General features: G+C 36.1%; 2 protein-coding genes across 9 annotated transcripts; both read right to left on the bottom strand.

The window, feature by feature from the left end:
- Positions 1 to 23,638: 23,638 nt before the first annotated feature.
- Positions 23,639 to 107,482, bottom strand: LOC148952482 (uncharacterized). Of its 8 annotated transcripts, XR_016141812.1 has the most exons (8): positions 107,407 to 107,482; positions 79,007 to 79,143; positions 45,207 to 45,377; positions 42,429 to 42,584; positions 26,478 to 27,751; positions 26,113 to 26,258; positions 24,945 to 25,964; positions 23,641 to 24,797 (listed from the first exon to the last, which is right to left on the bottom strand). XR_016141812.1 is itself a non-coding variant. In XM_089089912.1 (5 exons), exons 2-5 carry the CDS (start codon positions 79,047 to 79,049, stop codon positions 26,922 to 26,924), a joined length of 1,200 nt encoding a protein of 399 aa, XP_088946038.1. In that variant the 5' UTR covers positions 79,050 to 79,143; positions 107,407 to 107,482; the 3' UTR covers positions 26,417 to 26,921. The 8 variants fall into 8 exon arrangements, 4 of the variants coding, with proteins under 4 accessions (XP_088946038.1, XP_088946036.1, XP_088946037.1 ...); XR_016141810.1 differs by having other exon boundaries at positions 24,945 to 26,258; XR_016141811.1 differs by lacking the exon at positions 26,113 to 26,258 and having other exon boundaries at positions 24,945 to 26,112.
- On the bottom strand, positions 87,577 to 88,065 carry LOC148952483 (uncharacterized). Its single transcript, XM_089089211.1, has one exon. The coding sequence runs from the start codon at positions 88,063 to 88,065 to the stop codon at positions 87,577 to 87,579; it is 489 nt and encodes a 162-aa protein (XP_088945337.1).
- Positions 107,483 to 129,869: the final 22,387 nt, after the last annotated feature.

The raw sequence follows: 129,869 nt of genomic DNA, 5'->3' as shown, positions 1-129,869 counted from the left end.
TTAATTTTTCTCTCTGTCCTAAAGAACGTTTATCTCTCAGACCTAAGATTAAAGAAGCCTTAATGTTTCTTAATTCCCTCTTCGTGAATCAACAATTTCCCCGCCGATTATGTAAATCCCTCAGGCCTAAAGATTAATGAAGCCTTTTTTGTTTCTTAATTCCCCCCTTCGTGAATCAATAATTTCCATAGCGATTATGTAAATCAATTTCTCAGGTTAAGCTAACCAAACAACAATGAAGCCATGTTTGTTTCCTAATTCCCCCCTTCGTGAATCAATAATTTCCCCTAGCGATAACGTGAATCAATAATTCCCCCATCGATTATGTAAATCACCCCTCAAGCCATTACACGTGGCCAAACAACAACAACAGATCGATTGACCTTGTCAGGTTAGGTTAGGTTAACTCAGGTTAAGCTAACCAAACAACAATGAAGCCATGTTTGTTTCTTAATTCCCCCCTTCGTGAATCAATAATTTCCCCTAGCGATTATGTAAATCCAAGTGAGAAAATTCCTGTTTTTCATTCTCACTGAGAAAACCAAATAACAGACATGAATTGCTGTTGACATCCATAAATGTGACAAAGTTCCTGTTTTTCAAATTCTCACTGACAAAAACCATAAAACATCCATAATTTGATGTTGACATCCGAGAAAAACATCAAATAAATCGACCTTGGAAAAAGAGGTCATTGAGCGATTACGTAATCTTTCTCCCTAGGGACTCTATGACCATATTGTTTCATAATTCCCCACGCTCGTGAATCAATAATTCCCCCATCAATTATGTAAATCACTCCTCATGCCATTACACGTGGCCAAACAACAACAACAACAGATCGATTGACCTTGACCTCCATTAGACTCGATCGATAATCCTTGAATAAATTATGTCCCGTCAGCATTAAACTAAATTGTAGATGGCAGCACGGTGTTCGTTCTGTACCTCCTGATAGGGTTCTACTCATGCACAACAAAGTGCAGTCCACAGGATTGAGCCAATCGGAATTCCCCACTTTCCACACAAGCGAAGCAAACTTCCTTCCAAGTTTTAGTGCTGTTGGCCTTGTTACTTGAATTGTTAAAAACTTGAAACTTTTTGCAATAAAAAAAAAACAAAAATTAATTAAAAAAAAAACTCTCCGGAAAAGAAGTTTTTAAAAGAAAAGTAAAGGCTTTTTTAAACTTAAGATCATCAGATACAAATACCTGTTAAAATTCAAACTCAACACGATCAGAAATTACTATTAAAGAAAAAATGAAACCCAAAACGAACAGAAATTAAATAAACAATCATAGCAAAAAGCATACAAAAAGTAATAATATAAATGAATAAACAAATCTTAAAGCGAGTAATGCTTAAATTGAATATGCAAATCAAGCTTAAAACGAAAAAAAATTGTTGCTATTATAGTATAAATGAAACAAAACGAACAGAAATTAAATAAACAATCAATGCACACAAACATACAATAGATACTAATATAAATGGATAAATTGATCCTAAAACAAGTGAAGCTTAAATTGAATATGCAAATCAAGCTTGAAACGAACAAAAATTACTACAAACAGGAGTTTGGGTATCGCCTCCTTCTCTCACTGTAAAAGTCTAAAACCTACCGCGTCATTGGCACTTTACTGAATAAATAAAAACAAAAACAAGCTTTTTCAACTGAAAGTAAGGAACAACATTAAAACTTACAATGAACAGGAATTATTACGTATATGAGGGGGTTCAACCCTCCTCGTCAATACCTCGCTCGTTACGCTAAAGTTCGAATTTGCTCCAATTCTTTAAGAATGACCCCTGAATCACAAAGGCCGTTTAATTTGAATTAAAACTACTACCACTACTACTAACAACTCACCGCAGCACCTAGCCGCCTGAGGCCAACACAGCTACGCACAGTCCTTCTCAATCTCAACCAAGTCCAAGCCTCCCTTTTTACACCCTTCCTATTTATTTGAATAAATAGGGAGGGTGTTAAGCCTCCCTATTTATTTGAATAAATAGGTCTTTAAAAAGTACTAAAAAAAACTTTAGCGTAAAGAGCGAGGTATTGACGAGGGGGCGAACCCCCTCATAAACATAATAATAGTAGTAATAGTGGTAAAGGTCCGGCCAGTAATTGCGTAATATGCCTTACCACGGGCCAGGCATCTATATATTTGAACCCTACGCCTGAGGCATGGATATGTGTGTAAGTTTTCAACGAATTGGGGTTAGCAGGGTCATTTGCAAAGAGGTATCATTTCTATAGAAGCTATAGTAATTTGAAATATCATATGAAATTTGCTTGAAGCTATATACTTTGCGTACGCACCCGTACCAAACAGGTTTTTCTGGTAGTCCTATTCTACAGGTCATTACACCTTTGCCAAGAGGAACGAGTATAGCTTGATTGGTGATTAGGATTTGAATAAAAGTAATAGTTTTCTTTACAATTAATATTAGTAATATAATTTAATTAAAATATAATATTTTATTTGCAAGGATATTAGTTAAAAAAAAAAAATGAGTGGTGCATTTACACTATTGGAGATTAATGATGGAACCGACAGCAGCAGCAGCAGTGATATACGAGTACCTAATGTAGCTGTGGAAATAACCGCTGGCTGTAGACTATGTCTTGAGTGGGACATTATGTATGTGAGATACGTGATATCATTAAGCAAGTTTAAGCAGGAGGAGCAACTATGTTTTACTGGAAAAGTGAATATTCTCCATATAAATAAACTTCGGTCAGCATTAGATGTCCTATTGAAATATATTGATGAGAACAAAATGCATGACTGAATATTATAATTGTAATTATGTTCAATAAAACTGTTTCTAAATCAATGATATTTTTCTTTCTTTCTATAGTAGACAAGCATATATTTTCTAGAGTACAAAAAGAAATTCTGTTTAGTCTGAAGTTGATCGTGAGAGAGTTAGGACTAAAAAAAAAAAAAAAAAAAAAAAAAAAAAAAAGGAAATATTCGAGAAAGAGCAAATCATGAGGAATCTAGTTCATATGGAAAAACATTTAATTTTAGATGATGATTTTCTAGAGTTGTCTATTAAAAGGAAGATATTTTCTCGAGGAATGCTTGTTGATATAATGAAAACTGATTCTCCATCATTAGACTAGTGTATGAAGCTTCTACAACATGGTCCAACTGCATTTACACAATTTATTGATATATTGATCACGACACAACAAAATGATATTGTGAATCTACTTTTAAACATTAGTTTAGAAATTTAGGACTTTTTTTCATAAGAAAGATGGTGCTCAAGGATGATTTACTCCTCTCTCTCTCTCTCAGACATTTTTTTTTGTTGCTAGCTCAGTTTCATTGTGACAGTGAGAGTGTTAACACATGACAAAATGTTCCATACATGTCCGTTATGTATGTACACACAGGGCAGCTGGTCATCATGTGAGAATTGCACAATGATTGAGGAGTATGACGAAAAGTGTAGATTATGCAACCCGTGTAAATTGCATAGAGGATATGCTGTACAAATTAAAGGTTGTAATTCCTGTCTTGAAGAGGTTTGTGACTCTCATCCTAGAGGTCACCTATGCTCCAATTGTCATTATGATAAATGCAAGCAGTGGGAGAGTACATATCCCGATATGATTGGAAAGAATCCTAACCGTGATTTTAGTTTATTGCTACGAGATTGGTATCGTCGTGGTTTTAGATTGTTCTGGGAGGAGGACCCGGGTCAACGATTCAACTGTTGGAACAACAAAAGAATATGGTTTCTACGTCATCATTGTGAAGACAATGGGTCTTATGATTATAAGCCCACTGATTTTTATTTAGCTTTGACGGAATGTGATTCGACACTTGAGGACACTGTATGTGAAATTGCTTCAAATAGGCAAATTGAAACATGTTAATTCTATATAATGAATGCGAATAGTATAATTTACTATACAAAGAGATATGACAAGAGTGAAGTCACACTCAATTGCAGAAAATGAGACCCCGATATTGCACTACATCAAGATCAGTGCACGGCGAATCCAGATAATCTACCTACACTCGCTGATGTATACAAATACCGACCACTGTATGAGATCTAAAGAGTAGAAAAGTCGTTTTATCATGTATATAAATTTTTATTAATAAACAATTTCACATACATATTTAGAACATTTTATTCTTAGAGCACTAAAATCAATATTAAATACACTTGTAAGTATATTCTCCACTAGAAAGTCGTTCAATTGAGGTAAGTCAACGTAGATGTTGAGAAATTGCTTGTAGGTGTAGCCACGACATCTGAACATGAAAAAGAGTAGTGCATGAAAGCCACATGTCTTAGTCGTTAAATCCTGTACTCTTCGTTGATTTTGAATAATGGTTTTCCCACTGCTTTCAATAAAGTTGCTGATGTATGGAGCGTAGAATTTATACGATAGGCCAAGAAGATCAAAAAATTCAATATTCTTTGCTGTTTGAAAGATGCATAGCCGATGACCGGTCTTCAAAGTCGATGGACTGCTATTAGCAATAATTAGGGTATTAATAACACTCGGAATTTTTTCAATGAAGTCCGAAGGTATGCAATGGGACTTGTACTGGGACATGTATGGATCCATACTAAATACATTGATTATTTGGTTTGTGTTCATGGTGCTAGGTCTAGTAGAACACTGCCGTCGGGTGTGATTTCCCAATAGGTTTCAAATTGACTCAGTGATATTAGCGTAATACTCTCAATCAAAGCATTGGCAAATGTACACTCTAAACGTACATTCCCTGTTCGTACTATGGTCATATGCTGTGTGCCTGACAAGTCCAAAACAATAATCCCATGATTTTTTGAAATCATTGATTCGGTTATTCCATTTTCAAATAGTTGAGAGTCATGATCTAGGGATTGCATGGTCAACTTGTACAGAATTCTCTAGGATTTTTTGTCAAATGACAGAGCGTACAGCGGAGTGCGATTCACTTTGCACACCAGGCTAGATAGACTAAAATAATTAAAATCAGGGGGTATGCAGTCCAGGATGTATCAGCACTCCCACTCTTCACAAAGGCAAAAGCCAGTTTTTATGGAATTTACGCATTGATAAATGATGAATTAGTATAGCTACGAGAGCCGGTGGCAATGTGACGTTGATTGGTGATTGTATGGGGGACAAGAAGTTTAATGTTGTTACCATTGGCTCTTAGCTTTTCCACTGCCAATGCAACAGAGCTCATAACCTGTTGTTTTTGATCGTGGATAATTGCCGATGTGATAATGACATTTGTATCGGGTGCTGCAGGAAGTGTTTTTCTCAAAATGAAAGTCGAGGGTGCCATCTGTAACTTTATGTCAATCTCGACATTGGGGGGTAGCCATTGGGATATATTGAATATCTCATGATTTAATTTTCCAACCAGATGATACTCCTGGGTCACTGCAGTAGTCAACTCACTGTCAGCATCAACACCTGTTGGATATTCATAGCTCAATGATTGTTCTCTCATCTCCTTGTATGCCTTTTGCGTCATCATCATAAATTGTATGTAGCTAGCAGAGTTGGATAAATTAGTCTAGTGCTCACCAATGTTCCATTAATAAATATATTAATTTGTTTGAATAGGTTGTGTAGAATACAGGTTTCATAGGAGAGACCTTCGCCGGCATTTGGAGTTGTATTATCTGACTTTTTCTTCACCACAACATTTAAATCAATAAATGTTGATGACAAATCAATGAAATAGTCTTCATTGGAAAATATTTGAAAGTGTATATTTTCCGAGAGGGCTTGTTGAGGGTGAAATTGTTCATAGTAGCCGTACTTGACACTGACATCAACATTTTCAGCATTGAATAGATTCAATGAGGAACAGATTGATAGATATGATTCCTTGTGGGGCAGATAAGGCATCTTAAGAGAAGAAGTCCTTCTTTGATCTAAGAATATTTTTCTTTTTCTTCTTCTTTTTCTGTTGCTTATTGGACTTCGTTGTTTTATTTCTCAAAGTCCTTGTTGATGTCCTTTGCTTCCTGCCTGGGAGGAGACTGATGAATGAATGACGTGAATGCATTCTTTTCAATCCCTCCCCAATTTGTCGAGATTTCAATTGTTTACCAACAGCTCTTGCTGAAGATCTAATATTTTCCTTAACACTCTCCTTGAAATTCTTGCCCGAACCCCAGTCCTGTAGTGTGGAGGCAGCAAAATTTGATGCAGCAGGTACAAGATATTTTCTGGCAAGGGGTAGTGCAGAACGAAATAGCCTAGCAAACCAGCTACCAAGACCATATCCAGACATTGTAGTACGCCCCTTGTAGTAGTCCAATCCATTGCCTATTTGACGTGGACTCAAAGCACCAACATAACAGTCAATATCGGGACAGACAAATGGAATTCTTCTATTGTTCATTTTTGTTTAGGTGATTGTACCGTCGTCGTTGACAATGGGTCGAAAATGACATGTAATCACTGCTAAGCCTTTTGAAATTGCTAAAGAATCACCTAATTCGGTTTTTAGTGTTAACTGACAGAGTTCCAAATAGGAAGTGTTTACGGGAATATACTGAAGATGCTTTATATTGTAGTGGTGAATATGTTCTTGGTTGGTTTTTCGTTCTAGAACCCGTAGGAGGGGAACATTTGAATTACCAACCCGAGATGTTTCCACAAATGAAGCGTAGAGAAATATACAAGTGTCCGTGGAGAAGGCAGGTGGGTAGTCAGCAAAAATGAAATTAGTGTTTCCAGCACTTCTACCATTGATTATATTGAGCTTAAAGCCAAGAATGTCCTTTAGGTTATCATTGAGAATAACCTTTTCATTGGCAATAGGTGAACTAATATAGATCTTGCCCTCCTCCTTTGAATAGTTGAAATGAAAAGCTCCTTTTTTACGAGCAGAAATTCTTTTATTGATAGTACGACATAAATCATTCATGCAGGCGAGCTCCTCGTAGGGTAATTCAACATATGGATAATCCATCCAATTGATTTTTTGAATTTGTTCTTGATCACCTGGTGGTGGTTGCCAATCATAGGGTCTAATTTTTATTTCTTATTTACGATCCTTTCTCAGGATGTCATAGGTATTTTTTAGAATACAGTCGACAAGAGCCACTTCATATGCACCGTCAAATTTGACGGCGGGTGAGAGTTTTGTCCAAAAATTACTTGTAGTATTCAAGTCGTTGTAGAGAGGATCGGAAACGTTGGACATGAAAGTTACATAGAAATCATTGGGCATTTTCAATATCTTCAACACCTATCCAAGAATCAAAATCAGAGTTGTATCCTAGCCACCGAACAAGTAACTGTTTCTTACCCCTGCGAGTACGTGTCTTTAATATCTTTTCAATTTTATAGATTTCACTGGCATTTTTTACTTTTTGTAGTTCATAGTCATAAAAGCCACCGAGAATCTCCTCATCTTTGGTATCACGCAAACGATAAGTTATGGGTTTAGTGTCTAGGATTTTTGACACCTTAAAAAGTTCTGTGGACCACAAGTAAGTCCCCTTTTCAAAAACATTAGTTGTTCTATTAATTCGAACGGTATCACCAACATTGAATTTATTTTTCGTCTTCTGAACCGTCGACGATTAAGGTGAATTCTGTTTAATAATTTATTCTAGTGTATCTGGTACCAAATGACAAACTCCCATGTTTGCAGAGTAGGACGACGATCAATAAGCTCGGGGTATTTAAATCAATATTGTTTCACAAATACCAAGAATAACACCCGGTGTATTTTTCAATTTACAATATCTTGAAATTATAAGTCGACTAGCTCTTATCAATCGTTCGGCCAATGCAGACTTTATAGGACTGTGACTATAATAGAGCAGTGTACTATATTTTCCTAGTATTTTTACAACATGGTGATTAAAAAATTCACTACCGTGGTCCGTTTGAATTTTTTTATACGAATCCTGTTTGAGAATACTTTCAATGGCCTGAACAACTTCAACACCTCTCTTTGATCGCAATGGAATTGCCTATGCATAACGACTATAAACACTGATTGCAATTAGAATGTACTTATACGGCATATTTTGACGTCTTTGAACTTCATCTAGAGTCCTAATATGCGCTTGAATTGTATCCAATGTTTAAAAGGATTTATTGTGTCTATATTGATTTGTAAGAAGTCTACGACTTCAATTAAGACTGTAGCTTTATTCATTTTGTAGATAGTCTTGTACACTTTTAGTTCGAACACCCGTGACTGTGGAAAGAGTTGTGGGGGTGGTTAAACTCCCCACCTCACCAATATTTTCATAAACACCTTTCAAAACTTCAACCATTTTGAACGTAAACACGTTGTGTAACATCTGCTACCCTTTTGTATACTGGCCATTGGTGGTGGTGATGACTTGATACGTCTTCGCTTTTTTCTAGCTATCAGCGGTGTGCTAGTATTTTCCAAAATTGTTTTAAAATCTTCTTCTTCAAGTTCATTTTTTTATTGGGGACAATGGTGTTGTTGTTGTTTTTGTTGCTGATGATGACGATGATGCCTGTTCATTTATTTTTTTTATAATTCTTCTATTTCCAATAAGACTTTTGGGGAAGTTTAATGTATTTAGAAAGTTGCATGGATGAGTGTCAAATGATAGTAGTCCTTTAAGATTTGTAACCATATCATAGATTAAATCAAGTAGATTATAGCTCTTGCCCTGAATTATAATCCCTGTCCCATTGCTCTCAACTTGAATGTGATCACTCTCCAAGAGATAGGCTAGGAGTCGTTATATTTTTTCACGATATGAGTGGGGCATTAGATTTCCAATTTTCAATACAATTGAATCCATTTCCTCCTTCTTTAATTGTGTTCCAGCAGCAGCAGCAGCAGAATGCTGAGGAGATGATTCTTTTTTGGTAGCAGCACCAGCAGTAGGCTTCGAGTTAGATGACTTGTGCTTGTTCACTCCGCGAAATTAATATTGAATCCAAACTAACTGTTAATCTTCTTAGGGATTTTCAGTTTCAATGCCATTTCTGAGAGTGTTCTCACTCTTTTCTATTTGTAACAGAGCGATTTCTATTGGAATGAAGGGCTATGTTTTGAATATTCTCTTTCTAGAGAAAACTGTTTAAAATTCCAGTAATTATGAGCAGTAAAAGTCTGAGAAAGACAATACCCGCCTGAAGATGCCATTCCTTTTTAAAATCCTTTCCTTTATTTTTAGAGGCCAATGTACGTACAAGGGAACGATGTTGCTTTGCCAGTTGCTTAACTACTTCTGGCACGTGAACATTACCCTCGATCAAATTTAAACAAAGTTCAGATATTAGATTAATGAAATCGTTGTCAATACCGTGTTTGATTATTGCTTTCCTAAGCGGAGGTTCTGAAGTGCTTAGAACTGAAAACAAATGTCTATTTTCATGTAGTTTCTTCAGTGTCATGTTAGCAACTAATAGGTCTTTTTACTGTTCACAGGGAGATATACTGTAATTTCATTGTCAAAAATATCTGTGACTACACGCAGATCCTCGGGTGTATTTTCATTAAGATCCAATAGAATGTAGCCGTAGGGTTTATTAGTTGCCTGATAGTATGCTGAGAGCAGAAATTTGGGTGCTCCCGGATAGATCTGTCTATTGAGAGTAATTAGTGAGCTAGAATCACAAACAAATCTGTAGGGTACACGGAAGGTTCAGTTCAATGCAAGTGTTTGTATACATTTGCTCTGATAAAAGCGATTGTGTGGAACCAGAGTAATCGAAATTCGTTCATGATGAGAGCGGACAGTGAGCAGTTGCAGCATTTCCTGGGACCATTGTTCAATAGATTCAGCCAGATCGTCAATGATCAACAAAGAGTTTTGTTCAATAATGCTGAAAACATCAAGTCCCTGTATGAATTGTATCTGCACCAACCCCATGGGGGTGGTGGTGGTGGCACTCACTTTTATTTTATCATATTACTCCTGCCAAATACTATAGCAATAGTAGATTCGTTTAGGCTTTTGCACAAACATTTTATCAATTTTTAATTATTCTAGCTAAGAGTGTTGTTTTGCCCGACATTGACGGGCCACACAGAAACGATCTGAATGATGTTTTAAATTGATACATGTTCCCTTCAACAGTTCACCTGGACAACTAACTGTAGACTATGGCCGTCTAATGACTAAATAATTTCCCTACTACTACTACTACTACTACTACTCCGCTCAAGAATAATAATAATAACGAGAAGAAGAAGAAGAAGAATAAAGAATAATATTTTCTTTTATTATATACATAAAAAAAAGGTAACAATACTTAAAAAAAAAAAATACTACATTGAAAAAGGCACATTAAACATGAATAAAAAAAATACACTTTTTTTTAAAATTTATTTATAAAAAAAAAAACAACATTTAAATAGCCACTAGAAAAAAAAACACTTAAATAAATAAACTTTTTTTTCTGTTTATTTATTTAGAAAAAAATATAACATTTATTGGACTAATGTGCACACACACACACACACTTGTGAAATAATATCATACACTTTTACTTACAACATTTTAAATTTTGGGGTCCCCCCGGGGGGCGGCCGCGGCTGGGGCGGGGGGCGGGAAGTGCTCGGCGCGGGGGGGCCCCGGCCGCGGGCCCGGGCCGGGGCTCGCATTAAAAACTGGAAATTTTTATGCCTTTTAAGCACACACCCACACACACACACATTGAAAATTGATTGTGATAGAAAAAAAAAGAATTAAAAAAAAACCTAATTACCCCCCCCCCCCCAAAAACAACCCTCCCCCCCAAGTTATACTTTCTTTTTTTTTAGTAAATTTAAGTTAATTTTTCTATAACAAGTTGTTTTCTGTAATAAGTAAAATAAGAAAGTGAGTTACATAAAAAAATAAAGTTTTTTAATAACTTAAAACCAAAAAAAAGTAAAAAGAATTTTTACCATATGGCCGTCATGGCGTTTTTATCAAATCTAACTGTGCATTTTTTAAATTGTAGATATAAAATAGCCAATACTTTCACTTATTGTACTAGACTACGGTCCACAGAGTTTTTATACACTGATATCGAAATTATTTTTTACAAAGTGAGTAGTTACCCCCTAGCAAACTTGTTTGATATCCTTGCCTTGCGTTTCCACACAGTATACCTTCGGTCCAGGAAACACACCACTGGATATCAGATCGCTACTCGTTTCAGATTTTAACATTAACAATTGATTTGGGGCCTGGCGTTTCACTAGCTCCGGGTAGAGGGATTCATCCCAATTAGTGTAGTCCATTCGTGAGCTAATGTACTCACCATTTTCCAAATCATTAAATAGATTTTCAGTTTTGACTTTTAAAAGGAGTGAATCAGTGTCCCCGTAGTACACTTGAACTTGTCCCTCAATCGGCCACTGTACCTTGCATACATTATAATAAAATGACAACATGAGTTTCTTGGATATTTCAGTTATTGCACTTCCACCTGCAATATTTTTATTTAATACAATGTTTCTTTTCTTGCGATGTAGGAGAACCATATTGGAGTCTATGATTGTGAAAGATGTGAATTTTGTATCAGAAATGATTAGATCAAAATCTTTGGGTTTGGTTACTATGTCAAATAGACTTCTGTGTCGTACGATCTAGCACATTTTAACGAAAGCTGAGTTCAAAATGAGTTTATAGACTTCATTTTCAACTTTTGTTTTCGCTTGTGAACGCTTACTGACGAAGGTGTCAATAAATGTTTTTATGTAAGGCTTTTGATCAAATTGGAGGGCTCTATGAATTTTTGTGACCTTGAAATCATTGGACACCATCCATTTCAATAGCACGTGATGAACAACGATATTCTGTTTCGGGTTGAAGTCGGCAATTAGTTTTTGTTTTGAAGGTACCCAGTGCATACGCCCATCCTCTACTAAAGATAAATTGTGGGGGCTCAGAGAGTCCCTACCCACCGGTCTATTTATGCACGGAAAAACAAAGGCTTTTACCGAGTCATGGATTTCCATGGGTATTTCACCGTCAATTTAAAAAAACCATCCTTGTGCCCCAGTCTTCTCAACCTTAACAATGTTGAGAAAATTTAAGGCGCAGCGAGTTATAAGCCATTTACAATTACCAATCGGCAAAGAGTAGTAAGACATTGCTGATGGGCCAAGGGAGTTTACATCCAAAAAAAACGTCGTCTAACTTTTCATCAGTGTGCTGCCCGGTCGGATCAGTTTACATGATGCGATCACCATGAAAAACATAGCCACCACTGATTTATCTCTATAACGACAAATTCTTATACACATCGGTAATCAGACCTATTTCTTCTTTGCTGATTTTAATTATAAATTACGTCACCAGATGAGGAGTGGAAAAATAATACACAAAATCCAACCCGAATTCCCCATAGATTTTATCCATATTTTTGCGCACAATATCCAGAAGAATGAGTACGTCAATGGCCAAGTAAAGTTTACAGTAATCCCACCCATTTTTGCATCCGTCCTTTGCCTAATCCCTCTTAGCAAATTCGTAGTCACTAGTTGTACACTCACTCTCAGTAAGAGAATTGTTAAAAGCTTCAATGGGCGGTAGTGACACCTCATCTAGCCTCAAGCAAGAGTTGTAATAATAATATGGATATATACCCTTACACGTTAATAAATCATACATTTCATCATCGGGGAAGCGCTGTTTGAGGAGGGGGAAGCTATCAAAATTGTCACTTTTCTGCACCTGGGTCAATTGACTTAAAGATTTGGGAAAGAAGCTGAACGAGTCTAAAAAACAAATTTTAGTCAGGCACGTGTTACCCTTGTCAATTGTTTTCCACATGAATTCTAGCAGAAGTAGCGTCTCCGATGATTTGGGTATGATTTTATACGAAAAATAAACCATCTATCTATGCGTCATCTACAACTCCTCCCTTGGCAATGCGGGCCAACGCCGGAAGAACAAACTTTAAGTCGTAATTAGAATTGTGTATAAAAACAGGTACGAAATATTGTTGTCTAACTTTTAAATTGCATGACTGGTGTGCTACCCCTCTAAAGTTACTCCCTCCCAATGTAATTTCCTGCCACAAATGATAATGCTCGATCACTTTCCTCCTCCCCCCATTCCCAACACCATCATCAAATTTTCCCTTGCAAACTCAGCACATTTTACGATTTTTAATGGCCACTATGTCATCTGGTGATAGGAGCATAGGATAGTTTGTATAACGAAGGCGCGAAATTGCACCGTTCGCTGTTTTGACTAGACTGACCAATGCCTCCCCATAATTCGATAAATGCGGGTGTATTGCCAACATCTCTGTATGCAAGTATTTCAAATATATCTCACCCGCACTTTCATTTAAAAAAAATATTTTTAGTGCTATTGATGCTTTTAAACTGACCCCCACTCCCCACCCCCCCCGGGGTGGGTCAAGACTGGCGCGAATCGTATCAGTATATGAATGTGTAATGGCCAGGGGATCTGTTATTATATCTCCCGACACTAAAGAGTTGAAGGGGTCACTAAATTTGGTGCTGTAGACCAATGTGTGATGCAAGGCAGAGTTGGACAGAAAAAAATCCGGAACAGGGGATGCTGTTGCTGTTGTATTACTACTTCTATCTATAGCATTAAGTGGAATGGTGGCGGGTGACAGAGAATTGTCAATAACACCACTCCCAGTCTGTTCAATCATATTGGGGGGATGTGGCATGAGGTCCCCTAGCACATATTCCAAGGTGTTTGGGGACAATTGATCGAGCCAGCCTGTATTGTCCTCTGATGGAATTTCTTATGAGGACCCGGTTCAGATTTACTTGTAACATCATCTAAATATTCACGCATGAAACTATCTGTCCACTCTGGGTCCTCAACCATGTCAATATCACAACTTAAGTCATCCAGGCTGGCCATTTCCCCAAAAACATCGTTAAGGAAGCCTCCTTCCCACTCCAAATTCTCTAGAACCAGTGTAGCTTCATCCCTGAACTCTGCTGGTGGTGACAGAATTGGTCCTATAACTATAGTTGCTTCATCACTCAATGGTGTCTCTGGTGGTGCTATATTTTTAATCTCTATGAAAAAAAAGTTTTATTTTTTATGTAAATTTTTTTATAGTTAATAAAATTTTTCAATTTTTCATAGTCATTGTCACACCATCACCATCACCACCACCTTAACAATTAAAAGAAGAAGAAAAAAAGTGAAATTCCCTTTTTTTTTTAATATTTTCTACTTAAAATGTTAAAAAATATATATTTTTTTTTTTTTTTTTTAGTCAGGAAAATGTAGTCTTATTATTAGAAGGGTAAGTTCGAACACGAGAATGATAAAAAAAAACTAATGGTTTTATTACAAAAATTTTTTTAAAAATAAAAATGCAAAATATGGGTCCAATTCGATTGTTTGAGCCTCTTCATTATAATTCTCAATGAAATTTGACCATCGTTCAAACGCTTGTTAATAATTAAATAAAAAAACAAATTTTTTTTCAACTGAAAGTAAGGAGAAACACTAAAACTTAAAATGAACCAAAATTATTACGTATATGAGGGGGTTCCCTCCTCCTCAACACCTCGCCTTTCACGCTAAGTTCAAATTTTGTTCCAATTCTTTAAAAATGAGCCCTGAATCAAAAAGCTCTCTTAATTAGAATAAATAGCTCTTTTGATAGCAATAAACAAACTTTAGCCTAAGGAGTGAGGTATTGACGAATGGGGCGACCCCCATCATATACGAAATAATTTCTGTTCTTTTTAAGTTTTAAAGTTGCTCCTTACTTTAAGTTGAAAAACTTTCAACTGAAAGTTCTATTTATTTACACTAGTTTCTAGTTTAAATTTTAGCTTAAAATTTAGTTTCTTATCGTTTTTAAATAGTGCTGGTAAATCTGACATCACCCACATAGAAAATTTTTCTTCCCCCCTGAAAAATGCCTCCAAGGAGAGACCCTACCACCTAACTGCCACCCCCCAACCCACCCTCGACCACAAAAAAAAAATGAAAACGACTGTATACTTACCAAAAACCAATGCTATATGCAAACAATGGGCGAAGCTCATAACTTGCAGTCCTCCTCCCGGGCATGTGAGGGATTAAATCATCCTCAAAGACATAGTTATTAGATTTTTTTGAATAAATATGGCAATTTCAAACTTTTATTCCGGTGACTTTGGGAAAAAATGATCCTAGGAGGGGGCTTAGTTGCCGTCCAAATCCTTAGGTCACTTAAAAAGGACACTAGAACTTTTAATTTCTATTTTAATGAGACCTCTTTCAATATTCTAGGACCTCTTGGTCGATACAGTCACCCATTAAAAAAAAAACAAATAAACACGCATCCTGATAAAAAAAAACTAATGGTTTTATTCCAAAAATTTTTTTTAGAATAAAAATGTAAAATATGGGTTCAGTTCGATTGTTTGAGCCTCTTCATTATAATTCTCAATGAAATTTGACCATCGTTCAAGTGACGCGGTATGCTCTATGAACACTTGCTCCTCGGCTTCAGTTAACGGACACGAATCCCATATGTCGGTGGTTGATGGTGCTACCTTCTCAATAATCCGTATTTTCCTGTGTCTTTTGCCAACGGATTTGTTTGAAGTTGACCTGGGCTAAATAAATGCTTGTAAGAGAGAAGAACTTTTTTCTCCATCCATATCAACAATTAAAGTGCAATTAAAATGTTGGATGGTCCTTTTTTAGAACCCCCCTCCCCACCCCACCCCTCCCCCGCCCCGCTCCCCGGGCGGCCCCTTGGGAACCCGGAGGTTTCTTTAAGGGAGGAAGGTCAGTACCGTTTCGAGTTGGGGGTATCTAAGATCTCAACACTGTTTAACTAGAACTGCCGTAAATTCTTCTTGGCATCTACCTAAATGTTTCAGAGAAATGACCAAAAACGGGTTTGACTAAATCCAGATTCGTGACGTCGACATGATGACATATTTAGAAATTATCATAAAAACCTTTTTTCCTGTGTAAATTGCTTGTCGAAGATAGACATCTTGCTATTTAAAGTCCGCTTTGCATGCGACCCACTTAGAATTCATATCGGATTAAAAAGCGATGGGAGATCTGATAAGTAGCGGATGCATGCAAATGCCTTAGCGCAAAAATACCAGTTTAAAAGTGCGCGTCAACTGTGAAGTAGCAAATTGTTTTCGTTTTCGTTTTTTTTTTTCAAATAGTTATTTTTTGTCTAAAATGAATATTTGTATTATTGCATTAGAATTCATCTTTGTTAGAATTTACGAGGTAAGGTTTTTTTTTTTTATATAAATTCATTATAATAATTAATTTATATATAACTATAATTTTTTTAACGAAATAAAACTAAATAGTTTTTATAAAAAAATTTTAAGTTTTACTCATCAAAATCTATGCAACTGATAAAATTTAACTTATTTTTTAAAATATGGATAGAAAAAAAAAAATTATTTATATAATTAAAAATTATGACTGGGCTTCTATATCTAAACTCCTTGGCAAAACTTGAGTGGGGTCAAGCTCACAATCTTCAGTAGGCTGAGCTGAGGCATTATATGAAGCAGTCCATTCCCTTTTCAAGGTCCTTCCAGCTGGCATTGAGCTAACACTGGGGTCAGAGGACCTGTCATTAAAAGATTCGCGGGCATGTGCTGCTCCAGGTCTTGTGTATCTCTATAAGCGAATTTGATTATTGATTGTCTTGCAGCTTGCATTAATATACCTTCGCTATATGTTGCTTTCTTTTCAGAAGGGGGGGTATTGCACGTGTCCACTTCCTTGAAAAAAAAAAGATAAAATTTAACATGAAAAAAATGAATTTTGGGTTTGGAAAATAATTCAGTTTATGTTAGGCATTTAAATTATTGTAAAACATTTTTTTTTTCAATAGATATAAGCAATTTTTCAAAAAAATCCCTAAAAAGGTTAACTTATCATTATAAAAAAAAACCCTTAAATGAAGACGGGCCTGTAATTTTTTTAATAAACCCCCCTAAAAAAAAAAACGCCGCCGTAAATTTCAACCTATAAGAGAATTATTTAGAGGTTTCAGCTCCTAAAAACAATAGGTTTCTAAGTATATAAGTACCCTTAGTTCTAGTGTAAGGAAAGAATTTCTTCCTTAACTTAATGATAAGACAATTTCTTTTTTTATTATAATAATAAGAAAATTTCGACTCACCAGAAATTACTTAGAATTATCCTTTTTCTATGTAAATGTTTACAAAAAATGTCAGTTCTGTTATGTTCAATAAACTATTCAAAACTGTTGAGGAATCTAATTTGAAACTTGAATATATACAAAAAATAATTGGGATCTAAAAAGATACACCTGTTTTTCCAATACTCATTTAACCTAAAAAAAAAAAAACTTGTGTAACTTGAAATATAAATTCAGTTAATTGTGTCAGAAAAAACTTGAACCAGAACAGATTATACCCAACCTGTTTGGTACGGGCGCGTACGCAAAGTATATAGCTTCAAGCAAATTCCATATGATTTTTCAAATTACTATACCTTCTACAGAAATGATACCTCTTTGCAAATGACCCTGGTAACCCCAAGTCCTTGAAAACTTACACACATCTCTATGCCTCAGGCGTAAGGTTCAAATATATAGATGCCTGCCCCATGGTAAGGCATATTACGCACTCACAGGCAGGACCTTTACCACTATTACTACTAATAATTCCTGTTCGTTGTAAGTTTTAACGTTTTTTAAATAATACTGGGAAATCCGGCGCCATATGAAACGTCTGTATACTTCCCATTAACCAATACTATATGTAAACAATGGACAAAGTTCATAACTTGCAGCCTTTCCCCCGGGAATTGTGGGGGATTAAGTCATCCTCAAAGACATATATATTAGATTTTTGACTATGCTGAACAAAATGGCAATCTCAAAATTTTGATTGGGTGACTTCGGGAAAAAAATGAGCGTGGGAGGGGGCCAAGTTGCCCTCCAATTTTTTTGGTCACTTAAAAAGGGCACTAGAACTTTTAATTTCCGTTCAGATGAGCCCTCTCACGATCTTCTAGGACTACTGGATCGATACGATCACCCCTGGGAAAAAAAAAAAAAAAAAAAAAAAAAAAAACACGCATCCCTGACTTTCTTCTGGCAAAAAATACAAGATTCTACATTTTTGCAGATAGGTAAGCTTTCTAGCAGGCCCGGAGTACGATGTCATGCCATCAAGTGCAAGTATGTTAATACCATGTTTAGTAACAAAATGTTCCTGGAGGAAAACACGTTATAACTGGAGCTGAGGCTTTGCAACACAGAAAGTTTATTTGTAATGACTCTTTTATGTTCCATGATAGTAGAAACAAGTCCATGGCTTTGAGTTTTGCGGTTTTTTCGATACTTTACACTATAACACGTATGAACATTGGTCTTGCAACAAACGCAAAAGGCACTTCTTTGGCATGGACTATCAGGCGTCAATCTGTGATCGACAGAGCCACACTTAGAACAGTGACCTGTTCTTACATTTCACAGCAAGGTGACCTATCGCATACGTGGTAGGAACACAAACTCTTCAACCGGAAGTCGTTCATATCCCACTTTCATAGATGCTTTCAGAAACGTATCAAGATCAGTTCGGAACGGAAAGTAAACTTTAAATATCCGGGACTTTCCACACTGTACTGTTTTAGTGCACTTGGGGATTAGGTGTTTCAGCGACAGTTCGTCTAAATCTTCTGGTACTTGCTTAATCGCTGCGATAAAAGCAGGCTCTTTGAGGGAAATATTGAGTGATGGTTCGGCGCACTTAACATTTTCGACTATCTGTTCCACAATTCTCTTGGACCGAACCACAAGTTTCCACTCGTCTTTAGAGCTGCGTTACTTGGCGTTTAGATTTGGGGACACCTTATCAATGAATGTTTTTCTTTCATTTGGGCCTTTTAAGTTTTTTAGGGGGAATATTAAGTATCACAGAGTATAGTGGTGAGGGGGGGGGTGTAGTTGAGGAAGCTGGCACTTGTCAGGCAAGCTGGTCGGGAAGCGGCTAGCATTCAACATAAACCTGTCTAATTTTCTCAAAAGGCCATTTACTCTCGAAAATACTGTTGGATGAACAGACTCGCCGATGGCAGGTACTTCACACAGACTGAAAATTCCAAACTTCGGGATCAGAACATTTCGCTTTGTTGCCATGACTAGCGAGTTGCCCATATCAGTAATATTGTCATCATCCTTGACATACGAAGCCATCCGGGTTTGGATATCCAGCTCACTATGAAGAATCTTCTTAGCTTGTAAAACTGCATCGTGTTCGAAATAGTTAATAGCACTCTTGACGATCATATCAAGTTTTACACCTTCTGTGAACTCAAATAGTTCATAACGGGGCTAAACACCAACTTAAATGTAATGGTGACGTCACACATTAGCAATAATAATTTTATTTAGGTCCGGACCTGTAATCCTTTGCCAAAGATTGCAAAATCTGACACACAGGGATTAAATTCACTTAAATGCTCACTGGTTTGTTAATGGAATATCCATTTTAGTATAGCTATGTTCACTTTGAACTCTGAATCAATCCAAAACAGCGACTTAGGAAGGCTATATTCAAACATGGTGGTGACAAAGAATTCATTAATCTTATATCAGAGCTTTGTTTAAATATAACTGAAGGCAATGTTCAACTGCCAAAAGTAGTTAAGCAACGAACAAAGCAACATCGTTCACTTATACGTGCCCTGGAATACAAAAACAAGGGAAAGGATTATAAAAGAGAACGACTTCTTCAAGCGGGTGGTAACTTCTTTTCACTGTTACTGCCAATAGTTTTGAGACTTGTTTACAATATTTTTTTTTTTCTAGAAAAAATGGCTAAATCATACAAGCTGACACCAATAGAACTCATACTTTCACCAAAAAAGCACTTTTACGCCAAAGTTTGAATTTTGTCCCAATTCTTTAAGAACACCTCCTGAAACACAAGGTTCGTTTAATTATAACAATTAGAAGCTTTTTTAAAAGTACTCAAAAATGTACGCGTTAAGAGCACGCTGTTGAAGAGGGAGCAATCCCCTTCATACACGTATTAATTTCTATTCGTTTTACGTTTTAATGTTGCTCCTTAGTTTCAGTTAAAAAAAAATGTTTTTTTTTGCTTAATCTCAAAAGCAAGACCAGCTACACCGAAAAGAGCTAATAGAAGAAATCAAGAAAAGAGCTGCTGCTGGAGAGCAAAAAATTAGGAATTAAAAATGGTTTTATAGTGTTAAAAAACGGGCAAAAACCAGGAGCCATTGCCTTGGTCAGCAAAATGGAACTTTAAACACCTGTAAACTTTCTGTCCATAGTGGGAATCAAGAGAAAGTACATGAAATTAGTGCCAAAGAACAGAATTATGCGAAAAACAGGCAGAATGGAAACAATACTAAGGGCACAACTCAATTAGATAATGTGTTAAAAGCGATTTATACAAACTGACTGTCCCAAACCCCCTGAATTTATTCGGTGTGAATCAGAAATGGATTTGTCAATTTCTGCCCCTAGGAGAGATCAGAGATGTCAGAATGAGCAGCTTATTCTGTTGTATACAAATGCGGATTGTTTATCTTCAAAATGGGATGAGTTTATTGCACTTGTTTGAACCGAAAACCCATACAACGGCTGTGACTGAAGTTCCACTTAAAAAATTTATTGATCGCAATGCTCATTTTTGGCAATTCAGTGGTTATGATATATGTAATACAAATTGTCGACGAGGAATCGCTATCTTTGTTCATTCTCCCTGGGTTTTAAATATAAAGAAGTTGATTTTGAATTTAAGAATCAAGGGCATGAAGTTGCTAGGTTAGAATTGAGACATTCAAGTTTCTCTCGGAATTTTCGTTTTGTAGTTATTTATCTTAGCCCTTCTAAGAGCGTTGACAGCACTTTTAAAGATGAGAGCCTACTCAGTTACCTTACTTATCTTTCCTCAGTTTCATCAAAAATTGTGGTTGTCGGTGACTTTAATGATCCAGGTATTCATTGTTTATCACATAGTAAAACATGTTCTGATACGATTTTTGGGCAAAGGTTAGTTCAGACACTGGATGACAGATTTCTTCATCAACATGTTACTGAGCCTGCTAGGTTCCAGTTTGGGTCAAGTCCATATTTTTTAGTTCCTGCTATAGCGAAGTACCCACCTGATCTAGATGAACGTAAATTTTTACCCCCTATAGGCGAAAGTGATCACACGGTACTGTCTTTATGTGTTAATGTGAATATTCCATTAAATCCTAAATCAGAATCGTTTTATAATTATTCTAGAGGTAGGTGTCATCACACCTGCCTCTTCCTGGTTGGTAAGTTTCACCATTGTTTCATGGATGTAAACACAGCATTTAAATTCATCCATGATATAGCAGGAGAGGTCTGTGAAAAGTTTATTCCAAGGTATAGTGTTAGAGAGGCTGATAAAAAAAAAACAACATAGGAGCCTGCCAAAATCAGTCCTTGAAACCTTGTTATGATTACCCCTGAAAAAAACAAAAAAACAAACAAAAAAAACATATATCCGTGATCTTTCTTCTGGCAAAAAATACAAAATTCCACATTTTTGCAGATAGAACCTTGAAACCTCTACAACAGGGTTCTCTGATACGCTGAATCCGACGGTGTGATTTTTCTTAAGATTCCAAGACTTTTAGGGGTCGTTTTCTCCTTTTTTTGGAAATAAAGCAAATTTTCTCAGGCTCGTACCTTTTGATGGGTAAGACTAAACTTGATGAAACTTATATGTTTGAACTCAACATAAAATCTGATTCTGTTGATGTATCTGTTGGCATCGAAATTCCGTTTTTTAGAGTTTCAGTTACTATTGAGCCGGGTCGCTCGTTACTTACAGTTCGTTACCACGAACTGTTTGAATTCATTGTTTATCAAATAGTAAAACATGTTCTGATACGATTTTTGGGCAAAGGTTAGTTCAGACACTGGATGATAGCTTTCTTCATCAACATATTATTGAGCCTGCTAGGTTCCAGTTTGGGTCAAGTCCATATTTTTTAGTTCCTGCTATAGCGAAGTACCCACCTGATCTAGATGAACTTAAATTTTTACCTCCTATAGGCAAAAGTGATCACACGGTACTGTCTTTTTGTGTTAATGTGAATATTCCATTAAATCCTAAATTAAAATCGTTTTATAATTATTCTAGAGGCAGGTGTCATCACAACTGCCTCTCTGCCTCTTCCTGGTTGGTAAGTTCCACCATTGTTTCCTGGACGTCAACACAGCATTTGACTTTATCCAAAATGTGGTAGTAGAGGTCTGTGAAAAGTTTATTCCAAGGCATAGTGTAACAGAGGGTGATAAAAAAAATAGGAGCCTGCCAAAATCAGTCCTTGAAACCTTGTCAAATGCTTTACAAAAATCATCGTAAAGACAATAAAACTTTTGAGCAAAGTCAGCCATCATTTGAAAATCATTGATTACTTCCATTAACTGAGTATTACAAGACCTCCTTTTCCTAAGACCATGCTTTGCTATATGCCAAAGGTTATTTTTTTTAAATTAATTCTGGACCCCGTCAACAATTTCCTTTTCCATAACCCTAGAAAACATTAAAGTGTTTGAAACAGGACAGTAATTACTGCATTCTGACCTTAATCCGCCCTTGTGAAGAGACTATCTGTGCTATTTTCCATGCAACAGGGCATTTACCAGAATATAAACAAAGGCTGAAAAGAGAAGCAAGAGGACTGACTAAGCAAAAAGCCAGTCCTCAAGAAGCCAGCAAGAAGACGCATGACAACATTTGAAACACCATCAATTTTCCATGCAACAGGGCATTTACCAGAATATAAACAAAGGTTGAAAAGAGAAGCAAGAGGACTGGCTAAGCAAAAAGCCAGTCCTCAAGAAGCCAGCAAGAAGACGCATGACAACATTTGAAACACCATCAATTTTCCATGCAACAGGGCATTTACCAGAATATAAACAAAGGTTGAAAAGAGAAGCAAGAGGACTGGCTAAGCAAAAAGCCAATTCACGCATGACAACATTTGAAACACCATCAATATCAGGGGCTTTATCAACGGAAAGATTCTGAATGATCTTTTCAACTTGTTCAGGTACGATATCTGAATCACCAAACTGCAACATATTTTGTAGTAAAGGAGCTATCGCCATGGATTTAGGCTGCACATGAGCAGCAGGATTTACAAAGAATGATGAAAATTTTCACTAAAAATAGGTGCCCTTCTCTTATCTTTATACATAGATTCACCAGTGACAGGATCACTGAAGATCATAGATGATGGTGATTGATGATTATTGCCCCTATTTACATACTTCCAATACCTCTTTGGGCAGCTTTTCAGGGAATCAATGATAGACGACTCTACTGATTCAGTGTGTGATCGCAGAGAGATTGTTGCAACTTTTCTTGCTCTCTTATAGGCACACCAGAATTAATATCCTTAACCAACATATAATGTCTCCAGAGTTTTTTTTTATGGATATTGCATCACTAGATTCAGGAGTCATAGAACCATCTAACTGGAAATATGCCACTGGTGATGGTACTACCAAAAAAATGGTTTAATCCCGTTTTTTGTCTCTGAACTAGACGTGCAGCCAATACCCAGAATCGGTGGCATTTTGGTATTAGTAGGCTTGGCAAAATTTATATCAATTTTTATTAAAGAAAAGGGTATCGACAAGTAAAAATACATCCTATAGATGTAGCAAAATCCACTTTCATTACACGTTGTAGGTTGTATCGGTGTAAATATACCAGTTTTGGCCCAAAAGGGACACGAACGACTTTCTAAAGATTAGTAGATTGTATTTCAAGACTGTTACCGAATACGAGAGCATATCGAGATCATATTATAATTTTTGAAAATCATTTAATGAACATATCATGATTAATTTAATCATTTAATGAGCATACCAAAGAATTAATTTGAACAGTTTGGAAGGCAACGATTTAAACCACAAATGAAAAAACTTGGTTATTTCTAGGACTACAAGGACATTATAAATATTCATACCAAACTTTGCAACAACAGAAAAACCTTTAACGAATTTAATGAGAAAGGGAGTCTTAAACCCTTTTAATTGGGTGGATGGGGGGGGGGGGGAGAATTCATTGTTGATGTACTAGCAAATGCTATGTGGTGACATGATACTTTTAATCCTGATTTCTCATTGCCATTTATCCTACGTACAGACACTTCAGATTATAGACTGGCAGTGGTATTATAGACTGGCAGTGGTATTATAATTAACTATTAGGGCTTGGACGTTCAGGGACTAAAAACCAAAATTCTTAACTAAACAAAAGCAGAACAGGAAAAGGAGGTAACACATATTAGGTTCCAGGACCTGTTGAAGTTTCTAAAATAAAATAATTTGATAGAGCCTAATTATTTCGTATCTAACTCATTAGAACCACAAAAAACGAATTCTTGATTGAAGAGTTTAATTGTCATCAAACATTTGACACACATAGAGAAATCATGATCAAAAGCATCAACCACTTCAAGAATCTATTCAAGCAACAATACACATAAAACCAGCAAGAACTGAGACAAATTCGAGATTTTATTCTCTTTTCTTCTTTTATAGCAGGTCACCGGTATTACCTATTTGTTCTAACTGTATTCTACCACTAGGAGCGTAATTTAGGTAAAAACCGTGGGATAAGATCGGAATTGTTTATGCCTTTATGGATTTTTTTATGACATTTTAGGGAAGGAGCTTTGATTACCTTTAAACCTCCGGAATATTTTTTGCATTTATGGGTTTTTTCATGAAATTTTAGGAAAGGAGCTTTGATTACCTTTAAACCTCCGGAATAGTTTATGCCTTTATTGTTTTTTTTCATGATATTTTAGGAAAGGAGCTTTGATTACCTTTAAACCTCCGGAATAGTTTATGCCTGTCTGGGTTTTTTTCATGAAATTTTAGGGAAGGAGCTTTGATTAACTTTAAACCTCCGGTGTAGTTTATGCCTTTATGGTTTTTTTTTTATGATATTTTAGGTAAGGAGCTTTGATTACATTTAAACCTCCGGAATAGTTTATGCCTTTATGGGTTTTTTTTATGACATTTTAGGGAAGAAGCTTTGATTACCTTTAAACCTCCGGAATAGTTTATGCCTTTATGGGTTTTTTCATGAAATTTTAGGAAAGGAGCTTTGATTAACTTTAAACCTCCGGAATAGTTTATGCCTTTATTGTTTTTTTTCATGAAATTTTAGGAAAGGAGCTTTGATTACCTTTAAACCTCCGGAATAGTTTATGCCTTTATGGGTTTTTTTCATGAAATTTTAGGAAAGGAGCTTTGATTACCTTTAAACCTCCGGAATAGTTTATGCCTTTATGGGTTTTTTTAATGAAATTTTAGGTAAGGAGCTTTGATTACCTTTAAACCTCCGGAATAGTTTATGCCTTTATGGGTTTTTTTCATGAAATTTTAGGAAAGGAGCTTTGATTACCTTTAAACCTCCGGAGTAGTTTATGCCTTTATGGTTTTTTTTTATGATATTTTATGGAAGGAGCTTTGATTACCTTTAAACCTCCGGAATAGTTTATGCCTTTATTGGTTTTTTTTATGATATTTTAGGGAAGGAGCTTTGATTACCTTTAAACCTCAGGAATAGTTTATGCCTTTATGGGTTTTTTCATGAAATTTTAGGAAAGGAGCTTTGATTACCTTTAAACCTCCGGATTAGTTTATGCCTTTATTGTTTTTTTTCATGAAATTTTAGGAAAGGAGGTTTGATTACCTTTAAACCTCCGGAATAGTTTATGCCTTTATGGGTTTTTTTCATGAAATTTTAGGAAAGGAGCTTTGATTAACTTTAAACCTCCTGAATAGTTTATGCATTTATGGGTTTTTTTCATGAAATTTTAGGAAAGGAGCTTTGATTACCTTTAAACCTCCGGAATAGTTTATGCCTTTATGGGTTTTTTTCATGAAATTTTAGGAAAGGAGCTTTGATTACCTTTAAACCTCCGGAATAGTTTATGCCTTTATGGGTTTTTTTCATGAAATTTTAGGAAAGGAGCTTTGATTACCTTTAAACCTCCGGAGTAGTTTATGACTTTATGGTTTTTTTTTTATGATATTTTAGGGCAGGAGCTTTGATTGCCTTTAAACCTCCTGAATAGTTTATGCCTTTATGGTTTTTTTTTTATGATATTTTATGGAAGGAGCTTTGATTACCTTTAAACCTCCAGAATAGTTTATGCCTTTATGGGTTTTTTTCATGAAATTTTAGGAAAGGAGCTTTGATTACCTTTAAACCTCCGGAATAGTTTATGCCTTTATGGGTTTTTTTCATGATATTTTAGGAAAGGAGCTTTGATTACCTTTAAACCTCCGTAATAGTTTATGCATTTATGGTTTTTTTCATGAAATTTTAGGAAAGGAGCTTTGATTAACTTTAAACCTCCGGAGTAGTTTATGCCTTTATGGTTTTTTTTTTATTATATTTTATGTAAGGAGCTTTGATTTCATTTAAACCTCCTGAATAGTTTATGCCTTTATGGGTTTTTTTTATGATATTTTAGGGAAGGAGCTTTGATTACCTTTAAACCTCCGGAATAGTTTATGCCTTTATGGTTTTTTTTATGACATTTTAGGGAAGAAGCTTTGATTACCTTTAAACCTGCGGAATAGTTTATGCCTTTATGGTTTTTTTTTATGACATTTTAAAACTTTTGTAGCACGTTACAAACTTGTTGTGTTTATTATTGATATGGATTCTTTGTTTGATCTTTGAAATTTGAAGCGTGGCAAATTTCGTGTTGGATATTTCACGTGGATTTATCCCTTGTACTGTTTTTTGATGATATTTTAAACTTAATACCAGGGTAAAATTTATATTACCTACTCCACACACTTTCCCCTTATACGGCTTCTGCGATTTCATTTAAAATTTTCTGCCTTTCGTTGCACGTTTAAAGCTTGTAGGGTTTATTATTGGCATGCATTTTTCAATGATCTTTTTAATTTGAAACATGGGCAAACTTTGTATTTCTTATTCTCCATGAGTAGGAATTATCTTTGCATGGATTTTTTGATGATAGTTTAAATTTGAGGGCTGGGTAAAATTCCTATTACATACTTCACACTTGTATGGTTTATCCCCTGTATGAATTCTTTGATGATGTTTTAAAGTTGAGGCAAAGGCAAAATTTTTATGGCATATATCACACTTGTAGGGTTTATCCCCTGTATGGACTCTTTGATGACATTTTAAAGTTGACGCCTGGCTAAAATTTTTGTTGCACGTTTCACACTTATACGGTTTTTCTCCTGTATGTCTCCTTTGATGATATTTTAAACTCTCTGCCCGGGTAAATTTTTTGCTGCATGTTTCACAATGGTAGGGTTTATCCCCAGTATGGATTCTTTGATGATGTTTTAAAGTTGAGGCAAAGGCATAATTTTTATGGCATATATCACACTTGTAGGGTTTATCTCCTGTATGGACTCTTTGATGACATTTTAAACTTGACGCCTGGCTAAAATTTTTGTTGCACGTTTCACATTTATACGGTTTTTCTCCTGTATGTCTCCTTTGATGTCTATCTAGGTCTGAAGCCCAAGGATAATTTTTTCCACATATTTGGCACTGGTGTCGTCCATTAGCATTAGATATTCTTCTGGCATATCTAGTCAATGAATAATTTTTGGAAGAGCTTTCTCTACATGTGTCACCACTTTCTGATTTGCTATTACTATCATTTTGCTGATCGCCATCATCCCTTTCACTTCCCAGATTCAATTCATACAAATTAAAATTCATGCTAGATGAAGGGACATCTAAAGACTCATTTGTGAACAATGTAGGCGAAGCTTGAGATCCTAAAATAGAAAATAGACTAAGCTTCAAAAGTTCAAAGATATTGTTATCAGAGAGAACGATGTAGCGTCCCCTATAGTAAAGCGGCAAATGTCTCTAATATGTTATTTTTTCTTCCAGTGTCCATTTTCGAAAGTCAACAGTAATTAAAGGACAACCATCCCCCCACCGTGCCCATTTTTACTACTTGGTCCTTCATAGCCTTCCATCAAATATCCAAAATATCCAATCAAAATGCCTCCATCTATCGCCAAGAACGGTCAACCCCCTCCTCCCTGTCTGTACCTATATATTCTTCCAGATTTGGAAGATACAAATAAAGTCATCTAAAAATGGACATTTAGGCCTTAAAACACAACATATTTGGTCTTAAATCACAACTTTATGGTGCACAATGTCAAGAGAAACTTTATTAACTTTGATGACCCTTGGGAGCCCAGAAATGTGCTTAAAAAAAGAAAGAATACTTTCTTCGTCATAGCATTTACAACACATTGGATTTAGACAGTGCTGATACTTTGTTTTCCCCACAGTTCATATATAATCCATTATGATCATTCTCTATCTCACCCATTATAAAAACCCGGACCGGGGTGCGAGTGCTCCGGAGAACGTTTTTGCAGATATAAACATAGGCGAAATCAGATTGGCGGGAATACTGGTTAGTCTGTTTATGTCTATTTCCATCAAAGCGCATTGAAACAGTCAGAAACAGACTAACCAATATTCTTGCTAATGCAGAAATACGTGGGAGGAGCTTTTTGTTCGGAACGAGAATGAAGACCAGAAATGATCTGCGATAAGCTTACTGGTATATTCTGTCTACTGTGCTTTTCCCCCACAAAATACAGATATCATTAGAAAAAAAACGTGCAGGGAGAGTTGTAACTGAAAGTTAAAAATATCCCAAAATTAAGTAGCAAAAAGTCACAAGGCTTAAAAATAACCCAAAGATATTAAATAATGATACTGTATAATGAAGATACCGTATTTTGCTTCATTTCAATATTTCAATGACATTTAAAAATGTTTTGGTAGACCCTACATGCCTTTGGGCATGGACCGTCAATAGATGCAGACTGCAAATTGTTTGTGTAGAAGTTTTACAGCAGAAAGGCTTGTTAGATGATAAGTGTAAAGATAAGGAGCTTTATTTTTAAAAGAAAGGAGATGCTTGCCAAAAACAACAAAGTAACAAACAAACAAGAAACACAAACATGGAATTGCATACACTGCAAGAAAATAGTGATATTCACAACAGAACATTTCAACCACATTTAAAGATGTAGCCCAGGTTCACAACATAGCATACCCCAACTTTTTGATATTTCCAATGACCACACACACTGAATCCAACAATTTTGTTTTCACAATTACTCATTTCAGTAAAAGAGGCTACATCAGGTAATACAAGCACTTTGCTGGTCTAGAGATTTCAATGTTGCTTTTTATCCCATTGTTTAAGCTTAAACCACTATAAACATGTCATCAGAGGCAACGCTCTAGCGGTATCCACAGTAAAGATTAATAAGGCTTCAATGTATTCTTTTCTTTCCAGAGCCACTTCACATGGAAAGTGTGGTCGTTTAAGCTTCAGAGGGAACTCATTTGATTGAAAATTGAAGTGCTCTTTTTAAGAGCCAAATGAGATTTGACGGCCTCCTCCACCTTTTTGTTTTTTAGCTCCCTACCCCCAAATACGTCCGATTAACGTTTTGAAACATCTATTTTGCTCAAAATAGTCTAAAGGTTAAATAACTGCGACGGTTGTAGGCTGGTTTTCGAAAGGGCGTAATAGCAACGTATTAGCCCCTCGCTGAACACTGATAAACTTGCACTTTTAGATACCCCCTCGCCGAAAACTAATAAACAAAATTTCAAAAGCTACTCAATTACAAATAGTCTAAAGGTCTAAAATCTCTACTCTAGAGATGCAATACCGGCACAGCCCCGGGGGAAAGCATTATAAATTGTGCAATCTGTCCATAGTTTACGTGCACGATTTATCATAGGGAAATGGCGGAATGTTTGATCCTGGGTTTGTATGAAAAGACTAAGGATATTAAGCTCAATTTTCGGGAAATGATGAGGGTTAGGTAGAAGTAAATCAGAAGACACGCAAGTCACTAGGTGCTTCCAGGTTATCAAAAAGGCGTATCTACAATATCTTTAGAGTGGCTATGATATTAATTCTCAGGCCCATTATAACGGCTAAAGCAATTGTGACTGCAACTACTTGCGACTACTTGCGACTTCGACTACTCACGACTATAACCGTAACTGCAACTACTTATAACTGCTACCACATTTCCCCAGCCACACCCAATCAAAATTTTGCGATAGGCATTTTGTTCAACGTAGTTGAAAGATCTGGAAATTAAGTCTTTGAGGAGGACACTCCTCCCCCACAGCCCTCAAGGTAAGGTTTGTAAGTTATGCCCAGGGGGCATATAAGGTTTTTACGGAAAGTGTTGTCGTAAAAACTTCAAAAAAGGGCTCATTCACTTTTCGATTGGAAATTGAAAGGGCTAGTGCCCTTTTTAATGGTTGAAAGTGACTCGAGGGCAACTAACCCCCCTCTCACGCCCACAATTTTCCCAAACACATGTACTCAAAATTTTGAGATATCTATTTTGTTCAACGTAGTTGAAAGTTCTGGAAATTAGGTTTTTGAAGATGATAAGCCCCCAGAGCCCACAGGGCAAGGGTTTTAAGTTATGCCCTGAGGACATATAAGGTCTTATTTACCAACATCGTTATTGTAGAAACTTCAAAAAGGGCTCATTCGATTAGAAATTGAAATGTACGGTACCCTTTTTAATAGTAGAAAGTGATTGGAGGGCAACTAACCCCCCTCTCACGCCCACCATTTCCACAAACACATCCAATCAATATTCGAGATGGCTATTTTTTTCAACGTAGTTGAAAGTCCTGGAAATTAGGTCTTTGGGGATGATAACCCCCCTCAGAGCCCGCATGGCAAGGGCTGCTAGTAATGCCCAGGGGGAATATAAGGTTTTTATAGAAAGCGTTGTCGTAGAAACTTCAAAAATGGCTCATTCGATTGGAAATTGAAAGGTCTAGTGTCCTTTTTAAAAGTGGGAAGTGATTGGAGGGCAATTAACCCCACTCTCACACCCACCATTTCCATAAGCACATCCAATCGAAATTTTGAGATAGTCATTTTTTTTTCAACGTACTTGACAGCTCTAGAAATTAGGTCTTTGAGGATTATAACCCCCTCAGAGCCCTCAGGGCAAGGGTTCCAAGTTATGCCCTGAAGCATACAAGGTTTTTATAGAAAGGGTTGTCGTAGAAACTTTAAAAAGGGCTCATTCGATTGGAAATTGAAATGTCTAGTGCCCTTTGTAATAGTAGAAAATAATTGGATAGCAACTAACCCCCCTTTTATGCCCACCATATCACCAAACACATCCAATAAAAATTTTGAGATATACATTTTTTCAAACGTAGTTGATAGGTCTGGAAATCAGGTCCTTGAGGATGGATGATAACCCCCTCAGAGTCTTAAGGGCAAGGGTTGCAAGTTATGCTCTAGGGGCATATAAGGGTTTTATAGAAAGCATTGTCGTAGAAACTTCAAAAAGGGCTCATTTCATTGGAAATTGAAAGGGCTGGTGCCCTTTTTAATGATTTATCCAATATTCTTATATGCTAAATAGTAGAGCGAAATAATTTTTTAGCTGATTATACCAGTTATAATGCGCCAACTATTTATATTTAGTTTCGCTTTAGCGTACATAACCCCTTAAAAGGACAGACATCAAGCTCATCAGATACACATGTTCGGAAATAGAAGTCCTTTATCTTTGACCGCTTTCGCCAGCATATCTCTGTTCAAGAACTGAGATATTTTTGTTTGGAGTATCGTAACCTTACAAGTGTTTTTGTATTATAAATAAAACTGCAAACTCTAGCGATTTAACATGGAAAAGTTATTTGTTGAAAAAATCAATAGTTCTTCTTTGTCTAATGGAACTTAATCGCTTCTTTACTACCGCTTCATGCAATAGTCGTAACAGTAGGTCTGTTGAAGTTGTGTCCCTTTGCTGTTCTGGGTACTCAATGACTATTTGTATTGCTTTTCATCCTTCACTGTAGCTCATTTTCTCGTTCTCTTTTCCAGTGTTTTCATTGTCACTTTCACTTTCTTCAGCCTCTGGTTTTACTGCCTCTTCTATCATCTTCTCGGTAACTTCCAATTGTTTTTCTGAACTGATCTACTCCGCTATATCGTTTCCATGATTTTTTTTTTATCTGCAAATCTTGGAGCTAGCTGTGCAAGACTAATGTATTAAAGTGCTTTTCGAGGCATATTTTTCCTCTCAAAAATTTTCAACTAGAGGCAAAAAGTCATTGAAAAACCAGTCTTTACAAATTCTACTTTCAATCCATGCATACTTTTGGATTTTATAGAACACCAGTGGTTAGGTATAGATACATCCCCCCCCCTCAGAATCAGCCAAAACAGAATATAATTATTTTTGTATCTATTTTTATGGAAGTTCCGTATTTTGGAGTTTCGGTTACTGTTGGGCCGAGTAAATCCTTACATGGATGAGTTTTCTGCCAAATGTCTATGTTGACTTCTTTGGTCCAATACCAGAAACAATATCAAACAAGAGATTATTGAGTGCAATAAACAATAGAGCACAAATTTTCAAAAAATAGAAAAAGAAGACGGCTAAGACGACGGCTCTTGTGACTGGGCTCTTTTCTATGATGTCACGACCAACACTGCATCTCTGAGTCTATGTTAAAGCACAGCTGCTTAAAAACTGGCCAGTAAACTTTGAGACCATTATTGGTGGTAAATGCCAAAACAAACTAGAGCTGCTTAGATGCTTCATTCTCTTCAAGCATATCTCGGACAGTGGCTGGCTGCACCCAGTCCAAGCCATTAGCCTATACATAGTGCCTAATTGAAAATGGCAGTCGCCAAAATAACGGGTGAGGGGGGGGGGGGCAGTGCATTGTTCCAGTTACAAGGAAAGTAAGGAAACAGCCGTATAAATCATTTCAGTTTAAAATAAGCAGACAAATTGGTAACAAAAGTTGACTTGCAAGGGTTCATGCTCCTTGGAATAGTTTAACTGCATCTGCAACAACTTTCAAAAATATCCAACAGTTAACGACTAAAACGGTTCAACAGAAATCTTATAGAACACAATTCAGTCACTAGTCTCTTTTAAAACTTCGTTAAGATATGATACATTTTGTGCTTATCGTATGCATTTTTATAACAACCTTTTTACTTAGTTGAAATTAGTTATTAATGAAATAATAAGGCACTATTTGTAGTTCCTAATATTCAGGATGAGATTTTTGAGCTTACCACATCCATTCGGAAAATCTCCTGCCTTCAAAGATGCAAAGTTACAAGCTCATAAGCTCGAACTAATATATAGTAAAGCTGTTACAAATTTGGAAAATAACTGAGGTATCTTCAATAAAAAATGACTCTTTGGTATTTCCTAACTTTTGGGTGAATTGATATCCCAGGTAAGAAGGGTAAAGTTAATGTTCCAGCAATACCTGGAACCTATAGTAAAGAGCAAACCACATCCTGTAGTAATCAAAGCTTAAAAACAAGTTTTGAAAAGAACTGTCTAGTCACAACAAATGTTATCAGATCACAGAGAAATCCTACTTGGAATCACCATAGTCATAAGCCCAGTACAGGAGAATTATAGTGCACTGTTCCAAACAACAACAAAATTTAACTTTTTGTACAATCGCTGTCGCCAGCAGTAGCAATCGCAGGTAGTTACAGTAACCTTCGTAACGATCACCCACAGTAACGATCATTGTAGCAAGTAATAGCAATCCCAAGTAGTAGCCGTCACAGTCACAAGTAGTCGTAATCACATTCGCAAGAAGTTATAGTCGCAGTCCCAGTCGCAAGTAATAATAGTCGTAGTCAAAGTCAGAGGTGCTGGTCGCAGTCATGGTTACAATAGTCACAAGTAGCACTAGTTGCAGTCTCAAAAAATCGCAGTAGCAGCATCAAATATTTGTAGTCGCAGTTACAAGTAATTACAGTCGAAAGTAGTCGCAGTTGCAGTCATACGTAGTCGCAGCATCAGTTGCAGTCGCAAGAAGTAATAGTAGAACCACTGTATAGTAGCGCTATGAATATAGCGTCTTTTGGCTGGTTCGACATCCCACTGAAGATTTATGGAATGCTTCACCCTTGCACCTTAAGCCTTTTTGTAGACCCTGGATCAAGCACAGCCCCCCTTTTCCCAATAACAAAACTCTATAATTAGACAATGGGCAACTTCCGTAACTAACACCTCTTGTACCAGGACTTAAAGGAGTCGTGCCATACCTAGATACATAGGTATTTGACCTTAAGTATATTTTTGAAAAAACCAACTATCTCAAAATTTTGATCGCACATCAGATGGATTTTGCGAGAGGATAGTTTAAAAAGCGTGAGAGGGAGGCTGGTTTGCCTCCATTCATTTTTGACTCTTAAAAGACCACTAGAACTTTCAATTTCCAATCGAATGAGCCCCCTCCGGAGTATCTGCAGCCACCCTTCCATATGAACGGGTTTTGGAAAAAAAGAAGTTACATTGGAGGCTTATGGTTATTTAATACAGACAACATAAAGCGTTGCCTCCATTTTTACCTCCGTTTTATAAAGGGAGCCTCCGTTGCCTCCGTTTTATAAAGGGAGAAATCTAAAACCAGAAACAAAGTTGAATAATTTTACTGACTTCACTTTGATCAATGAATCTAACGGAGATCAATACACAGTTGTCAGGCGTAAAATAGGTATATGGATGTTGCCTATTTTATGGTTGTTAGTAACATTAATAAAAAGAAGTTATAGTTTATCAGGTGAAATAATGGATTTATCTCTCTAGCCCTATAACCATCATAGTTATATAGCCTTGAGAAAATTGCATATATTATTTTCCTTTTGACATTTTAACTATGCTTTAACTTTAAATAGGCTACCATCAGGGCTAGGAGGGTCAAATAGCCCAAGTACAACATCTTTCAAGGAAAAGTGTATAAGAAAGATTAAAGAACCTGCTAAAGTTTTAAAAGTAAAATAAAACAATTGCATATGACCTGATTACTTTTAATCTTATTTAATAGGACTGAGAGGCACAAATGCTTGTGAAAAGATTTTTTTTTATTTAAACATTGAGGACGCCATATAAAAAATTCACAATCTTCATGGGAAATGTTAGTTAAATTATTTCCTGTATGGCAAGTACACATTATTTATCAATGTCTTCATGTATTCACCGTCTGCAGGGATCTAATTAAGCAAAAAGAGACAAAAGGCCAAAAAGAACTGGCTTCTTTTTCTTCTTCACAAGTAGATCTACAACTTTTTTTTATTGCTGCTTCATATTCGGAGCAGAACTTAAGGCCAAAAAGCGAGAACACATCATATGTTACGTTTGTTATATGGCGGAGGCTTGTTCTGTATTGTAGGTTCAAAGTCGACTTCAGGAAAAAATGTATCATACATACAAATACCATTCCGGTATTTCTTTTCTATAGATTCTTCGATATCTACTCAAATCCGAACTGTCATATTCAAACAAGGTATTCACAAACATGCAACACGATGGGATGGTCTATCCTCCAAATAGATTTGAAGATAAATCAAATACTCAGTGCGGGTAAGATTTTACTTCACATTTAACACTTGCAGGGTTATCTATGAATAATTTAATAATGCTTTAGATTTGTTGATGAATAAATTTTTAATTGCATCTGCCACATTTCTAAGGTTTATTCCCTGTGTGGATTTTTCGATGACGTTTCAAATGCACTGCTTGGCTAAAATTTTTATTGCATGTGTCACATTTGTATGGTCTATCATTGGTATGTTTTCTTTGATGATACTTTAAACTTGGAGCATGGGCAAATTTCATATTGCATATATCACACTTGTGGGGTTTATCCCCTGTGTGGATTCTTTCATGATATCTTAAATTTGAAGCAAAAGCGAAATTCCTATTGCATACATTACATTTATAGGGTTTATCCCCTGTATGAATTCTTTGATGATTGTTTAGATTTGCTGCCTGGGTAAAACTTGTATTGCATATGTCACACTTGTAGGGTTTCTCCCCAGTGTGGATTCTACGATGACGTTTTAAATTTGCTGTTTGGTTAAAATTTTTATTGCATATGTCACAGTTGTAGGGTTTATCACCAGTATGAATTCTTTGATGATATTTCAAATATGCTGGCTTGCTGAAATATTTATTGCATGTTTCACATTCGTAGGGCTTTTCTCTTCCGTATTTGGTTGGATGACTGATCAAGCCTGAAGGACGAGGAAACTTTGCACTGCATGCTTCAGACTGGTAAATTTTTTCTCCGGGGTAACTCTTTTGATGTTTTCCAAGCTTTTGATGCTTTACAGCATTTGAAATGTTTGCTGAAGAGAGCCGTTTCTTATTACAGGACGGTAAGAAATATATACTTTTTTGGTAAGAAGTATTCCTTAAATCACTATTATTTTCCCTATTCGGTCGATAAACTGATCCCTTTTCCAATTTCACATTTATGCTAGACGAGAGTGCTTCCAAACACTCATTATTGAACAACGCCAGCGAAGCTTGGCAATCTAAAATAGAAAGTACACTAAACTTCGGAACAAATACATTAGTATCAGAGGCAACGCTCTTGTGTTCCTTGACATAAAGTACTCAATATCTTAAATTTATAATTGTTTCTCTTGACCTCTTCGGTGCGAGGAGCTGATCGCAAAAATTTCAAAGGGGGGCTAGAATGATCGGATATTAAACTTCTAGCACCTTTTTAAGAATCGATAGTGGTTGAAGGGCAATAAGCCCCCGTACCATGCTCTTTTGACCCCCCCCCTTCCCCTGTCACCAACAGCCCCCCCCCCCGAAGACATTCGATTAAAATTTGGAATAAGTCATTCGGATCAAAATAATAGAAAGTTTAAAAGCTAGGACCATTAACAATCTAAATTCTCAATTGTTTACAGATACATTTTACAATAAAAAAAGGGAGGGGGTGTCTGATGATGGGTCTGTGATTGAATAACAATTTTTAAAGGTCAATCTTAGGTTCAAATGGATAAAACATTTTGCAAACTCAAAAGGGACCAAACATTGTTTTCTCCAACTAGTATGAAACTTTAAGGTTTAGTTAACTGCACAACAGCTAACTACACTTCGCGATGACAATAAATTTAGGGAGAAAAGTACGCGTATATCGATTCTTAGTTCCTGAAGCATTTCTGATACGTCCTCTTAAAAACCTGCATGGGCATAGCGTGTTTCGATTTAGTTCCATAGTTTCAATATTTCCCAAATATTTCCCCTTAATACCCTTAGTTTTAGTATTAGCAGTAGTAGTAGCAGTAGAATTAATAATAGTAGCCTTAGCTTTAGTAGTAGTAGTAGATGCAGTAATAATAGTAGCAGTAGTATGAGTAGAACCAGTAGCAATAGGATGCAAATATTTTTTTTTGGTTTGTTCAATATTCCCCACTACAAGCCCTGTTAGTTTCAATTTCAAACATCCAACATCTAAGCAGGGGTGTAGCTCCATCATTTATATTGAAGGGGCAAGAGGGGTCCATATCCGGATAGTCAAGAGGCATGGGCTATGTAATAATTTTTTCTCCAAAGTATTGGGCCCAGGGCAACTAACCCCCCCGCCCCCCCCCCCCAAAAAAAATAAAGCATTTGCACCTCAAACATTGCTCTTACACCCCTTTGATGACCTGCATGGAGACGGCGTGTTGTGATTAAGCTCACCTCTGCCCTCCCCGCAAAAAAAAAAAAAATCTTGAAAATTTCAGCTTCATACCCTTAGGCATAGTTGTAATAGCAGGAATAGTAACAGCAACAATATTAACGAATTGCTTTTAAAAGTAGTTGTAACAGTGATAGAAGTATTAGTAGTAGCGTGCGCATATTACCCTTTCCGTCAGATGATTTTCCCCTTCTAGCATCCTCTGGAAGTTCCAACTTAATAACCAAATCAATTCTTGAGATACGCTCTTTTGACAATGTGCATGTACATAGCGTATTTTGATTTAGTTCACATTTCCCCCCAATATCGCAAATGGAGTAGTGTGGTATTAGTAGTAGTAGTAGTAGTAGGGGTAGCATACAAAAATTCCCTTTTTTATCATCTCCCTTATCATTTCCTAAAGATTCCAAATTAATAAACCCAGTCATTCATGACTTACCCCCTTTTGACAATCCGTCATGGGCACCCATAAGCTGAGTTCCAGGGGGGGGCAAACCGCATCTAAAGGACATTTTTAAGGCTATAAAGCATACATCACAGAACAAAAAAATAAACCTACGCCCGTATCAGTCCGCCAGGGGGGGGGCGAGAGCCCCTCCCTGCCCCCCCATATGAGCGCCCATGCAATCCGTGTACATATAACGTGTTTTGATTTAGTTCAACACTCCCCTCAGCATTCTCTAAAAGGCTCACCGGAATTACCTTCATATTCTTGGAAAATAAAATTCAAATGTGCATACCTTTCTCAATAGCATGCACTATATGAAAAAAAAACTTTGCCCCTGGGCTGTAGAGGGTTGTGTCCACTCCGAAGGCATTGTTTTGTGCTCTTTGGACTATTGTGAACAAAATAGCTCTCTCACAATTTTGGTCGGATGCGTTCAGAGAAAAGCGGGTGTCAGCGAGGGGGAGGGGTTCGTTGCCCTTTGCCTTCCATCTCTATTGACTCTTAAAAGGGAACTAGAACTTCAAACTTACAATCAAATGAGCCTCCTTTAAAGTTCACAAACACAACCTTTGACCTGAGGGCTGTAAGGGGGTTGTCATCCTAAAAGACATAATTTCCGGACCTTTCAACTACGTTGAACAAAATGGCTATCTCAAAGTTTTGATTGAATGTGTTTGTGGGAATGATGGACGTGGGGGGGGGGGGGCTAGTTGCCCTCCAATCCCTTTCGACTATTAAAATGGGCACTAGCTATGCCAATTTCCAACTGAATGAGCCCTTTTCGAAGTTTCTACGACAACTCCTTCGATACGAAGTGCCCTGGTATGGAAAACAAAAAAACAATAAAAATAAATAATACATTGTGCCAACATTGTTCTTTGAAAAAAAATCTCTCTTTTTTTTGCACCCCTCGGCATTTTGCACCCCTATGCCTGGGCCTATGAGTAGATCCAGGCCTGGGCGCAACCACAAATACAAGATTTCTATCGCCATAAATAGACCCTTTTTACTTAATTTTGTGATGTTATATACTACTTAATTGACCATTAAGCTTTGCATAAAAACATATATGCTATAGAATGTATATGCTATACAACATATATACTGTTGAACATATATTGAATATAAATATAATGTCACTTGAGCACAACATTTAATGCGAGTAAACATCGATTATGCATCAACAAAATATGTTTATTATATATTCTTTCTCCTTCTCTAGTTCTAAGTCTTAGAAAATACCAGAGACCCTATCCCTGTCTTCAGACATTTTAGTACTTATTCCTGTTTCAAGTTTAGAAATAAAGATAAATTTCTCTAGCATTGGATTGAAGGAACTTTTCTTTTACTGAAGGCATTGAAAACACAATTTCAATGACTGCTACAGTATTTTCAACTATGTTAACTTTTCTTCTTTTTAGGAAGTTTTGTCCATGTTATTTAAAAACTCAAATTATTAGCAAAGAGTTAAGGTAGAAAATATATCAACATTAATTCATCAATAAATTTGATACACAACGATATTTTCCAACTCTCTGCCTCCGCATGTCTAATAAAGTTGTTGAATTTTTTTTTCTATCCCCTTCGGCAATGCTTAGAAAATTAGAGTTATGTCAAACATCCGGTAACAGGAAAACAGTATGGGACTTAGCTGAAACGGATGGTTTGTGATTGCAATAGCAGTACAGGAGTACGTAATGAAATGATTTTAGACCGATTTATTTACGGAATAAACTTACAAAAGAGACGTGCAAAATTATTGCAGATGGAAACAACACTAATTCTTACCCAGGCAATCGTCACTGCTCGAGGACACAGATAAACCCAGGCACAATTTAAAGTGATCTCTTGGAATGTGCCTATTTACAAAATATTGATTTAAAAAACTCCTTAAACGAAATAAGTTTTACAAAGAAAAGTAAAAAGCCACATTAAACCAAAAATCAGCAAAAATAAAGTCAAATAATTTTCCAAGCATTAAACTATAGCTTATCATCAATACATACGTGAAACCCAAAACGAACAGAAATTACAACAAATAACCGAGTCAGACTCAAAACAAGCAGAAATTAAGATGAGTGGTGATGCCCCCCATGCCTTCTAAAGACCAGAACATAATTTACACTTTACTGAAAACAGTCCATGCCGTACTATGATACCTGGCCAAATCGTTCTTTTACAAATCTAATAGATAAATAAAGTACATAAGAGGGCTTTTCAAAATTTAAAACTAACAGTCTTCTCTGGTTTATTATATTCATCGCTGGAAAAAACTATTTATAAGAAAAAATTTTAAAGGATGAATTTGAAAGTAGTGTTCTTTGACTGTTTTGAATCTTGACCTTTTGAAGCTGAAGTTTCGACGGAAACAAAAGAAAGGTGTCTTTAGACCTTTTCCTTGTTACGATGGACATATGCCAGTTCTACACCTCATTGCATCCCGTGCAGCCATTGAAGCGAGTAGAAATTCATAAAAAATTATTGCCTCCATTACCTCCAGGTTTCAAGCTCATCGTAGAAGGCATCAAAGTTTTGACAAATAGGTGAACTTGATGTTTCTCGAACTATATATAAGGAGCGATTTGGCCCAATAGTAAGCATATTTAAAAAATGAATTTTGACCACTATTAACACCTAAAAATAATTTACTTTTTATGCTGATTCTTTGACAGTAATTTCAGGTCGTTTTGAGTTTGGATTACTGTAGAACTTATTCCTGCTATTTTCCAGTTTAATTACGTCATATATCATGCACAGGAAAAAACCTTCGGCCCTTTCATAGCAGGAAGTACTTCAATATGCAATTAAACCCATATAACATCATCTTGTATACGAAGTTGCAGTTTTTTGTAAAAAAGTCATTTTATTTTTAACATTATGTTTTGTTAATTAAGAAAACACGTAGATATAGCACTTTCGTTTAAAGGGAACCCTTAAGAAGCTCTATATGGTATCTCAATGCCCTGCGAGCAATGAAGAAAAAAGAGGACACATTAGTGCTACCCGTATAAAAAAGTAATTTTCCTTGTTCTTCAAGCCAGGAGATTCTAACGGGTTTATAGCCATGGCAATTCCAATGGCATGCTCTTGGCTGCGATCCAACGTTTTTTAAGGGGTTTCAGGCTAGTTTTTGAAATAATTTGTTTTTGGAATAATACCCTATCATTAATACTAATCGAGATAAAATTTACCATCCTTAATCAGTAACAAATTGTAACCTTTCTCGCTAGCCAGTTTTTTATAATGTTTTTTTTTAATCTTTGGTTACTATGGGCCAGGGTTCATTCTTCACTAGATTCCAGCTATGAAAATCATAACAACATTTTTGGTGCAGCCAATGATTCTAACTATGTTAAAACAAAAGGTTTTTTCATAGATGTATAAAACCTTGTACAAAACCTATAAAACCATGTATAAAAAAATGTATCATTTGGTGAAAATAGCAAAGTAAAATGTATGGCGTTTACTGAGACTGCATCAACTCTACCGCCTGTTGGACAAACAACACACAACACATTTGCCATATCCCGCATTCGGATTCAGTTTCCAGCATTAAAACTGATTCATTTAAAGCAATAGAACTAGCTCAAGTTGATGTTTCCCTTATTGAGGCACCGCTGGTACGAAAATATGGTTTATAAAATATGAATCATTTGTTTTGTTTCATTGCAAATAAAAAAATACCATTTGGATGAAAATTTTTAGTCACTGGAGGTGATGTCTGTCAGTGCTTACCTGTTCAACTCAGAAGCAAAACCAGTGAAACACTCGATTTGTCGATAAAAAGGGTAATCTCTGAAATTATTTCGAAAAAATTCCGTTAATAAAAAGTTTGAGCGTCGATCGGGGCGAAAAGGAAGCATTTGCAAAGTATATCCTACAACTGGGAAATGAAAATATTCAAAAAACGCAAGCTTCTGCTTGGACGTCAGATTCCGCTTAATTTTCTTTTCGGAGTTTTTCTGCGATTGTCTCAATTGTGCAAAACTATTCGGTCCACCAAAACAAATCTTCATCCTTTAAAACGGTCTGCCTTGAACCGAAGTCAACTTAAAACCAAGACTAACCCGGGGCGAGGGCCATGGCTTCTCGTTTCTTTATATTTTTTTTCTTCTTTTTTTTTAGTTCATATTCATCTTACTTTTACAGTTTGTGTTGAATCTAATGATTTCTAAACTATTATACACATATTTTCAACTTCCCAGCATAACTACTTTGGCTTTTTTTTAATGACAGAGTTTACACAAACAAACACTCGATTTAATGAATATAGAAGAGCAAAAGCTCTGGATGTTCACAAACTTACCTTCATTGCTACTAACGGTTAAATCAAATTAATTAACGGTTAAATCAAAAAAACTTAACGGTTAAAAAAAACTAAACAGTTAACGGTTAAATAAAAAAAAATAACGGTTAAATAAAAAAACGGTTAAATTAAATACCTTCGTTGCTACTAACGGTTAAATCAAATTGATGATGGTCAAAATTGGTCTCAAGCTTTACGGATATATTAGGTGAAAAAGCCAAAGGATCTTCCTCCGTCTGCGATAAAAAAGTAAATGAAGCCTCATTTTCATTTTGATATACGCTATTAATTTCTGAAAAATTGTGAAAATAAATTCATGCTCAGAACCAACAAAAAAAAAAAAAGATAATCTACTCCTATAAAACTGAGTACCCGTATACGTGGATGAATACCTTTTAGAGATGAGCTTCCATATAAAGGATAGTACGAGTTACATTTTACAGATTAAGAAACTCAGACCATAGACCCCTACATGGGATTCTCATGACGTCGTCCCAAATAAAACTTGTGTCTTTGATCATTCTCATGTTTCTAAAGTATACTGCGTAAATATCATGAATATCATGATTACAGCTTACAAATTTTGACTACTACCTCGGTATGCACACACCACTACAGAAAATTATGCACTTGAAATTATATCTGTATTTACTCACTATATCACACTGGAACTTAACCTGATTCAGTCAGCCCTGGTCCAACTAAAGTTAGTTAAATCTCAATCAACCTCATCAAATTCCACCCCATTTAATACAAACTTATGGAACACAGCACCAACACAAAAAAACCAACATAATTCAACCAAGTTCTTCCTAATTTCACTCAATACCAATTCAAATTAACCCTAACTAACTTAACATAATGAATGAACAACATAACAATTGTAGCAAGCAATTAAACTTTGACTTCGATGAACTAATTCTGTTTTCACTTTACAGAAAGATCATTACAACAAATATTGACAAATGATGTTAATGTAAACTTTGTTCTTACTTAATCCTCATGCCGGGGTGGTGTTGAATGTAGTCAGCCTTCTCAACAGGGGGCGATCAACAGCAAGGGCCCCTACAACAGACACCAAAATTCTGGCCTGGTCCAGGAATGTCCTGAGATTGTCATCCGACCAAAAGTTGGACTTTGTGACAGTGTAGTGGATAAAACCGCGCCTAGGAACTAGAGGTTCAATCCCGCATGTCGCAAGGAAAGATTTTTTTTGTGATGCGATTCCGTAAGTTTTTTTTCACAGGAGGCTGTGGGCATCACCGAAATCCAGAAGCAGGCTAGACTGCGGAGGGATATGAAGACCTATCCACATCTCATCGGCGCCAGCAATAAAATGATACATAGAGATCTCAAGTCGTTTTTTTACGGCAAAGCAGATGAGCTACAAGAATCTGCCACGAGGAAGGACGTTGGAACAGTACACAAACTCAAGCGAAACCTCAATGGCCAGCATGCTCAACCAATAAGAAACGTACTATCTGCGGACAGGGTACTCCTTGAAGACATAGTATCCAACTTATCAAGGCGGAATGAACACTTCTCATCTCCGCTGAACGCAACCCTTCTATCTCCATCTGTAGCAACTCCTGCCATCCCCCACCTGTGATCCATAACAACCTCGTTAAAGTTGACATCGATCTGTTCTCAGTGGAAGAAATTCAAAAAACTGTGAAGAAACTGAAAACTTGCTAGCTCCAGGCATCTGAGGAATCCCTGCAGATCTACTCAAGAGTGGCGGTGGTACTATGCTGCTAATTACTCCAAATGCTAATTAGTTTCAATTTCTTTTTAACCTTGTTCAGCTTATTATTCTATTAATTTTAATGAATTCAATTAAAGTAAAACACCTAAAAACAAAAAACACTTTATTTTCACTCAAGTATCAGCCTACTTCTCTGTTTAGGTTTTATTTCTTAATGTATAGCAATCTCTATCGTATTAAGACGGATTTAATATTAAAGTACAATTTACTCGCCTAACATTTAAATTTTACATAATTTGCTTGTTTTGTTAAATCTTACACAAAAATTATGTAGATTTCATTATGTATAACAATTTCCATCATTATTAGAAGGATTTACATCATACGTTAAATTTGATCATCCAATATTTTAGTTTTAATCTTGAATTTGTAGAAATAACTTCCGTTCAATTTCTGTTCAATGTTAAAGTTATTGCGGCAACCCAAGTTCAAGGATGCTCATGTGAAGAACTGTCTATAGAATCAATAGTTATTGGAATTTTTTCAATAGTTATTGACACAGTGATTGAAAGTCTGTCTGGGAGTAAGAAGGGTGTTCACATGAAAAAATTACCGGTCTATCTCATCCAAGTCTTCATTTCAGTCAAAACGATTAAAGTCTTATATCTAGTAATGTGCAAGCCAGTTTTACCTGAGGGTTAGTGGCATCCAAATAAATCGAGAGTAAATTAACCAGGGCTAATGAGGGCTAATTTTTACTGCATTTCAAATAATAAAAAAAAAATACGTGCAGTTCAAATAGTTCATCTGTTGTTCGAAACTGTCTGATGCCAAGGCTAAGAATGACTCTAGGCAAGTGCAGTATGCAGAAACAAATTGCTCTTTAGCCCAGAACTAAATCTTTGGCCCACATTAGGCCATCTATTTTTTTAAGCTTTTCTTTGTGTATTAGGGATCCCTTGACAGATGAAATTAGCAATAGAAGCTCCAAGCAACTAGGAAAAAGAAATCTTTTTACTTTTGAAGCCCTGTCAAAACAAGCTCTCCTTTAAAAAGTCAGTTGTAGATCTAGATGTATGTTTTATTATGACATAGGAGAAGATTAAACAATCAAACCTTAACAAAATGTTAGAGTAAGCAGAATGAGGTTAGCATCATGAGATTCAGTTAAGTGAGTTTTGATTTAGATTGTCATCATTGATAATATACCTTCACTTTTGACAGCAGTAAGAGCCAATTCAGGACAGTTGGAATCAGGTTCGAAGTCTGTATACATATGGTGCGAAATCATCAAAGAATCATCTTCCTGATTAGGTGATAAAACCGGATTTGTACTACCGAAAACCTGGTCGTTTTCAATTGGGAGCGTATCTTCAATTTCTGAAAAACAAATATAAATAAATCCACATTTAGATCCCATACTAGGAAGTAAATCTGCTACCATTATAAAACAAAAAACTAATGATGAAAAAAAAAAAAAAAATAACAAAATCCTTTAATGATTTACTTTCAAGATATAATAATGTTACTATTCAGTCACTATTCAGCTCCCTACGTGTTAAGACGTAATAACTGATACTCTCTTTGATAATATCGAGTTAAAATTCTTTGACCCAGTTTTCTCAGAGGTCAATATGTTAAGATGTCCTGAGTGCCGATTAAGAATTACTAGAAATTCAGTGCAATGCTGTAGTTGCAAGTGCCACTATCATGCTGGACGTGACAAATGTGCAGGCATCGAAATATTAGAGTGGAAAAGTGGCTGGCTATGCTTGGATTGCATTTCAAAACAAGAACCATCTGTAAGTAGTCTCAGTCTTTCCTCACCTTCTGGTATTGTCACCGCAGCTTACTCCAAGATCTAGAAGACGGATGTCAACTGAAAGCTTTATAGACATATTGAAAGACAATAGGCTTACCCCTAAATCCATAAAATCAGCTCTCAGTCGCCAGTCCAAGTCTGATGCCGCTTGTCAAACTGATTGTTTAGCTCTATTAGCTTCTCCTAGCAGTAAAGCTGAAATTGAAGCTCCAAATGTGCATCAGCCTACCCCCCCTCCAGTTCCTACTAAAGATGCTTCTTGCCAGTCAGACCTTACAAACACTGAAGCCGACTCCAGTAAATCAAGTGTGCCACAACAGAGACAGACTGTAAATCCAACCCACCCTGCTGCCTTCCCCTTCCCTCTTTTCCAGCGTCCAGAAACAAAATTGCTGAGTCTAATAGCCTTAAAGGAAGAAATAGAGACTATTATTATTGAAATGTCTAAATTTTGTGCTTCAGATAGTGTCCAAATCGTGAAACTGAGAAATCCCAGGAGACTTCAATCTACGTTAATCTAGAGACAAATTTTGCAAGAAATAAATCTGACAAAAAAATAGTAATACAAACAAAAATCTAAAAGATATTCATGAATTCAAAATTAAGGAATCAAGGAGGTGCAACGAGCAAAATTTCAACGAGACAAGTTTTGATAAGAGAAGGGTCCCTGGTGACCAAAAGACAAACCTGTATATTTAAAGGACTATATTTTTCCGGTCACGCAACTGGAAATGCAGCCATTGACCCGATTTATAATAAAAGTGAATTAAAGGCGAACATTAAACCGATAGAAAAGATGACTAGTGTTAACAGCTGTGTTTACAAATATTCCAGTAATTTTGAAGAGGTTACCGACAATTCGGAAGTAAGGAATGTCGCTTATAAATTTCCTCTGAATAATAAGTGCAATAAAGGCTTTTCTTGTAAGTTTGTCCATTCATGTATACGTTTTTTAAGTTCAGGTTCCTGTCAAAACCCGAATTGTAATCTTTCCCACCTTAGACCCTGCCAAAAATTAACAGTGGAGTGTGTTTTAGTCTTAAGTGTTCATTCTTACACATCCGTAAATCTCCCTCGCATCAGAGTCCCCGTTTTTTAGCCCCAAGTTTTCCCCACAAATACCGAAAAAAAACACCAATTTTTCCTCTACCAACGCTGAATTCTCCACGCCAAACTATAGTTCCTCCCTTCAAGGATTTTCAACGTCAATCACTAACCCAGGTATCATCCCTTGCAAACAAAGTCCACTCTTTAGACCGAACCTTTTCCCATGTACAGCCTATGTCTAGAAATCAAACCCCCCTTTCAAAAAGACCCCTTCCCTCTTGATGTCCCCCCTAGTCACCCCCCCCCCCCACTTTATCCCCAGGAACACACCACGCCCCTATATACCTCCCCACCCTCATCACACAAGAAGTACCCAGGTGTGAATTATTTGGAAGCAGATACAAATTATCTTACTATACCACTTTTCCCACCCCCCAAACTGTCCCACCCTTACAGAAAATAACAATCCACACTCCACAACCCACAATAGCCTACCTCCAAAATAATAAATCTAAGTCAAGTGAAAAATATTGTGACGCTTCACGTTACAATTTCCCAAAAATTTATCTAAGTAATGCCGAAAGCTTGAATTTGGACAATATTAAGGAAGTAAGCATAACTGCGAGACTATTGGATCTCGACGTTATTTCCATCACGGAGGTAGGTGCATAACCAAAATCCATGTTTACTAAATTTAAATGGCTACTATAAATTTATGAAATTAAGGCCCCATGACCATCCTCTGGGGCAAAAAGGGGGCGGTATTCTGCTGTTCGTTAGAGAATATTTATGCCCAAGACCAATCCCTACACCAGATTTTAATGAGTTTAAAGAAATTCTTTGGATATGTTTTAGACCGAAGGTTTCGCTCCGTTCATTAAATATTATTATGGTTGGACTTTTCTATTTCGCTCCCAAACAAAACAGAATTTCATAGAAAAACTAATGACTGCATTGATCGAACTCAACGATTTCCCAACGTTACCTACCCCTAAATCTGGAAAGATTTTCCCCCCAAACCTCTGAAGATAGTTTACCAATAATCACAAAATCTGAGATTACAAATAAAATCCAAAAGCCACTAAAATCTCAGAGCCACTAAATTCTCCGATAAAATCTCAGAGCCACTGGTGATATTTTCAACGAGATCACAAAAACAGGCGAATTCCCGGTTCTTTGGAAACAAGGTTATGTAACTCCAGTTCCTAAAAAAGGTGCCGTGGTTGATTTTGACAAAGTTAGACCAATAACATTAACACCACTTTTTTCAAAGCTGCATGAATCATTTTTATCTGACTGGCTCAGGGTCTCAATTGCAGAACCTATTGAAATCCGACAATATGAAAACGTCCCAAAAGTGTCAAAGCCCCACTATCTTGTACATATGTATGACACAGTACTGAAAAGCCAAGAGACACCAAATACCTGGGCTAATCTCATCTCAGTTGACCTAGAAAAGGCTTTCGATCATGTTGACCATAATTTTTTAGTAGATAAACTTTCCCATGAATTCCAAATCGACCCCTCTCTGGTATAAACTGTCTCATCATTTTTAAGCCAACGATCTTAAGTGGTCAAATACATGAATACTTATTCTGAACCTCTACCAGTCTATAACGGAATACCCTAAGGTAGTATAACTGGACCTATCTTATTCAGCGTTATGGTAAATAATTTGGCAGAAGATATCCCCTTACGATGGAAATTTGTGGATGATATGACTCTAGTAGAGGTCGCCAGGAAAAAAATAAATAAAAAGTAGTCCACTAGAAATCCTTGAAGATGTTGCAACAGATGCTCTCAAAAATAAAATGCATGTAAACCCATTGAAATCTACAATTCAAACAATCAATTCTCTAAGCAAAGCCCCCTTATTAACTTCTAGGAGTAACTATAACTTCCGACCTTAAATGGGAAGCCCATATTTCAAATAAAACCAATCAAGCCAACATTTCCCTAGCTTTCCTTAAGAAATTGGTAAAATATCAATGCCCTGCTTCTCATATTATAAAACTTTAAATATCTTTTATTCGCCCAACTCTCAAATATGCTTGCCTTCTATAGCACTTCTCACTAAATAAATATCAAACCAAAAGGTTGGAATCCATCCAGAAAAGGGCTTTAAAAACAATTCCTCGGGAAGGAAAGTTGCCTTACTCCTACTTCTTACAAAACTTTAAAATCAAAACCCTGGAAAATAGACGACATGATCTGTGCCTCCTTTTTGGTGGTAATGCGAGAACCACCATCCGATCTGAAGACCTTTTTCCGCCTCCCCATAATCCTGAACGGAAGCCTCTCCCAAGAGAGGCAAAAAATCCCATCCGCATTCTAGAACCTGTAAAGACTAAAACAACAAGATATTTAGATAGCTTTATACCAACCTTCACTCAAATCTTTCACACCTCCAATACCTCTTAATGGATTATCTTTTTTTTTTACTTTTTTGACACTCTTGTTATTTTTTTTATGACTTATTTTATTATTTGCCATTTTATGACTAAATTTTTACCTTTAATGTATGACCTGTTTGATATTACATTATTTTAGCTACTTTAATATTTTTCTTAACTGTTTAATTTCTATTTGTCTGTATTTTGTCTGTTTATATTTCTTAATGTTTTGGTGTCCCTCATCCTAATTTCATTGAAGTGCTTGTGGTGGTTGTTGTTTACTTTATTTTTTTTTGTATGACACAAACTTATAGTCGGCGATTTATCGCTTGTGAAAAGTTTTGAGAATAAAGCCTTATTCTATTCTACTACTACTAACACCTCACTGCAGCATCAAGCAGCCTAAAGCCAACAAAGCTACGCACGCTCCTCCTCCGTCCCAACCTATTCAAATCTTCCCTCTTTACACCTTCCCAAGAAGTTAACATTTCCACTAAATCTTTCCTTACGGCATCACCCCACTCCATTCTGGGACGACCTGCTTTTCATCTGGCCCTAGACAGTTGGCCGACAAGGATAATCTTTGAAAATCTGTAACCCTACATAGGCAGAACGTCCTCTAGCCATCTCAAATTTTCTCTCGTCACAGCCCTAGAAAGCGGGATTGAACCACATTTTTCGTGCAGCTTACTTTTTGAAATACGGTCAGCCAGTCTGGCACCCAAAACAATCCGTAGGTAATTTATCTGGAAAGCATCTAGCAAATCCTCGATGTCTTCCGGAGCGGCAACGCTTCTTAACCATAATTGACCAATGTCATCACTGTAGCTTCCAATTTTCTAATCTTGGTTCGCAGACTTATCTTCCTATTCTTCCAAACTTTTTTCAACTGTGAAAAATACCCTGGGCCTTTACTATTCTACTTTTAACACCTTCACTGGACCCAGCGTCTTTACTAATAACACTACCTACGTACGGAAAGCTGTCCACCTGATCGATCTTCTCGTCACCCAACATCACTTTTTTACCTTCACTTGTTCCTAGTATTGACGACTTAAGTCTTCTTAACATTAATTATCCTAACATTCTCATCTAGGATCCTTAAATCATGAACATAATCTAAGTCCAGGGAAGTTTTACTTCCCCATTTGATTCCGTGTTCTCCCATTGCATTTGTCGTGCTCCTTAGGACAAAGTCCATCAAATTGATCCATATAGACCCTATAGACTCATTTATTTTAAAAACAACTATCGTAGCCGTGACTAAATGGCGCTCTTTAGTAAATTGCATAACACTGGTCACTGGCGGTTTAAATAACTGAAAAAAAAAAGGCACAAATGAATTGCTGTGACGGGTTGTTCGACACTTTGGCGGCACTAGTTGGTTCTTATGGCGGGTGTTGGTGGTGATAGGCACAGGTGGGGGAAGCAACGAACGGTGTTTCTGGGACGGAAGAAGGGACTGCCCAAAATTACAAATCAACTGCAAGCGCCTATCACGCAACGTTGGCAGTCGTAAGGTACTAAGGGCAGCCTCATAAGAGTTGTATTTCAGGCCTAGTATCACTTTCACTGCCCGTTTTTCAATGACCTCCAGATCTTCACTTAGGTGGTCAATATTATGAGCCTGAGGGCCCTACACAGGACACGCATATTCTAGGATAGGGCATACATATGTGACGTAAACCGTCTTCAGCTGACTTTGTGAGAACCCAGTCAGCGCAAGGTAATTAGCGACCGTAGTGAGCAACTACCTTTTTCTCCCCAGACCGGCGATGTGCGCGCTAAATGAACAGTCGACACTGAAAATAACCCCGAGAATCACTGAGGTTGGGGCGGTAGGGTACCACGGATCCGGGCATGAGAGGTCACGCTTAAGCGGATTAAACCTCATGACTTATTCACATTAAGTTTTATTCACATTAAGCTGGAGGTCATTAATGCTACACTGCTCAAGAAAGGGTTTACTGATCTCACTGCTGAACTGGGGACACATCTGACTTTTCATCAGGATATCTCAGAAGCAGGGAGATATCATCCACATATTTGAATCTGTCTTCAAACTCAAGGATAATGTAGTTAATTACCGCTAAAAGCAAAAGAGCTGCCAGCTCAGTGCCTTGCGGCACGCCACACGTCAGTTCAGCTCACTCAGAGTTTAAGTCACTTGGGAAGAGGGCATAGACACACTGGTAGCGGTTACGCAGAAAGTCAACAACTAAGAGCAAAATATACTTCCTAGCGCCCATCTTTTTGAGGTTATTTGCTGCTGTATAATGGCGGATCAAGTCAAACGCTTTACGATAATCGACTAAAAGCAGGTCAACGAGGCTACTGCCTTTGTCCAACCACTCGGTAATCAGGTGGTAGAGACGTACTAGATAATGCGTCGTACTACTCCCTTTCAAGCAGCCGTGCTGAAACCGATCAAGGGATGGCTGAACTTGGGCTAGAAAGTCTCTACAAATAAAGGATTCGGTCACTTTAGCCATATTAGGCGTAATAGAAATCGGACGAAGCTGATCACAGGATTTCGGGTATTTGACTTTAGGTAAGACGCGCACGTAAGCTTTTTTCCAGTGAAAAAGGCGTTCACTTCAGCTGATTTTATCAGCGTTCTGTCATCTTTCTGTATCTTAACGTCACTGGTGGTACGTTTACCGGTAAGACGCTTGACTTCAGAGTGCCACTTGCGGGGCTCGCCTTGAAGGAGAGGCGAGACTTTGTCATGAACGTACCGTTTTTGCGCTGCTCGCAAGAGTTTAACAATGCGATTACGAAGATTGTTTGCTTGAACAATATCACCACTGCGATGTAATTGGCAGCGAGTTAAGATAAGCATCTTGAGATCTGGTGTTACCCAAGGCTTGTCAGTGTCACTAACAGTTATTTTTTTCTCAGGGATGTTCATAATATTTACATAAAAGCAAAGAGTTGAAAGTATCAACTTTGTGGTCGATATCTGTCAAAGAGCGAACCTCATCAAAGTCAAACGTCCCAATCCACTGTCCGAAGGAACGAATTGTCTCTTTAGTCATAGGTCGAGTGGCAATTTTTACTTTACGTGGTGATGGAAGGCCAACTTTGGCCTTCCAAAGAGTGTTATGGTCAGAGTTATGCAACGGACCGAGAGAACAGGGTACTTCGAAATAATCGGGAATGTTTTTGAAAACAATGTCTAATATACTACCACTGACGTGCGGTGGGATTGAAAAAACTTGCTTGAGGTCAAACATGCTGGAGACCCATGCCTTATTAGTCTGATTGAAATCGCCAGCGATTACAAAAGCAGGCACTGCGTGTTTGCTGCGTAGTTCATCAGTACAGTTTTGGATATACCGGATCTGTTCTTTCCTGTTCTTTGCACTCTCCGGGTAGTAAACTGTGGCTACAACCAAGCACGAATATCGGTTTGATAGGCGCTTTGGTTTGCATTCGACCCATATTACTTCATGGCATGAGTCACTGGACTGACTTAGTAATTTACAAGGTAAGTCTTTCCGAAAGTACAGGCCAACACTGCCGCCTCGTCGGTTAATCCCTCGGTCGCGTCTCGTATTAAAGAAACACTTGTACCCTTTGATATGCCCGGTTTCATCGTTAATATCTCAAAATTCTGTGATCACAGCAATGGCGGAACTCATCTGTTTGAGAACTACTTCAAGTTCGTCGGTTTTGTTCTTTAACGATCGGGCATTACATACTAGGATATTGGGCAGTCTGCACTTCGCCTAGAAAAACTCAGGTGGTAGGGGAGGTGGGGTATTTGACAGCGACGATACTGGGTTATCATACCACGGAGCGTAGGAGGGATTTCACTAGGAGGGATGCATCTAACTACTGTCAGAATACGTTCCCTTGCCGTTCTGAGAAACCTTGCTCTCGTGTTAGAAACGAAAACAGGGATAGCACAATGTTTATTTCTCTGGCCTCCTCTTTTCCCTCTGTGGCTACGGTTGCATCACTGTTGACTTGTAGTCACCTCTGCTGCAACTCTGCTGAACTCCTTTTTTAATACGAAACCAGCAACTAATCTCATTTCCCACCTTAACCACAGCAAGATTAAGCTCGTACATATCACTAATCACTTTAATGTATCAACTTTGGCTACGGGATTCCCAGCAAGCGATGCGTCGGAGGCTAAGACGACCCCGACGAAAAGTGAACTAGCGGACCATCTGTTGAAACATCGACAATACATCAGTGTGGAGGGCTGGAACGTATGTTCATTGAAATGCCTTGCGACCCGGACCTTCATTGCAGGCAAATGCGAAAGATATTGCATAGACATTCTGTGTGTATCCGAAACCCGGCTAAATGGAAATTTGGAAGACGAGCCTGTCACCGCCCCTGGTGGAAAATCTGAATTCCACTTTTTCAACTCCGGACCTAGTGATGGCTCTGGTAATGCGGGGGTTGCTCTCCTCCTCAGTACTAAGGCAGAAAAATCCCTAGTTGAATGGCGGCCCATCTCCCCTCGCTTGGCTAAGGCCCTTCTTAAGGGTCACCAATTCAACATCACTGTCATCTTACCCTATGCAACGACCAGAGCCGCGGACGAAAGTACAGTTGACGAGTTCTAGGATGCTCTGACCCAGACATTGAGAACAGTCCCGAACAGTGATCTACTCATCTTAGGAGGTGATCTTAACGCCCATATTGGAAGCCACGAGACAGACCGCGAAAGAGCTCTTGGAAGATTTGGATGAGGTGACAGGTGCGAGCGTGGAATGAGGTTCATAGAATTTGCCCAGCAGCATAATCTTGTACTGGCAAATACGTTGTTCAAACACAAACCATCCCAGAGGATCACCTGGTACTCTCGAGATGGAAGAGCCCAATCCCAGGTGGATTACTTGCTAATATACTCCCGATGGTGAAGATCTATACGGAGCTGTAGAGCCTACCGTGGAGCCGACACAGGAACGAAAAATAGCTCCGATCATATGCTGCTAAAAGCTTCCCTGACCATGAAGCTCACTTCCAGGAAACAAACGCAGCCTCCTCCAAGATACGATGTAACAGGCCTTCATGATAAAGCAGTTGGAGAAGAGTTCCGCTTGGAATTATCTAACTGTTTTGACATCTTGTCCGCGGACGACGATAACGAACCAACCACCATAAACATGGAAGACGAGTGGAGGAAGATCAGAGAAACCATAACAAACGCCTCTAAAAAATTCCTTGGCAGGCTGAATCGGAAGCGGACGTAGTGGATCTCAGAAGACATCATCAAGCTATTAAACCAGAAACGACAGACCGGAAATACCAAGTCCACAGTGTTCAAAACACTGAGAAAAGAATGCCATAAATCCACCCACCGTGTCAGACAACGACACTGGTACCACGTGGCAGCAGATATGCAGAAGGCTGCTAGTCATTCAGATACCAGAAAGCTTTACCAACTACTAAAAGAAGCAACTGGGAAAAACGAAAAGATCTCAACTGGAGTGAGAGGCGAAGATGGAACGCTTCTGTCAAGAAAAGATGACATAATTGCAAGATGGCAGTACCACTTCCAGAAGCTGCTGAACCCCAATCACAACATCCCTTCCACTCAAACGCTCCCCAGTAATAGCGCCACGGCACTCCAGCCAAACAACCCTATCCTTAACTAACTACCACCGAGTCAACAAGCCCCATACAGTAACGTCATTGTTCAGCACCCCCTCAATACACGAGATAAAAGAGGCAATCAAGAAGCTAAAGAATCACAAGGCGCAAGGTACAGATTCTATCCCGGTAGAAGTCTACAAAGCTGTGCCTATTCTCGCTGAGAAAATACAGAAGCTCTTTTGCTCAATCTGGTCTCCGGAACGGTTTCCCCAGGAATGGCAAGACTCAGTTATACTGCATGTCTTCAAGAAAGGCGACCACACTGAATGCGAAAATTACAGAGGGATCTCACTTATGAGCATTGCGGCAAAGATCATTGTAATGACTCTGCTTAACCGATTCCGTAATGTCCAGAATAAAAGAACCCGCTCCAACCAATCTGGTTTCCGAGCCAACATGGGCTGTCTTGACCAACTCTTCACCTTGAGACAGATTTTTGAATATAGAGCCAAGCATCAACAAATCACCATCGCTGTTTTCATTGACTTCATTATGGCCTTCGATTCAGTCATCCGGGGAGGAATTTGGATGGCAATGGAAGAGGACTGTGTCCCACCTAAGATCATACGAAACATTCAGGCTTACTATCAACACACACGAGTCTGCATCAAGGTGAACGGGGAACTTTCTCCGCTATTCGATATCGACTTCGGCGTGAGGCAAGGGTGTGTACTTTCTCCCGAACTATTCAATTTTGTCGTCGATTGGGTGATGACAAAAGCAATGCTAAATTTAGAAGGAGTTGAGGTTAGCCCTGATTTCAGTACCACCGACCTGGATTATGCCGACGATGTTGTCCTTCTTGGTAAATCCGTTGGCGAAGCCCAAGAAGTGCTTCTGAAAGTCTCCAAATCTGCGGCCCTAGCAGAAATCAAGATTAATATTGACAAGACTAAAGCTGTGTCTAATGTCCCAGATATAAGTTCTACCCCTTTAACCCTTAACCATAGGCAGATTGAAGTAGTCAATAAATTCAAGTATCTCGGATTATACATTAACATTAACGGTGGATGTAGCAAAGAAATCCAATGCCGCATTGCATCAGCTTCCGCTGTCTTTGCACAGCTGTGGAAGCCGCTATGGAAAAGGAATGAAATCCACCGGAAAACAAAAATTCTTATTTACGATGCCCTAGTCCCATCAGTCTTACTTTGCGGCTGTGAGACGTGACCCTTAAAAGTCACAAAGGCACACGCCCTCAACCTTTTTGAACATAGAAGTCCGAGAAGCATATTGGGGTTGCGACTCAGCGGCTTAATCTCGAGAACGGTCATCCGCCAAAGATGTGACTAAAAGTACGACATTACATATATCATTTGACGCCACTGCCTTTCCTGATTAGGCCCAGTTTGCCAAACACCAGCCGAGACTTTCTACGCTGCAAACCAGCACCTGATTGGAGGAAACGACATGGAAGACAAGCCAAAACTTGGCTTTAAAACAGTCAAATCTGACCTCGAGCCAATTGGCGGATTCCAGAGACATGGTGTCAGATGGGACCCTTCATGGCTTGAAATTATCGCCCCATTAACCCAAGACCGTAACCTGTGGAATTTAACAGTCTGCCAGATCCTGTCGCTAGGGAGAGCTACATAGCTTGTGTCCTGATCCAAGTACAAAGTAAGTAAGTACTTTAATGTATTTAATGTATTTCCGGAGACACAGTTACGGACGGGACCCTTCATGGCTCGAAATTATTGCCACACTAACCCAAGACCGTGATCTGTGGAATTTAACAGTATGCCAGATCCTATCGCTAGGGAGAGCTAACTAGCTTGTGCCCTCATTCAAATACAAGTAAGTAAGTACTTTAATGTATTTATCTGGTATACCCGGCAAAAACCAACAAAGAGAAAAATCTCAATGAAAAAAAACAACAAACAAGACTGCGGCCAGTGGAGAGAAAAGAAAAGACAAATGCAAAACACCGCGGATAGTTCGCCTGTATCACAAACAAGGTGTCTTCAGCACGACAGACAGAAGAATAACAAGTTATAAAAAAAAAAAAAAAGTTAAAACTAAAAAAACAATAAAACCACCACCAAAACAAAAAATATACAATTGGCGCAAACTGATCCACGTAGGGAAAATTTGCTAATACGGAGTTACTTCAGTGAGAACACCAGAGCAACTGCGGAAAAATACAAAAAATGGAAATTACTTTAACTATTCTGTTGCGAAATAATCCTTTTATTGGCTATTATTGAAGCAATTCGTTTTGGTCTAGCAGGCAAAACAGTCCCCTGGTGATTATTTATACTTTTAATTCCCTTATTGACTGTTGATTCACTCTTTAGAAGATCATCATAAATTGGGTCAATATTTAAACTACCTGTGTCCCTATTTATTGACAGGTTAGTAAACATAGGTTTTTTAATTTCAATGGCTTCTCTTATCCTTTGTGTATTTCCTTTACTATTTGAGTTTTCAAAAGCTCCATCAAATATTATGAAGTTATCTGGTTGAAACCAAATATGTTGAACTAAAGCTAAAACAAAAGTTTACGAAGGCCTGCTAAATTTTACGGTTTTTTCTGTGAATTTCCAGTATTCAATAAGACTTTCAATAAATTATTGTCGAATTCTACCAATATAGAACTTCCCACAAGAACCCGGAATTTTATACACCCCACTTACTAAGTTTCCCCGGGTTAAATCCTTACCAGAACTAAAGAAACTACCCATTGGCCTCAACGATTGGAAACATGCATCAATACCAAATTTACGAAAAATCCATTAAAGTTTCTCACACAAACCATGTACGTATGGCAATCAATCAATCAATGAAAAGCAATGAAATAAAACTTTTTGATATATTAAAATCTAAAGACTGAGACAGTCCAGTAACCCTACTCTCTTGATCAATAAATCTATTTTCAATTATTTTGTCAATGAACTTAATTGGGTAATTATTACAAAACAAAATATCCCTCAAATATAACAATTCCGAATCCAGAAATTCTCGGGGACAAATTCTAAAGGCTCTATCCGCTAGTGAAATTACAACCCCCCCTTTCACCGACATAGGGTGGCAAGAATGAAAATTCAAATACCTATCATTGTGCGTTGGTTTTCTCTAAATCGAGAAAAGTAAATGGAGATCCCTTTTAATTAATAAAATATCCAGAAAAGGTAATTTATTTTTTTCCCTCAAACTCAACTGTAAATTTAATATTATTATCAAAACCATTTAAATGCTTACAAAATAGGTCTAAGGATTCCAATTCATGTTTCCAAACGAACACCATATCATCCATAAACCTACCCCAAAAACAAGGGGAGATTCTAAGACTGTGTATAGCGGAGGTTTCAATATCATCTATGAAAAGATTTGCCAATAAAGGAGAGAAAGAAGCCCCCATAGGTAACCCAAAAATTTGTCTATACAACTCCAATCTAAAACCAAAATAAAAAGAAAATTCATTTACTAGGATAATTAGTTTCATAATGACTTCAATATCCAAACTGGCTAAAGTCACATCTTGTATTAAATCAAAGTGTTTTTCTAATTTACTTTTTAAAATGTCCTTTCACCTTTTTAAATCACAATTTGAATACATGGAAACAACATTGAAACTACAAAGAATTGAACTATCCTCCAACGTGAAATTTCTCAATTTATTAGTAAGATCAGTCGAATTTTTTGAATATGATCTTTGTGTTCCCAAAAGTGGACGCAATGCTACCGAAAACCATTTTCCTAATTTCGAAACAGGTGACGGAAAAGTTGACACAATAGGGTGGAGGGGGGATCCAGTCTTATGAATCTTAGGTAGGTAAATCTTAGGTAGGTAAATTTCATTTGATTATTGTAGTCTTCAGTGTTCATAATTACAATCGTGTTTCCCTTATCGGCTCTGGTGATAGTAAGGAATTTATCCTTTTTCAAATCTGAAAGTATTTTAATGTCATTTTTTTGTGAAATGTCTTTACCAACTAAGCTCATATTAAAGGTGTTTAGTTTTCTTGCGATCTCGGCTCTAAGTTCTTGAGGAGTTTCAACTTTATCTATAGAAGCCATAATTCCTGACTCTACCTTTGAAACTATTTTTGAATAGGATATTGGTGTTGGAAAAAAGAACTTAGAACCCTTCGACAAAACTGCCTCTTGTTGAATATTAAGAGGTTTAGAAGACAAATTCTTAATTGCTGGACCCAGACAATGACGAGGATAAAAAACATCTCAATCTTGGAACTTCTCAAACAAAAGTTTATGAAACCTGTCAACCAGACGAACCTTAGACAAATGAAAATCATGGCGAAAAGATCTAATGGCCATTTCCTTAATTCGCATAAAAATGTCAGATGGAAGGTTATTCCTTAAAAGGGTTTCAACAGAATTTAAGTCCTTAGACAGTTAAAAACGTCTCTGTTTTTGTTCAGAAATTTCGTGATTTAAAGCCATTAGGCTTAATTTGTTTTTTAATTTTGTTTCATTTTCAATTCCAAAATGGGTACATATTTTAAAAGACCCGGCAAAGAAAGGACTTTCGTTAAAGCTCTTCTATCAGGTGAATCATATCCTTGCTCATAATCTATAAAACCGAGGACTAATGGCGTTTGCTGATTCAGACGCCTCTCCATTATTAACTAAGAGTGAAAGTTGATCGACGCATCCCCTCCCCTTCCTAAAACCACACTGTTCTTCTCTTAAAATTTTATCATGTGTATCTCTAAGTCTAAAAAGTATCATAATACTAAGCAATTTGCTTCCTACTGAAACCAGGTTAATGCATCTATAATTACCACACTCATTCTTATCAACTTTCTTATAGAGGGGTTCAATTAGAGTTTTCCTAAAACCGCTAGATACTTCCCCTCCTTAAAAAAATCATATTCATAATCTTCAGTAGCTTATCTCTGCCCTCGTAACTACCATATTTAAGAAACTCGTTTACCACACTATCAGCATCTGGAGTTGTATTATTTTTCAATCCTTTTAGTGCTGTTATTAATTGTTCCTAAAAAAATAAACCTTCCTTCACATCAAAAGTGTCATAAACTTTTTCAGTGTCTTCTCTATCTTTTCCTGTAACTTTATCACAGTTTAGAGCATGGGTCGGCAACCTGCGGCCCGCAAGGTGTCTTGGTGCGGTCCGCAAGATCCTCGCCGCAACACACCTGACCGACCATATTACACACCACACCAATACACAACGAAGTGAAATGGGGTGCCATTTAGCATTCTGACATCTAGCATTCTTGGAAAAATCCGTAAACACCATCTAGAACAGTTAGTTGGATGTTCAACCATCCAGAACAATTATTTTGATATGTTACAATTTTTCTTTCTGAGTAAACCTACCTCCCAAGTTTGGGAAATACCTCCAAAGAAACATTTTGCCTTTAGATTTTCTTTTTTTTATTCTTTTTTAGTTCAGTAAAACTTAGTATTTGTGTTACTAAATTAAAGCCAAATTATCACGTCATAATATGTGGCCATCTTCTGGCAAAATATTCAGAAGAAAAAAATAACGCTTAATTTTGAAGATGAATGTCATCTGGTATAGTGGTAGTGAGACAGAAAAAAATGGTACACACTCCACCAGATGACAACCATCAACAAAATCGAGGGTATTTTTTTTTCTTCTAAAGGTAATTTTCATCAAAAGGGTTTAAGTACAGCCAGGTTGTCAAAGGAGGATAGATACAACGTCTCAGGGACAGAATAAGGTATTAAGTTTCATCTTTCAGGGAAACTAGAGGGAGAGAAAAACTAAATCAAAAGGCACAATAGGCTACATATCCAGATTGTGAAAAACGTGTATGTGCAATATCCCAAGAAAAAAGGGGGTATGCTGGAACTTTTAGAGCATATTATTGGGGATGTTGAACTAAATCAAAAGACACTATGTCCATCCAAGTTTGTCATAAGGGCATATTACAACATCTTAGGAACATATGAAAGCATTAAGTTGAAATTTCAGGACCTGTTGAGGGATATCTATAACTAAATATGGATGTTAAAATGGCATATCTGCAATATATCTGGGGTGACTAAGCGCATTAAGGTGAAACTATTAGGGGATATTGCATTGTATATTGAACAAAATCAAAATGGACTCTATGCATGCACGTTGTCAAAAGGGCATATGAACAATATCTGAGGAACAGCTGAAAGCAATAAATTGAACCTTTGAGGGCTACTACAACTACTCCTTATGCAATTAGTGCTACTGCTATTGTGACTTTTTCAAACTCTGACTAATTTTAATTGTTTGAATTTGTGACTACTTGCAACTGCAAATACTTGTGACTGTGACTGATTGCGACTGAAACCCCAACTACTTGTAACTACAATTGCCAGTGCATGTGACTTTGACTGCATCAGCTAATTCGCTATAGCAAACAACAAGACAATCGCTCAGAACTGGAACAATGCCAAAGAGACAGGGATAAACTGGCTGGAGAGCTCCGTAAAAACAAATAGATATACAAAGGCCTATATTTTATTTCTTATTTTTGCACATCCAAAACGGCTTAGAAAAAAACAATATCGTTGATGAAAGACAGATTTTTAATGAAGCATGGACAAATTTATATTTTTTATTGAAGTTAAAGAAAAAACGTTTTGTTTAATCTGGTAAAAGAGTATTTCCGTAGTAAAGAAATATAACTTGAGATGACATTACGATACTGAGCACAAAACTAAACTTGACTGTCTTGGAGGTGAATCTTGAAAAAAAGAAATCATTAACTTGAAATGGTCACTAAAAAATCAGCAGAAAATCTTTAAAGTTGTGACAGACAAAAACAAAACATCTGAAACTGCCAGCTACAAAGTGACAGAAAGAATAGAAAAGCATGATCGCCCATTTACCGACAGCGTAGTTGTCAAAGAATGTGTCTTAGCTATTGTGGAGGAAGTATGCCCGGAACGAAAAAATATTTTTGAAAACATTAATGTCTCTACTAGAATTTGCACCCGCCGCACCAAAGACTTGGGTGCTAACTTTTGGGAACAATTTAAGGACAATCGCAGTATTTTACGTACTTTTTCTCTTGTGATGGGTGAAAGTACAGACGTGTGGGATATGGCACAATTCCTAATATTTGCACGAAGGATTGATGAAAACTTTCATGTATATGAGGAGCTATTTAAAATATGCGGTCTTAATGGAACTACAAAGGGGGAGGATTTGTTTCACCGCTTGGAACAAGCTCTGGTTTCATGCCGCTTGAGCTGGGATGAATTAGTCAGCATCACCACGGACGGCGGAAAAAACATGAGCGGTCATAATAAAGGTGTCGTTGGAAGAGTCAACAGCAAACTTCTAGAATCTGGATCTGAAGTTCCATATGCATTTCACTGTATTGTCAATCAAGAAGCATTGTGTTGCAAGGTTTTATCGTGGAGAGAAATAATGGATACCGTTATATCTGCTATTAATTTTGGTGACGTGACTATAGTAACGTGATTTATTACTGTGAAGTAAGATGGCTAAGCCGAGGATCAGTGCTTCGACGATTTTTTTTATTTAAAGAAAGAAATTTGTAACTTAATGGAGATCAAAGGAAAGGTAATATCCGAACTTTACAACAACGAGTGGGTTGTAGATCTTGGTTTTCAACTGATTTGATTACAAAACTTAAAATACTCAATAAACGTTTACAAACAAAAAATAAATTTATATACCAGATGTATTCAGATGTTAAGGCATTTGAAATGAAACTAACATTATTTATCAAGCATATCGATGAAAATATGCTCGATTATTTTTCAAATTACAAGAAAGCAGTAGAAGAAGCTGGTATAAATTTTGTTTGGCAGAATACTAAAATGAAAATTGCAATAATACAACTTCAAACTGAGTTTGAAAACCGGTAATTTCAAAAAGGTCTCACGATTTCAAGAAAGATCTCATGATTTCAGAAAGACGGATATTCCCGAAAACCCCGCAGTGGATGTCAATAATGTCAATAAGTGATTTTCAAATCAACACGATAGATTTGCAAAGTGATACCACACTTAAAATGGCTTTTAAGGAAAAAACAAACGTGGTGGATTTCTATGGAAGTTTGGCCTCTGAAAGCTGGTAGGATTTAAAATGTTTGCTCAGCAAATAATTACTATCTTTGGTAGTACACATGTTTGTGAGCAAATTTTTCAATTCTGAATTATCGAAAGAAAAAAAAAACACTGTTCTTGGTTATCAGACATACATTTAGACGCAATACTACGCGTCTCTACTACAAAAATGCAAGCTAATGTAAAAAAATTGCACGTCAAATGCAACAAGACAAATTTCATTGATTGCATTAACTACAATAAATATCATAAAATATGCATTAAGCGTTTTATTTTTAAATCTGATATATTTGTAAATAAATATTGTAGATATACTCTAATCATTATGGTATACCTACAACCCTGCATTACAAGTATAATGATAAGTGACAGAAGTGCGGCCCGCGTAATATCTCCACGTAAAAGTTTGGCTCTTTTACAACAAAAGGTACCCATGGTTTAGAGCATTCTCAGAATGTTCTGCCCACCTGTTTTTACATTTCCTTATCCCTAATTGTGCTGTCGTTTCTATCTTTAATTGGAACAAGTCCTGACTGACTATTCCCTCTCAATTTATTGACATGCCAGTAAAAATGTTTACTATTATGCCGTCTGGCTGCCTCTTCCAGATCTTCGGCAATTTTATCCATCGCTTCCACTTCCACCTATATCTTCCACACCATCTATATCTATATTTTAATGCTTTCTCCACTTTCTTAACATTCCTCTTATCTTCATATGAGCAATCAGTCAAATAATTTTTGTAAAAGCCTCTTCTCCTCTCTATTAAACAAAGCATTTTCACTAATATTCCTACCTGCGTTTCTAGCTTTCTTCCCTAAGACATCATCAGTGACTTCACAAACTATTTTCATAAAATTGTTCTATCTATCCACAATGTCAAATTTTAAAGTCTACAGTTTAGTTTTCAACTGTTCCAGGAAAGTTCCTCCCAGAGTCTACTCCTGGAGTCTACCAGCATCATATTTCTGCCAGAGAACCTGTCTATTTACTCCTTTACCTGTAATTAAAATTCATCTGAGTCACTACTATCTCCATCAATCAGTTTTACAGGGGAATATACTACTTTGACATATATCTTGTACTTTTTAGTCAATAAATAAGTAACTAGTATTCTATAATTAATGCCATCCCAACCTAAACAGGACTTAACAGCTCCTTATTCATCCTGAGCCCTACTTCCTCGACCTTCCTGTCTACGTACCTCGACCTTCCAGCCTGAGTAATTAAATTCTGTATCACCTAATTTGATGTTTCCTACCCCTGGGATGGAGTTTCTGAAAGTCCTATCAAGTCCAGTCCAAAGCCTCTGAATCCTCTGAAGGTAGTTTTTTAACGTTCTAACATCCCAAGCTGGAATTTTCATATTCTTTAAATGATTGAAATTATTAAGGCCTCAGGATAAGCAGTGGTCCCAGAACCAATGCAGGACGGGGACTACCACATCTTTCTTAAGTCTAAACGAAGGGGTTGAGACGGCTTACAACCAGGCAGCAAGAAGTCCCTGGGACCTCCAGTTGATTGGAGCCTGTGCGCAATTCTGGGTCCAACTTTGTTCACGACGTTATTTTCCACACTAGGCGAAGCTCTTTTATCAACAAGGGTCAAAATCCTGCACTGACAATCTTAAGCCTATTACCTCCGACTTATTACATATTCATGCCTAGACATATTATGCTACTACGGGGAGACAATTCTCAATAAAAAACTTAGCTAGGAAGAGGTTTTTCAGCCCAAAAAAGCGCACCAAAACAGACCAAACCTAGAAGAATTATCCATTCATCAGAATCCAGTAAGAATGCTGTGTCGTTTACAAGGCTAAAATTTCCTCGAGAGGCGCTACTCTTCACGGTCGTCCATCCATTCTATCCACGCCAGGGCATTTGTAAGGGTGTTGGTCAAGAATAATACTATCTGCAAACAACAATTCCCTCAAATACTAACAACTGCTTAAAATAACGAGTTCTAGTTAACTTTTGATCTTCTACTCATTTCAATGATACCAATCAAAATAATATAACAAAAACAACTTTATCTTAGTATTCAATTAGTTGTTAATGTAAATTGTGTTCTGTTTAGGTTTTAAAACCTCGTCCATAGTAATTTCTGCTCTTTTAAGATGAACTTTTTATTATATGAATTAATTTCACTCGTCTTTTTGTTGAAAAAATTAAGCTTTATCTAGTTCTCTTTTAAATTCACACAGGTTCTTTTAGTGGCCTAAGCAGGAGAACAACACTATCCTTCCATTCTCACCATTTTCCTCATTTTGTTTACGATTTATCCAACTTCAAATAATCTCAATTTGTCGGATAATAAAATGGAGCCCAAAGGGAATATTTGGCAAAACCCACAAAAATACGTAAATCTGCCCATTTCCCCTTTCGATGGCAAGAGAAAGGTTGGAGATGTAAATTAAAAGGTGTTACTGTCCGTTTCGTTCATTTAGCCAAACACTCGTGGCAACAAATTGTATCAAACAAGTCGTGGTAATAAACTGGAAGGAAAGAGCGACTCTTACTAATGGTCAGCAGAACCTCCAAAAAAGAAATTATGATAATAATTTTTTACATAAAAAGAATTAGATTTTTCTGCTGACTTCAATTACATAAAATTCATTAATTTTAATGTTACCCATCCAAAGCTACGAGCCTGAAGAGATTGAGCTGATTTTTCAAGAAGGGGAGAAACATCCCAAAAAAATCATGTGATGTTAATGAGAATAAAACCATAAATTTCAGCATATCCAAAAAACACTATGTAGGTTCCAAACTCCTATCTACAAATATTTCGAAGTTTGCTCTTTTTATTCCTGAAAAAAGATCACGGATAAGTATTTATTTGTATCTTCATTGTTTCCCAGGGGCGAGAGTATCAAACCAATGATCCCAGAAAATCAGAAGTGGGCCAATTCAAACGACGAATAAAAGTTCTAGTGCCCTTGGATTGACAAAAAAGCCTGTGTCACGTGAAAGTTGCCTATTCTTGTATTTTATGCTACCAAGCTATAATTTTGCCCCAAAGAAGGCAAACTTGTCATCGACTAAAAATTCTGAAATATTCAATCGATTTAAAAGAATCAAAAAAATATACACCGAGATTCCCTGCAACAGAGAAAGCAATACTGCACGGGAACGGATTCGTTCATAAAAAGTTCTAAAGTACATACAAGATAATTGACTTATATGGAAATTTATCTTAATGCTTCATTTAACTAAGTTGAATAACTAAATTTTCCTGGAAATTATGTTGAGTGTTGTATGCGATCTGCTTCAGCTATTACGAAGCTATTACCATTGTGTAGGCGCGATGAGGAGGAGGGGGGCAGAAGCCTAATAGAATGCATTTCAATCTTTAGACTATCTAACTCTCAGTCAGCTTTCAGATAAATACAGACCAGGTTATGGGGGGGGGGGGGTAAGAATTATTCTCTCACCCCCCTTCATTTAGACCAAGCTTAAATAAGTGTGCTGCAGGTTGATGCATCTCTTCTTATTGCTGATTTTTTTTTTTCTGAAATTTACTTTAAACCTTCATTTAGTTATACTGATTCAAAAAACTAAAATTATCTATCATAAAGGGGGGTTCTAGTTTAGTCTCGTTTAAATCTAGTCTAAATCTAATTTAAACTTCCAATTTGTAAATGTTCTTCCATAGCCTTTGCAGATGTTCTTATAACGAAGTCCATCAGAATAATCAATATAGACAGCTATTGGACACAATTCTGATTAACTCTTGATTTGACACAAAACCAGAAACAAACCTTACTTTCTACCTTCAGTATAGCGGAAATATTCTCGTACATAGCACAATCACTTTAGTATACTTAACTGGTATATACAGTGTTGTGAGAATTACTTTTAAGATGCAGTTAATTGCATATGCAAACTATCATACCATAAAGTAATTAATTAGTAATTATAAATACATTGCCAGGGAGGTAATTTGTATTTAATTACAAAATATGTATTTAAGATACAAATTAATCTAGCTACAAAACACCTTTTTCTCAAAACATACTGTTTATGATGAAAATTCTTACAAAATTAATTATCAAAGTTGGGAGTTTGCTTTTAACTACAAAAGTTTCTCAAACTTCTTATCTCAAAGCTAATTCCACTTTGCGGTGAATACTGAGCCCCCAACAGAAAAAAAGACGTTCTACTGGAGCAGACGATGCTATGGCAGTATTAAACTTTCGGAAAACTCTTGCAACGTCCAGATATTCTTTCAAGGACTCAATCGAACGGTTTTTTTCGTCCATGAACCTCAATAACTTAGCTTTCATGTTATAACCAAAAGAAGATTCCGTACTCGTCCTAACATCATCACTGTCGAAAGTAAAAAAGGCATCGCAATCGATCGACGACACTTGGCTTTGCTCGGCATCACAGTCAGTCAACTAATCATCAGCATTGACTAGCAAAATATATTTCATTGCGTCAGAAACCAGACGCAGATATCTTGATATCAATCACAGTCGGTCGCAGATATCTCCCGGTATTCATCTTCTCTTGAAACCAGGGTGGCTTCCACTTACTATTGCTAGCTCCTTAAAACTAGGTTCGCTTAGCTGCATTGTATAAGCGTGTGCGAACTAGTTCTATGAACCATCTAGGATCACTTCCACGAGAGGTTGCGCGTGCTTGATACAGCAGTTTTGTTTCATGTCGATCTTTTTCTTTCTCGTTGCAATAAACGTGGGCAACAGCGTTCCCAGAAAACAGTTCTTGTACCCCTGTAGCATGTCAAGTGCCCTGACAACAGGCTCAGTTACCTTGGCATACTCCTCAAGAAACTCAAACTCAATCGATTTCAACTTCAGTAGGTTTAGTTCGGTGCAAACCTGCCGTAACTTGTCCCGCACTTCGACAACCGTTTTACAGCATTTATGTAGAGGATTCCACCGAGTTGCATTGGGAACAATCATCTGCTTTGACATTAAATATTGGACTTTATTAGAGGATTTAGAACTCTGCCTCGTCGTACATTTGTTATGGCTGTTTCACTATCTTTGCTAGCAACAAGATTCAGGGCATAGCTCGCACAAGGCAACTGAGGGGGTAAATAGTATTCACTTCCAGATTCTTCTGTTTCATCTGACTTTTCTGTCTGCAAGTCAAGCAAATTCCCTACTGAAACGAACACTAAGGTGTCATTTTCACTTTCAGAATCTCAATTATCATCATTTCTGTCAGGCATAGTGTGAGTGAGGCTGACTGGGTATGAAAATTCCCTGAAAGCTTTCAAGAAATTACTACCATTGTCTGCCACAGTTTTCACAGTTTTCGTGTACAGGAGAACACATGTTTCGTGAATCTTGTTAACATGATTGACACAATAAGAATAATCATGTATGCCTTTGAATCTTTGACAAGCGATTGCAGCTGACCCTCGGCTAAGGTCATCGTTTAGCCAGTGTCCAGTAACACCAATGTCACTTTTATGATTTACGATCAATATATCTGCTGTAGTGCATACATCATCCAAGTCAGCAAATTTATTTTTCAGATTTTTCATCATCTCTAGGAACCGCTGGTCTATACAAACAGACATGGTATCTTGATGCATAATTCTTGCAAAAGGAGTTAAGCCTTACACAAGGTTTTTGAAAGCTTTTTCCTCCATAGTCACAAGAGGCCACATTTCTTCAATCGTGCAGTCCACAATGAGATCATCAATTTGACTCTTAGAACGTTTACTTGACTTTTTCTCTTAGAAATCTCTGCTTGAAGTTTTTTTTTCTAGGAGGCTATTCTGTCATGGCTTTAAAATCAAAATTGCTGCAATCCTCAGGTTGATTTGGAGGTTTGATACCCTCTCCTGTCTGACTCATTATTATCATGGATGTCTATAGAAACACACCTTTTTTTCTTTTTTTTTATTCTCCTGGACCTCCTTGTACTAAGAAAAAGGCCAGTGATGGATGAACGTGCTATAAAATAAAACATTTTCAGACACCTGCATTTTCAGACACCTGATAAGCAATAAATTGTAGACAAACATTTTCAGTTCTGTTTATTTTATAAATGTTTTAAATTAGGTATAAAAACAAAGTTTGATCTTTGAAAAAAAACGTGTTCTTTTTGTGGGATACGAGTCCGCGTTTCATCAGTGACTAGCTAAATAAGTAAGTAAAAAAAAAGAAAAAAAAGAAACAAACTCAACAGGGCAAGATACATGTGGGACACAGTTTAGCAACAATTTCTTTTATTTTGTTCAAAATATCTAGACAGAAATAAAGCAAATGTCAACAGTTGTACTTTTTGTACAAGTTGAAGGAATAACTTTAAAATTACTTAATTAACCTTTCAGCTTTAGAAAAAAAACTTGTTATGAAAAAAGTCACAACCAATAGTGAAAAAAACTGGCAAGTAGACATTTCCAAGTCTACTGGCCATCAGATATTATGAAGTTAACCATTTTTATGCTTATCACCTGTATCATTTCCACATGAGTCTCTTTTTTAACCCGATGTTATTATTTGCCTGATAAGACGTAAAAGCTTGAAGCACTGACTAAGATTTTAATAGCTTCTCAAAAACAGCGTCCACATATGTGCCACCTTATTTTAGTGCCTTGGACGTTTTATGAGACGAATATTATACTTTTCAGGTTAATTTTAGTACACTCGGTATTCAGTCCAGTTAAAATACTTTAAAGTGTTTTCCTTACTTCAAAAGACTGAATACTAACAATGATGACCAATGAAAAATTTTGTCTTGGCTACTGAACTTTTGTTGTTTTTACATATACCTATTCTAAAATATAGCTGGCCTGCAGTATAGTGCCCCTATGGGTCTTATCAGAGGCAACGCTGTAGCGTTGCCTATAGTAAAGGTCATACGGCTCCAATGTTTTATTATTTATATTTTTTTTCCCAGAGGCACTTCATACGGAAGGAGTCGCCGCAGAAGCTTCAAAGGGGGCTCATTTAATTGGTAATCGAGAATTCTAGTCCCCTCGTTGATAGTCAAAAGTGATTGGAGGGCAAATAGCCCCCCCCCACGCACCTCCGTCCTCCCCACACCTCCACACCAAATTTTGAGCTATCCATTTTGTTCAGCATAGTTGATTTCCAGAGAGAAAATATATTTTTGAGGAGGATACTCCCCCAAAACCCACAGGGCAAGGGTTTTAAGTTATGCCCTGGGGGCATATAAGGTTTTTATAGATGGCGTTTTCGTAGAAACTTAAAAATAGACTAACTCGAATGGAAATTCAAAGGCTAGTGCCCTTTTTAATTGACAAAAGTTTTTGTTGGGCAACTAGCCCCTCCCCCACGCCAATCATTTCCCCAAACCCATACACTCAAAAGTGTGAGATAGCCATTTTGTTCAGTGTAATTTATTCTAGGAGGGTATTAATATGTTTGAGGAGGGCATTCCCCCACTACCCCCAATGCACTGGTTTTAAGTTATACCGATTGGGCATTTCAGGTTTTCATAGAAGATACTGCAGTAGAAACTTCTAAAAAGGCTCATTCGATTAGAAATTCATAGGACTAGTGCCCTTTTTAAGAGTCGAAAAGTGATTGGAGGGCAACTAGCCCCCCCCCCCCCCTCCACGCCCATCATTCCCCCAAACAAATCCAATCAAAATTTTGATGCCCTGGGGGCATATAAGGTTTTTATAGAAGGTGTTGTCGTAGAAACTTCAAAAAAGTCTCATTCGATTGGAGGCAACTAGCCCCCATTGGAATCATTGAGATTTGAGGGCAACTAGCCCCCCCACGCCCACCTTTTCCCCAAACACATCAAATCAAAATTTTGAGATAGCCATTTTATTAAACCTAGTTTTAAGTTCTGGAAATTAGGTCTTTGAGGATGACAACTCCCCCACAGCCCTCAGGGCAAGGGTTATAAGTTATGCCCTGGGGGCATGTAAGGTTTTGTATAGTCAACGTTGTCGTGGAAACTTCAGAAAGGGCTCATTCGATTGGAAATTTAAATGTCTAGATCCCTTTTTAATAGTCGAAAGTTATTCTAAGGCAACTGACACACCTTCCACGGTCACCATTTCCCCAAACACATCCAATCAAAATTTTGAAATAGCCATTTCGTTCCACGCAGTTAAAGTTCTGGAAATTATATGTTTGAGCAGGACACTTCCCCCGCAGTCTTCAGGGGCCAGGGTTATAAGTTATGCCCGGGAAACATATATGGTTCCTATGGAAGGAATGCTCATACAAACTTCAGAGAGGGCTCATTTGATTGGAAATTGAAAGTTCTAGTTCACTTTTTAAGCGTCAAAAGATATTGGAGGGTAACCAGCTCCCCCCAAACACTTTTTTCCCAAATGCATCAAATAACAATTTTAAGATAGCTATTTTGTTAAAAATAGTTGAAAGATCATATAACAAGAATTTCGGTGTTGACACAACCCACCAGGGCCCGGGGGCAGGCGTTGTAAGTTATGCCCTGGGGGGCATAACTATATATGGGTCTTATGGAAGGGATGCTCGTATTAACTTCAAATAGGGATCATTTTATTGAATACTGAAAGTTCTAGTTCACTTTTTAAGAGTCAAAAGAGATTGGAGGGCACCTATCCCCCCCCCTCCACGCCCTTTTTTCCCTCAAACCCATCCGATAAGAACTTGAAGATAGCTTTTTTTAAAAATAGTTCAAAGACCATATACCGAAAACTTAGGGGTCAACACAGCCCCGCAAGGCCTGAGGGCAGGTGTTGTAAGTTATGCTTTGGTGGAATATATGGTTCTTATTGAAGGGATGCTCGTAAAAATTCAGAGAGGGCTCATTTGATTGGAAATTGAAAGTTCTAGTTGTTTTTTCGAGTCAAAAGAGATTGGAGGGAAACTAGCTCCCCCATGCCCATTTTTCCCCAAATGCATCCAATAAACATTTTGAAATAGGCAATAAGTTAAAAATTTCTCAAAAGTCAGATAACAAAAACTCAGGTGTCGTCACAATCCCCCAGGGCCTGGGGGCAGGCTTTGTAAGTTAGGCCCTGGGGCATATATCGTTCGCATGAAAGGGATGCTCGTATAAACTTCAGAGATGGCTCATTTTATTGGATATTGAAAGTTCGAGCTCACTTTTTAATAGTCAAAAGAGATCCGAGGGCAGCTATCCCCCAACCCATCTGATGAAAATTTTGAGATAGACATCTTGTTAAAAATAGTTCAAAGGTCGGATTAGAAAAAATCCGGTGTCAATAGAACCCTCCAGGGCACAGGGGAGGGCGTTCTAAGTTAAACCTTAAGGGCATGAATGGTTCTTACGAAAGGGATGCTCGTATAAACTTCATAGAAGGCCCATTTGATTGGAAATTGAAAGTTCTAGTTCACTTTTTAAGAGTCAAGAGAGTTAAACTAACCCCCCCCCATGCTCTTTTTTCCCAAACCCATCCCCTACAAACTTTGAGATAGCCAGTGTTTTGGAAATTGTTCAAAAATTAGATAACAAAAACACACCCCCGAGCCCGGGGGATAGGCGTGGTAAGTGTTGTCCTGGGGGCATTTATGGTTCTTATGAAAGGGATGCTCGTATAAACTTCAGAGGAGGATCATTTAATATGAATTTGAAAGATCGGCTTAAATTATTAGTATTCAAAAGAGGTCCTAGGTCAACTAGCCCCCCCCCATACACACACCCTTTCTTACCCAAGCCCATCCGTTAAAAATTGTGAGAAATCCATTTCATTAAAAATAGTTCAAAGGTGATATAACAAAAACTCATGTGTCGATGCAACCCGCCAAGGCCCGGTGGCGGGCGTTATGAGTAATGCTTTAGGGGCATATATAGTTCTTATGGAAGGGATGTTCGTGTAAACTTTGGAGAGGGCTTCATTTGATTTGAAATTGAAAGTTCTTGTTCACTTTTTAAGAGTCAAAAGAGATCGGAGGGCAAGTACCCCCCCCTCCTCCATGCCCTAAATGCATCCGATGAAAATTTTGAGATAGACATTTTGTTAAAAATTGTTGAAAGTTCTGATAACAAAAAACTCCGGTGTCAATACAACCCCCCAGGGGCCCGGGGGTAAGCGTTGTAAGTTATGCCCTGGGGGCATATAGGGTTGTTATGGAAGGGATGCTCGTATAAAATTCCTAGAGGGCTCATTTGATTGGAAATTGAAAGTTGTAATTCACTTTTTAAGAGTCAAAAGTGATTGGAGGGCAGCTAGCCTCCTCTCACACTCCATTTTTTTTTTTTTTTTTTTCACAGAGACACTCCATATAGAAGGGGTCGTCGTATAAACTTCAAAAGGGGCTCATTCGATTGGAAATCGAGAGTACTAGTGCCGTTTTTATGAGTAAAAAGTGATAAGAGGGCAACTGGCCCCCAAGCCCAAGCCTTTTTCCCCAAATACATCTAATAAAAAATTTGAGGTAGCCATTTTGTTAAAAATAGTTCAAAGATCAGATAAGAAAAACTCCTGTGTCAACACAACCCCCCCTACCCTCCAGGGCCGGGGCAGGCGTTGTAAATATTGCTCTGGGAGAATATATGGTTCTTATGGAAGGTATGCTCGTATAAACTTCAGAGAGGGTTCATTTGAATGGAAATTAAAAGTTGTAGTTCAATTTTTCAGAGTGAAAAAGATCAGAGGGTATAACCCCTCCCGTCCTCAACGCCTTTGGGCTTATCGTAAGGATAAACCCATCCGATAAAAATTTCAGGTGATCATTTTGTTAAAAATAGTTCAACCATCAGATATTAAAACTCCAGCGTCGACACAACCCCCAAGGGCCCAGGGATAGGCGTTGTAAGTTATACTCTGGATATATATATATATATATATATATATATATATATATATATATATATATATATATATATATATATGGTTCTTATATAAGGGATACTCGTATAAACTTCAGAGAGGGCTCATTTGATTGAAAATAGAAAGTTATAGTTCACTTTTAAAGAGTCAAAAGAGACCGAAGATTAATCTAGTCCCCCCACGCCCTTTTTCCCCAAACCCATCCGATGAAATTTTGAGATAGCAATTTTGTTAATATAGGTCAAACATCAGATAATAAAAACTCTGAGGTTGACACAAACCCATTTTTTCACTTTGATATTGTTACTTTGTTATCAGTTTTGATACAATGATGAATATTTGACTTTTTTTAAGTTTGATTTTGAAATAAAGAATTTTTAAAACTTGAGATTTTTTGCAATCAAAAACTAACAAAAATTAAAAAAAAAAAACTTTCCTAAAAATAATTTTTTAAAAGAAGCGTAAATGCCATTTTAAACTTAAGCTCAACAGATACAAATACATTTTAAAATTAAAACTCAAAACGAACAGAAATTAAATAAGCAAGAATAGCAAAAACGTAATACAGGTTGCAATGCGAAAGAACACATATACTTGTATGCAAGCAATTATTTTATCGAATATGAGAATCAAGCATACGACGAAAAAAAAAATTCATATTGAAACAAAAATTAAAATAAAAATTAGATGAAATTAATTATGCAAACAATGCAAACAAACATACAATAAATACAAATGTGTATTAATAAATAAATCTGAAAACGAATGAAACTTAAATTGAATAGGCAAATTAAGCTTTAAACAAACAAAAATCAGTACAAACCAGAGTTTGGGTATGAGCTCCTTCTCTCACTGTAAAAGTCTAAAACCTACTGCGTCATTGGCGCTTTACTGAAAACCAATTTTATGACAAATGTTTTCTTTTGTACTTAATATTGTAAATAAACATTAAAATTATAGTAAAATGTTGAACTGATGAGCTTTCAGCAATTAATATCATTTTACATACAATATTCAGATTAATTTATTAGCCCTTTTTAAAGTTGTCAAAGACGAATATAGTTTTTCTACAAACAAATTTTTCAATACTGCCTCCTTTCCTAACTGTAAATAAAAACCAAAAGCCTACAGCGTCATTGGCGCTTAACTGAAAACGGATTATATTACAAATATTTTCGTTTCCAGTTCTTAGAGTATTGAAAATAAAAATACAACACAGTGAAACAAATTCTTGAACTGATGGATATTTCAACAATTAATATCATTATTCATCAAATATTCAATTTGATGTTGTTTATACTTTCTAATACTGTTCAAGACCCATATAGTTTTCAGTAAAGCGCCAATGACGCAGTAGGTTTTATACTTTTACTGTAAAAGAAGGAGGTCATACCCAAACTCTTGTTCGTGGTGATTTTTGTTCTTTTTAAGCTTGATTTGCATATTCAATTCAAGTTTCACTCGTTTTAACATTTACTTATTAATTTACATTAATATCTATTGTATGTTTGTTTGCGTTGACTGTTTATTTAATTTTTGTTCATTTTAAGTATCAATTACACTTCTATAGGAAAATATTTTTTTTTCATTTTAAGCTTGATATTCATATTCAATCTAAGCATTAATTGCTTTAAGGTCTATTTATTCATTTATATTATTACCTGTTGAATGTTTTTGCTATGATTGCTTATTTAATTTCTGTCTGTTTTGGGTTTCATTTGTTCTTTAATAGTAATTTCTGGTCGTTTTGAGTTTGAATTTTAAAAGGTATTTGTATCTGCTGAGCTTTACTTTTGAAAATGGCCTCTACTTTTCTTTAAAAAACTTATTTTTCGGAAAGTTTTTTTTAGTTAATTCTAAATAAAGATCTTAAAAAGCTAACTATGCAAAATGCAGTGAATACTCTCGAAAACTATGTTTGATAGACTAAAGTATTTAGGGATATTAGGAAAAGTGAATCTGTAATCAAATACAGAAAAAAAATATAATTAAATACGTATTTAAATTACTTGATCTAATTTGTAATGAAATACATATTTACAAAGTAATTAAATACGTATTTAAGTACTTGCTATTAATTATTTCCACAACACTGGGTATACAATGCAAGTATACTATCTCTAAAGCTTTTCTATCAGCTGAACCAAATGCCTGTTCATTATCTATGAAGGGGTTTGACAATTCAGAAACTTCTCAGTAATTAACTTGAAAACGAAAATTGGGAAACAACATCTCTCATTTCTAAAACACAACTCTCCATCCCTTACAACTTTATCAATAGCGTCTCTTAGTCTAATAATATCAGCAAGATATGCAGTTTCTTTCCTACAGATTAATCTAATACCTCTATAAATACCACACTCATTCTTACCACCTTCTTTACAAAAAGAAATCAAAGTTTTCCTACATTTTTCAAATACTAAACCATTTTCTAAAATCATATTCATAATATTTAGTAATTTATCTTTAGCTTCATAACCATAAACTCATATACGGAACTATCCGCACCTAAGACCTTATCATTTTTTAATAAGTTTAGTATTGTCTCTAATTCTTCACAAGACAATCTCCCTTACCTCCAAATTGTTTGAACTTTTTCATTCTATTTTATTACGTTTTCGTAACTTATCACCATTTAACACATTCTAAAATTTTCTGTCGTTGCCTCTTTAACTTTCTTCATCATTAATCAAGGCCTCATTCCTATTTTTAAATGATAAAAATCCAGAATGGATACTTTCTCTTAACTTCTTATTATAAAACGTCTTTTTATTATACCACCTGGATGTATTATCCTGATCCCAAGAAATTTTATTTATGCCCTAAATTTTTAAACATCCTTAATTTTCATTTTAATGGCTTCCCTACTTCCGTTCGTTCTCTGTTATTCTATGATCTGTAACTGAAAAACTTATTGAACAGTTCCGTACTATTTTCAACTAAGTTTAGCACGTTATTGCAACTATTCCTTGCTGCGTGTTTAACTTTCCTCCATATTCCACTTTCAGCAACTAAGGAAACTATTTTTCCATAACAACTTCGTCCATCTTCTTGTCAGTATGTGGACCCTCCAGTTCCATATACAACTGCCCTTGGAGAGTTCCTATCAAATTCAAATCCTATAGCAGAGGCGCTAAGAAATTAGGGGGATTTGGAAAAATACAGTCTTTCTCCCCCAACATGGCCATATATTGGTGCCACTATCCTGGAGTCTACCAAAGTCATAAAGTCACACACAGTTGTAGCTTAGCCTATATTTCAACTTAAGATTACCTTTAAACGCTACTAGATGGTAATCCTTACTTTTAGTATTAGCAACAGCACTCCTATACACAGTGGTCTCTTACTTCAGTCCTGCTGGCCTTTGCTTAAAAGTAATATGATCAATAAGTTTGACTGTCTTACCATCATGGGACTACCACTATTCACTAATGATCATTTTATGTCCTAAATATTATACTGGTTATAACTACATTATTATACGTACAAAATTTCAGGAGTTTATAGCCGTGGCTATTTTCCTTCCCTAAATCTATTTAAGTTATGTCCCTATTTCTAATAACCATGGAATTAAAATCCTCTAATAAATGTGCCATATTTTTATCTAGGGCCCTTTCTATTTGTTTCTGTAATTAATTGTATGTATAATTTATTCAAGCACTATCTCTGTAACTCAGTTCTTCAGAGGAATATACTAAAATGACTAATGCCTTCCACTTTTTGGTCATAAATTAAGCCACTAAAATTCTACTATTAATAACTTCCATGTCTAGGCAAGAATTAGAAACCATGTTATCCATCATGAGCACTACTCTCCGCTTATGTACCCCACCTATCCTACTGGAATAAATAAATTGTCACCTAACTTCATGTTTCCAGTCTAGTTAAAAAACGTCTGAATGTTAACATAATAGTTTCTTTTTAACAGTGTGATGTTCTACATAACAATTTACAAATCATTCAAATTGTTATCGTCTCAAGAAAAGCAGTAGCTTCCAACAGCTAAATGACCTCTATATCTATAACTCTATACTCTAGACTCTATAAATCTATACTCTATAAATCTATACTCTCCTCAACAAAAATCTCCTCATAGTTCTGAATTTAAAAAAGTTTAAAATTATCAAGTATAGAAACTTATATAATCAATATACTATTTGTTCAAATCAATGAATGGAATAACCTACAAAGTGTAAGGTCAGGACAGGACTCATTAAAAAAAAAAACAAAAAAAAAAACAAAACAATTGATGTTGGAATTTACTATACTTTTGAAGTACCAAGGACATCAAAATGAAAACATATTTTTTTCCCAAGAGATTTTCTACAATGTTTTTATTGGTTGTTATACGAAAATTAACAAAAAAAAAAAAAAAACAATTGATGTTGGAATTTACTATAATTTTGAAGTACCAAGGACATCAAAATGAAAACATATTTTATTCCCAAGAGATTTTCTACAATTTTTTTATTGGTTGTTATACGAAAATTAACAACTTCCTAAAAGCATAAATTCTCTCACTTATTGCCACACTGAATCATGAAGAAAAACAACTTAAAACTTTTTCTGTTTACCCAAAAACCCAAACCAAAGGATTATACCGCCCATATATAGTCAAGTATTTCAACAATGAATTGGATGGTACAAGCGTTAACAATTAAAAAATATAGGCTAGTTAGAATAGGTCAAAATCAGGTAGGATAAGTGATGTTTTTTTCAAATGAGAAAAATATATATATTGATTTATTAGGACTTAACTAAAGGGATATATTCAAACAATATAATAGTCTAATTGGTCTTTCTAAAAATATTCACCTTTAGTTAAATTAATTAACAAATAATTTTAGTGTTTAATTTTCAAAAACTTTAAAAATAAAGATATTAATGCATAGCTGAAATTTTTACATCTTCAATGATAAATACAATTATGTTTAATTCCTTTTTGGAAACGTGAGTCACTATTTGTTGTTGTTGCTTTTTTCACACAGTTTGCTGCCAATTAATGACAGTGTCTGTTTTTTGATATATCAATCAGGAAAGTTGCACATTCTAGACCTGCATGATGTTTTTTTTCGCTCATTTTCTTCTGATATCTCAAACACGTTCTTTATTTTTAAAGTTGGCACCAGCAAAGTGTTAAAACTGCATACCTGCATCTAACATCCTTTGCTTTAAAAATCGAGTGCCTAAGTTTTCTCAATTTTTTTAGACGTATATGATGGTGTAAGTTTCTACTCAACCTATTTAAAGAATAAAATTTCATTTTTAGTGTGTGGGGTGCTTAAAATATAGAATCAAGAATTAGTTAAAAATGAAAACTATCATTTCTCGGCATAATAATTAAATTTATCAATTACCTTGCTTAATAGTGGCGTGCAGCGGAAGGTCAATTGTTTCCATTATTTCCACAATCAAGTTTATGATGGAAATACTCTTTCTGGTGATTTTGCCTCCTGGTAATTCCTGGTGAATTTTGCTTTCTGATCTTGAAAATCTGAAAAATTTCTGGATTTAAAAATAGGCCTACTCTGTCTCAAAGAAGAAAATAAAAACATAAAAATAACCTTATAGATTACCCCGCCACCAAATTTTGGAAATTAGAAATGATGCAAGAAAGGTCAGTTTAAAAAAAACTAGCTTTTAAGTATCTTAATAACATGCAAATTAATTAGCGAAAGGATTCTCCAAGCTTGCATTGTAAAGGAGTTTCTAAAAGGGAGAAATGTGAGTACAGTCCCCAATACAGAATGATCTATCAGAGGCAACGCTAAGTGTCGTGCCCTTTTTAATAGTCGAAAGTGATTGGAGGGCAACTAGCCCCCCACGCCCATCATTCTCCCAAACACATCCAATCAAAATTTTGAGATAGCCATTTTGTTCAGCGTCTCCAGATAGAAAATATGTTTTTGAGGAGGACACTCCCCCACAACCCTCCGGGCAAGGGTTTTAAGTTATGCACTGGGGGCATATAAGGTTTTTATAGAAGGCGTTGTCGTAGAAACTTCAAAACAGGCTCATTCAACTGGACATTAAAAGGACTAGTGCCCTTTTTAATAGTCGAAAGTGATTGGAGGGCAACTAGCCCCCCCGACGCCCATCATTCCCCAAACACATCCCATGAATTGCTTAAAAATTGCTGTATAATCATTATGTTCGTCAGAAATGCGTTTCAGATAGTTCATGTGTTTTTGTAGATGATACTCCCCCACAACCCTTAGGGCCGGGGTTTCAAGAACTGCCCTGAGGGCACATGAGGTTTTTATAGTAGGTGTTGCCGAAGACTATTCAAGCCTGGATCACTCGAATGGAAATTCAATGAACTAGTGCCCTTTTTAATAGTCGAAAGTGCTTGGAGGGCCACTAGCCCCCTGCCCCCCCCCACGCCCATCATTCCTCCAAACGCATCCACTCAAAATTTTGAGGTAGCCATTTTGTTCAGCGTAGTTGATTTCCAGATAGAAAATATGTTTTTGAGGAGGACACTCCCGCACAACCCTCAGGGAAGGGGTTTTAAGTTATGCCCTGAGGGCATATAAGGTTTTTATAGAAGCGTTGTCGTAGAAACTTCAAAAAAGGCTGATTCGATTGGAAATTCAAAGGGCTAGTGTCCTATTTAATAGTCAAAAGTGATTGGAGGGCCACTTTGATTTGAAATTGAAAGCTCTAATTCACTTTTTAAGCGTCAAAAGATATTGGAGGGTAACCAGCTTCCCCTCCCCCCCCCAAACCCTTTTCTCCCAAATCCATCGAATAAAAATTTTAAGATAGCTATTTTGTTAAAAATATTTCAAAGATCATATAACAAAAATTCCGGTGTCGACACAACCCACCAGGGCCCGGGGGCAGGAGTTGTAAGTTATCCCCCGGGGGCATATATGGGTCTTATGGAAGGGATGCTCATATTAACTTCAAAGAGGGAACATTTGATTGTAAATTGAAAGTTCTAGTCCACTTTTTAAGAGTCAAAAGAGATTGGAGGGCACCTAGCCCCCCCCCCCCTCCAAGCCCTTTTTCCCTCAAACCCATCCGATAAGAACTTTGAGATAGCTTTTTTTTTAAAATGGTTCAAGGACCATCTAACGAAAACTCAGCGGTCAACACTGCCGCCCAGGGCCCGAGTGCATGTGTTGTAAGTTATGCTTTGGGGGAATATATTGTTCTTATTGAAGGGATGCTCGTAAGAAAATTCAGAAATGGCTCGTTTGATTGGAAATTGATAGTTCTAGTTCAGTTTTTTTAGAGTCAAAAGAGATTGGAGGGCAACTATCCCCCGCCCCACGCCCCTTTTTCCCCAACTGCATCCCATAAAAATCTGGAGATAGCCATTAAGTTAAAAATTGCTCAAAAGTCAGATAACAAAAACACAGGTGTTGTCACAACCCCCCCAGGGCCCGGGGCAGGCGTTGTAAGTTATGCCCTTGGGCATATATAGCTCGTATGAAAGGGATGCTCGTATAAACTTCAGAGAGGGCTCATTTGATTGGATATTGAAAGTTCGAGCTCAGTTTTTAATAGTCAAAAGAGATCCGAGGACAGCTAGCCCCCCCCCCCCCACACCTTCTTTTTCAAAACACATCTGATAAAAATTTTGAGATATACATTTTGTTAAAAATAGTTCAAACATTTTGTTAAAAATAGTTCAAACATTTTGTTAAAAATAGTTCAAAGGTCGGATAAGAAAAAATCCGGTGTCAATAGAACCACCCAGGGCCCAGGGAAGACGTTCTAAGTTATGCCCTAAGGGCATGTATGGTTCTTATAAAAGAGATGCTGGTATAAACTCACAGAGGGCTCATTTGATCGGATATTGAAAGTTCTAGTTCACTTTTTAAGAGTCAAGATAGTCAAACTGGCCACCTTCCACGTTCTTTTTTTCGCAAACCCGTCAGCTACAAATTTTGAGACAGCCAGTGTTTTGGAAATTGTTCAAAAATTAAATAACAAAAACGCCCCCCAGAGCCCGGGGGATAGGCGTTGTAAGTGTTGTCCTGGGGGCGTATATGGTTTTTATGAAAGGGATGCTCGTATAAACTTCAGAGGGGGCTCATTTGATTGGAAATGGAAAGTTCTAATTCAATTTTTAAGAGTCAAAAGATATCCAAGGTCGGCTAGCCCAATAGAACCCCCCAGGGCACAGGGGAAGGCGTTCTAAGTTATGCCCTAAGGGCATGTATGGTTCTAATGAAAGGGATGCTCATATAAATTCATAGAGGGCTCATTTGATTGGAAATTGAAAGTTCTAGTTCACTTTTTAAGAGTCAAGAGATTTAAACTAGCCACCCCCACGCTCTTTTTTCCCCAAGCCCGTCCCCTACAAATTTTGAGATAGCCAGTGTTTTGTAAATTGTCCAAAAATTATATAACAAAAACACCCTCCAGAGCCCGAGGGATAGGCGTTGTAAGTATTGTCCTTGGGGTGTATATGGTTCTTATGAAAGGGATGCTCGTATAAACTACAGAGGGGGCTCATTTGATTGGAAATGGAAAGTTCTAATTCAATTTTTAAGAGTCAAAAGATATCCAAGGTCAGCTCGCCCCCCCCCCCCCACACCCTTTTTCCCCAAGTCCATCCGATAAAATTTTTATAATACCCATTTCATTAAAAATAGTTCAAAGGTCACATAAGAAAAATTCCTGTGTCGACGGAACCCGCTAGTGCCCGGAGGCAGGCGTTATGAGTAATGCTCTAGGGGCATATAGTTCTTATAGAAGGGATGCTCGTATAAACTTCAGAAAGGGCTCATTTGATTGTAAATTGAAAGTTCTTGTTCACTTTTTAAGAGTCAAAAGAGATCGGAGGGCAACTAGCCCCCCCCCCCTCCTCGCCCTAAATGCACCAGATAAGAATTTTGAGATAGACATTTCGTTAAAAAATAGTTCAAAGTTCTGATAACAAAAAAATCCGGTGTAGACCCAGCCCCCCAGGGCCCGGGGATAGGCGTTGTAAGTTACGCCCTGGGGGCATATATGGTTGTTATGGAAGGGATACTCGTATAAACTTCATAGAGGGCTTATTTGATTGGAAATTGAAAGTTGTAATCCACTTTTTAAGAGTCAAAAGTGATTGGAGGGCAGCTAGCCTCCCCCCCCCCCCACTCCATTAATTTTTTTCCCCAGAGCCACTTCATATAGAAGGGGTCGTCGTATAAACTTCAAAGGGGGCTCATTCGATTAGAAATCGAGAGTTCTAGTGCCCTTTTTAAGAGTCAAAAGTGATCAGGGCAACTGCCCCCCCCAATTTCAGATAGCCATTTTGTTAGAAATAGCTCGAAGATCATATAACAAAACTCCTTGACGTATGGTCATTTCGTCAAAATACTTCAAAGGTCAGATAAGCAAAACTTCTGTATCGACACCCCCCCTCCCCTCCGGGCCTGGGCCGGCGTTGTTAGTATTGCTCTGGGGCATATATGGTTCTTATGGAAGGTATGCTCGTATAAAATTCAGAGAGGGTTCATTTGAATGGAAATTAAAAGCTGTAGTTCATTTTCTCAGAGTGAAAAAAGATCAGAGGGCAATTAGCCCCTCCCGCCCTCCACGCGGTTGGGTGTATCGGATGGATAAACCCATCTGATTAAAATTCCAGGTGACAATTCTGTTAAAAATAGTTCAACCATCAGATATTAAAACTCCAGGGTCGACACAACCCCCAGATCCTGGGGCAGGCGTTGTAAGTTATACTCTGGGGATATATAGGGTTCTTATAGAAGGGATACTCGTATAAACTTCAGAGAGGGCTCATTTGATTGAAAATAGAAAGTTCTAGTTCACTTTTAAAGAGTCAAAAGAGACCGAAGCTTAATCTAGTCCCCCCCCCCGCCCTTTTTCTCCAAACCCATCCGATGAAAATTTTGAGACAGCAATTTTGTTAAAAAATAGTTCAAACATTAGATAATAAAAAGTCCGAGGTTAACACAAACCCATTTTTTCACTTTAATATTGTTACTTTGATGAATATTTGATTTTTTTAAAGTTTGATTTTGAAATAAGCAATTTTTAAAAACTTGAAAATTTTTGCAATCAAAAACGAACAAAAATTAATTTAAAAAAAATTCCGAAAAATAGGTTTTTCAAAGAAAAGTAAAAACCATTAACTTAAGCTCAGAAGATAAAATTTTATTTTAAAATTCAAACTCAAAACGACCAGAAACTACAATTAAAGAATAAATGAAACCCAAAACGAACATAAGTTAAATAAACAATCATAGCAAAAACATACAACAATTAATAATATAAATGAATAAATGGATCTTAAGCGAGTAATGATTAGATTAAATATGAAAATCAAGCTTAAAACAAAAAAAAATATTTTCCTGTTGAAGTATAAATGAAACTTAAAACGAAAAGAAATTAAATAAACCATCAATGCAAACAAACATACAATAGATATTAATGTAAATTAATAAATAAATCTTGAAACGAACAAAAATCACTGCAAACAAGAGTTTGGGCATGACCCCCTCCTCTCGCAGTAAAAGTCTAAAACCTTCTGCGTCATTGGCGCTTTACTGAAAACTATATGCGTCTTGAACTATCTTAGAAAGTATAAACAACATGAAATTGAATATTTTATGTATAATGATATTAATTGTTGAAAGATCCATCAGTTCAAGAATTTATTTCACTGTGATTGTATTTTTATTTTCAATGCTGTAAGAACTGGAAACGAAAATATTTGTAATATAATCCGTTTTCAGTTAAGCGCCAATGACGCAGTATGCTTTTGGTTTTTATTTGCAGTTAGGAAAGGAGGCAGTATGCAAACACTTGTTTGTAGGGAAACTATATTCGTCTTTAACAACTTTAAAAAGAGCTAATAAATTAAACTGAATATTTGATGTATAATGATATTAATTGCTGAAAGCTAACCAGTTCAAAATGTTACTATAATTTTCATGTTTATTTTCAATAATAAAGTACAAAAGAACACATTTGTCATAAAATTGTCTTTCAATTTTCTGTTCGTTTTGAGTTTCATTTATTCTTTAATAGTAATTTCTGGTCGTTTTGAGTTTGAATTTTAAAAGGTATTTGTATCTGCTGAGCTTAAGTTTAAAATGGTCTTTACTTTTCTTTGAAAAACCTATTTTTCGGAAAGTTTTTTTTAATTAAACTGCAAAACAGCTGCAAGAGCTACATGTATCACTGCAATTTTTCTCATATTGAACTTTGTTAAAAGTTCAAGCGTGATCTCTGTTATGGCAAATATGAAAAGGGACAAGGCCGTACCCAGAGGGGGGGGGGGGGGGTTATCCCCCTCCAAATGTTTGTCTTACTCGTAAAAACGTGACAAAAATGGATATAAAAAAAATTTGTATGTGTCTTTTGAGGGTTTGCTTTTGTGTAAACCCCCCCCCCTAATTTTTTTTTAGTAAAACACTCCGAAAAAAATTCCTGGGTACGACCTTGAAGGGGGATACTTTTATAAGAACATCAAAAGCTGACTATAAATAGGAATTAGTTTAACCATAAACCAAAATAACTGCACTGCTTTCCAAATGGAAATGCATAATGTTTCCAAAAGACTAGCCACTCTCAAAAAAATAAATTACGGTTGCAAAGAAGCTACTTCTTCCTTGCCCCATTTATAGTCTACAATACATACCACTCCTATATGCAGGGGCGTCCTGAGGCTCGTTTTATTGGGAAGGGGGGCGATCTTCATAAATTTTACCGAATCGCAACCTGATTTATGCCGAATTTTCTGCAGAAATCAAGAATTTTGCTAAATTGCGGCCGATTTTGCAAAATTTCTGCCGAGATTTTCACCCTCGGCGAAAATTTTACCGAATGACAAAAATTTGGGGGGAGGGCGGCACGCCCCTCAAGAAACCTTATTGAAAATCGCACAATCATATTCAGAGTATTAGACAACCATACTGTAGAGGTTTCAGTTTCCCATCTGCCAAAATGTAAAATTTTGTATTTTTTGTCACCAGAAAGATCATGGATGAGTGTTTATTTGTTCTTCCAAGGAGTAATTGTATCAAACCTACAATCCTAGAAGATCAGGAGAGGGTTCATTTGAATAGAAATTAAAAGTTGTATTGTCCTTTTTAAGTGACAAAAAGATTGGGGGCGGGCAAGCTTTCCGATCCCCCCAATTTTCCCCAAAGTCGTCTATTAAAATTTTTAGACAGCCTTTTTGTTCAGCATAGTTGCAAGGTCCAATAAATATGCCTTTGGGAATGAAATAACCCCCCCCCCCCACCCACACAGCCCCTGGAAAAAGGGCTACAAGCTATGAAATTCGCCCACTGTTTATTTATAATAGCCTATTTGTTACTGTGCAGCAAACAGAAATTTTCTGCAGGGGGAGGGTTTCTTTGGGAAGGGGAGATTTTCTATGGGGAAAATTTATTGTGGAGGGGAGAGGGGGGAGTTTCCAAGGGCGAGCTTTCCATGGAAAATTTTAAATAGGGTGGATATCCTAGAATTCATGTACAAAATCCGTTTTATTCATCATACTTTCTCTTTGGTAGCTTAATTTTACATGTGGAGATATTCTGGAGGAATTTTTCAGGGGAAATTTTCAGTGGAGTTGCAATTTGCAACGGGATTTAGCTGTCAAGGAGGTAGAGTTATGGGCTATTCTGCAGCAAAAATTATCGATGGAAGAATTATCACCAGGAGAAATTCTCCATGGGGAAATATTCACCAGGAGAAACATTCCATAGGGGGGGGAGGAGAAAGATTTATGGGGAAATGCTCCACATATGAGGGATTCCTGGCATGGCAAAATTATTTGCATTTTCCCGAATCTGCTATTTCTAATCCCTGTACTCTGGGCATTTTCCCCAATGTTCACAACCACATTAGACCAAGATTCCCCCGCTTAGCTTCCTTAGCAATCCAAACTTATTCTCAAATCCATACTGTTACAAAGAGGTTCTAAAAAAAAAAAAAAAAAAAAAAAAATTATCCCCTTAGTTAGATATAGATTTTTATTTTCACCAAAATTTTCATTGCACTGCCAAATTTCTTTGGTATAGTCACATTAAAAAGTAAATACATAAAAAACACTTATCAATCCTCCTGATTTTCGTTATACATTCTTATAAAACCTTTCGTTAACCGCTGATGAGCACAGCATACCGGCTGAAGTTTCTCAACAGGCACTGTAACCCTGCGCGGGAGTCGTTTTGTTGTGGACTGAGGGGGGATAAGGGTTTTGTGAATTGTGTGGATCATAAATTTTCTTCCAAAATCCATGCAGAGTTTCTCTCTTCTTCTTTTCAGAGTTTGCATATGTTTGCTTCTTCTTTTCAGAGTAATGCCACACAGGAGCTGCATATTCTAGAATTGGGCGAATTAAAGATGTAAATATTCGGAGGAGGTGATCTGAAGGGGCACCATGTTTCAACATAAGCTTGAGCATCTACAACCCAGCATTACCCGTTTTTACTAGACTAGATGTGTTTGCTTCCCATTTTAAATCACTGGTAATAATAAATCACAAGATTTTAATCTGCCTGACTTTAAGGGAATCAGAGATAGTTAGTAGAAAATTTAGTTCAGAAGAATTTAAAAATAAAATAGTTAAAATAGAAGATTTACTGTCATTTACTGTCATACTTGAACTGGAAGCTTTAGTCTTCACTTCATCAATTAACCCTTTCAGTCCCGAATTTTAAGAAAGTTGGTAGGATTTTTTTTAATAGTCATTTCTGAGAGAGAAAAATGCGCTCTTTCTAGTGGTGTAACTTGCATCTTTGCATCACCGCTTGGTGGTGCAGAAAAAATATGTCCTCATATGTGGACGGTGAGAACTAAGGTTTCTAATTTTTCACAATTTCCAGCAGAATTATTTGCGAACAAAATTATCATCTATTTATTTTCAATTAAAAAAAACTGACACATAGGGGGTTTTAAAACTCTCAAAAAATACAAGGCAAAAAACATTTTCACATTTCAGAAACTTTATCCGCTACTTGATAGTACACGACTCTAGCGAACAGCGTCCTGCGTTGGCGGCATTCGTCTTGGTAGGCCAGTGGCCAGTCAGTCCGTCGTAGTGAATCTCGGGTGCAACAATGCAATTATACTTTCGTTTTCGTGTCTGAGAAACCGACGGTGACTGGGAAGGTCTCCCGCGAGGTCTAGCAGATGCTGCAAAACCAGTTTTCCCGGTGTTGATCAAAGTTCTTGCTAAACTGGCCTTGAACTCCAATAGGCCAAGCTCTTTCAGTCCAGCGTCTAAATCGTGCTTTTCCATCCCTGCCTTTTGTGCCTTACGATACAGAATCCACGCATTTACAACTGCAACGTCAACGAAGTTCCTAAAGACCTTCATGTAGTATTTTTTCCCTCTCCGGTTATGGCGGTACAAAGCAATGAAAAAGTCCATGAGATCGACACCTCCCATTGATTTGTTATATTCTTGAATGGCATATGGACGCCTCACTGGTACTTGCATTTGGTCTTTCTTTGACCACCTTTTGACTTCATCTTGAGGTTCGACACCAGCGTAGGTGGAAATGGTGTGGACGATCTTGTTATCAAACCAGCGCAAAATTGTGACATTGTTATTATGTGACGACAGAACTTACTCCACGACCCTCAATCTTCAACTCTCTTTCTGGCTTCAGCTTGGAAGCTGCTTCTGCGATTCGATTCTGTCTGACTGTCCCAACGAGATGAATCTGATTTCCAGCGAGATACTCAGCTAGCAAAACTGAGGTGAAGAAGTTATCAGCATAGATTTTATAACCTCTTCCAGTCAATTTCTGGGAAAGACGAGCAACGACATCACCACCAACGCCTAATCCAAACGTTTCTTTCCCTACCGCAGCTCCTTCATACATTTCGAACTCGTGGATGTATCCTGAAGAACTAGCTCGAGCCCAACATTTGAAACCCCAAGGTTTGGCTTTGGATTTGATGTACTGCTTCATTTGGGAGTGACCTTTGAAGGGCATCATCCTTTCGTCTATGCTGTGGTGTTCTTCGAGAGGACCATTTTGTAAGAATGAACTCTTCAAAACGTCAAGAACCGGTCTTACTTTGAAAAATTTATCATTTTCCCCACTCTGCGCGTCATTGAAATGAAGGTATTTGGAAATTTCGTCAAAACGATTGCGCGACATTGAATCAGCAACAATCGGAATCCGCATTGCTTCGTCAGATTTCCAGTACCACTTCAGGCGCGGGTATTTGAGGTAAGTGATTACTAGGTTTATCCCCAGGAAGAGCTTCATTTCATGTACAGAAACGCTGAAACTGCTACCTTGTGAAACAGCCTAGCGGGTAGATTCGAAAGCAATTTTCTCGATCAAGGCATCTGGGAACAGTCTGAGGAAAAACTCTACTGGCTCCTTCAGCAATAGAATGTCTGGCAGCAATTCATCACGGTCTGCTTGGAAGGTCGGTCGCGCTCCTGCTAATGGATGGTCAGCAGCTCCCCAAACACCCTTTTGCTTGCTTCCATTGTTAGAACTTACAGCTGGTGTCTCAGAAATATGAGCACTTGCAGATCCATAAATAACATCCTCAATAACAGCAGCGACTGTATCGCTTTCACTTGCACCGTTGAATTCACAGCCGAGTTCCGTTTCTTGATCGTCAAGCAGCTCGTAGAAGGTTTCCGCATTTCCTGGAAAGTCAGATTGATCCCATGTGGGATCGCTGTCATCTTCTTCGCTTGAAAGATCAGTAACATCGAGATCGTCAAAGACGACAAGGCAATCTGCAGCACTGAGTTTTTTTTCGTCTTTCCATTCCTGAAAGAAACACTATGCCGATTATTCACAGATTTCGGATTTCCGAGATGATGCGTATCGTGACGTAACACCTTTAAGTAGGCATTCCCTTCTTAGACCACACTGCCGTTCTATCACAAACGAATAAATTTCCAAATGGGGATAAATCCATTTATTTAGACAGTGAAAAAAACATTTTTTTGACAGTATTTTTCACTGTGTAAATAAATTGATTTATCCCCATTTGGAAATTTATTCGTTTGTGATAGAACGGCAGTGTGGTCTAAGAAGGGAATGCCTACTTAAAGGTGTTAAGTCACGATACGTCGTACATATGGGGAAATAAGACCTACCAAGTACACAACTATAAACTCAACATTTCTTTTGCAATTAGAAGACACAGAAGACTTTGCCATCTTTATTACAAATTTATTTTACGTTTGGGCAATATTAAAGAAGAAAATTTACATCGAGACTTTGAATGAACTCTGTCAGTGACTTTTCTCTGAAAATAATCCAGTGAATAAGCCGGAAGTTAATTATTTTGAGAATGACCTGAAAAGTTACTTTTTTTGTATATAAATATGTTAGTTTCAGTTATATTATTTTAGTAATTCTACTGATGACGATTGCTGTATATGTAATCGAAATATCTGGACTTTTGTACCTGTTTTTTTTCACTGTCTAAATAAATGGATTTATCCCCATTTGGAAATTTATTCGTTCGAGATGATGCGATCCCATGGATACGATTGTACTTGTTTTTCCGGTCTTACCGTGCATGGAACTCTGAATTTCCCATTGTCCACAAACGAGGACATGTGCTTATCGAATACCTTGGTGCCCTCTAGCAACAGAAATCGTAAAAACAACAAGAGACCCCTAGATGTCCCTTTGACATTCACTACTACAGTGTCATCAGTCCAACTACCCTTGTTTCCCAGCGTCCACAAAAGGGGACAAAACACAATGGCGATGTGCTGATAACCCAGAGTTGCAAAGATGATGTAACAGTTGTCTAAGGAAAGTTTAATGACATAATTTTCTACAGCAAAAATCCCAGACTTCCAAATCCAGCCCTTATCAGAGTAAAAAAATTTATAAAAGGAAGAATTCTTACCTTTCTGATGTTTGACCTACCTGAGACTTTCTATCGGGCTAGAACGCATGGCTTACCTTAGATGACGATACTGTGTACAGGTGAAATACTTGAAAGACACTTCTCTAACAGATGGCATGTCAGTGATTTCATTATATTTTCACTGGGTTCTGGGATGAAAGATTAAAGATTTGTCCTCAATTGTGGTCAGTGGGAACGAAAGGGTTAAAATTTGAGCTCTGCTACATTCATTTGCTTCACAAATTTCTCCATGGGTAAGCTCACCAACATATTTCCAGCAGTCTTCACAATCATTAGCAATATCATTGATCAAAACCAGAAAAAGAATAGGACCCAGAATGGTACCTTGAGCTACACCACAAAAAAATGGTTCAGTTTCAGAGAAAGACTTCTTATATTTTGAAATTTGGAAACTATTTATCAAAAAACTGAATGATTGTCACAGGAGCAGGATTCACTCTAAAATCAATTAAAAGTTTAGAAATTAAAATGTTATGATCAATCAAATCGAAACCCTTCTTAAAATCAATTGTTTTTAGTCATTAGCCAGGCTCATCAAGATGCTTAAAAACAAAATTTAAAATACTGACTACATAATAGGACGTTGACGCATTGTCTCTGTTACAATACTGATAGGACCAAGTAGGGGTTAAGCTTCAGGTGTAAGCCTATTGACTACAAAACTTTCGTATATTATGTTGAACAAGGGGGTCAAAGTGATTGGCCTCCCACCATCGAAATTAAGTTCTGTATCTTTTTTTAGGGATTGGAGTAACATACCCCGTTTTCTATATCTGTGGGTAAACTGAAGAAGTTAAAATGCAATTAAGAATTTGTGTTAGTGACTTTGTCAATTTGTCAGGAAATACTTTTTATAAGTTCAATCGGAATATCTATGGGAGTTATACTAGTTCGTTTAAGTTTCTTTATTTTACTAAAAAGTTGATCCTCAGAAATAGTAGGTAAAAATACGCCATCATGTGGAATTTTCTGATAATCTTGGTTTGTTTTATTTACATCAAGAGGCGGCAAAGACTGGATTATTCTGGCCAAATGACTATTTAACTGGTTAGCAACTGTTTCATCATTAGAATCTTAACAAAAATCAACACCGCTAAGGGATTTTCCACAAATTCATTTTATTTCCTTATACCATATGCTAAGTTTTGATTCAAATTAAATAAAAAAAACAAGTTTTTTAAACTGAAAGTAAGGAGCGACATTAAAACTTAAAACGAACAGAAATTATTCCGTATATGAAAGGGGCTGTCCCCTCCTTAACGCCTCGATCTTTACGCTAAAGTTTTTTATTGTTTAAAAAAAATAGAGTTGTGATAAAGTAAAACTTTAGCGTAAAGAGCGAGGCGTTGAGGAGGGGACAACCCCTTTCATATACAGAATAATTTCTGTTCGTTTTAAGTTTTAATGTCGCTCCTTACTTTCAGTTTAAAAAACTTGTTTTTTTAATTTTTGATCGTTTTTTAGTTAATGCAGCTTTTAGTTTGGCTCACCGTCATTGAATAAGTAAACAAAATTTGCATAAAAATTTTACTGTTCATTTGCTAAATGGCTGTCTCTAAATTTGGTTCTGACGTAATTTACAAATTAACTTGCGTAACGAACTTCTATATTCGTATATTTTTCTTCTGGCAAAAAATACAAAGTTGCAGATTTTGGCAGATATGAGCTTGAAACCTAAGTATTTGAGTTTTCTGAAATCCTGAACCTGACCGAGTGTTTTTTATGGAAATTCATTCATCTGCTAGGGGTTGTTCCCCCCTCTTTAAACAATCACGTAAATTTTCTCAGACTCATAGCCTTAGATGAGCAGTGCTAAACTTAATAAAATTCACTAACTAATTATAAGCAGTATAAGCCCATTCTTTTGATACATTTATTGACATCAAAATTCCGTTTCTAAAAGTTTCGATTACTGTTTGAGCCGTATCGCTTGTTTTTTTTTTATTACGTATATGTTATTACGTATATGAGGGTCCCTTAGTCAATACCACGCTCTTTACGTTAAAAGTTAAAATTTTGTTTAACTCACAAACCCTGAATCACAAAGGCCGTTTAATTAGAATAGATAGCTCTTTTGAAAGCACTAAAAAAAACTTTAGCGTAAAGAGCGAGGTACTGACTTGGGGGCGAACCCCCTAATATACGCAATAATTTCTGTTTCTTTTAAGTCCTAATGTTGCTTCTTACCTTCAGATGAAAAAACTTGTTTTTTTTTACTTTATTTCTGATCGTTTTTTAAATAATGCTTGGAAATCCGGCGCCCCCTTCATAGAAATGCCCCTTACCCCAAAGAAACATCCTCCACGGAAAATTTCTCCCGAGTAACCCCCTCCTCCCGCCCCCCCCACCCGAAAAAAATCCTTCCTGAAAATGTCTGTATGCTTCCCAATAACCAATACAAAGCAATGGGCAAAGTTCATAACTTGCAGCCCTTCCCCTGGGAACTGTGGGGGATTAAGTCATCCTAAAAGACACATTTATTAGATTTTCGACTATGCTGAAAAAAATGGCTATCTCAAAACTTTAATTGGGTGACTTTGAGAAAAAAATGAGCGTGGGAGGGGGCCTAGTTGCACTCCATTTTTTTTTGTCACTTAAAAAGGCACTAGAACTATTAATTTCCGTTCCAATGAGCTCTCCTACGATATTCTAGGACCACTGGGTAGATATAATCACCCTTGGGAAAAAAAACAACAAAAAAACAAATAAAAACGCATCCCTGATCTTTCTTCTGGCAAAAATTGGAAAATTCCACATTTTTATAGGTAGGAGCTTGAAACCTCTAAAGTAGGGTTCTCTGATACGCTGAATATGATGGTGTGATTTTCATTAAAGTTCTATAACTTTTAGGGGGTCTAACCCCTTTTTTCAAAAATCAGCCAAATATTCTCAGGCACGTAACTTATGATGGGTAAGATTAAACTTGATGAAACTTATATATTTTAAATCCACATCGATATTTGATTCTTTTGATATATGTATTGCTATCAAAATTCCGTTTTTTAGAGTTTCGGTTACTATTGAGCAGGGTCGCTCTTTACTTACAGTTTGTTACCACGAACTGATTGAAAGGTTATCAATTTTTTTGTGGTAATACTCAGCCGCAGCTTTTCTTGTCATGCCTTTCAAAAAACTAACAAACAAGTATGTTTCGGATATGACAGTCATGCATACTCCTGCCATTTACCAGTGCCCTTACCATTTCACAAGTTACCTCTCAATTAATTCGACAATCTGTCTTGGCTTTTCTCTGTCTACAAGCAGCCATAACTAGACGTAAACTTTGCAGCCTACTGCAAAATACTTGATAACTTCAATTCAAAATCAACGGACTTGGTTGATTTTGAATTGAAGTTATCAAGTGTTTTGCAATAGACTGCATCAAGACATGGCTAATTGTAGACAGAGAAAAGCCAAGACAGATAGTCCAAGTAATTGAGAGGCAAATGTTTAAATGGCGTACGTACTTTGTTGTAGAGCATATTAGCATTTCCTATTTTCCCTTCTTTTCTTAGTTTAATTTTATACTGAATCAAATATTTAATTTCTTGGGTTATGTAAGGACGATCTGTGTTGCACCGCTTGAAGGTTTTCTCAGGAAAGCATTCTTCATATTTGTTTCTTAATTTATCTTGCAAAAATTTAGCTTTTTCATTGGAGGACTCTAAAATTGCTACCTCACCCCTGGACTCGGATGTAATCCAATTTCCAAATTCTAAGAGACCTCTGTCCGAAAGAGGTCGGTAGGAAACTTTCTCAACGACATATTTTACTTTATCATGTAGTGGTAGCTACCACCAATGGGAGGTAGTTCTTGAGTTTCATTATAATATTCTGACAAATTAGTGCAAATTACGTTGAGTTTAGTATTACGTTTTGTAGTCGGAAACTTTACTATTTGCTTGAGTCCTTGCCTTCTGAGGAAACTATCAATTCTTAGATCGTTCTTATCACCAGCAATGCAAATTCCAACATTCGGGTACTTACAAGTAATAAAATCAAAACACAAATCTAACTTTTCAGCAGACCTTTTTTTGGAAACATGCCATACTATGTGAGCAATAAACACTCCAATAACAATAGCAGTTACAGATCTTGGAAGCTTTTTTGGTCGAATCATAATCCAAATCATTTCATCATCGTCGTCAAAATGGGGAATCTGCAGAAGTCACGGCGCCAACTGCTCACGTACGAAACACACGACGCCGCCACCTTCCTCACCAAATAGATGATTCTGATGTCTTAGTTTAATAAATATCAGCTCCGGTTACTTGAACATAACCTTCAAGTTTCCCAATTTGATCAACGTTGAGACTGTCTGCATTTAAAGTTAAAAAAGAAGGAAAATGAAAATGTGATTGAGGGACTTCTTTTTCAACAGCTTTACATTTAATTACTTTTGTCTGTTTTGGGAAAGTCTGTTTAGGCAAGAGAGAAACTTCAGGCTCATCTAATTCAATAACTAGACTATCCGATTCATCATGAAGGGCTGCAAAACGGTTACGAGACGGAAACTTTGACAAAGGAGCAGAAAATATATTAGCGTTTGTCTAACTATTTGAAGTTTTAGAAACTCTGCATGGAGCTATTACGCGTGGATCGTTTTGCCTGCTATCTGAAAATTTCGAAAATGGTTATGCCAGGTCACGGTGGGAAGGATTGGGAGAGAAGTGCGTACAGGAGGGGGAAGAAAACTGAAAGGGGATACTAAAGTAGGGGTATTCAGGGAGGGGGGCTTTGGTGATTGAATTCTGGTGATTGAAAGCTTGGCAGATATTCGAAACTATTTTTTTGCCTGATATTCGCAAGGTTGTCAAGGACACCAGTAAGCGGGTCCATCAGGGAGCGATAATGGCGTGCTCCTTGAAGCACACTCTCTTATTTTCCGTAAGTCAGGAGTGATATGAGCGAAAACACATTCTCTGACAGTACAAGTTAAAACACTACACAAATCTAGTCGTACATGGTCAAACCTACAATCATTTTTGTTGCAACATTTCGATCTAAAATTTAAGCATTTATGTAAAAACCAACATTTTTTCTTCCATCTACAAAACCCTCGTTCAAAGAAACGGCAAAGCGTGCTGTATTTACTAGCGGCACTGTCCGTTTTACCGTCGTAGGTTCTTATGTCACTCTTCTCTGCGGGAGTCAGAATGGGTGCACTTGCACTAGCTGATGACATATCACCAGGATTCATTTCGTCTGATAAGGTCACACAGTCATGGGTTAGGCTTGGGCTAGATGTTATGTTTGGCACTTCATTATCAGGGGGTGAATTTCGGTTAGCAACAGCGATATCACTGTCCGTTTGCGTTGACATGGTAACTTGGTCCCAGGAAGCTTGCGAAGGGTCACAAGGGCGGATTTCGATAGCCACTAAGAGTTCTTGTTTGAGCTAGGTTATAAGAAAGTCTTTAACATCCAAATGACCTGCCAACACTTTAATTTGATTGTTCTTTTCCTCCATTTCTGACAGAAACGTTGAGTGCCTTGTCCGAATTTCTAGATTTTCTGCTGGAGATGCCGATAAACTTGCTTCCAGGGTCTTAATTTTCACTTAGACGGATTGTTTCGGATTCATAGTTAATGTCTACACTTACCGCAGACGGCTTAGTCCCTGTTGGTAGCTCAGAGTTGGTTTTGAGTCTCGTAGTAATTTGTGGTGAATAGGTGCCATTTCCGCTTCCTCTTAAAGGTCTCTTCGCACTAGGCTTTTGTAGGGGTTGAGATGCTTGCAACTTCGGAGTCACGGGAATTTTTTTTGCATGACAGTCCATACAATACATTCACCGGAATGGTCCTTTAGCCCGATTTGGGCACATTTATTAACGCCTGCGTGGTACTAGCGGCCGCAAACTGACACGCATTGGACGGAATTTGTGGGTACCAGCAGTCAGCGCTTGGGACAATAATTCTTTAGTTTCGACACATCACAGAGTGGGCGCGGGATCTGTGGAAGCACAAATTAGGCTTGTCGCCAAGTCTTTTTTTTACAACCAGTAATGCAACTATTCTCAATGAAAACAATAGATTTTGAGTAGAGAAGAGGACTTCTGATTCTTTCCATCCACAAGGAACAAGTGTAGTCCATCCAAAAAAAGGTAATTAGTTAAATCAGTCCAAAAAATACAAGCTGCATAAGATTGCATAAGAATGAAGTCACTTATCACTTGTACTTTAATCCTTTACAGAGTATTTTGTCACTTTCGTAGTCACTGAATACATTAATTTAAGTTCACAATGATCCTTAATAAGCCAGACAAGCAATCAGTTGTTTTTCAAGTCTTGGCAAAAAGGATCATTTTGACTCGAAGCCACACACATGTGAAACGATAATCCAGGTAAAATATATGTGACCTTCACTGGGAGATGCTGAATGAGAATTGACAAACTTATCTTCACTTCTTCACTGTTGTATAATTTTTTAACAAAATTCTCAAAATTAAACATGAATTCAACTACATTTTTTATTTTCAAATAATCTAAATTTGTAGTTAGACACCATCAATGCCACCTTCTGGATGCGCATTTGACCGAAACTTTGACGAACAACTATAACAGGCTAAAAGAAAAGAAAAGCGGAATTTGTATTCGAAGTCAAAATACAGTCAAAAGCGCATTTGACCTTAGTTTTGGAGCACCTTAATAATTCCTGATATGTGCCCTCAACCTAAATGGACTCCTTCATCTCTTATTTTAGTTGATGGTATATGGTCAAAATAACTATGCCTACCTTTTTATCTATCATCACTTTGTTTTGCCCTTTTGTGGTGCTTATTTGAGTTCTGATCCATTTTTAATGTAGTCATTTGTGAAATCCTTTCTTTAATTGTAAATATTCCATTTTGACATTTTTACTTTGAATTGACATTTTGATTTTATTTGTCTTTATTTTGACTTGGAATACAAATTCCACTTTTCTTTTAGCCTGTGATAGTTGTTTGTCATAACATAGGCATATTCTCCCCATATATTTTCCCCACCTTCTGTTGTTTTGCCATTAATTGCATTAACTTAATTCTAGTTCTTAGACATATATTTTAATAATTAGTGTTAAATTTATATTGACCATTTTTACACTTGATTGATATTTTTAATTTTTGTCTGGCAATAGGCCTATATGTTGATTTCATTTCTTTTACCTGATGCACTGTATATAAATAATATACAGTAAGATCATTCCCTATCTCAACCATTATACAAAGTCATACCAAGATGCAAGTGCTCTGGAGAACTTATAAACATAAGCGACATTAGATTTTTTCATGGGTAGAAAAGTCAAATTTCTCTTGAACGCGAAACTTGGCTTCACCTTTGTAACACTAAACTTTTAAAGAATCTAATTTTAAGTTAATTTATTCCAATACATATATAAAAATTGGTAATTAGTAGTACAATGTTATTATTAGATGTTTTTAGAAACTGCAAGTAACTTTTGAAGTCTAGAGTTGGTTTCAAAGGCATTTTGAGAAAGTTTCTGCAAAAATACGTGTTTCAGGGTAATATACACTGGACTGCTGATGGCAGATCAAATGAGAGGGCATATAAATATATGGGCGGAACTTTTATACACGCCAAGCTTGTAGTAGCCAAACATCACTGAGCTGTGATCTTACTGTATATTATTTATATAGTGACCTTGTGTATGAAGCAAATTTGGCTCTAATAAAGCTTGTGATAGCCCTTTGAAAATAAATATTATCTTATCTTACAAGCTCACATGCTTCAAATAGTACAAAATAAAGCTATAACATATTAAAAAAAATTGGTGTCTGGGGTGTGATGTTGCATTTGAGCACCACTGTCAAGGAATATTGAAACTAAAAAAAAGAGGACATCAAGCACTGGAACAAAAATAGTAAAACACTTTAGCATTATAATGATGTAACACAGGAAGGAAGGAGCAAAAGAACAAAAACCAGAAAGATACAGGAATGAGGGAGCAAATTGATACAGCAACAAAGAATAGGATGAACACAGGGCTGAAAACTGGAGCAAACACAAGAATAAAAGAACACAACAGCAATGGAACACTGAATTATGGAATAAGGAAACAAGAGTTGATGTACAGTAATAAATTTACATCCTCCTTTGTCCATACCTATTATTTGGTAGGCCTTTCCTGACCAAGCTGTAGCTTGCATAAATAAAATTCTTCCTCAAAATATGTAAAATAATATTCTCTCTCCAATAATTATGTAAAAAAACAAACTAGTGAAGCATTTTTGCCAGCACCCCAATGCTGAACTTCTTGTTCTTCTAGCCTAGTCAATAAATTTCTAAGAAAACATTCTCACTTTCTGTAGGGCCTTGAACATTATACCATATGCAGCAGAAACGACTTTCATCCAGTATTCTTTTTTTTTTCATCTGGGATGTCCCAAAGATCTGAGGTTCAGCTGTAGGAATTTGTCATGCATGGTCGCTTGCATTATGGATAATGCAAAATATTTTGCCAAAATTTCAACATCTGTGTTGAAATTTTGTTCACAAGCTGAGAAGCCCCAAACAAGCTGAGAAGTAAACAAATGGTTACTTGAGTAACCATTTGTTTAGTGGGTCTGTCCCACATTTGTTTAGTGGGGTCTGTTCCACAAGCATGGTAATAAAGAACTGACATATTTGAGCACTTGTTTTAGCATTTTCACACTATCGGCTTCTTTTAATTTGCTATTTTTTCATGGCTGGTGTAAGATGGTGTAAATATGGCTGGTTTGCCCTTTACATAAAGGTTATAATGTTTTTGTTTTATAGAAAATATTGCATGAAAAATCAAAACACAAAGAACTTGCCTCAATTACTACCCCAATCCCTTTTTATTATAGTAAAATCTACAAAATTGGTGATTCTAGCTTCTTAGTTGATAAAAACATAGTTCCCACTTAATCACCATATAAATGCAATCTTTGGAAATATAGGTCCAAGAAATATATAATCCAAGAAAAGATTTAGAAATTTTTCCATTTCATCTTCAGGTTTTGCCACCAACACAATTTCATCTACAAACAAAAGCAATGAAAGAGCCATATTCCTCAGTTTTACTGTTGGGGCCTACCTACACAGAAAAAAAAAACTACTATACAATCAATAAATAGATAGAACAGCCTAGCACCCTAGGTGGCAGTAAGCATGCGTTTTCTATGTTACTATAGATGGGGTAAAGGCACCAATGATTCAACAGTTTTTGTAAAAAAAGCAAAAAAAAAAACACTTTTTCTACTCTGGAAGGCTTAATTAAAAGACTTTTGGTTTGAAAAGGGTTTCAGTACATAGGAAAAACATCTAGAAACCTAACTGATTAGAAGTTTTATCAGAAAAAGGTACAAAACCCCGATTTTCTGAAATTGGAGCGTTTTCACCAACAAAAATGACAGAACAAAAAAAATACCTATTTTTGATGCAAGTCAGAATGCAATTCAACATGTGTCAAAATACTTGGGGAATGCTTGTGGGTGGATCCTGGTGCATTCAACATGCCTCTTCTTTCTAATTTATTTTCTTCGTTTCTCTTCAACTTCGTTCAATGTTTAAAAGTATTAAACACTATTCAGGTAGTGCAGGAACAAAATTGGATAATCATATGGAGTGTAATTGTATGACCTATGTCCTAGGTCATATGAATCTTTTCTATTTTGACAGTGTTGCATATATGCCACAAGAATCGCACCTTTAAATGTTATCCGGAATGGCCCACTTCCTCTCAGCTTTAATATCCAGCAGATTTCTCCATTGTTAACAGTGAAAATGTCCTCAACATTTGGTCATTTCAAAGTTAATCTGCCATTTTAGTCCACCTTAAAAATTTTAGTTTTGACTATCCTTTGTCTGTAAAGTCCAGAATCCTTGGAATATGCATGTCCTACTTAAAATTATTGGAAATTTGTGACACCAAGGAGTTTAACATGTTTCACTAGCATTTTGGGTGGGATAGGGTCTAGAAAAACAGGAGTGGATTTCTAGAATTTTAAGAAGTTTATCATCATTACATTTGACTTAGTGAAATTAACTATCACATGTAAATTCTTAGCTTCATTGAAAACATGGGTAGGATTTTGATGGTGTCACTTTGATATTTCTATGGTCTGCTTCAACAATCAGGAAGTCATCTATATGTTAACATCTTTGAGGGAATCTCTTACCAATTTCATTAATCATTACTAGATATAAGAGTGGTTCCAATAAGGTTCCTTGAGGAATTCCATGCTAAGTAGGGAGTGGTTCAGAGAAAATATTTTTGTATTTTACAACTTAGGATCTATTTGAAAGAAAACATATGCAAAAATTTACTAAAAGAGGGTCTACTTCAAAGTTATTCAGTAATAAATTAATTAGGATGTTGTGATCAACCAAGTCAAATGCTTAAAAATATGAACATGGTATGAGGCCAAGTGGCAGTTTCTCAGACAATGGAAAAATCTAGAATCTGAAAGTAGAAATACAATTTAAAAAAAAACTTTTTTTAAATGTTTTTTTTTCATCTGAAATATTATTAGAATTAATAACCCTTAAAATATCTGATTGTTGAGAAAGCACCTGTAAATTTGACAACTATGTTTTTGTCAGAGGACCCTTGAATTTCAACACCAATCATTTCTCTTCGTTTTACATGTTCAGTGAAGTTTCAACAGAGTCAGCTATATTTTGACAGGGCCCGTTGTTGTGTGTTAAAAATTTCATCAAGGTTACTACAAGATCTTCTCAACAAAAAAATCAAATATCTACATTTGAATTCAGCTGAAGGAACATTTTTAGTTGGCCTGGTATTCCCCTACATCAGACAAGAATTTTTGACACTTGGAACATACATTTGTCAATATAATATTGACGGCCATTTTAGTTTAATTTTATCAAGAAAAATCATATGTGACTACATTTTAGAGAAGATCAGATGTATATAAACGCATTGGTGCTGATCCCAACTTTTTTTTGGCAAAAAAAAAAACAAGTAATGACAACTTGAACATTACATAGCTAAAAAATTGTTGGGACCTCCTTTGGTTGAAACAGGAAACTGATTGAATTGAAGTGGGTGTATTGGATATAGTATCTGCATCTTGCATTGTCAAAATATAACAATGGCTTTGAGAGATGGCACTCCAAGTCATGATTAAGCAGAGTTATCCTGTTTTGAAGGAAAATTTTGACAGTGGTTCCAAAATTGCACTTTTGAATCGTTAGTGCCTCCACCCTAATCATGGAATATTATTTGCATGTAAATTTGGGGTTTTCAATGTAATTTACCTAATCTGAAAGTAAATAAATCACATTAAGCCTTTTCTTATGTTCTTTCATATAATCATTTTGTTGGGAAATCCCATTCCAAGCTCTTAATGAGGCCCCAAAAGGTAAAATAGTCCCAGTAACCACAAGTTTAAGGACATGTTTCTAAAAAACAGCCATTTGCAGCTGATTCAGGAACAGTAATTATTATTTTCCTTAGTCTAACAGTAAAATATTATTGTAAAGACAATAAATTTTTAAAGAGCCTGAAATCCCTCAAATATAACATCCTTTTTAAGGATTCAAGTTCTTTTCAACAATTACTGCAAATTTGTTTTCAAATAACATTTTACTATTGAGAGTGAGAAAAAATTGAGAGTGAGAAAAAAAAATAACTGTTGCTGAATCAGCCACAAGTGCCACATTTTTCTCCCTAACTAGTTTTTTTTTTAACATATTTTTAAACTTTTGGTTACTATGGGCTGTTTTGAGCCTTTTCAAGACTCATAATGTAATTTACCCTAGAAGTGACTACTGAATTATGAAACAAAATAAAACAGAGCATCAAGTGATATATCCACTTTCATTCTAGCTAAATTATGTAGTGGACTTTAAATTTACCCATACATGCATCTAAATATTTTAGAAGGTAATTTTAATTTAATCAAAACTAGTATCCTAGCATTAGGGATATGTCAACTACTTCAAATCCTTTGTGTAAACCTATAAATCCTATAGGGTAAGATACCCAGTAGTTGGCCAGCTAATCCACTCTTAACAGCTAAATTATTGTAAAATCTCCATCATATCACCTAGAAAGTGGGTTGTTTACCATTGGATGTGTCAAAATCTTCTTAACAAGCATGTGATTAGCATGAATATTTTAACCATGTACAAAACTCACAATTTCAAATATACTGATAGACAACAATGGAGCCTAATATTGGCCACACATTTAAAGTTTGAGCCTAATCTTAACAAATTTTGTCTAATCTTTGACCCAGGATCTTAAAGTTAGAACAACACATCCTAATTACAGACACAGTCAACCTGAGATAGATTTAATGAAAGACAAGTTTTGTGAAACAGGATAATTGTATTTAAATAGGCTAGGGTGAAGAGGTAACTTTTGTTTAAACTCAAATATTGAAAAACCATATGTTTTCCAAGACTGTAATCAGCAAACACCAAATAGTCTAGTCATAACCATCAGCCAATCACAACTATCTAACACTAGATACATAATGTCTAAGACTAGGAATCTTTGTCTATGTAGACTATAGGAAAGATACTTTATAATCAGAATGTCTGGCCAGGATTAGGCACTGGCCCAGTACTGGTGGTCTTACAAATGATTGTTTTTGTCCTATACAAATTGTTTTTGTCCTAACTTTGCTCAACAATTAAACTATGCAAAATATCAACTCTATCAAGCCTTCTGTTGAGTGTGCAATGTTTTACCATTACAGCCATCAGCAGGGGCATAGCACCAGCATTTTTATTGGGGGGGCAAGTATTTTATTTGAGCACTACTGAAGAAAAGCTACCACTTACTGAAGACCACTTACTAGGGTACTAGGTTAAATTCAAAAAATTACACAATACATAATAAACAATAAACACACATTAAATAAACATAAAATTAAGTACTGGCAATCAAGCTTTTACTAAGATTATTGGCAATGAGTTGCTGCAGGTGACAGTAGTATAGTTTAATAAAGCTTTTGCGTGGGCTAAGGTGAATTTCATATACATTTGGCTTTTTCCAGCAGGCTTCACTGCTAATATTGTAGAACCTATCCCCCTCCAATTCCCCAACCTCCCATCCCAGCACAGGATGCTCTATCTTATAGTTGAACCAAGCACCATTTTAACAGCCCCATGTATTGTGCTATTCAGTTGCATGCAATTTTAACAGATTTTGACTCTGTAAGATTAAATTTGTTGTGCTAAACTTTTACTATGCATGATTCATTGAAATATTATTAATGACCTTTTATTAAATTGATTTGGTAGTGGGTTTGCTGCTTTATATTAATAAATAGCATTGAAATAAGCAGGTCACATAAAGCAAAAGCAAAAATTCAGGATAATTCCAAGTTTTATTACATATAATTTTAAGTCTAATATTATATTGTAATGCAAATCTAGTGATATTTCAAAATCAGACAAGTGTACATATAAAATAAACCTACAATACACACAGACTTGTTACAAAAATTGTAGTTGTCTATGTTTTCTTTTTCAATTGCCAACACTACAAGTGAAGGTAATCTTTCTTGCCCCATTGTGTTGTGGCAGTATGTCTACAACCATCAAAGACAAGAAAAAGGTCTTTTACACAACACAGAATTCATAGGAATAGTGAAGTACTGTTTAAATAGATCAAATATCAGAGGAAACAGACATTTCAAGCGTTTTTCAGCAAAACAGATGCTCTTTCTAGAATGTTTTGTTTTTGATATCCTCAACTCCATAAAAACACTAGCTCAGACATGCAGCATTCAAAATCAAGCTTATAGTATTTACACACAAAGCTTACACTGTCTTTGTTCATTTTGTTTGCACCTAGCATTACACTTAAGCTGTTCAAAATGTCCAAACTGTTCTCTTCTAGCCTACTTCCAATCTCTGTAGTTAGAACATCAATAAAAGGATACAATTCTGTATTTTTGAAAAACTCTTGCACTGTTTGATATGGAACTATTGTACTCCCACCTAATTCCACTGGAACTTTACATTTCCAGGGCAATTCAGGACCTCTAGAACCATATTTATTAGTTAATTCAGAGCTGTGAAGGCAATCATATCTATCTTTAATATCTTAAATATTTAATATTTTTTTTACTTACTTTCATGGGTTGAAACAAGAATGACACATGGCAAAATACATGGAAAATATATAATTTGGGTTATATATTTGCATACAAGGGGGGGGGGGGAGGTTGTGGGGAAACGATAGTGCAGAGTCAAAATGTGTTAATTACAATTATTCTACACATTATAAAGTAGGTCTAAGAATTGTTTTTTAGTATATTTCTTTCCCAGCTGCCTTGATTCTATACTTATAAGTTACTTAATGAATTATAGTTTTCTCCAAATTATTGGGATGGAGGGGGAACAGCCCCCCTGGCCCCCCCCCCCCCACAAAAACACCACTAGTTGTCAGTCCCTTATATACTAGGCAACAAATACTGTCATCTACTCTCATATAGAAAGCACTATAACTTCAAAAAAAAGACAATATTGTGTTTCCTCTAAACATGGAGAATAATACAAAGTCCTCTGTATGACATTTTAAACATTATACTATTATGAAGCAGTATTAATAAAGCTGTACAGATGACTTTTTGGTTTTCTCCTTAAATATATGATCCACACATATGTCACAGAAGACATTATACTACTCTGCTTATAGCCTACATAGAGAAAACAATAAAAAGGGTAAAATTCTAGTTAGCTACTTTTTGCTATCTCAGAAAGGGGTTAGCCTATGTTAGGAAAATAAAACTTTCAGTAATGAATCCAGAACTAAAAACATACTCTGAGAACTTATTGCCTAGCTTCCATGTTAACCTTCTCCTGATTTCTATGGCTTAGAAATTTGTCTACTTGAAATTTTGACAAAACAACATTGTACCTTAACTTTCAGTTATCAGTTACTTTTTCTGGTATACATTTAGGATCAGTACTGATCACAAGGAGACATGTTAAGAAAACAATTCTTACTTCATAATATGCATAATAATCCTAGCTGACATATTTTCCAGGGGGAGCACCTTTATCATCACTATTTTTACTGTTGCTGAGTTGTGAAGGCAATCATATCTATCTTTAATATCTTAAATATTTAATATCTTTTTTATTTAATTTCATAGGTTGAAACAAGAATGACATATGGCAAAATACATAGAAAATATATAATTTGGGTTATATATTTGCATTCTAGGGGGGGGGGGGGAGGTTGTGGGTAAACTATACTGCAGAGTTGAAATGTGTTAACTATAATTATTCTAAACATTATGAAGTAGGTCTAAGAATTATTTTTTTAGCATATTTTCAGTATTATGGTACTCTCCCATTATGTGGACACGTTGGCTATAGACAGTCAAATGAATGCAGTCCATGCTAACCTTCTCTTGATTTCAAAGGCTTAGAAATTTGTTATCAGTTTCTTTTTCTAGTATAAATTTAGCACCAGTACTGATCACAAGGAGACATGTTAAGAAAACATTTATTACTTCATAATAAGCATAATATTTTTAACAAAATTGTGAAAAATAAACATATTTGATTGCATTTTTCCATTTTCAATTATTCTAAAGGCTATAGGGAAGTTAAATATCATCACTGCCATCTACCAAAAAGATATAAATAGGCTAATATTGGGTTATAAGATATAAATAGGCTTAGGTTAGGTAGATGGCTCTTGGGTATTTGTTTTAAAATGATTTTCAAGCCTTTGAGAAAAGACAAAATATTTAAAAATGTGATTGTATAACTGGAAAAAAGGAAAATAGTGACGATATAGGTCCTCCCCTTGGATAATATGTTAACTAGGATAATTCTGCATATTATGAAGTAAGAATTATTTTCTTAACATGTCTTCTTATGACCAGTACTGGTCCCAAATTTATACTCTTTTTCTCTTGTAAAAGTTCTGAAAATGTAATTCCTGTTATTTGAGTAGAATTTTGAGCAATTTCAATAGTTTTTTGGTCAATATATACCAAATCATATTATTGAGTTAGGACTAAAGTGGATACACCATTCAATGCCTTTTTTTATGCTGATTACGAAAATAATAAGCATTTCTATCTGAAATTGATTTCAGCCCCCCCCCCCCTATATCTGGCAACTCAGGGTTAGGTTTGGTATATCCGCTATAGAGGGGGGGGGGCTGAAATTAATTTCCAATATAAATGCTTATTATATTTGTAATCAGCATAAAAAAAGGCATTGAATGGTGTATTCACTTTATTTGAAACTCAATAATATGATTTGGTATATATTGACTGTTTTTTTATAAAATTAGAAAATGTGTTTGCAGATCTTTGAACCCTCAGAAGTTGATATTGAGTCAAGTTGTGGGTCAATATATACCAAATCATATTATTGAGTTTCAAATAAAGTGAATACACTACTTGATGCCTTTTTTATGCTGATTATGAATATAATAAGCATTTCTATTGGAAATTAATTTCAGCCCCCCCCCCTATACAGGCTATACCTAACCTAACCTAACACAACCTAACCTAACCCTGAATTGGCATATATAGGGGGGGGGGGCTGAAATTATTGCTTATAATATTCGTAATCAGCATAAAAAAAGGCATCAAATGGTGTATTCACTTTAGTCCTAACTCAATAATATGATTTGGTCGATATTGACCAAGTTGTGAAGCTGAAAACAATTTTCTTTTACTCTATTTAAGCAGAAGATCTGTTATGCAAGGTTTCACTTTAATAATACACATATTTTAAAAGGTCAGGGCCCTCTAGAGGGAGAAGGAGTGGAGGTAGATGCTTCAAAATACCTTTCCAGGACATACTTTAGCCTTTAGACCCATCCCTAAAAGTTTCATTTTCCTAACCTAACCCCTTTCTAAGATAGCCAAAGTAGAATTTTAACTTTCATTTTTCTAACCTAACCTTTTCCAAGATAGCAATAAGTAGGCTAGCTAGGTTATTCTACCTCACTCATTTAGGCTTTCAGTATAAAACACTATCCTAGAGACAAATTCTGTTTCTCTAAAACTACAGCGTTGCCGGTTCCAAAGACAATATTATGACGGTGCCGACAAGACAATCTGTTTGATTGTTTTGACGCAAGGTTACCAATTGACAACGTATGACAATGAGAGCCAAAAAATGGCAACTACAGCGTCACAACTTTTTATCAAAGACGATCTTGTGGCAGTACCATCAATCTCTGTTTGTGGTGTTTCGTTTTGACGCAAGGTTACCAATTGACAACATGCGACAATGAGAGCCGACAAGTGACAACTACAATGTTGCCGTTTTTTTTTACCAGAGATGATTTTATGGCAATGCCAACAATCTGTGTTTGTTATGTTTTGATGCAAGGTTTAACAAAATACAACGTATGATAATGAGAGCCTAAAAGTTTATTTTTGACCTAAATAGTATGACAAGCCACACTTTTGTGACCCAAACAGCGTGACAAACCCAAAATTTTGGTAGCCATGCCGAAATGGCTAGACAGATTAAGAATTACAGACCAGTGGCTAGATATAGCGCATTTGCGGCGTTTTGGCACTTTTTTGAGACGATTCCGCATTGAGTTTTCAAATTAGCATATTTCTTAGTCGGAAAATTTTTATCCGTTGTATTTTCACTCGGAAAATGGAGCTTTCGGCACAATTTCACTTTTATGGTGGCACAACTTTAAACCAAACTGTCATATACCAAGATCTCTTTCAGATTTGGAGCGTGGTTCTGCGGCACTGGCTCAGTTAGATGCACTAAAATTTCATACAGATGGTATTTCATATAGCATATAAATCATAGACATCGTAGAGAAGCCTAAATAAAGTCATGTTAGAGAGAGATATTTATTTCGAGAATTTACTATCACAAGCCCTGAAGAGCCGAATTCGAATTTCGAAATTCATGAAAAAAACAAATAAACAAGAAAATCATAACAAAAGCACAACAGTTAAAAAATTGGCAAACAATGCAAAAATGTAAAAAGAATATCAGAGTGCTATATCGTTCCTTTGTCAGTTATATCAAAAGCCGGAAAATGGCAACTAGTTAGAAAGATAAAAACTGATGAAACTATAAAAAAATTAATTAGTACATACATTAAAAATGTTTTAAAAACAACATAAAAAGGGGATAGGGAACAAAAAAAGAAAAAAGAGCTGTTTCTTTTATCTGTAAGAGATAAAAAGAGATTTATGTACAAATTAGCAACTATTTGTTATATGAGTAAAAAAAGAATAAAAGATTTTTTTACCGCAAGGTAGTAAAAAGAATATAAGATAAGGTGGGGATAGGCTGGGACACAGTTCGTGGAGAACGATTTCTATCAGGTACATGGTATTCAGGGAGAAGGTTCAAAGTACGGGGATTCAGAAGTGCCAACTTACCAAAACGGCGGCACAAATTATTTCTTCTTCTCTCGAGGGTCTCTAGTTTTGAAATATTTAACAAATGCAAATATGGTTTACCTTGCCCTCTTTAAAAATGATTCTTAGAGCTCTCTTTTGGACATTTTCATCTTTTTTGTTGCTTCATTTGAGAGGCCAGGGTGCCACACAAGACAAGCATACTCTAATATGGGACGCAAAAAAGAAATGTATAGTTGTAGTAAATATTATTGGGGGCAACTAAATTTATTTAAAAGTTTAAAGAGGGAAAGCGAGGAGCTTGCTTGTCGTAAGATATTATTTATATGGTCATCCCATTTCAAATTGGAAGAAATTGTAATGCCAAGGAGCTTAAGAGATGTGACAGAGGTTTCAGGAGGAATAGGAATAAGAAAAGGGGGAGCAGATTCAAGGAAACTTACTGAGACTATTGCGGATTTAGAAGGGTTAACTGTCATGTCAAAGGAATGGGCCTCACAGGCAATATCTTGGAGTATGTCAATTGGGTTGCTAAAAATGTTTTTATGACATATCTCTAAAACTGTCAAGTCGTTGATAAATCTCCACCTATTGTCATGAAGGGTTGAAAGGGTGTTAATTAAAGAGAAAAGAGGAGAGGGCCTAGAATAGTCCCCTGAGGAATTAAATATGAGGAGATGATCTAAGAAACAATTTAGATATTTACACTGCTTGAAATCTATTAGAGAGAAAAGAGGCAACAAGCTTAACAAGGGAAGTTTCAATGTGGAATTCATTTATGAGTTTATCTATGAGTAAATTGTGGTTAATCAAATCGAAAGCTTTTCGAAATGTTGATGGGTTTTTATACCTTCTACAATTAAAAAGTAACCTAAATAAATCAAACTTTTGATTATCTCATTCTATTATGAAGCAATATAATAAAGTCATACAGATGACTTTTTTCTTCTTATCTTTATCAGTGTATGATCTACTAAAATACCCTACAGATGACTTTGTTTCTTCAATAATGACAGCATTACCTCTTTTGCTAAAGAAAATGTGTGTGACATTGCTATCTGTTTTGAATTATTTACCAATTAGAGATGTAAAAATTTGCATTTTGCATAGGCGTGAATAACTCTACTTTACACAGCACTTCTTTTTCATGTCATATTTAGTTAGAGTGAATCTTTTTTTGTTTTACCTCTGCATTCTTTGCACTCGAAAATCCTTTAGTTTTGTCTGAGACAACTATGCCTGTGGATTCCAATTGGTTGCTAGTAATCCGTGCATTCTTACTTACTTATCATGATCCTTTGTTCATGAAAACCATTTTTCTGGGCTAAGCATCAAAGAAAAATAGCTGATATTTGATTGAGCCTGTTTCTTTCTGATACGTTTTAATAATAGAAGAAACCAAAAACTTCAGAATTCCAAAAACTCCAGGATACTTGAAAATTTGCAGGCGGAGCTGATGGAAAGTATCGGCATGAGAATGCCAATTAGAAAAATGGTGATACCAACTTAGATCATATAGGAGATTGTAAGCTTCAACACCTTAGTTTTTGTACCAATAAAATATTTTCATGGTGTTTTTGAGATCTTATAATTTTTGTATTGTGTTTTGGCACCTCCATGAAAAATACCTCTATGCTCGAATTTCCTATTTACATAAATGATTATTGATTATATGAGGAACATAAGAGAAAATACAGCATCAAATTTTACTTCATTAAAGAGCCACACATTTTAATTATTTGAAACAATTTAACTGCTAAAAAAATATAACGAAACCTCCTAAACCAGGTCTTCAAGGTATTTATGTTTCATTTTTCACTTCAAAAGTAAAAACCTGCAAGTCCTTTGTTGTAATTTTAGTAATAAATCTATGGAATAATTGGAAAACGGAAAATAGAAAAAGTAATAAATAAACAAGATCAGTTTTAAGCAAGGCATAGATCAATTCAAAGCTTCACAAGTTCACACAATCTTCACAAGTTAAATATATGCATAAATAAGGTAGCCTACTTGAGGCAGCATACACACTATTTGCAAACTCCATAGTTCAAGAAAAAGGCATGAAATATCTTATGTATTTAAGCAAACAAGAGGATATCTTGTTTTATTTTTTTTACTATATTTATGTGTGATATTGCTGCTTTTAATGATTTACTGACTATTAGTCAATCAGGTGTCAGTAAATACTGACAAGTGTTTAAGTGGTGGTAGAATTACAACCAACTACTGCATGACTAGGTTCTCGAAACTAAATCTAATTTCATCACAAAGATAGCACGCTTTGTTCTAATGACTAGTGGTGGCTTTTACACTCGGAAAAAAAAATACGTAAAACACACCCATCCCATATATGCAAATAGCAAAGGAAAAGTATGGCATTGCAGGCAAAATAAATATAGCACACTTTTGAACTTGTAATTCCACGGCTATCTATAGCTTAAACTTCAATAATTAAGGTATGGTACTCGAGGCTGCTCATGTTCACAAATGCTCATGTTTTAGCATGTTTGTGATGATAAGACAACCATGGTATGAGACACCACATGGAAAATGTTACTACATTAAATTTAAGCATATACCGTTTAAGTATATGATTCTTAAGCATCTTGTGGTCTGGTGGACAGGGACAGAACACATAAGAATGTTCACCCAAGCATGCTCTCTTATGAAAAAAGAAGACTGGGAAGTTCTAAGAGATTCGACAAACGGTTGTGAAACCATAAACGAGTTAAGTTATGCTTTTGTAAAATATAAAACAGTGCCTGGACTTCTTAAAAATAGACTTCTATATTGGAATGAGCTAAACTAGTGGCACCTTTGAGCGTATCAACCCTCTATTTCCATAGGACTTATTTTGCCGTTACAGGATTGTAGTTTGACTTAATTGATAGAGTAAATTAACTTGAACTCGATTTGCGTTACGGAGATGACAATTATTTTCACCAGAAGTAAAAGACGGCAGAGCACTAAGGAGCTGAAGGAGTTCACCATGGAAGTAAAAATAAATAAAACATGCATTCCATAGAAAATGAAAGACGGCAGAACACTAAGGAGCTGAAGGACACTAAGGAGCACCAGGAAGTTGAAATAAATAAAACATGCAAGAGATACGAGATCAAGCAAATTAATAGATTTTGAGCGATTTGTTACCTGAATCAGGTTTCCAACTTTATTGTAAACCTTATAAAGTGGCTTTGAAAGAACAATCCGCGGAGGAAAGGATGCAAGTGATGAAATTTGCCCATTGTTTACATATAGTATTGGTTACTGGGAAGTATACAGACACTTTTTTTGGGGGGGGGGGGGTACGTGGGAGGATCTTTCCATGGAGGAATTTTTCATGGGGGAAGAGGATTTCCATGAAGGGGTGCTGGATTTTCCAGCATTATTTAAAAAACAATAAGCGATTAAATAGAAAAAAAGAAGTTTTTTTCAACTGAAAGTCAGGAGCAACATTAAAATTCATACAAACAGGAATTATCACGTAAATGAGGGGTTCTTACCCTCCTCAATACCTCGCTCTTGACGCGAAAGTATTTTTAATCATTTCAAAAGAGCTATTTATTCTAATTAAATGGCCTTTGTGATTTAGGGGTCATACTTAAAGAATTAAAATAAAGTTCAAACTTCAGCGTAAAGAGCGAGGTATTGATAAGGTGGGGAACCCCCTCATATACGTAATAAAACTATACTAATATAGAAGTTCGAAACGTAAGTTAATTCATAAGTTACGTATATTTTTTACTAATAAAAACGTTCATAAATAAAATTAAAAGGTCTAGTGCCCTTTTTAAGGAATCAAAAATATTGGAGAACAACTAGGCCCCCTCCCTCGCCCCCTTTTTTCTCAAAATCGTCCAATCAAAAAAGTTGTTCTAAACTGAAAGTAAGGAGCGACATTAAAAATTAAAACGAAAAGAAATTATTCTGTATAGGAAAGGGGCTGTCCCTCCTCAACGCCCCGCTCTTTACGCTAAAAATCTTTTTATTGTTATAAAAAGTAGAGTTGTGAGAAAGTCAAACTTTAGCGTAAAGAGCAAGGCGTTGAGGAGAGACAGCCCCTTTCATATACGGAATAATTTCTGTTTGTTATAAGTTTTAATGTCGCTCCCTACTTTCAGTTAAAAAAAATTTATTCAATAAAAGTACTAGACTCGAATGAAAATCTTATTCATATTACATCAATAGAGGATAATAAGAAAAGATAAAAGCGTTATTTCGTTTATGTTAGGTTAGATAGAGAGAGGTTGAAAAAAGAGTTTTAACAAAAAAATAATTAGATGGTGCCCCATCATTGTGTATTCTATCTAATTGAACCAATGGGTACGAATTCTTGTTAAAAGAGTTTATTTGTTGTTTGAACATAAGACACACAAGTGAGAAACACATCCCAAATATCATTCGAAGTGCTATTTACAGTATTACCTACATTACAAGTGTCACAAATATTATTTATGGATGGCATCAAGTATTTGCCTTCTCAAAATATTTTATTTAGGGAAGCATAGACACCAAGTCAGCAAGAACTGAGACAAATATGAGCACTTTTTTCTTCTCTTTTTTACCGTAGATCACTAGTAGATCTATTTTTTTTTATCTAAATTCCCTATTTCTCGTATTTGGTGTTTTAGTGTTTGTAGCACAGCTCAGGTGAAAACCATAGGAAAACCTCATATATTTTTACTTAAAAATGGAAAGCCTTCTAGTAACAATAGCTTTTTCCATGGTAGAGATTCAAAGTCAACTTCCGATAAAATGTTTCTTGCATGGCTTATTTTTCTGTGTGGATTCTCCTGTCTGCTCAAATAAGACCTGTTGGGTAGCTTTTCTTCCATGCGACATCTTTTCTTGTCTTACAACTTTTCTCACATATAACACGCTTGAATGATTTACTCCCTGTGTTTTTTTCTTTGATGTAATTTTTCCCCCGGACACTTCATATGGAAGGGGTGTTCGTAGCAACTTCAAAGCGAGCTGACTTAACTGGAAAATTAAAGTTCAAGGGCGCTTTTCAATGGGTCGATAATGATTGAAGGTTGACCAGTCATTTTTCCGTGTCTTTTTCACAACCCAGTACCCCGTAACCCACCAAGACAACCAACCAAAATTTTGAGGAAACATGTTGTCAAAACAGTTGCCAGGTTCAATAGATTCCTTATAGGGGTCACAAGACCCCCAAAGCGCCTGAGGCAAGGATTATGGATAATAGGAACTGTCAATTTGCTGACAAATGTGTTTGAGAATGGAACAGGGAAAAGGGCTTCTTTGATGACGGACTTGCTATCACTTAATGCTTTCAGGGACGAGTCTTTGGGTAAAAAATAAATAAAAGGCGAAGAGGGAACTAAGGAATAGACGGAAAACTGTTTGTCTCTAATCAATTTAAAACTTGCAACCCTAACTCCATGGCTTAAGAGAAATTTAATATGAGAAAGCATTCCAGGGCACGCTCGCGACCTAGAAAAAACGGGGCCAAAGAGACTCAAAATCTTTTGTCGATCGATTCAAAACTTGTGCATTTGTTACTCGGACTAAAAACAAAAGGCCATTTATAAAAAAAATAGTTATAATGTATTCCCAATAAAGGAAGATAAAGAGAATAAAAACCGGTTCGAAACTTATGCTTGGGCTAATGGAACCCCAGTTGATAAGAAAAACAAAAGAAGTTGGTTTCTCTTCAAATGAGCCAGAAGAGTAAATCTTAAATTTAAATTTCAGGAGGGGGCAGAGGAAAATCCAAGGGAATTTTATCTTTTTTTAGGCTTTTATTCGTGATTATTCACCAATTATCATTTACAGAATATTATTTAGTAATTATTCATCTTACCAAGGAACCAAACAAATTTAGCCCGTCCCTCCCTCAAACACATTAATCAACTTATGCTTGGGCTAATGGAATCCCAGTTGATAAGAAAAACAAAAGAAGTTGGTTTCTCTTCAAATGAGCCAGAAGAGTAAATATTAAATTTAAATTTCAGGAGGGGGCAGAGGAAAATCCAAGGGAATTTTATCTTTTTTTTGGCTTTTATTCGTGATTATTCACCAATTATCATTTAAAGAATATTATTTAGTAATGATTCATCTTACCAAGGAACCAAACAAATTTAGCCCGTCCCTCCCTCAAACACATTAATCAACTGTTATGGATTTTATCTGGGAAAAAAGATATAGCCTATTTTCGTGCTATCTATTTGGAAGTCCGGTTCACAAATAAACAGAGTAATACTACTGCTATTATTTTGCTGCTATTAGCACTATTACTGATACTACTTTTCCTTCTACTATCCCTACTACTATGGTACTTGTACAATTAAGGCTACAAGTATGAAGGTGAAAGTTTGACAGAATATTCACGGGGAATGTGAACTAAATCAAAACACACTTTGCGCATGCAGATTGTCAAAAGGGTGTATCTCAAGAATTGATTTGGGTAGTCCATCCTTCCATCCGTATGCAGGTCGTCAAAAGGGCATACCAGCAATATATTAGGAACACTTTTGTGTGTGAAATTAAAACTTACAACGCTTTTTGTGGCGAATGTTGAACTAATCAAAAGACAATATTTGCATCAGAATACTACTGCTTTTACTCCTAAAATTACTTCTACTGCTACTATTATTATTACTGTTACTGCTACTATTGCTACTAAAGCTAAGACTACTACTTTTTTTTTCGACATAACACCTTTAAATTAGGTGTTGTTTTCTTAGACCACACTGCCGTTCTAAGACGAACAAATAAACTTTCAAATGGGGATAAATCCATTTATTTAGACAGTGAAAAAACAGGTACAAAAGTCCGGATATTTCGGTGACATAAACAGCGACCGACTTCAGTAGAAATAGTATAATGACAAAATTGAAACTAGCATATCTATATGTAAAAAAACAAATAACTTTTAGGGTCATTCACAAAATAATGAACTTCCATATTATTCACTGGATTATTTTCAGTGAAAGTTCATTGACGAAGTTCATTCAAAGTTCTTGATGTAAATTTTCTTCTTTAATCCTGCCCAAATGTAAAACAAATTTCCAATGAAAATGAAAGCAGCTATGTGTGTCAAAAAAATTACGTTGTGAGACAAGTTGAATAAGTTACAATATTTACTTTGACGTATTCAATGAAGACGAAAGATATTTTAAAAACAAATGTGTTAGAGAATTAGCAAGAATGAAGAGGAAGAAAATTGCTAATTCCAATATACCATTTTATGACATTTTAGAAAAAGGAAGTGAAAGCTCGTTAGCAGCACGCATGAGGAATGAAAACGTAGTGACAACTTGCAACTACAACTTACAGCCCTTCCTGGGGGAAGGACCTCCCTATGTGGGAGGATATTTCCATGGAGGAAGTTTTAATGGGGGAACGGACATTGCTATGAAGGGGACGCCAGCTTTTCCAGTATTATTTAAAAAAACGATCAGAAATTAAATACAAAAAAACAACAAGTTTTTCAGCTGAAAGTAAGGAGCCACATCAAAACTTAAAACGAACAGAAATTATTACGTATATGATTGGGTTCGCCCACTAGTCAATACCTCGCTCTTTAAGCCAAAGATTTTTTAGTACTTTCATAAGAACTATTTATTATAATTAACGGTCTTTGTAATTAAGAGGTCATTTTTAAAAGATTGGAACAAAATTCGAACTTTAGCGTAAAGAGCAAAGTATTGACTAGGGGGAGAACCCTCTAATATATGTATTAAAAATATATGAATATAGAAGTTCGTTGCGTAAGTTAATTCGTAAGTTACGTGTATTTATTACTAATAAAAACGTTCGTAAATAAAATTAAACAACTTTCGAGAAAGCCATTTAACTAAATAAAAGTAAAACTAGTATGCAAATTTTGTTTTAAATATTCATATATGGTGAGCCAAAATCAAAACCTGTATTAGTTCAAAAAGGTTCAAAAATTAAAGAAAAAAAACAAGTTTTTTTAACTGAAAGTAAGGAGTGACATTGTACCGTGAGTAATATGTGATATATTTAAAATACAAAAAAATAAAATTCTTTCCTTCTGAGGATACTTCTGATATAAATTAAACTCCCCCTAATTAAGCTTAAATCCCGTTTCAAACTTGAGTCTAAATTCTTAATCAACAAAAGAAAAACTGCATGTAATTCTCAGCCACACATCGGCTTTAATCAAAACAGACAATTTCGAGTTTTATAAATACATTTGGCAATAAAAAATCAAGAAATGCACAGGTCATTGAAAGTTTTAAGTTATCTAAGAAGTATGAATGCCTAATAATCAGAATATTGAGAATAAATTATTAGGCAATCAGTTAGCATAATGAGTATAGTTTGCAAACATAATTACAAAGTAGCAGACCCTCCACAGGAGTTGGGCCAATCGTGAAATAGCTCTTAGCGTGCAGAACCAAAACTTGTGTTTTATAGTGTTAGAAAAGTGTTTTTTGGGCGTTATGATTACAGACATGATAATTACGGAAATTATGATTACAGACATTATGTTCCTACCATTCTGCGAGCAATTATGAAATTATTATTCTAATTGAAGTGAAGCCTTGCTCATATACATACATTGTTGTACACCTGAAATGTAAGTTTCAATAAATCCATTACTTTTCTATTTGCGTTTGTTTTTATTATAGGTCGGTATCTGATCGCATAGTAGATAGCTCGGTCATCTGGACTTCATAGGTAGCACTACCTTTAACTTTTATAGCCCTACAAAGAATGATTACTCTCCTAGATTGACTGCTCCCAAGCCTAATTAATCAACTCGAAAAAAAAATCTAATTCATTATTTAGTCTATTTTATTTTCTCTCAAAGGGAGTGGCGCGGTTATTTTTTTACCCCTTCATAATACTCATTCCTTTCCTCTTATTACGAGTGGCGCAATCTTTAGCGGCACAAGTTTATATCGACTCAGCGGCTCAAGGTAAAACCTAAGCGGCACAAGGGGAGCAATTCCATAACGGCGAAGTTAGCTCGATCCTTAATAACACAGCTTGAATCCTTGATGGCACAAGTGACACGGTCACAAGTGGTACAGAGCCAACACACATAAAATCCCCCCGGCAGAACTGGCGCGGTCGGAAAACTTGGAGGAAAACATGCGAACTAGTTATACTACAAACTTCTTAATTTAAATTTAAATCATTGGATAGATACAGACATAAAAGAAAAAGTGTATAGGCCTATAACCGCTAAGCTTTAATAGGAAACCTGTTTAGACTATCTCATAGGAGATAGCAGTCTCCCCCAAATAGGTTAAGTGAAGAAATAAGTTTATTTTGATTGTATATATTTGTAAAGTTGGTTTATATATTTTAAACGCAAAAATGTCAGAAGAATTAAGCAAACCATTAATTGCACAATAGTTAGTCGCGAAAAATGTAGAATTAACAACATATATTCCGCAATATGATGGACAAACAAATATCGACGAATATAATATCCAATTGACCAAATTTATACAATTAACAAAAACAGAGCTAGAAACGTTAGATGGTATGCTCCTCCTAAGATTAAGCGGGGCAAGCCTTAACCTTCCTAAAGAAAATTGAAAATAGTCTAGGAGATTATGACAATTTGCCAATAAATGCAATAGACAAATTGTTAACGGCACTTAAAGATAGATTTATCGAAACTAGTTCAACGAATAAATTAAAACATGGAACGTTTTGTTTAGACCATACAAAGAGCTTGGGAGGCAACCTTCACAATGTATGAATTTCAATGAAAGCAAAGTTGGAAAAGGTTCAAGAGCAGTGTGTGAAAAAATCAAATTACAAGCCTTTTTGCAATGGTTTCCCCGAAAATTATATACAATGGTAATATCCAAAAATATTCAGACATCGGATCTTGCAGTTCAGGAGGTGGGACGAATAATCGAAATTGATACAATTGTGGAAAATCACAGTAAAACAAAAATAAATAGCCTATGCAAATTGACCGCAAGGCTAGCCTCACTTGAAGGTCAGGCTTCTCCAAATTTCTTTTCAAGGGATAACTCCCCAGCGCTACAAAGAAATAGAACGCAAGAACCCACTAGGCAGAAAAGAGTACGTTTTCACCCCTTTAAACAACTCAATTAGGGAAATATTTCCACAATTGTAAGATGCTATAACTGTAATCAACCTGGGCCTCTCGCGAGAGAGTGCCGCTGTAGGTTTAGAGACATAACGGCATCAAGGACTGCTGTCTGTAATGCGCAAAATTATGGCAACCCTTGTTCTGGAGAACAAATTTTAGCGCCAATGGTGCACAAGGTTATAGGCAGGGATGATTGCAAACACCAGTACCTCACAATGCGTACCAACAGAATTTGTATAATCCTCCCCCCAATAGACAAAATAATTATCGATTCGAAAACCCAAATACTCGTCAAAACCAATATGGTGCAAGAATGGTATATAGAAATCCGGAAAATTTGCCAATAGGAAATGCAAATTTTTTAAGTCAATGGCATTTGCAGTCGACGCCAGCAACCGGCACTGGCGCAAGAAATCCAAACTACCGTATTGACACATGGAGAAGTTGACAAAAAAATGTGAATCATTTGCATAGAAATTCCATGGACGCGTCTGAATCTCTGTTGCAGACACCAACACATGTAACAAATTCGCAAGTAAACTTTTCAGGCCCCTCAGAAGAGTAAATTGGACACAGAAGGGGCCTAGAATATTTTATAGGTCTAACAAAATAATAGTACCGCCCTTTAGTGATAGTAATAATACGTTACATATATTTAATGATTTTAGTGTGGCAAATGTTTACTTTAAGACACTAATTGACTCTGGTGCCACGGTTAATATCATAAACCCATGCATATTTATTATGTTACCTCCGCATATTAGGTGACAGAAGAATTTCTGTCGTAATAATTCTCGACAGAAGAATTTCTGTCTTAATAATCCCAATTTAACTAGTGTAACAGGGCATAGATTGGATGCAAAAGGTTCAATTCGCCAAGACGTAAAAAGGGACGTAGACGTAAAAGACGTAAAAAAGACGTAAAAAGACGTAAAATTTTCCGTATGAAGCCATCATCGGCGCGAATTTTTTAAGGTCTAATAGAGTATTATTAGACGTAGCGAACGAAATGCTTGTGTACCCGGCAAATACCCTTTCCCCCACCATAAGAAATTGTAACAGAGGTTACGAAGAGAATATAACAGTAAATAAACTTTCTGGCGGTATAATGTCGCAATCTTTTGAACCTCTTGTCTCGGTACAAAGAGGACGTGGCATAATCAAAAATTTGCTTACTTATTCTGGGAGGCATTGCAGAAATGAAGTAAATTTAAATAATAAGTGGATTGAATCTGCAAAAATAAAAATTAGAGATATGCGACGATATAGGTCGAATGAAATCAAGGAAATAGTGGAATTATGGAAAAAAGTAGGGAACCCCAATGCGGTTCAGGCGCAGCCATTTTTATTGGCGGATCACGCCAGCCTAAATTTAATAGACAATGAAAATAAAGAAAAATATTATGGATTCGCAATACGGAAAACAAATGTCTCTTCCAAAACGATGGAAAGAATTCAAATATCACAGATGATTCAACCAGTGGATAGCAAATCCGAAATATGGTTCTTGATCCCGTCGAATGAAATTCCTGAAAATCTGTTATGCGAGGAATAGATTATATCTTACGACAAAGGAGAAGGTTTTATTTGGGTAACTAATAACCACGAAAATGATACAATTACAATAAAAAGGGAACATGTGTAGTTCAAATCCAAGTTATCTCGGAGAAAGATTTAGATACATTGGAAAATTCCAAAAGAAACCTAGTTAACGGTATTAAAACTTCAAATAACAAATACCCCCTAACCAAATCGCAATTTTTAAACAAATTTAATATGGATCTTATTACGGACTTAGAGCTTAAGAAAAAATTATGCAAATTATTGTGGAATTTCAAAGATGTGTTATCCGCATCTGAAGATGACATTGGACGGATACCGTTTTATGAACATTCAATTCTAACGACCGGTAATCCTGTCACGAAACAGCCATATCGTGTACCGTATAAGCACAAAGAGTGGTTAAAAAATATACAAAATGAGATTATACGCCCCAGTATAAGTCCGTATTGCGCACCAGTGATCTTAGTTCCAAAAAAGAATGGTGACCTGAGACTTGTAGTAGATTACAGAGCCCTTAACAAACAAGTAGTTAGTGATAAATTTCCTTTACCAAGAATAGACGAAATCCTTGACTCTATCTCAAGCCAAAACAAAATTTTTACTTCTTTGGATCTTACCCAAGGCTACCACCAAGTGAAAATAGCCGAAAAAGATGTCCATAAAACTGCATTTTCTGCAACTGAATGCGGTTCCTATAAATAATTAAGAGTACCTTTTGGACTTAAGACAAGTTCAAGCGCGCTATGTAGACCCTTATCGCATCTATTAAGAGGATTAAAGAATATCATTCATTTTGTTGATGTTTTCATTTGTGTAGGAGCAAACACTGAACAGCTGTGAGCAACACTAGCTAGAGTGTTCGAGTAATTCAGAAAGAGCAAATTAAAATGCCAGCCTGAAAAAGTAATTCTATTTTAACCTAAAATTGAATTTTTAGGAGTAGTGGTGACGCAAGGAGAGATATCCCCCAACCCGGACAAAATAAAATGTGTTGAAAAACTCAAATCCCCTAGAACTATGAAAGAATTAAGAGGAATTTTAGGTCTTACTGGCTAATTAAGAAAATTCTTGCGCAATTACGCCCAAATTGTGAAATCCCTCACAGAGTTAACTAAAGGGAACTCCCAAAATGTTACCTGGTACCAGGAAGCTCAAACTTCCCTAGACCGTCTCAAAAAGGCACTCACTTCGGAGCCAATATTATCGTTGCCTGATTTCTAGAATGGACAATTTGTAGTCAAAACTGATGCAAGTTCGAAAGGCATTGGTGCTATTCTTTCGCAAATAATTCCCATAGGAAACCTTGATCCTTTACAATGACCTTCTAATAAAAAAAATAGAAAATTTATATGCTATTCGAGCAGAACTTTATCAAACGGTAAAAGTAATTATTCCGCCACAAATCTGGAATTATTTTCTATAATCCAAAACTTGGACAAATTTAGACACTATTTAATTGGTAGAAAATTTATACTACGTTCAGACCATAAGAGCCTGCAGCACCTGCACACTTTTAAAAACCCCACGGGAATTCTAGCTAGATGGATTATGAAAATCCAAGATCTAGATTATGAATTTGAATATTTAAAAAGTAAAAAAAACGCAGCTTGTGATTTTTTGAGTAGATTCCCAGAAAATATGCCGTCGGAAGCCGAGGAGAACAAAATTAACGCTATATATACTAAGAGTAAACATAAATGTAAGAAAAACAATGTCAAAGACACAGTGAAAGAAAATAAGGATAAATATTGTCCTTTGTCTTTAGAAAATATAAAAAGAAATAAAAAAAAGGACAAAACGTGTTTAGCACTTATTAATTATTTTGTGAATGATGATGTGTTATCAGATAAATTCAAAACTCTTAGAAAAGAAATAAATAATGTTTACTATGATCTTGATGCAGAAATATTATGCAGAATTGTGACTGCTGAGGCAAATAGCAACCAAACCTCAATAGTACCTGTATTACCCCAAAACTTAATAATACCTGCCTTCGAATATTTTCATTCAGATATAGGTGGATATTTAGGAATAACGAAAACTTTCCATAAATTAAAACAATGTTTTTATGTGCCGTCGGCATTAACACATCTTAAAGAATTTGTAAGTACATGCGAAGCGTATAACTTAAGAAAAAACCCCAAGCTTATCCTAACCCCCCAATGGGAAGAGTCCCGGTAGCGAGATTCCTCTTTGATATTGTCTCATTTGATTTGTTTGAAGCCACTAGATGATTACCTGCTTCCAAGAGGGGTCTTACTTCCAATACTTCAGCTACAGGTCATGTTTTCGGATTTACTTTGACTAAACTACTACAAAATCATGGTGCGTAGGTCAGGAGCAAGGTGTCTGGAAAATTATTTTTTAAACTTGGTATTCCAAATAAGGTTATAAGCGATAACAGAAGCAATTTTGCTTCAAAAATAACAGAAGACTTAATAATTTTTCTTAACATAGAGAAATTGGTGATATCCCCATATCACCCAAAATCTAATGGTAAAATATACAATAGACATAAAATATTTTCTAATGCCTTAAAAATTTATAAAAAAGACAACAGGCCCAACTGGGTTTAATTTTTATCCTATTTGAGCAATATAATCAATACTGCTTATTCAGAAACAACCAAAGAAGCCCCTTTTTATTTATTATTTGGTTGCAACTTGAGAATACTGTATCATGATATTGTTGAACCCGACAATATTATAATAAATCAAAAGATTACAAACAAGATTTCATAAATAGAATGTGAGAAACCTACAAAATAATAAGACAAGGCCTGGAAAAATGTAAAATAAGTCAAAAGTTAAGACACCTACCTAAAATCAAAGGGGCTTTAGATCTTAAGATAGGAGATTGTGTCTACCTAATGAACGAGGCAAAGACAGAAGGCAAAAAATTTTCCAATAAATACTCTGGACCGTATAGAATAGTCAAACAGTATGATAACGATTTTACTTTTAAAATGGTGAACCCCGAAAATGGAAGAACTTACAAAGGCACATGTTAGCCGAATAAAAAGAGCTAAATTCCCGGAAAGATGGATATCGCGTCCCTCGTCTACCGATTCGTCAGACGCAGAAGACGAGCCCCCCAAGTCAAGGTTAGCCAAGTTAAAACCGTTTAATTTCAAACAAGATTATTTTGAAAATGATAGCGACGAGGAAAACTTTGAAGAATTTTTAGCTATGAAAAATCTAGTTATTCCTAAAAGAAAATCCCTAATACCAGTGAGAATAAAAACGGCAAAAAGTCCAAAAAGTTCATCATCGGAGAGCGCAGGAGAATTAGATTATACGATATCTCCGAAAAACCAATTTTTTTCTGATAGAATTTCGACCCTTTGTCCCCCCAAAAGATTTCCAGACGATATAGTTTCCCCAGCAGCCCCAATAGAGATACCCCTGTCACTATAGGAGGAATTCAACAGAGCTGTAGAAACTCCGGGTATTATCATAAAGAAAACTCCTCCAAAAGATTCAATTAAAACAAATCTGCGAGAAGCTATGGATTTAATAAATTTCCCCATAAAAACGAGGCAAAGTAAATTGCCTTGGAATCAAACTCCCAAGGATGACCAGCAAGGACAATATCATGATATAACCGTGTCCAAGGTCAAGCCTAAGCAATGGACTTCGTTGAGGGAAAACTAGTGCAAAAATGCCTCATCCCTCTGAAGACATGGCATTTAGACAATAGAGGAACCCTGCAAAAACTTTTGATTCCTCTCAGAGTTCTCAAGAGTCTTTCAAGTCTCCCGAATTAAAAACTCAAAGCGAGGACGTAGAAAATAAACCCTCTACTTCCAGAGGAGTAGAAATTTACGAAGGAAGGGCAGGTGATACCTCAAAAACGCAAAGTGCCACTTCTAAAAGCTCTAATGCGGAAACCAGTTCCGAAGAATATGACGGCAAATCAGACCACATGGTAGTTAAAGAAATGGAAAAACCAAAACCGACTTCAGCGGCTGCGCACGCGGAATAAACAAAATTAAAAGGGCACGAATTTTTGAAAAAACAATACAAGAAATTTGATCTTATATCACTAGCAAAACCTAAAAAGAAAAAAACGCAAGAAGTCGAGGAGAAAGTAACGACACAATCAGGTAGAACGGTTAAAAAACCCGATAGATGGAATTACCCTTAGTCAGTACAGGATTAAGAGATTTTTAATGGATAGGCGTCCTAAGGGAATAATAATTTAAAAAGATTTAGTTTACGAGTAAAAATCATACAACTATAAAAATGCTATAGAAAAATTTGTCCTAAAATAATCAATTTTAAGGCAATCAATCTGTTGTACACTATTCCCAATATAGAAAGCGATGAAATGAAAACCTCAATATGGTCCAAAATAGAAAAGAAGAAAGGAACATGAAGGCTTACAAAAATAATAGAAGCGTTAGATTCCCACATCCCCCTATTTACTAATGAAGACCAGAGATTAACGTACGTGGATAATAGATACGAATTATTCTCAAACAATTTTTGGTGTAACATACTACTGACCGTATGTTTCGTATTCGCGATTTCCCTGACTATGAGAGCCTTAGTAACTTTTAATTATGGAAGAATCCTGAGACTAAGAAGACAAAACCCATAGGAAGAACACGCGAAAATGGCTGAAATGCAGAAGTTAAACCCGGAACCACACGAAAACGCCGAAGCCAAGAAAAAGGGAAGACATTCGAAAACGAGTGGGTATAGAGGTGTCCACTCGTCCTTGCTATGTCTAGCTCCCTCCTTGTAAGTGTCGTTTACGTAAAACCGTGCGGTTACGACGCTGCAACATGCGTTTCTTAAACAGCACGGACGTGCGTGAACAATAAAGGCATGAAATATGTTGTAAACTGAGACCTCAAACCTAATGATGTATCGTAACTTATGTTTAAATGGTTATTTTAAATCTAATGTAGAATTAAATAAATTTTGAAGGAAATTAAAATAAAGTGTGCCTGATAGCGTATACTAAGGACCATAATAAGAGACAATACTTAAAGTTAAAGGAATTAATCTCTTATATCGTCGTTACTCTATAACAACTTAGAAGAAATTCCTATGTTTTAGGTTTCTCAATTGAAATATTATATATTTGAAACCAACATGATAACACTGTCGTTCTGTTAAAATCAATACATGCGTAATAATATTAGTGTATTTGTTTAACATTGTCTTGTAGCGAAAAACTCGCCATAAATGTACCCAATCATATTACCTATTATGTATTATGACTACTCATTTTAAAGAACGTGTGATTCTGCCTCGTTATTTTTATTACAGGAAATGGAATAACTTATCTGAAATCATTCATTACAATACGTAGTCCAGTGCAGATACAACCTAGTAGCATCTATTTTCATCATCCCTCAACAAACGAAGAGTACTCAACATAAATTACAGGCAACGAAGCTAGGACGAAAATTACGGTTACCTTTTTTATCGTTGTCCCTCGATCACAAACCATATTATTTATCAGGTAACACTATCTAATAAATCTCAGTATCCAGTGCATTATCGAACTATGTAAACACATCAATCCTGAGAACCCCATCGACCAGTACAAGATATAAATACATAAATATCACCCTTGATAATCCTTATGGACCCATGCACAATATAACTGTATAGTTATAATATTTGATGAACCCAAATTATTTACGTGTCGCAGATTCACGCGTTGAATCCCTTTCGACCATTTTTGGGGACCCATCCTATCACCTCTATCAAATGCGAAAAGTTCCTATCTCTGTTATCCCATAAATGTTACGAGATAATTTCTGAAAAATGGACCTGGAAACCAACCACTGAATTACAGAAACCAAAATCAACCCCAGTGAGTAACCCCTCAGTGACAATATACACCTCCCACAAGTTAAAGACAATATGTTGAAGAAGTCACTAAAGTTTGATGCCGACTCATTCCAAATCCAAACATCAATTCCCCTGTGATTAACCAAGGAATCACCGCAAAATCTAATAGATGCAAGCCATGCACGAACAATTTTATAAGAGAACTAATGTGCTCTAAGTGCACGAACGAACAATTTTATGCGAGAATACATTCTCTATGTACTTTAATACATCCCAAGAAAGATATGCTGAGAAGAAAATCAACTTATCTATTATCAACGCGGTCCCAGTGTTCAACCCCTTAACGATAAGGCACACCTTATGAACTACCCGAAAACAGAAGGTCAGAATGAATTCTGATATCAAAAATGCACACCCCTGCACCTGGAAGTATCATTTCCCGTTTTACAATTAGAGAAAGCGTTTCGTCCGAGATGAACATAACCATGCTCAAACTATTCTGTGAAGAAACTATATTGCAAGTGTTTTAAAATTTTTGCCAAGACAAAAAGAGTGAAGGACCATAATTTACAACAGAAAGAGTGAGTACGCTAAGAGACACGTAAGGTGGTGAAATAGGTGTGAATTTAAACATGTCTCATTTTAATAGTTTTGATAAATTAGCAACTTCGATAACTTATTATCATAATTATATAACGAGCAAACCCAGTGAAAATGTTTTAATGATTACCAGTGAATGTGGTGAACATATTATTATATGCTTTAAGTCGTTAATATATATATATATATATATATATATATATATATATATATATATATATATATATATATATATATATATATATATATATATATATATATATATATATATATATATATATATATATATATATATATATATATATATATATATATATATATATATATATATATATATATATATATATTTCTAGTTACTTGGACAGAGTTAATGTAAAATCGATGTATTTCCTCATTAATTTAGCGTAGATAGGAAGCATAGTTATTCTATAATTAGCAAGGGATGAAAACTTGTAAAAGGTGAATTTTCAAAAAATCTTGTAGTAATAGTAGAATAGTCCCAACCACATAAAACATTTCCCATGATAATGTTTGATACAGTTGGAAATGTAGGAGTCATCAGTGTTAGATGTAGAAAAAAAATCTTTAGTATAGTAGCTAGGCTATAACCATAGATAATCTTAGTCCGGTAGAGAACTTTAGAAAGGGATATATTATAAAATAAGAAAAGTAATAGAGAAAATTTTTAAGCACTCCTGATTAAGCTTAAATAAAAGTATAAAATAATACAATGTCAATTAAAATTATGTAGGACAAACAGTAAATAAATTGCGAATATTTTAAAAACTAAAGGGCAAAAAAATCCTAATAACGGGACGTCATTAAATAATGGGAAGGGTAATATGTACCGTGAGTAATATGTAATATATTTAAAATATAAAAAACTAAAATTCTTTCCTTCTGAGGATACTTCTGATATAAATTAAACTCCCCCTAATTAAGCTTAAATCCTGTTTCAAACTTGAGTCTAAATTCTTAATCAGCAAAAGAAAAACCGTATTTTATTCTCAGCCGAACATCAGCACTAATCAAGGAAGACGGTTTCGAATTTCGCGAAAATCCTTGGCAATAAAAAATCACGAGATACAAATTTCACGGGAAGTTTAAGTTATCATAGGAATATGAATGTCTAATAATCAGAATATTGAAAATAAATTATTGGGCAATCAGATAGCATAATGAGTTTAGTTTACAAACATAATTACAAAGAAGCAGACAAAGGGCATTATGATTACACAAAGTGTGAGGTGATTAATTAGGCTGGGGAACCGTCAATCCAGGAGAATAATCATTCTTCGTAGGTTATCAGATTCAATGGGAGCGCTGCCTATGGAGTACAATTGAACTAGTTATCTACTATGCGATGAGATACAAGCATATAACAAGAACAAACACAAATAGAAAAGTAATGGATTTATTGAAACTTACATTTCAGGTGTACAACACTGTATGTATATGAGCAAGGCTTCAATTCAATTAGAATAATAGTTTCATAATTGCTCGCAGAATGGTAGGAACATAATGTCTGTAATCATAATGCCCGTAATCATAATGTCTGTAATCATAATGCCCTTTATGATGTTTGAGATTTTTTCAATATTTGGTAAATCTCAGAGAACAAGCATGTAGTACATGTGTATGTTCAGGTATTCAACTCGTTGAAAAATCTTGATTTTTAAGTGAGCTGCATATTTAACAGTTGTCATACGTTTATCTAGTTTCCTTTCAGTTCATTATATGGGTCTGCTTCCAGGATCTGCTGACATAAATGCCCATTAGTTTACTTAGGTTTCCGAGAGAGGTCAACTACTTAGCGCTGCATCTGCTAAGGTAGTTTAGCATTGTCAGTTAGTTAGTCTGGGCTAAGGGTTAACTCAGGTTAGTTGGACTAGGCTATGTAGGCCTATAAGACGTTGACATAGACAGGGTGCATTCGATATGGAGGGCTTCACATAAACTTCCCAGAGTCAACAAATTTCATTGCTATAAGTCAGAGACACGAGTCTAAATAATCTTTTCTTATTATACATTATTCTTCATTTTCCAGTATATTCTGCTTAGCTCTGTGGTGTTAATTCGCGGAAATTTGGAGGGAGGGGGAAATATTCTGTTTTTGAATATTTAGGAGGTATTTTTTTTTAATTTTGATTGAAATTAAAATTTTTTATTGAAATTTTGGAATTCAATTTGATAAAACCTTTCAATTTTCAATTTTTTCTTTGTTTTCTTCATTTTTGCAAATTGAAATAACTCAGCAATCGATGACAACCAGCGCAGTTTAGTGTCAGTTAACTGCTTCAGTAAATATCTTATTGCATAGATCTTATCTAATCAGGATCCCCATGCCTTTCAAATTAATTTTGTCAAATCTACATTCTTCTGTTCCGTTTTCATTTGTCAACCAGACCTTCCAGTTTGACAAGTCCTTTTAGTGTGGGTAAACAAAGGGAAGCTTTCTATTTCACAGGTCCTATTTCACACCAAATTATTCGTCCTTTTTCATCAGGTTTGAAACAGACACGCTGTAACTGTTGGTTCAAAGAGGGCAAAGCCTTGATATACGTGGAAAGGTATTCCAATAATCTATCGTTTTGAGAGCCAACATAAAAACGAAACATGAAATAGTAGTCAATACGAAATTTTATTTTCTTGAGTACATTTTCAAATAAATATGTTCATATATTTAAATTTTGTTATATGACAGTTTTTATTTGCTGTTAGGTTGCACGTGTGTGAACGAACTGATTTCATTAAATGGTCATTTTTGAATAGTGAACGGTGCTTTGATTTTATAAACATCCTTGTAAAGATTCCAGGTTTGTCATCAATTGACATCAGGTTGTCATTGATTAACATGGCTGTTAATGCTATTGTGACAAACTGATGATATCAGGTTGTCATCAATTGTCCTGCGTTCTGCTGTTGTGCAGGAAAATTTTGTGTAAAAATTGTGTTAAAATTGAATTTTTTCAACTCAATAAATCTCGTGACAAAGCAACTAAATCCCCGTGACAAATGA

The sequence above is a fragment of the Artemia sp. Qi Xiang Cuo genome, chromosome 5 (assembly GCF_049724085.1).
Source record: "Artemia sp. Qi Xiang Cuo chromosome 5, ASM4972408v1, whole genome shotgun sequence".
NCBI classification, from domain to species: domain Eukaryota; kingdom Metazoa; phylum Arthropoda; class Branchiopoda; order Anostraca; family Artemiidae; genus Artemia; species Artemia sp. Qi Xiang Cuo.
This window is presented reverse-complemented; position numbering and strand designations above follow the sequence as displayed.

Coding starts and splice junctions, on each gene's coding strand:
- LOC148952482 (XM_089089910.1), bottom strand. CDS start 79,049: ATGGAAACAATTGACCTTCCGCTGCACGCCACTATTAAGCAAG. Junction 45,378..79,006: donor GCACGCCACTATTAAGCAAG/GTAATTGATAAA, acceptor TTTGTTTTTCAG/AAATTGAAGATACGCTCCCA. Junction 36,376..42,428: donor AACCGTTAGTAGCAACGAAG/GTATTTAATTTA, acceptor TTTCTATTTTAG/ATTGCCAAGCTTCGCTGGCG.
- LOC148952483 (XM_089089211.1), bottom strand. CDS start 88,065: ATGCAAGTACCAGTGAGGCGTCCATATGCCATTCAAGAATATAACAAA.